Genomic DNA, 144,179 nt, shown 5'->3' on the forward strand with positions numbered 1-144,179 from the left:
TGAGTAAGTAATAAGATTAATGGGAAAACTGGACACACCTTAAAAGGAAGAGAGAAAGAGCTATAATTTATTTTGTGCAAAAATGAGTTTATCAAGGTCACATGGGCAGAAATGGAAAGGAAAAACCTTAGGAAGGAACAAAACAGGCTTCATCTGGGGTTTTGTCACCTAACGGTCACTCAGATTTTTTTGAGGCTTACTGGTTGATACAGTTGTTGATTAGAGTAAAATTAATTTCTTCAAGATGAAAAAACCCTTAATCCTCACATAAAGACATCAAAAACCTTATTATCATCTCAGCAGTTTTCCTAGCAGCTGTGCACCTTCGGGGGACTGCAGAGCGAGGGTGTGAATGATGCGTTCATGGTTTTGCGCTACACTGTTCAGTGCAGGGAACAGATGGAGCAGGGATGGGGCACAGGCAGCCCCAGGACCGCCCATCCCTCGCTCAGTGCTCCTGGGGAGGGCGGCCCAGCACCCCTGCAAAGGGAAACAGGAGCTGAACTGGTAGCGGCAGCTGGCCAGATGCTGCTTGAGCCTTCTGGCAAGTGGTGAAACATTGTTAGATGCTGAAACTACTAATTGAGTCTTAACCTTATTATGGGCAGACAGAAGCCATCTTTAGAGCAATCCTGTTATGCTGACTGAACATAAATTAAATTAAAAATTATAGTGAGGACAAGCAGACCTCCCCTCCACTTTAGAGGGAAACCCACATGTCAAATCTGACTGTGAATACCATTGCAGTGAATAGGATAAATTAAATATGCTTGGATAGACACTAAGATATTACAGTAGGTTTCAAGTGTTTATGTTGTTCCCAAAAGAATTTGCCCAGTTTCACATTTATGTTATTTTTCTTTTCTTTCTTTTTTTTTTTTAATGCTTCACACAATGGGAATTTGTATGCTTGAAACAGCAGTATTCTGGTTTATTGGGATTTGGAGGAGCTCCCAAATTCTCCAATATTCATTGTGACTTGGCTGTCCCACCAGCCTGCCCCAGCAGCTTTTGGTGTACTGAGCTATTGCCTTGCTGCTGCTGGCTTCTGGTGTCACTTTGTTACCAGTCTACACCCCTGAGAAGCACCTGCTTGCCACTCATCCATTTGCTCTCCAGTGAGACCATGATGGACAATAAGCTATTTGCCCACAATTCCTGTTTCAATTCTTACCATTTCCATTTACCTGCCCATATATGTGTCTACTTGTATACTTACCTCTCCCTCTGGCCAGCCAAAGGGAGATCCACACATTGGCTTTGCTTCCTGCTAAACCATCACACTTCAAAATTGGCCAGAATGGAAATCCACCAGCAGAATGAAAACTTTGAACAAAATTGCAATTCCTAGCACACACATGCAGAGTCAGGTGTGCCAGCTTGTTTTGCATGGTTCTCATGCCAGCTCCAAAGTGAGGAAATGTTACGTGCTAGAAAAGTTTTGTAGTGGATAAAATGTACAGCACAGGATAGTCACAACAGCACCCCTGTGCTGTCAGAGATGAAATTGCCTGCTGTGCTGAAAGACACACTGCCAGGCCATTATTTATTTTTATATTTATCCTCATGTCCTCTAGCACCAGTGTGAATCTATCAAGTTTGCTTACTTATTTCTGCCTCATTTCTGTCTTAACTCAGACATGAGTTAACAAAACTAGATCCAACCTGTTTAAACAACCCAAAGCATATTCTATCAAAACTAGAACCCAGCTGGTTTTGGAAACTCACTGTGCTGCCCACTGAGGGCTCAGTGTGCTTGTTGCAGGGTATGGTGCTGCACACCCTTCTAATGCCTTGCTCCTGTCTTCTCTTGGGTTTGGTACGAGGGTTTTTCTTGGCGGATCAGCAGCCACTTGCAATCAGCACTGAGCCCCTGTGGTTAATTGCTGCACACAACTCTCTCTCCAACACAGCACGACTTCTCAGTGGGCTTGTTTTTTCAAAGGGTAATCTCATAGGAGGTGGTCGGGGTACAGGATTACTCATAGAAGGACAATCTCATTAATAGCTTCCCCTCCTGAGATAGATACATTTATGTGTTTTTGGCAGCTCTTCATTGTTGTTGGTAATCTAATTCCACTAGAGACAATGTTGACCAGAAGTTCTCTTTAAGCCAAGCCAGAAACTCCATTTGCCTTTATTTCCCAATGTGCTTATTACACACAGACTACAAAATAACAGAGGTTCAAATCTAAAGCACCATCTCTTCTCAAAGCAAGGCAATTTGGAAACTGTAAAACCTGCTCTCACTTGGAGCCTAACATGGATGTCACACAAGACTCTGGTCATTATGCTTGTCTAACATTTAAATCTGAGACCTAAAAACCTTAGAGCCCAGACCAAACAGCTGCAACAAATGATTCAGTCAGTTTTCAAAGGAGATGCTTTGGGGAGTTTCCTAGGTAGACATTTCAAATACATGCTAAAACCCTTTTTTAATCCCTTTTTCTGTCAACAAGTAATTTATCAAGCTTTTCTCCCTCTCCAGTCCTACCTAAAAGAAGTATTTTAATTACATCTGACACCTCCTGCAGAAAATTTCACATGAGGAATTTTACACGGGTTATTTCTGTTCCCTTTGCTTTCTGAAACCTTGGCTCTGTGTGCCATAAGCTTCAGTAATATCCCCACTTCCATGAATAAACTTCCCGTGGTAAAGGAGATGTGCTGCTGGATGTCTGAGGAACAGAAAAGTCAGTCCCAGTTTCACACAGCTCCTTGCTTTAGGCAGGTTAAATGTGAGGCAGCAGGGAAAGCCAGCAGCATGCTGGGCTGTGCCAACTAAAGCACAGCCAGGAGCTGGAGGGAAGCAATGACTGCCCTTTCTTCAGACACAGGGATAACCTGCGGGGGGAGGGAGTTCAGCAGGAAGACGGAGCCAGCAAAGCCAGGTTCTTCACAGCGCTGCATGGCAGGAGGATTAGACAGTGAAATAGAAATGGCCCCATCTAGACACAAGGAAAACATTCTTCACTCAGAGGATACAAAACATCACAACGGGGACCCAGAAACATGATGCCATCTTTGAAGGCATCTGGACCCAGCTGAAAAAAGCCCTGGACAGCCTGATGTGACCCCAGTATTGATCCTGCTTTGAGCCCTGGATGACCTCCAAGCTTCCTTCCAAGCTAGCACCCATGATTTGTGCCAGTTTCACAACAGAAGTTATATCAAACCTAAGGGTAAGCAGGCCACCATTATTTGGTCAACAGACAAACTCATATTGATAGTTTTATCTGAATAACAGCTATCTTGGGTTTACTTATTTTCTGTTCTAAAATGTCAGGCTGTGATGCTCTGGAGAAAACGGGTACAAGTACAGCATGTTTTATTGGAAGACCAGTAACACCCAAGACTGCTCCTTGTTTGATTCTGGACAATAGATTATTTTTAAGTGATTTTAGTCTCCAAACATATTTCTGGATAGAATCAAACTGCAGGACCCCATTTGTCTAGCCACAGATCTGTTAGAGAGAGACAAGCTAGACAACAAAGCTGATTGAAAATCAGGAAAACACAACTTCTACTTGGTGGTTTCCCAAGTCTTTCCTAATAAACTAGCCCATTACAGCTACAAGAATAAAAGCAACTATTGCTGTAATTATTTCTTTGATATGTCACGGTATTTTCATTAAATTCTTAGAGTAAACAATTAATTACAGTTTATACAAAGCCGTGAGTTAGTCAGTAAGATACGTAGGTTAAGGAGGAACTCCGGCATACAACATTTATTATAGCTGCCAAATAATGAATTCATGTGGAAATTAGCAAGAGCTTAATTTGTCTTAAGCAAACTTAATTTGTCCCACTATTTTAATGGAAGGTTAGTACATTGTCAGGCAAATTAGCAAGAAGTCTTCCCACTAACTGTGGAAACAGATCACCACTGACACTGCAAAAGAATCTGCCAGTATTTGGCACGATGACAATGAACAAAGCACTGCCAACTGCCCTTGCCTTAACCAAGAAAGAATTGAAAATATCATCATCTTCAATTTGTGGATTAAGAGAAAACTGCTAGAAAATTGTTTTCAGTATTTGCAGGTGTTTCATTAGAGAATCCTAACAAAAATAGAAAAAAGAAATTTTTTTTATACCTTTCTTTTGGCTACATCTAAAGCACACTGCATTTTGTTAGATTGTTGCTTTAGGTAACAATAAAATTTTAAGGTGCCCTGACTTCATCATATTCAACTGGAAAATTATCCTCATCTCTTTAGAATTATACCACTGGCTGTGTTTTCTTCAGGAGGATCTATTTTGATTTTTAATGCTGTTTATCCAGATGACAGAATATGTAATTATCTTTCATTTGGAAGAAAATAAACACGGGAAGACAGTTCTCCATCAGCTAAAACTTCTGGGGTATCTAAGATTTACAGCTCTCACTAGGAGCAGGGTTTGCTAATGAAGCTTTTGAAGCCACAGTAGCAGTGTCTGATTGTAATTGCTGAAAGGTGACTCTTGAAGAGCTTTATTTGCACTAATCAACACCACGTTGTGCCTCAAAGCTAGAGTTCCCTTAGAAGCACTGTCCCTACTGAGTTATTCTGCAATAACTAAACAGGCTTTTCTGTTTACTTGTTTTTCAGAAATAAAAACTCATCTATGTTTTTCAATGGGATCCTTTGGAGTGCAACTCCAAACCTGTTGTACAGTTAAAACTTCATCATTTCTTTCTAACACTTTGCTCTGGCATTCCCAACTCTTTCTCTTCTGGTGCCAGAGCCATAGGGACCATCTGCAAAAGTAGTAATGGAAAATACCCAAAGGCTCGGGGTGGCCTGGGAATATCAAACCTATTAGCCATAGAGTCACAATCATTTCTTATTTTCTTAATGGTGGCCATTTGGAAACACTACATCCACAGTGCTGAACTCAACTGGACAGTATTCAAGAGTGCTTCTGCTTCACAGTTGAAACAGCTCTGTATTTCCTTTATGTTTAGTTCCCAGCAAATTGTTCAATTGTTTTCCTGTAAAGTGGAAACAACTGAACTGAGCAGACCTGTGAGCATTTCAGTTACCAAGGTGAGCTGTTTGTGCTTCATGGGGACTCTTGATCCACTAGCAGCCACCAATATCACCAAATACATATTCAGAAAAATAATGTTGGCGCCATAGAAAAATGCAACAATTCACTCCAAACTTGCCCCCAGTATGTAGTTTTGGGCTTATCATCTTGGAATGGTGAACTGTTCTAACTCCCTTTCAGAACAGTTTGCTGTGCAGTCCATGCTGTCACATTACAGATCCCCCTCTTTTACAAAGTCCTCAGCCATCAACGCTGAGCTCACTGAATTGTTCTAACGCTGATTAGCACGAGGCAGCTGTGGAGCTCAGCACACAGCACCACAGCGATGTCCAGCTCTCCAGTCTCTGCAGGCCAGTTCCCAGCAGGTATCTGTGCTTGTGGCACGTGTGTAGAAGGAGTATCTCTGCAGCTCCATTTGAAGGCATTTTTGAGCTGTGTGAAATCCTGGTCTGATGAATCATACCACCTTCAATGCACAGAACATTACAAGAAGAACAATATCATTAAGTGAAAGGCAGGACCCACAGTGAGATGACTTTTGCCTGTAATGATGCTAGGTTTGGAGTTTTAGTGCGATTGCTGTGGCAGACTAAGGCAATTACAGATGTTGTCTTAACAAACAGACCTTTCCTGCATAGACCCGTTCCCTGGATGAGTATGGTGCCTGTGGGAGGCTGTCACTGAAGCCAGTTATAGAAAAATATTGAAAAGTCTGTAAAGGTGTCTGGCAAGTGAGGAATAAATCCCACCTGTCACTTCTTACTCAATCCCTCTAGCAAATCATAATCCTCAGTCATCACCACCTCAGAGCTTGTAGCACGGGAAGGATCTAGCTACGAAGAGCAAGGATTGCACGTCACTTTGGGGACTGTGATTAGCCCAAGCCTTAGGTAAATGAGTTTGGATCTGTCAGTTCAGTCAATACTCTAAAGCCACTGTGCATGGCCGGCACACGCTGTCCCCACCGGCGCTCCGCCTGCGACAGCGGCTTAGCGGGAGCGAGCCCCGAGGCTGAATTACGGCTCCTCCCGCAGACAGGGTGAAGCTTTCGGGCGAGGCTGAGCTCATCGGCCAGACGCTGCAGAGGAGCCATCTGCCCAGAACACAAATAGAGGGCAAGCACTTCAGTAAACAAAGAGGCTTTTGCAAAAAATTACAACCTTCTCAAGAGTGTGACAAAACACACACGGGTCTCAGGCACAGGACTGCATTGATAGCAGTGTGTTTGACCTCTGTGAGGAAAAGGTGCTGCCTGTGTCTGTGGGCACTGCCTGAGCAGGGCATAAGGGACACTCACGGGGTCCCTCACCTCCCCCTGGCTCATTCTTTCCTTCAGCCCACTTTAGATGCACTCACCTGGGTGCATTACCAATACTTGGTTTTGGAAAGGTTGTAAGACACAAACTACCAAATACAACATTATGATATTTGAGCAACTAGTTGCTACCTGTGTTATGTCTCTCAGCCCTGGAGAAATATTAAGGCAGCAGAGAATACCTAGAATTTGACCTAATTCGAAGTTGGATTTAATTCCCTTAAGACATAGCTCTGTCAGGTCATTGCCACAAGAATATTCAGAACAGCAAAGCCTTCCCCTGCTCATTTAAGTATACAAATGCCTTATTTTGGTCATAGATTAAGCATTTCTCATGGGTACAATTTTACCTTGGACTGTAACAAAAACCAATTTCAGAGGAATTTATTAACATTTTGAGGCTCTGTGAAGGTCATATGCAATCAAGATTTGAGGCAAAAAGAAAGGGATGCTTGTTTAAGGCAAACAGAAATTTGATTAGCCTTGAAACCCTTCCAGCTACTGAGGCCAAAGCCTTTCCTAGTAGGCAAAGGAGGTTTCTGATGTAAGTTAGGGTAACAAACCCCTTCCAAAACTGACATGCAGAAGTTGCAGGTTCATCTGAGTGTTTCCAGGTCTCATACCAATGACTGGAAACAATCTTAAGACTTCAAAAACTTTAGAACAAAACCAACCCAGAAAAAATCAGTCAAAAGATTTAGAGCCACAGATGCTGAAGCTATATGACTTTAGGAGGTACTTAGTTGTCATTAGAAACATCTCATCCACATGATTGCTCACAATCAAGTAGTCCAATTTCAGATAAGGAAAAAAAGCTCCAAATCTGTTGCATTTTAAATTCAATCTGCTGGGTTTGGCTGCTGGTTTTTGTGTACGTGGAATTGGCAGAATGAGGAAGGAGTGGACTCAATCAATCAGTAGGACTTCTTTTTTCATCTGAATGCTCAGGGAATTGTCATCACCAACTGTAAAGTCTAAATGCCACTAAACTGAGATTTATAATGTGGATGAATTAGGAACCTCCTTTCCTCAAAGTCGCGGTATGTTCAATCCATGTCCAGAAGACACTGATTGCATTTTTTCTCACCTTTCTCCTCAAAATTCAAAAGTTTTGATTTTCCACAGGATGTAAAATCAAACATCCCTTCGCTCCTGACCTACATTTGCTGCAGGTCATTTAATTATGAATGAAAATGCCACTTTGTTTATAGGAGTTCAATTTATGACAGAGATTAAGTTATGGAATTTGTTCTCCTGGCATCTTATTAATACTGCTCTGCTGTAAAATTCCTCAGGCAACAGACAAAATAATGACTTAAAACTGCAATGAGATAATTACCTAACAAAGCAGGCATTTTGAAGATAGACCTAACTCTGGATTTGAAAATACAATTTTTAGGACCTTATCCTTTATATAAAAGGGTGTGAAACACTTACAATTACTTTAATTTATGTTCATGACATTTTGGTTTCAATCCAATCAATTCCGAGTACATTAAAGAAAATTTTGTCATTATTCAATAACAGGATTTTAGCTATTCACAGCAATTTTCTTAACCTTTAATTTTGAAAAGGTAAGTCTTCAAATCTTGGCAAAATTAACTTTGTGCCATGATGAAACACTTTGATTTATACAGTGTCTTTATTGCATCTGGTATGCCAAGATGCTCTGATGAATGAAAAAAAATTAGCAAATTCAGCACTTCCCATCAACTTCCAGCTGAAAGGCCGTTGTACGTGTGCCGAGGAGCCAAGTCCTCACTGGTGCAAGGCCATAGAGGAGGATTGTTCTGAAGCATCTCTAAAGCAGATGTCATAAACTACATCTAAATCTTAACTGGACACAAATAATTAATTTATTTGATTTAGCTCCCTCCCCTTTCAAATGGAAGTAAACAAAACTTCTCTCTCCTTAGTGATAATTCACACAGTTCAGGATCATGAACTTTCCTAGATGTCCCTTTAGAGGCAACACCTGATGTAGAAGTAGCACATCTGCAAGAGTGGAGTGGGTTAAACTCCTGAGAAAAGATCTCTAATATAGTGCTTTTCCCCCTGGTCAGTTCTGCAAGCCAAGCCAGAGGGGACACTCTGCTTTCTCTACACGTGGATCCAGTTCCTCACTGGCCTGATTATTCACTGTCACAAAAGGGGACCCCATTAATATGGGAACATTGTTACTGATGAAGATGCACAAGCCTATGGAAACAGGAACACCTACTCTCTGGTGTTCCAGGTACACAAAGCAAAACAACTTCAACCAACCAGGCAGCCTGGAGAAAATTTTCCATATTATTCTTATTCCAATTCCAAAGTTGCAAGATTCTAGACATGTAAGGCGCTTAACTTTGTCATTTCCCCACACAGCTTCAAAACAGACATTACTTACTTGGACACTTATGGACAGAGCTCACACTGGTGTTTTCAGAGAAACATCACTCTTGTGTTTTTTCTCCTCTGTAAGCAAAGCAAGACTACTGTCAGGATCGTCAGGACAGCCTTTCACAAACAAAAAACAGGCACCAAAGGAAACTCATACAGGTGTTTCTGCTTGGACACCATCACATGGGAGATGGCAACCCAGCAAAAATCAATTGCCTCCTGAAAGTGTTTTCTGCCTTTTTTGCAAAGACCTGCAAACTTTGAAACTAAAGGCTATTTGGGAACATATATCCCCATCCCCGTTATAGCTGGTCTTGATGATGATTTTTGAGAGAATCTAAGCATCACATTTAGAGAGCATGACTATAGAATATTACTGTAATAAATATGAAAACATTGGAGTTTGCCCCTGATTCTGTCATTGCTTTCCTGGTTTATTTTTTTAACAAATACTATTAGCAATTTCTGAGAATAAATGTAACAGTTCCCCACAATCAAAATAATTCTCTATCTCCATCAAGTGTAAAGAAAGGTGAAAGCACTGTCTTTGAGCAAGAAGATTGCAGTTTTCCCCTGTAGCCTCCTAGCACACTCCACCACCCTGCAAAGATTTCAGAAGCTCAAAAGCCATTACAGAGCCCATCCAGACAGGATTTACAGGGGTTTAATTCCTTATGCATGCCAGATGTTGTTCTGTGTAAATTAGTTTATAAAAGCTAGCAAACATTGTCCTTCCAGGCAAAAACACCCATAATGCCTGTAACATTTAGCTAAGGTCAGACATATTAAAGAAGTGATGACATATGCATATATTAAAACAAACAGTTTGTAATTTGTCATTACTGCCTTCCTACAAAAACAGCCTTGGAATGAAAGCTCAGGATTTGCATAGGGACAGTGATTAGATGCTAACACACATACGAATCCCTTGGATCCAAACTGGTAACATCATGTATGGCACTGCATTATTGTTTCTTGTTAACTCTAAACATGGACTTTTAAAACAAACCTGCCTCACTGGTCCTTTGTTCCCTTCTTACTTAGCAAATGCAGCTTTTATCTGTGCAGAATCTCACTTTGATAATATCAATTACAAAAGGAAGCAGCTGTAGTAGGTATAAAAATTCCAATCATTTACAGAAGGCATCTCTAAAAAGCAAACAAAAAAAGATGTTACTGAACTGGGCCTTCCAAGTGAAAACCACTGAGAGCAGAATAGACAAAGCCTCTGTGGTAAGTTCTGCACAGAGAAAGTAGGTCCTTATCTGCATGCTACATGAATTTTCCAAGAGGAGATTTACAAAAAAACAATGTTTATCACTTGGGCAGGAGATGAGGCTTTTCAGTAACCTTTACCCAACCAGGCATACTCTTACTGTTTTACACCCAATGGAGCAATGCCTTTATTGTATTCCATTTCTTTAAAAATTCGAACATCAAAGTGGTCCTTTTAGCTATTCAACAATTAAAAATAAAGGGCAAAAAACATCATCTTTAATATCACCTGTTCAAATTACTATTAACTAATGAACAAAACCTCGGGGAAAAAAAAATCAGCACAAAAATTTGTCATTTTTAGGCACATCAGCTATGCAGTTTTCAGTACAGTCCATCAGAGAGAGAGGACAGCTGACTGCAAAAGGCTGAGGTGTGTGAACTGTGGATACCAGAGAGCCAGCAAGCACAGTCAGCTTGTAAAGACAGTGCAATCTCTGTCTAGGTTCCTGTCCCCTGCTTCCCAGATTTACAGCTGATGAGCTACATTAGCAATGATCCCTACTCCAGTAGTTCATGGCAGCTTCTTTAAAACTTCTTTAATGTGTGTGCATGCAGAGCACAGTGTGCACACACCCACACACATCCCACAGTGTCACCAAGAGGACTTGGAACACACCAGTGCCTCCTTTAGCTGCAGAGCAAGTGCCACTTACCAGGACCATGCAATGAAACCTGGCTGACAGCTCAGCTCAGCACAAATTGATGGTATTGCTGTAATGGAGTTATCAGTGACAAATACCTCCTATGCAACTTCCAGGTCACACTCACTTAAGCAATGATAAATGAGCATGAAACACTGTTAGCACAAAACAAGATCATAAATACTCAGTTCTAAGCTTTAAAAACCCTACCATTTCAGACAGCTGTGCATCTTGCAGTCTCCATGATTTTATGGATGTTCTCACTCTTGTCACAGAGGTGCCACAAAACAGAAAAAGATGACTTTATGCAGATATTAAAAAAAAAAAAAAAGTTAAAAAAAGAAAGAAAAAACCCAAGTCATCCATCCAGAGCAAACATTGCATCACCCTACACTGGCTAATATACAATTACCTCAGTGAACCAGACAGAGTTTTTAACAGCTTTTGGAATCCCAAAGTCTGACATCCATCTGTCCATCCTTCTGTCATAGAAAGCTGCTCAGGATGAGAGGATGCAGACTGTGAACTTAAACATGAAAAGTTGTGAAATTCAGGTGTCTGGGATTCCTTTGTCCAAACACCTACATGGTGGGAAGACAATGGAGAAAACCAGGAAAAGTCCACGGTGAAGCAGCCCTTGCAATTGTGCTTTATCCCCAGGGTTATCTCCACAGGCTATGGTTGCTTTTAAAGTGTATTCACGAGGGTATTTGCTGATTGCAGTGAGATCAGTGACAGCTTGGGACAGACTGGCAGCTGCTTCTGCACTGCAGCAGCACAATGGGAGCACCTTCTGCCTCCCCTGCACCTGGGATTTCCAAGGTACAACATGAAGAGCATCAACCCTTCTCTCCCTTCCCAGGTGTCACACAAACAAAGCCTGCCACCCCTAGCTCATCCAGCACTCAGCCAAACACTGCTCATGAAAATGGGATCCCTTTGGCCATTTCCATGAGCAGAGTTACCTGGGCACAGTGCAGGAAGCTCCCTGCTCAGCCACGACCCACCTGCCCAATCCTGCTCCCCCAGATGTGTCACATCATCATCTTACCTTCAACTGCTGCTGTGCAATGGATTAAATCCTTTAGTATCAACACTGCAAACTTCGTAAGCATAGGAGCAATCAAATTATATTTTAATCTTAATTTCCTGTAATGCTAAAAAAATTAATTCCTTAACATTTCAGAAAAAGTTTGAAATGGTTTTATTTAGGATCTCAGCCCCACTATTACAAAACATAAAAACCCTTATACAACATGTTCATTATTTATATATTTTTAGGGGGTTATTTGCTTTTATTTAGTGACATTTCCTTCATTAAGTTCAATGAATAATCCAGCATCTACTTGTTTACCAAAGGCTTGGGAACATCAGAATATCTGCATATGGCCATACACACGGATGAAACCTCACACTTACACTGATACCCTTCCAATATACAGTAGAGCTAGCTGGGTTTTACATTGCTATGCAGACAGAAGCAACTACCACAATACTGTACAGGAAGAATAAATTTTTCAGTTCTGTGTTATGTGTCAGTTTACTGCTAGAACTATCAGCAGTATTGTGCATTCAAATGTGCTGGAATTCTTCTGTCCTGCAAAGTATAATAAGTGACAAATTACACAACATGGCTTCAGTCAGAATTATTTAATTGTATTCCTACAAAATTATGTAAACATTAGCATACAGATCCAGAAAAATCAATACAATATAATGGTGCATAAACTGTAAGTTTAGAAGAATGTCAGGAACACTTCAACAGTTTATAAATTAATATATACAGTATTGGATACTTCTCATCGGATAAGGAAACATCAAAACTGAGCAATTTAGGTGTAGAGCTGTAGAACAACAGAAGTGCTCAGACACCAAACTTGACTATGAGGCAACATTGCAATCGACCTGACTGCCTGTTACTGTTTCATATTAAGCACTCAATTTAGCTGCTAAAAAGTATAAAACAAAAGTTTTGGTAGGAAGTTTATTTTTATTGGAAATCATATAGTAAACATCCCTAAAATAATAAAAAAATCCCAAACCTAGAATACTCCATCAGCAGGTTTCTGGAAGAGTGAACCTAAAGCTTTCTAGGCTGCACAAGGAGATCACTGGCATCTCCATTCCACACTACTTCCCCCAGAGCACCAAAGGCATCGCCAGCTAAAGGAAACATTTCAGGGAGTTTGGAAATGGGGAGTGGTGGGTGGGGGGAGAAAAAGAAAGATGTAGAGCACATATTGGGCTGACATGCAGCAATCTGGGCAGTTCAGCTTTTTACTGGATTAGAACATCATGGGAATGTAACACCACTGTTAACTAATTCTGGGCTATTTTGCTTTAAAAAACCCCAAAACAGAAAGCAACAACAACAAAATAATCTTCAGCCTGCCTGTGATCAAAATCATATTCAAAGCATTCTTACAATGTTGCTCTTTACGAGATCAGGACCACACCATAGAATCCAGGATATATCACTCTTTTTCAGACAACACATGAAATGAAAAAGGAGTTATTTTTCTTTGTTCCTGTCCATAAAAGCATAATTCACTAGAGAAAAAGGTATGGTAAACATATCCTAATGAATGATCTCAAGCAAAAGGCATTCTTTCCCTTATTAGAAAATGCTCAGTATCACTGAAACTACAGACTGCATAAGAAGACTAGGATCATCCTGGAAGCACTTGACACTGCAAGAACTCTTTTAACTGCATACCTATAATATGATCATCAGAGAATATCTCCAAAGTTTAATTTTTCTGTTTCTAGACTTGAAGTAGAATTTCATTCCATCATATTTTGGTACATTTTTCATACCTGACCAATCACTTCTCACAATGACTACATTGCACTAAAGAAGAAGTATTTATATATAATAAAGGGGAGGCAATTTCTAGCCATCTAAAGCTTTTTGTTGTATTTTTTTCCAGTTGTTTAGGAACAAATTCTGTTCATCTCTTCTATATGAGATCCTGAGTAGTAAGGTGAAAAAGATTTGGCTGATAGCACCACTTTTCCATCACTTGTCATAATTCCCAGAGTACATCTATCATTGGCACTGCATCTAGAAGCACTATCATACTTGAACCTAAATGCCCAAATTAGAGCTAATAAAACAGTTATTCCTATTGCCAGAATCTGAGCCAACACTGAAACACCAGGAGCAGGAGAAAAGATTTCTGCTAAATCTAAGGATGCAGGTTGCAAACACAGAAAAAAAACCCTGAAATTCTAGCCAAAATATTTTCCTCATAATGGATGGGGGTGGATAAAACTACACCTGGTGGGAAGAATAGGAAGAAACCTCTGTGTCCATCACTTTCCAAGCAACACACCTGCAAGCTGCCCTCTTAGAATTAATGCCAAGGTACAGCTCCCTGAAGGTGTTTGTAAATGACCCAGACTCTTTCCTGTTGCTTCCCCCAGAGCAGATCAAGAAGTGAGCGATTTATTCTAAGCCAGACTGCCAACAGCTTCCAGCATTTAATTACCATGGTGTGTTTGAGGCTTGGAGAGTTTTATCTGACATAACTCAAAAGGATTCATTGATTAAGAAACTTAGGTCACTACATTTCCTGCTGCAGATTTTACTTGTATTGCGAACTCGTAATAGCAACTATGACAGACAATAAAAATCTAACACAGAAGAGGTTGAACTTAGGAATCTGGGCTGAAACTTAAACTGGGCTTAAATATGAATAGACAAAAGTCTCACTGGATTTGTCCTGTACATAGACCTGAAAAAGTTTTATCACAGATGTATCTGCAGTTTTGCGTAAACTATTAATGTACTACAGCAACACTAATTTGGTATTCACAGATAGTAAAAGCACAGGTTTTAAAATGTTTTGCTAACACTTCACTGTTGTTCCCATGTCTAAAATGACACAGGCAGAAATCCCAAACAAGACCTCATGTTCTTATCTGTAGCCTGCAGACTTTCCTCCCACTGATACGTGATTTGTTTCCTCACTCACATATCCCATGGGGATCTTATACTCACATATATGCATACTGAGAGAAGGGAGAACTGATATGACAACATGAACACAACTAGCAGACCTTAACTCAAATATTGCCAGCAGCAGTGAACCTTGAGAAACTTCCAATAGACTAACGTGTCTAAGACCTTGTTCAATGTGGTAACAGATAGCACCAACAAAATGGTATTGAAGAGTTTCATATGAAAATCTTTCCCTCTGCTTCCAGCTTTTGTCATATTTCTCATTTTCCCACTCTCCTTGTTCTTTCTCTACTTCTTTATGCTAACTTTTATGTCTAATTTGCAGTTGTGAAATGTATTCTTGGCTCCCCCAGAACGTTTCAATTTCTAACCATTTATTGAAAAATTAATTAGACCCAGGACATTTTAAGTTAAACAAATGAAAACTTTGGTACGAACACCAATGGTACCTTGGCACTTTTAAGGATTATGACAATTTTCAGTAAGAACAATCATTAAAATGCTTCTCTCTAACATCATCCAAGGAGTTACATGGCTGTCTGTACTCCAGCTCTAAGCCTCCATGAGAAATCTACATAAGAGCTCTGAAAAATAAAGGCAAAGGAGTACAGGGAAATCTGAAGTTTTTTAGCAATCTCGAGTGAAATGTACATGTGTACTAAAATATTCTACTTAACAAGGTATAACGCAAACCAGACATACCAAAGAATTTTTTTCTGTACACACATGAACAAGGTTTTCATGTATCAAACTATCAAACAAATAAATCTCATCTCTCAAAGGTATTTGTGAGGCTTTTTGTTTGGGTGTTATACATAACTACCAATGCAGTCAATGTAAATTAAGCCAGCTCATTAATTTTGTCCAGCAATTCACACAATATACCAGTGGGAGGAGATAAACAGTATTCTGATCAAATACATTTATTTTAATCTTCAAAACACAACCCTTTTTCTTCATCCTCCTCCTCATCATCAGTAGAATGTGCATAGGACTCTAGGGTGTTGTATATGAAAGAGTACAGCTTGACATCTGGTCCTGAAGTAGAACAGTTTCTGCATTGTTCATTGTAGTATCTCAGCAACAGCCTATAAATGTCCCCTTCAAAAACCAAAAAGAAATCATTAAACACCATGTAAGAACATGCCATATGAGCAATATATGATTGCAAAGGAAGGCTAGAAATGCACATGCACACTGAGACAGTGGCTAGGAACATCTCTAAATGAGCAGTGACAGCGGAGGCAGACTGTGTAATAGGAATGTCTGCACGTTGTTCAGAACATAGGATGGCCTCTCTCAACTTCCTGCACAAGCTACCCTAACATTAAGCTTGCATACACATTACTTACAAATATATTGCCAATTACCCAGCTTTGTGCTTCTGGCCCAGAAATTAAGACACATAACAATTACAATAGGACAATGGATACACTGCTTTTCTTGTATTGCAACTGAATAACACATCTGACACATCTTGCAGAATCAAGACAGACCCACTAGAAGACAAACCTATATCAAGAATGCCTAAGCAGCTTTGCCCTTTTAAAAGCTTTACTGAGTTATATCAAAAGCTTTTGCAAATCTTCTACCAACCACATGTATCCTAAGTGAATCAGAAAAGCATCTAGAAGTCTTCTAACTGATTAGCACTGTGCAGTAGATCCCAAATCAGAAGAGTTACCCATTCTGGAAACAGGTACAAATAAACTGAAACCCATTTGCTTGTGTTCAGGACTTAGTGGCACAAATTCGTATTGGAAAATTTCTACTTATAGAGATAGTTATGTCTCTTTTGTGTACACAAAAATTTCTTTTTGCTCACCAATAGTTTGGCCCTTCTCACAGAGAAAAGTATGCATGCTGTAAATGTCCCGCATCAGCTCCACATCTCCAAAGGTAAAATACACAATATCACGTCCAGCCTCAGCAGCTGCTAATATCTGAATTAAGGCTGAAACAACAAAAAAAATTACACATGAACACAGGATAAAAGAATTTGCTGAAGGAAAAAACACAGCTTAAGTTTACAGCAAGCAACCATAGCATCAATTTCCACATGGATGCTGCAAAGCAGTACAAGCAATGGGTAGGTAAATATTACTTCAATTTTTTAAATGAAGTAAAGAATGCTGGGCACTGCAGGTCAAGAGTGTTGAAGCATTCTGCAAGAGCTGTTAATGACATCCACCTTTACTTCCAGATAAACACTGTGCTTAAAACTGAGAGGGGTTTATTCTGGTCCATGTCTGCCCCCAAGAAGCATGCAATCATTAATTAGGCAATAAATGCTTGCAGGGGCATAAGGCAACAGAGCAGCCCCTTCCATCCTGGTATGAGCTGCCCAGACAGCCACAGACAGTGGGGTAAAAAGCATTCACGAGCACTCGGCCATTTCCATTCTGTGCCACCTGTAAGAAGGAATGGAGCCAATCCTCTCACTAGGTAAGCTATGCAAAGTGAAAGCTGACCCAACTTTTAGCTCCAAGAAAAGAACTATGGTTCTGCAGCCTCTTTCTGCGTAATTGAAGGTGTCCATCATACCAACAATAGAAGTATGCAGCAAGGAGTACGATGGCTTATTCTGACCTGTGAGGGGTGATGTCAGCAATGCAATTCATGTCACTTAACTTCCAGCTTTCTGTCAAACTCATTGGCCCAAGCTGCATCCCAAGTTCTGCCAACAGCTAACGTTACAATATAGACAGACTTCATTCCTCTAAATGCCAAAGAAAGAAAAATGTTTCCTTGGAAACAGTTTTTTGAAGATTCACCTTGAGAAATCATCTGGATCAGCAGTGCTCCTGAACCAAGCTAATGACCTACTGCAACTGGAGAAAGTAGCTCTGGTCCACTTCTCACCCAGCTCCTGACTTTTCTGCAGCTCTCTGGTGCTCATCAGACATCATTGTGCCAATTCCATTCACCAAACTGGCAGAAAAGTTATAGATGAAGAATAAAAGCCAATTGTTTTCTGCTAGAACAGCAGTTGAATTAGCAGAGTGAAAGGTTTGCTAAAAGCCAGAGCTGAGGCAAGGGAGGGCACCAGACCACAGAGCCAGGAACAACAAAGAGGGAGAAGAAACAATGAGAGGGAGAAGAAAACCAGGATCCTTTCAGGCAGCACCAAACTTAGAAGAGTGCAGCTTTTTCAGCAGCCAGCAATGCCAGGCTGGAGTGCCACAGAGGCATGCAATAAATCACAGGTTCATTTCAGGGAACTACAACAGTCCTAACAATGGACCCCAGCAACTATTCCATCTGCTGCAGCCTGTCTTACTCCAGAACCTGTTGGTGCAGCTCTGATATTAATTCTTCCTTTTTCAACCCAGTAAGTAGAGTTAATTAAAATGTGATCAATATTGTCTTTGTAAAGATTAATTTTAAATAAAACAGTGTACATAGTGCATTACCACCTGCTAGTGGAAGCTAAATAGAAAGCTGTTCAGAGCTCAGCTCAAGAATCTTTAACATTTTTAAACACAGATCTATTAAAACACTGCATTCCTTAATCAAAAAAAAGCTCCTCTCATAAACCTGTAGCTAAAATTATAAATTACAAGATTCACATATGAAATTAATCTCAATCTGGGAATGATATTTTAATTAAACCACTGAACCAGCTGTGGATTTAGTAAAGCTTCAGTAGTTTAGCTTTTAAAGAGTCTAATTAACTAGCTTGCATAGGGGAACAAAACCTAATGAATCTTATTATTCATTCCAAACTGCAGTTTCACTTTAAAAGATGTTAAAAATATCCTACTGCTTATTTTGAATTGCTGTAGATCTTATGAAATAGGCATCAAAATTTCTGTCAAGAATCAGACTTCACAGTCTTCTGGACATCAATGATACACAACACCATGGGAAATTTCCATGCTACTGGTACAGAAAGAAGCATCACAGGAAGAGCAACAGAGCCTGTGGTACTGGGGTCTGGAGGGATCTGAGCTCTCTTGGCCCTTGCACCCAGCTGATGTGATCCCACTTAACTTCTGGACTTGCACCTGAAGCAACGGCTGTACTGACATTCCTTCTTCTACTTTAAGAAAAGATACATGGGATATTACAGTTCAGATCCAAGATCTTATGCAAATTGAAGTACTTGTTAAACCTTCCTAACATAAATCAAGTATGCTCAGATCCTACGGTAAATACTAGTCCTGATATTGGTAAGATATGCATTTGGCAGCCTATTTTATCTAATGGAAATCACAAAACAACTGCCAGGAACTCAATGAGCATTGAGAAAAAATTGGATGCGTTATGAATTAAGTACATTAAGAAAAAAATGAAGCTGGTAGCCTGATGACTGTCTCACTGTAGCTACCTAAAGCTGTTCTGAAAAGCAAATTTGAAATACTCTTCAAATGCTTGGAAACAACAAAGAAATGTAAATTTCTATTTAGAATTATATGAACCAGGACATGAATTTATATGTCAGGATCCATCAGTTCTTGAATTGATGGAAAAGGTCTTAAATGAATGTAGGCATGTGATATCTGCTGCATTACAAATACTCTAATTAAATATAAAAGAACATGAGAAAGTGAGTGATATAGCAGGCAAGTCAGGAAAGAAAGCAGCATGACTGAGTGACTGGAAACCTCTCTGGCATACAGCAATATATTAAGGAGTAATGTAAACTAAACATTAACCATTGCCAGCAAATTTGTGAAGCCTTGCAAATTACCAGGTACTTTAAACAGCTTTGCAGAGATACGAATTTCAGGCAGAATCTAAAAAGACTGCTCCAGAAAGGTGAACAGATTTATATGACTGACAACTGCAATGAACATGTTCTTCTGTGAGCTAAAGCTGCACATTTGTGATTTGGAAGGTTTCAGTGCTACAAGTCCTTGCAAACACAGCATTTCACCATCATGTACTTGCCCCAAACTTAAAACTGAAAATAGCATAAAAGTCTACAGCACAAAGAATAGAGTGAAATGCTCTTTCATTGTTTAAGGCCACATTACTCAAGGCCTAAAGATCACCACTAATGTACCAATTTTATAGAATGCCATTTGCTGGCAAACATGTATTAATTAGAACAAAAGCAAAAAAGGTACTTGAACAAAAACATATGGTTCAGGATCCAAATGCAAGTTATTTGATTAATCTGAACTGAACTAATTGCTACGATTTACCTTTTAATCGGGAGTCCCCTCCAAAGGCACCACATCCCCAGTTTCCTGTGGCTATTGCAGAGAGATGTTGAGGTGGAACGTTGGGTCGAGAGAAGCCACAGTAGGCCTGCATGCACACAAGAGTCAGAGATGGATTTTAGAGGCAACCTGGTGCAATACTTTCAAACAATAAAATGATAACAAAAATCAGCATTGTCTCCTAGCAATTCCAAATTCAAACTACTTCAATACACCATTAGTCCTCCTTTAAATTCAATATCAATAACAAAAAAAATTAAGGGAGAAAGACTTTTGCCTTATTTGGACCCAAGTTAAAAATTAAGATACAGGTCCTGAGTCCCAGGCATTTCATCACAGCTACATGAAGCTTTTCAGGATAGCCTGAGCAGAGAATTAACTCAAGACTTAAAATTTTCCTTAAATACCAATCAGTCCTCATAAAAAAACATCAGCCAAACCAACACACCTTATAAATGTTGCAGTGATTTACCATAATTTATTTTAACAATGCAAACCAAATCAATACACTGACAATTGTAGGCAGATCATAAATTCACTGATGTAGGCAATGAGAATTTTGTACTAAGATATCAGTGAGGTTTACAAACTGTACTTAAATGTCTTTTTTAGGGCTAATTTCATTACCAACCATGAAGAAACAAGCTGATGAATGTTCCTTTAGTCAAGATGCTAAGGTTTCACAACTAATTTAAATTAGTCCTTCAGCACTGTACATCATTTCAAGAGAGTGAATTGCCTTTCCAGCTGAGAACTAGGGTGGTGTGTTCCCATGTTTGAATTTATTTAAAATACATCCTATAATATTCTATATCTTCCTGTACTGCAGAAAGCAGGAGGCTTTAACAATAGTAGCATTGAGCTCTCACATTCAACACCCAAGCTCACTGCATCTGTAAATGTAGAATCACACTAAGGAGACTCATCAGCACGTTTTGATCCCAAAAATTGTCACGCTAGCAGAATGTAACTGAATTAGCATTCTTGTACTTCACTGCCCAGAAAAAACAGCACTGCCACTGCTGGAACAGGCCACACACCTCCCACTACCTATGCCTTATACTGGCCATAATTCTGGCCCATTAACCTTCTTATTAACTTAGGAGAATCTGCTTTGTTAACTGGAGACTGATTCCAGACACAGCATGTCAGCAGATAAAATCTGTGCATGGGATAACAGCAAAGGCCTTGAAAATCTAAGGTCCCATAACCATAAACAGTTCATTGATGGCTATTACTAGTCCCTGTAAAAGTACAACCTTAAAAGCTCGGAAAAGATTGCTTTAGCTTCAACAAAAGAGCGGCAGCAGCAAAACAAGAAGAAAAACAAGTGACAGGAAAACCTCGGCTATGCAGATGATAAAGCACCTGCTACAGCTTGGGAAAGTAACCCACTGTTCCCAAACATTGGTGTTTCAGAATCCATGGCAGACACCAAAGACTGGGAAACATCTCAAATATCTTACTTAAGGGGAAAATGCCAAATTAGGGATAGCAGAGGAGAGAAAAAAAAATTATGTCCACCACAATTCCAGCTTCCCCTGTCAAAGAGCTCTTCATCCTGGGAACTTTGATGTGTGAGATTATCAAGGACCAGTCACTGCAAAGTGCAGGTTTTACACACACAGCTGACTCAGGGCAGGGTCAAGGACTGAAAACTTTGAATAAATTATGATAATGATTAATAATGTGCAATAATTATTAGTAGGAAGCATGCTAATTTTCAATGTCAGCCCAGAAGCTTTGTTTAAAAGATTAAAACTGGCCTGCATTGTCAGTCTTCTTCAAGAATCTAAGCTCTGACTGGCATGTATACACACATATGTAGTTACAACAGCCCTTACAGCTATTGTGAAAACAAAGAGGATTTACGAACAGCTAGATCTGATCTCAAGAAACATCAATACAGGAAAAGGTAAACTCCCAGGCAATATGTCAATACTCCAAGAGCAAAGAAGAAAGGTGGAAGAAAAGCATGTGGCACCACATTTATGAACTGCCTCATGTTAAAACATGAGGCACCTCCTTTTCCACCATGACTGCACAGTTGAGTAGGATTCAACAGCACAGAACTTAGACTCATCATTTAGAATTACAGAACAGCTTGAGTTGGAAGGGACCTTAAAGATTACCTCATTCCAACCTGCCTGCCATGGGCTGGGATGCCATTCTCTGGCTCTGCTTGTTCAGGGCCCCATCCAACCTGTGACTGAACTCTACCACGGATGGGGCATCCATAGCTTCCCTTGGCAACCTGTTCCAGTGCCTCACCACCCTCACACTAAGGAATTTCTTCCTAATACCTAATTTAAACCTGTCCTCTGTCAGTTCAAAACCACTGGCCCATGTATTGTCACTATCTGCCCATATTTAAAGTCCTTCCCAGAAGTCTTCTCTTCTCCATGATGAACAACCTCAACTCTCAGCCCATCATTTGGAAGCAGGACAGGGAAGAATTAACAAAATGTATATCCAAATTTCATTTATAATTTTTGGAAGTAATATAAAACACACCTTTGAATAGCACATCAAAGGACAAGAAATACATTTGACAATCTTTTGTTTTAACATTGGACAGCAAATCCCTGTCATATGAGACACAAATAAGCAAGAACTTCCTTAGATAAGAACAAAAACATAGAAGTATTTGAAAAGGCTCTATAAACATTAAACTGCAGGCTGTTGTAAGAAGTTACTGGCCTTGTTGAGCTCTCTTCTAATTTTCTCTGGACCAAATTGATCAAGGAAACGTCTGAAGTGAAATGCATCTATAGCAACAATTTCAGTGTAGCGTCGTTGCCATTCATCCCTAAAATCAGAGGGGGGAAAAGTTGATGACATTAGTTGTTTAATATCAGCCATATAACCCTGACTCAAAATGAGCAATTCCTTTCAGAGCTTCTGTTAGAAGCAGCTGAAGAGGTGAACTCAACAAACAATGGAATACTTTTTCTTTGTGGGTTGGGAATGAAAGCAGCATCAGAAATGAGACAAGCCTCCCCATAAATTTAGAAATACCCTGGCTAGACTTTGAGCATGAACGTGAAACAAATCTAATTACACAACACTATTTATCAAGTGTGTAAGAACATTGCAAGGTCAGTGTTTCTCTGCCTTCTTCCAACATCTAAATGAGAGTACACTGTGTATGTTTCTATACCAAATGAGTAATTTTCTGTATATACTCTAATGACGTTGCTGGAGAAATGAATTAGAGTGCAGAGCTTTCTACTCAGATTCATGGTATTGATTCTTATTCTGCCACACATCAGCTGCACTGTGGCATCTGAGGTATCAAACTTCTTGTGACATTGCAAACCATAGTTCAGTCAGTATCTTGACAAAAATGTGCATTAAATACATATATCTCTATACTGTAAAAGATGTTGGTCTAAGAACTGACATAAGGGCAGTTACCACTTATTAGCATTAGTATGATATTACCAATATGACATAACTTTATTAGCTTGTTGACTCTGCTGAAGAGAGCAACATCAAGCAAATATCCTATTAAGGCAAATGTTAGGAAACACTTAAAAGTTTTCAAATTTCTAACATTTATTTCTTCCTTCACTTAAAATACTTATATGGAACTTTACCTAGGGGTCTTATCTTCGTGGCTCCTTGCCCAGCGGTAAGTCTCTGCATAGCCTGTGTACTCACTGTACTGCTCAGTACCTGAAACAAATTATTTTCCAAATTACATATAAAATATGTACTTTTTTTTTTCATTTGGCAAATCTTTGATAGGAATCACTGCTTCTCCAAATGAACACACAGCTCTCAGAAGCAATGGGAAACAGAATCTATATTTGCACCACAAATACAAGATTTCCTTGTAAAGTTCCCTTCCCACAGATGATGAGCAGCACCCACCACAGAACATTACGAGTGCAGATCTATATATGCTGCCCAGTATATAATGAGAAGTGCTCAGCACCAACAAACTACCTCTGTACAAGCACAAAGACCCAAAAAACCACAGTCTGGAACATACCTGACTGCTCTTGAAAAGGTCCAAAAGGGTATCTTGGCAAGTATTAAAGGCTGTCAAAAAGCAGCTCCCTAAGGCCACCAGTAATTTTAGCTACTCTGCTTTGCTATACCAAATCCTTTTCAAAGGTTTATCAAGACGAAGACAAGACAAAGGAAGATTGAATTTTAACTGAAAACAAGGATCATAATCTTTCTAAAAGGCTGCCTTTCACCTCATTTTATAGAGCTTCAGGACCTTGCTTCAAAACCTGGGCATTGCACAAATGCTTCTGAGAAATACTCCTGCAGTAATGCCACAGCAAAATCACACCTTTTCCCCATTCTGAGCTCCCAACAGCTGAGTTTCAGAAGCAATCACAGAATCATAGAATGGGTTGGAAGGGACCCTCCAAGGATCATGAGTCCAGCTCTTCAGTGAACTCACAACCTTGGCGTTATCGGTACCATGCTCTGACCAGCTGAGCTGACTTGTCTGGAGGTTCATGCAGGTATAGTTTGGCACAATTATAAACAGTAAGAGTAAGAAGAGAACTGTTAAGCAATTCCTTAATTTGTGATACCAGCTATGCTTATATATAGAACAGGCAGAAATAGGTTATAATAATTATGAGCTGACAGCACAAAACATCTAATTACTAAGACAACAGTACTGCCTACCTATTGCACAGATCAGCAATACCCTGAGAATACAAATGTTTAAATTTAATCTGAGTTTTCCAATCTCTAAATAAAAATGCAATGGAAGTCGAACAATCAAAAACATAAAACTATTAACTTTAAACCTCACTGACAAGGAAACTTGAATATTTACCTCCAGTAGTCTCAAGCATAGGAAACAAGCTGTTAAAAACTGTTTACAATGATGCATATACGTCAAGATATTTTCCCCATTTACCCACATTAATTTTAACTGACAAGACTTATCAATGCTCATTTAATTCATCTGCCCTGTTACCCATTTATTATTTATTTAGTCTAGAAGATTAATCATTCTGAAGGCACACAAATCTCACTTAAGGCTATTTTGAAAAGCTGCTATGCAAAATGAGTGGGATGGTAAGAGATTCCTCACCGAGTTCACTTCCTGATACAAAAATCGTCTGAAAAATGTGGATAACAAAATATGCCTATGTATTCACACACATTCATGCCCTCAGACAAAGGACAACCACAAGCAGCTTCCATATTCTGAAATCAGTCTTCTAATTGAATTGCAGGCTATCAGTCTTCACTAAGACTTTTCCTGACACAAGTAAAATTCAGTTCTCTTGATAGGCTTGGTGAAAGTGTCTAAGCACAGAGCAAGAAAAGACAGATAAGGGAAGTATGTGACTCTTTTGAGGGCTCTCTTTAGAGGACAACCTAGCAAAAGTTCCAGCTTGAAAAAGGAAGCATTTCCTTTGGTGTCTAAGATGGGGAAAGAAAACTCTAGGTCATCGAGATATTGTACCAGCATAGATTAATGATAAAGTATTAGGCTTGCTTTTTCAAGGTTCATTGTTTTCATTAATTTTTATGGAAGTGTAGTGCCTAATGACAAAAGCACCAGGAAGCAAACAAACAAATACACACATATACACACATATCTATAAAAAAAAAATCAATGCTGGAAAAACTCAAGGAAATCACACAGACTCTAAAGTCATGTCCGAGAAACCCAAAGTTAATGAAAATCAATGAGTTTTCATAAGTGAAGCTCTGGAAATTTGTCAGACAAAAATGATTATTCAACTGGCAATACTTCTGCCTGTGAACTACTGGATACAAACTTCTGTTGCTGGGAGAACAGAAGCAGTATGGGATAAGCCAGATATGCTAATATTTCTGGTGAATCTTTTTTCTTCCCATCAAAAAAAAAAAAAGAAAGAGGTAAAAAAAGACAAACCACAAATAAAGTTTCACCAGAGCTTTAAAAACAAGCTACAAAACCTAGAAAAGCCTACCTAAAGGCAAAAGAATGTATAAGTACCATTCAAAAATCTATCCTTTGTGAGACTTATAAAAGTTACAGCATCAGACAAAAAGTGTAATTGCCAGCCAAGTGTCAGTGTTTATGGGACCTCACCAATTTAGACAGATTTGCAATTATTACAAAAAATAAATATACCTTTCTCAGACTCCATAGTCTAGCTTTACATTTGCATATGATCTGTACAGCTTTATAATGTTTCCAGTGACTGGGAAAAATTCCACCATAGCGTTCCTCTAGTATTTCTAATGAGCTAGAAATTATAGCCCTGAAGAGGCAGGATCACTAGCACTAAATAAAAAGTAGATGTGAAAACTGCAAGAGTTTAGTTTTGTAGTCACCAACATAAAGGCATATTTAGTGTCATAAGTGAGAGGAAGGTCCTTCTTTCCCTTTCAATCAGTTCTTCCAATCCTTATCTTGTACCACCATTAGTCTTTGGCTCTCCCAACAGTGGCACAATCAGCCTGCTAAATCCAGCTGAAAACCAATTTTCCTCCCTGAGTAAATTTTCAGCCAAACCAATTATCTCATCTCATCTCATTTGCTGCCTGGCTAATGTGGTCAGAAGTCTCCAAAACTGCCCTGCTAAGATGTAGTCCTGACTGGCCATTGATAGATCTGTAGATTTAAAGCAAACAAGGAACACAGCTTCATCTGCTCTTTACACTGCCTGAGGATGTGTGAGCTCAAACAGGAGGGAAAAAAGAAAAAATCTGAATGAAAACCACTCACACTTATTCACAGCTCTACCAGAAATGCAGCTGTAAGAATCTCTGGTGCTGCTGCTGACATGTCTGTAGGTAGATGTCTGTGCTGAAGAACTCGACTGTTTGCATGACCAGTTTCATAGTCATTATAGCAGTGATCTTAACCAGATACTGTAAAATTGCAACAAATTTAATTTATCTCCCAATTTCTTGGGCTCCTCTGCAAATTTAAACTACACAGCTTACAAACTACCCATTAGGCTGCCGAGTCAAGATGCATCACAAAGAATGTAATTTATCAAGAGGATCGTGACACAGAAGAGACTTGGCTAAGAACCAAGGTGGAAAAGCTCCAGGGATAATGATGGAATGGATATTTCCATTAGAGAAGAACTCCATAACCCAAATACTAATTGCAAAACACTGGAAGATAAAATATCAAGAAAGATAAAATGTTGCAGTGAAAAAACATTCTCACCTTTACTTGTCCATGCCAAATCACCATTTTTGTTTGCAGGGGAATGGAAGGTTTTTCAAAACAGTAATTCAGTGTTTCCCCCTAATCAGTTATTACCCAGACTGATAGCTGTGCTCTGTTTTTACCCTTCCCCAAAAACGTCTCTCCCAGAGGACAGTGCTTAAAATATGTTAATATAATATCACATCCAAAATACAAAACAGAAGTCTCTGATGGCCAAGAACTTTTTTTCTGACTCATTTTTTTAAAAATGTAATCACAAAGGCCAATTTATCAAAACCTTTTCACAGAAAAGGCATTAATTCTGGCAGAGTGGAAAAACAAAATAAAACACTGTCTTAAAAAGATTGCCAAGCATAAGACTGCAAACAAAAGATACTCTGCCCAGTACAATCAGTAACTCAGGACAGAGTAAGACCTGCAAGATTAAAGCTCAAATTTCTATTGTGTATGCATGTGAGAGGAAGAAGTGATGCTGATGGATTTTTCCAAGAAATGTGTTCTAGTCTGGGTAAATATTATAATATACTTGCTTTAGTGTAAATATACACTTTATATATCTTTATAGTTGCTCTTTAGTGTAAATAAAGTCGTATTATCGCATCATTTTATTTCTTCAGTCATGAAAAATGCTTATTCATGTATAGAACTGAGACATGCAGCATGAGCTGGGCTGCTCCAGTTCTTAACAGTGACATTTGGTTTTTGATGCTGTTTTAATTCAATGGATAATAAAACAATCCAAGCTCTGTGGCAGAGTGAGAAGCAAAAGAAAAAACCCTTTCAGCTAAGCTCTGGGCAGACAGGACATCTCCACAAACAACCCCTCAGCAACATACTGGAGAAGCAGGTTATTTTTGATGTAATTAGGAACCCATAACTAACCTACATGTAACATAAACACATACGTAAAACGTACAAGATCAAAATCCCTCAGAGACAGTTCCTAGCTTTCTACCCTTTCCTAATGGATGCAGATTTTCTACTCTTCGTCTTCCTCCCCTTTTAGGTAATCAGAAGGTAGCTCCTCTTCTTAAGAGTGTTCAATACCACTGATCACATCAAATGTTACAAATTCAGGAGAGGAACAAAACCCCCACATCCTTTAAAATGAGAGAAGCAATATCAGCTACTAGCTGGAAATTGTGGATGTTACCTATATTGCCCATCAGCATTTTTTAGCTAAAGACACCAAGTCCTCAAACACATTTACAGAGGATAAAATAAGTTCTTCTGCTTGCTCCCACTTACGTTTCTCCTTTCACAAAGCATCTAAGGAACAGCATCCCTTGTGGTTTTAGCTGGGATGAAGTAAGAGGCTGTTTGTCAAATGAGTATCAACTTTTCCCCCCCCCCTTTTTTTTTAATCCTTACAGCATTTAAACATACTAAACTTCAACTTGAAATATACTTCGTATATATAAAACCAGAATTTGATGTGAAACATTTTCTGCAAAGACTAACCTGTGATGATAAGACATTCATTGTGATCCAAGACTTCAGTGATGAGCCTTGATACAATCAGTTCTGGATTGATTAAAAACCGAATTTCTTCTTGTACTAGTCCTGCCCCAGTCACACCACCTCCGACAAAACGGTTTGCAAAATCAACCTACCAAAAATACATTCAGGAGGATTATGATAGGATAAATTAAAAAAAAAAAATCCTTTTGTTACCAAGTAAATAAAATCCTGTACAAATTTCAATTATTGTTTTGAAATCTGCTGCTATCACTTAAAACTACAAGCAGAGAGACTGATTAATATGATTATGCCTCTCTCTTTTTTTCCATTCAACTTCTCAGAAAACTTACGACAAATGAGACATTACACAGCAAAAGAAATTTTGCACCTCAAACGCTCCAAATCCAAGTTGTGTGGGTTTCCCTTGAAGAGGCACATATTTTAGAATAAAGCACATTTCAGTAAATGTGAAAGATGAAAACAGCATTCTTTTTAGGGACATTGAAAAATCATTAGTTTTTCCTTTGGAAAGCATTCTGCCCCATGGAAGTATCTTTAGATTAGCGCTGCCCCTGTAACTGTTCTATACCCAAAAAACCCTCTAATGAATTCTTCTTGAAATGCACTAACAATCTCTTATGAACTGTCCTTGAAATGCACTTGAACAAGGCAAATAATTTTGACTCTAAATGTTTCTGCTTGAAATAGAGAAGCACTGGACTATTTTTTGCTGCAATAGTACATTTTTGCAAATTACATTTTCATACAGATAGCAGTTTTAAAAGGAGTTTGTTTGTTAAATAATTATTATTCACTCAAATTAACAGCCCATATAAATTTATAATTTTAAGAAGTTACTTCATCTTCCAAATACTATTAGCTTCTTACTGGTTTTCACTTAGGTAGCTGATGAGAGCACAGGTACAGGAGAGGGACAGAAGTTGCTGGGGTGACATGAACACCTGTGTAGATTACAAACTGACCTAGGAGGCAGAGTCCAAAGCACACCAAGAGCCAGCCACTACAGCAGCATATGTTCCTCTAGTCTATCCTGGAAATACCAACACATTTCAGTTGTTTAAGATTTGCTAAACTTGACTATGATAAAAGAAGTTACATGAAAACCACTGAGATGTATAGCGTGCCAGAGCCCCAGAGCACTGTAACTGTGCTGAGCAGCCTCCCCTGGGGCCCAGCCTTGTCCCACACAAACACCCACCCTGTCCTGGAGCTCACCTGAGACACATCACCTGTGGGCCCAGGCCAGCCCTGCTGATGCCCACATGCTCACCAGCCATCTCTCACAGTCCCTGGTGCCCTGACTCACCACCTTGCCTTTGTCTGATGGCCACCAGCCAGTCAGCAGGGGCTGTGATTGTCACCATCCCTGCCCACTGAGGCTGGGGTCACTGTGGACTCCTGCATTGTCCTGCCTCCCTGCTGGACTGACTGCTCCTCATCTGAGCAGAGGTATTTTGTTTGATAAGACTTGAAATAGCCAAGAGGAAAAATACCACATCCTAGGCAATACTCCCTTATACAGTGTACAACACTAGAAAAATGGTCATTATTGAGCAGTTGTTGAGTTCTTCATAATTTCAGCAAACATTTGAGTGCTCCAGTTTCATAAAGTTATAAAACATTTTAAAGTCTGAGGAAAAGGCATTGCAGAAAAAAATTCTCCATGTCTCATTCCTCCTCTTCCAATGCAGTATTTTTTAAAAAAGAAAAGCAGAAAGCAAACAACTGATTTGAAAACTCAAATGTGTTCCTTCCTATATCATATCTATGGACAGGACATCCTCCTTATGAATTTCTTTTGCTGACTGCCTCCCAGACTGAAACACTGGTGCTGGCAGCAGCAAGAAAGTCTCCTGGATCACTGACCTGGTCACTGTCTGGGGCACAAGAATAATTTTTTTAAAATAAACTGAAACCCTTGACAAGTCATCAAGATCGCAGTCTGAATCTTTTGTCCTGTCAGTCTTTGATCCTGGCTTGAACCAGAAGACCTGAAGCTGTCCAGGACTTGTGATTTTCTGTCAGCCCTTTCTGTAACAGGTACATGTGCTACCTAGATGAGCTGGGGAACATTGACAGTACTAAGACTGCCCATGGAATTAATTTTGATAGGTTTTTTTACACTGCATAACATCTTGTCATTTAAGTCAATTGAGGATAAACAAGTAACTTTGTTAAGCTGGCAGACCATGAAAATATGACAAAAACATGAAATCCACATGAACTGTTACATGCACTTACCTGTAGCATACCTTGCCCATTGCCTTCAATGGTGCCTTCATAGGTGACATGCAATCTAGATAGTTTTTTCTGAGATCTACCATTGAGGAAAAATATAGCACAGAAAGGATCATTTCAGGAGCCCCACAAAAAAACATTCATTTTAAAACAAAATTCACCCAAACCCCAACTGCTTACACACCTTAAACATAAGGTGGTTAAAAAAAAAACAAAAACCCTGATGGATTAAAAAAAAAGTTTGCCTAGCAGAAACAATGTAGAAAAGTTTAACATAGTCATTTGTTCAGTTTTTCCACCTTTTACCATAAAATCCCACATCTGAAGTTCTAAGTTTTTCTTGTTCCCCAGCAATGAAGCTGCAATACTTGTGCTCATGATGATCATCACCCATAGTTCATTACATTACCTGTCATTTCTTGATTTAAGAAATGATTGGTAATATAATCCCTTCTCCCACCCCCCCCAAACTCAAGCAACAGCATCAAAGATATATTACTGTTTTAAAACTTCAAGTAATACTTGTTTGCTTTACAGACAAACATATGGGAAAACTCAGGACACAAACTACTTGTGGCAATTCAGCCACTGCCCTCTGTATTTCTTTCTGCAACAGTCCATAGCAAGCATTGTTTTCTGTAGTACCTCTAGACCTGAACCAATTCCAAATGAATGACACTCAGTTATTGTAGACTTAAGAAACTTCTTACATTAACAGATGTTTGACTTACCTCTCCCAATCTGGAAACTCCTGGAGACACTGCCTTGTGAACGTCACCAATCCCGTAGGTTCTACAGGCAAACCAACCCCAAAGGAAAATGTATTAAGTGTGGGAGCTTAGCCCTTAGATTATCTTAACAGGTAATCTTTGAAAACTACAAATATCATCCTTGGTAGATACCAAGAGCTTAACTTTCCTCAAGAGTGACTCTGATTTTTCCCCTGACAGCCCATGCTCTAACTGAAGACAGGTAACATGAAAACCAAAATATTACTTCTCTTCCCACTTGGCAGTTTGAGTATTTCAGTTTTTCCAGATCTAGGAAAAACTATTTCTTAAGTGATTTTCACTTTAACAACACTAAATACTACTAGAAAGACCCAGGAGTTGAAGTAAATTGTGCTGTTTTAGAGAAAAAGAGATTGTGAACCTTTAAAATTAACAACTGTTCAGTGCCAGAGAGTATTCAACCTACGGAGGGAGGAAGCAGCAGCTCATATTTCCAAGAAAGTCCAACTATATCAGTAAGTATGCAGTGTTAGCAGATTCCAAATCAGGGAGTTTTTAACCCTACCAGGATGAAAGTGAAAATCACTGTATTCCACCTGAGAAAAGACTCCTGCCCTTGAGGGAAAAAGAAGAGCTGTTGCTCATTACAGGAAGGATGCAGTATCATCTTTTCTCCTTATTTCACTCAAAAAAGTTCAGTTTTGCAACAGAAAGAAAATATCAACCTTTTCTTAGGTGATATCATCTTAATAAAATCTTCAATTAAGACTTATTTCTCTGCTACAGTAAAGCTACTGTGATTTATGAAAACATTGAGAACACTATGTCAAGCACAAATGCATCCTCCTAAAAAAGCCTTAAGTAGTCCTATGCTTTGCTTTAAAATTTAGGTTAAAAAAAGGTTACTTTCTCTGAAAAAAGTGCATAGCTTTCAAGCATAATAATCAAGTGCTCTTTCAAAGGGAATTCTGGTATCAGTTGTGGTATTCTGCAAATCAAGCATTCACCTTTTGAGCACAAAGTCTTCAGTTTCCACTGTGTTCTTTTACAGAGAGCTCAATTATTATTTACAATAAAAAGAGCTACAAAACTATTACAGTAATTTATAGAGTTAAGTTACTTCAGCCTTACTAATTCCTGGGCAAAAAAAAAAAAAAAAAAAGAATAAGAAATGGCATATTTTAAAGGTATTATATGAATTTTTAATTCAAGGAAAGAGCATTCAAGAATCTCATTAAATATTATTTAAAGTTATAATGTTAGGAAATCTAATATGTTAGTTTCATAAAGCATGTTCCCATCAGAGTTCATATTCTCAGGGACTCAGGGACAGCTGCATCAATTTAGAATTTGGTTTGCACAAAAACATTATAACTCAGGTATTTAAAAAAGCTGGTACACTGTATCTCAGTCCCACACATAGATCACAAGTTACTTTTAGCTCAGAGATTTAGTTCTATTGATATTGCTTAAAGTCTGACAGCTGAAATAGGACATAGCTGCATTTATTTTGTGGTGAATTAAAATGATGAAGATGGCCCAAACCAAGTAAGCAGCTTTTATATTTAAAAGTTTAAATCTGTCTCTCTTTTAAAACAAACTCTTCTGAGAAAGTATGACGTTAATCGTAAAATGTTGACATGCAAAGAAAAAGTTCTTAAAAAAAAGACTATTGTAAAGGGTATTGCTGCAGATCTAATGCATGCTACTACAGTAAAATCTTTCTCCCCAAAAAGGCAATATATAAGCTATGGTAGTTTTCAATAGATCTGTTATTGAAAGCTTATGCAAATGTTCAAATCTGTGGTAATAACAGAAGATGTGACTATGCATTAAATTCTCCAACAGCAGGAGATATCTCATGTCTTGCTATCATTTGTTGTATTTGAACTGGGCAAACCTAAAAACAGCTTTACTTTGGAACCATAGAAGGGAAAAAACTGAAATACCAACACAAGTAGGGGAAAATCCTTCAGAACTCCAAACATTATAGTCAAAAACTAAATATGCATTCTGCACAAAATGTGAAGCTTGACTCAAAATCTTTAAGCCTGTGATTTTAAAGGCTGTAATGGTGACAAGCTCCCTCTACAGCCTCACTTTGAAATGGTGATGCAAGTGGTTGGATATATTACTAGCATTATATATATATATATATATATATTTATATCTACACAATTATATACACACACATTTTTACACACACACAGGGCTAAAAATATATTTCTGTATTTCATACACACCCCATATATATTTATATATATTTATCGGAAAAAATAAAACAGAATGAGCTCTGGGCAAATAATTTGCTTGCATGCATCATACATATGGTAAGAAGTGTCATTAGTATGAAAATCAGTGTACTTTGCAAGCTGTCTTTTGTTAAATACTTCCATCACAGCTGTGTAGCCATTTGTAAATTTAATGGGATTAAATTTTTCATCTATCTGCTTTGCAGCTCAAAAAAAGAATAAAGGATATACTTTTTTCTGTGACTCTTCTAAAATAGCAGAAAAGGGTTTTAAGTTTCTCAGGCTTTCTTGGTGACCTCCCTTCAAACAACCTGAAAAACAGGAAATAAAAACAAACAAGTAGATTTCAGAGACACAGTGCAGAGCAATTAGTGCTACTGACTAATTACAATTTGATTTTTTGTAATTATTATGCACACATTTCATTAGCTTTGCATTTAAGCACTGTATTGTAGAAAGAACACTCTAGACAGCCCCTCTAATTCAAGATTTTAGGACTAATGAGTTTATTGACTTGCTTTATTTTGATGAAGATGCCAAGTGAACGCTTCTCTCACTTGCACCAATTCTCTAATACCAAGAAATGTAATTTCAATATGAAATTATTTTGGAAAGCTACTAGTTTTATTTGCAACAAACAGAAATGTTTAACAGGTCATTAAGTGACCAAGGGGTGAAAACATGTATGTTGAGTACTCCAAGATCCAAATGTCACCCTCCTTTCAGCTCAGTGAGTTGCTCAGTAGAATTAATGCAAACTTGCTGCTTTCAAGAGCTGCACTGCACCAGCAGCATTTCTAAAGAAAAGAACCTTCCCCCAACAGAAATGGCTCCATCCACTGGGCTGTTACAGCCATTCTAACAGAGATTTGTAAAAAACCTAAGCATTAAAACGAAGGATCCTTTTTTTAGCCATTAAGTGAATGCATTCTTTTAAGGTTAGCTGAAATACTTTTACTGCATCATCTATCTTCCAGCAACTTGAACACGCATTACTTAATTTCACTTCCAGCAGAGTGACAAGGCATTGTTATTGGCAACACATAATGGAATTTATCTGGAAGGAAGAACAGCAGTGACTTCAGAAATAATACCCTTGAATAGGAAGTTTACAAAAAGATGTCTGATCCACTGAAAGCCCTAAGGATGTAAGATTCCCCCCCAATAAACAGTCTAAGTAAAGCAATGACACAACATTATTCATTTGTTTCTGTGTAGTGGAACGACAATCTGCCTTTAATACCAGAATGCTGAGAGGTGAATTAAACTGGATTCAGCAGGGAAGTGAACTCGATTTTTTTCAGCATTTAAAAATCCTTATGATGTATACAGGCTGAAGAGATCAATTGCGTCCGAAATCTGTATTAAGTCACAGAGGTTAATTTTATTAACCTCTATTCTTTGAACAGTGAATCAGGACTTTAGGAAGGTAAACTCCAGACTTTTACAGTCCATTCTAACATGGGCCTATATGTAAGTTCTATCAAGGCCTTGAGCTTGCACAGGTCAAACGGGGTTTATAAAAGGAGGCAATGTGTGCATGTATGTGCAGGTGTTGCTTAAATTACCCCCAACCTGTTATGTGGAAGTCTCATTTCCTATGAAGCCTTTAAACTGGTTCATTAATCTGTCAGCCTGATCACGCCTTTACTAATTTTTTTGCCTCTTCACTTCAAAGTGACATCTTGCTTACATTGCAAACTCTCAGGAGAGAGTTCCTCATGTCACAAAGGCAATATGTGATCCAGCATAAACAGCAGGCTGGTCAGGAAAGGTGCAGAACTATGCCTGAAGTAAGTCAGATCAGTAAAACCAGTCATGTTTGTGAATGCAACAGGAAAAGCAAGTCATATTTACATGATTGAAAAATGGCCTTGTCCTACCCCATTAAATTAAATGAGGACATCACATGGCAAAGTTACAAACATTTTAACCTTGAACCTTGTTTCTGAAATAATCAGTTGGGCAAAATAATGAAAATTTTATTTTTGAAGCAAATACTTTAAAGAATAGAGCCATATGAAGGCATCACTAAGATATTAAATAACACTATGCTTCAAGTGCTGCAACACAGATCCTACTAAAAATCCACCCAAAAATCTAAGTGGAAACCACATAATTTCCTGACAGAATCACCTAGGGCCAAAACCCATTAATTTCAATTAAAGAACTCCTCCAGATGAAGTGCACTGTAAATCAAATGCAAAGCACTGCAAGTCCACTTTCAGGTGAAGTAATTAAAATCTTAGTGGCAACTGCATACGTAAGCTTTGTACAGGATGTTCCCACTGCCATGCAGTAACTTCAATTTATCAGCTACAGGAGCTCAGAAAGCCTCCAGGACTGATCACCAAATTCATCTCTGGCTCTCCAGCCACGCCAGGGGAGTAGCAATGTTAATCAAACAGAAGACCTCCACAGAGATACATTTAGGTATTCGAGGCCAGCGATTTTAAAACATAAGAAAGTAGATGTGTGAACTTTATGTTTATGACATTGTAGATTGTTAAAGTCATTGTGGCTCAATGAAAAATCTTTCCTAGCAAATATTCAGACATTTAATTGTTTTGAAGAGAAATACAATACATGAGAAATAAAATACTAAAAGTAGTAAGAATAAATGAATGCTTTGTGAAGTAAGCATACAGCAAAGTATGCTTACTTCACTTAGTAACTGTCAGTAAGTGTAAAGTTACATGGCAACAGTTCATACCATTTCAACAATTATTACAAAAACATGCATGAGCATTTTCCTAAAAATTTTGGGGTGGAAAAAAAAACATTTAAAAAGTGCAATCAATATTCTGGTTTTCTCAGTCTTGACTGTCAACTCAAAATTGTCACATTTGCAACCAGCATTTCCACCTTCTAAAGCTGGAGTCAAAAGCTCCAAAGAACCCACTCCCAACTCCTTCCTTGCTGAGGCAAGTGGACTTCAAACTTGCAAGGAACTTCAAAGGGTTCATTGACAATAACACAAGAGAAAAATTATTTAAGAACATTAAGAGCTTCACAAAAGTGACCTTGGCTTGCATGGAGTTTACTGGGGAGAATTTGAACCAGTTTAAGTAAACAGTTCCCAAATACACTGTTTCTGATTAAGGTAAAATTAGAATACAGTATTTACCTGTAAATTTAATTTCCAAGGAGTTAAATTGCTCCCCTGATGTTACTCTAAGAACTGGCTCCAGCAGGAGCCATTACAATCACGTGATTTAATCTCCCAGTTCAATAATTTCCTAATGATATTTCCATACCCAGGCTGGGCTTCCTTTGAATGTTTCTTTTCAAAGAGAATAATCATGTCTTTACATTGAAGTTGGAACCTATTGTAAGACCCAGAAAGGTGTACAAACTGTAACAATATGCAAAAATGTGCAGTATGGATCATACTTCAAATAGTAATTCCCATTCATAAATCCATAGCATTTTATGGGTAGTCTTTGCAGAAGTGTGGATACTCAATTTTGTACTTACGATCCCTACAATTAACCATGTGTACTGCTTCCTCCACTACCCACAGGAACTAAAAAGTGTCTTTGTCTTTACTACTGGACTTAACGAAACACTTATGTTGTTTCTTATATTTTAGTGCAATCACACTAAAGATGATGGAACAAGTAGTGGTTATTTCATCTTTATCTCATCCTTTCTGAATTTTTCCATGTTTTAGAATGCAAATATTAGTAAAGTAGTGCGTGTATTTAACACCTAAGTAAATGAATACAAATACATTGGGGTGTATAAATATATATATAGTATAAATACAATACATTGCTCAAAAATGTTTTACTGATAAGTATGTGTGATCAAAAAAGTTTGGAGACCACTGTCCTAGACAGCTTTAAATATAAATACCTAAACTTCAATTAGATAATGCAAGATGAAGAAGACTTAGCAATTTTTAAATGGGACATTCTTATATCTGTAATATATAAACCTTACTAGAAAGTCCTGCAGTCACTAAAAATATTTTAAGTGACAATTAAAAGGAAAACTATTCAGTATACTACAGCTTTATGTTATGAAATTTGGACTTAATGGAAATCAAAAGCAGAAAAATTCACATGAGAAATTCCTTCCAGGAAGATGAAAGGCAGGCAAACTGACCATCCCTCTGAAAAAACAAAAGGAAATGCCACTGTCCACATCTTGCATTTCCTGATAGAAAAACAGAGCACAGCCTCCCACAGGTCAGCTACAACAATCTCAGTTCTTTTGTGGTGCCTGGTGTGTGCCCCTTCCACTCAACATGAATTCTGTCTGTATTAAAACTGCCTTCCTTCTCTCAGCTTTATAAAGGATGTCATTTTAGAGTTCTCTAATTTCCTTCATATCAAACAGGAGAAAAACAAAACATTCAATATCTCAACCTCATGGGCAATATCTTATTTACTGTGAGGTGTTATAGGTACAAACTGTCGTCATCTGAGAAGTTATTTAAGAACAGTGCACTATTCAATAACCTTATGCTGAATTAGAATTTCATCTGTAGATAAATAAGATCTGTGTAAACAAAAAAAAATGGAGCAATGTAATTTTGCTGGGAAATCTAGATGCAAAAAACTATCTTTTATCTCAGACACTCCCGTATACTCACGCATCTCTTCGCTGTGCTTTTCATTTTGTCGTTCTGTTTATTGTGGCAAGTAACTTGCTGCATTATAAATCTGTTTAACAAAAGCTTTTGGTGATTTATGAGTCTTGAAATGCATCAGGTTGATATCTGACCTCAATGAAATGAGAAAATGCTAACTGCAAGTACTCAAAACCAGAGAATAGTGGGGTAAAATGTTTTACCATGGGGGATCTAGAACAAAGGATAACCAACAGCAGGGTACAACTAAGTTCTGGACTACATGACTATATTTACTAAGCTGAAAAACATTTAGATTCAGTACTGTTTTAATCACTACAGCAAAGTAATTATGCCACATTCATCAAAATAGTGTCCTTTTGAAGTTGTCTATTTAAAGAGTGCTTCCTCATTTACCAAACACAAATGTTGATTTAACTTTTTTTACAGAAAATTATACTCAACTTAAAGTAATCCATCCCAAGCCAATCAGTTCACATGCCCAAAGTAGGCATAACAGAATGAGTTTTGTAGGATCAGTGTCCTTTAACTCAGAAAATCTAGAACCACTTATCAGAGGGGCAATATATCTCAGTCCAAAACAAGTTCTCTCAAAGTCATTAGATAATCTATTCTGCAGAGAATATTCATTAGTGTTATGAAATTGATGTTGTTTATGGAGAGATAATTGCATTATTGGTAAATTAGATTTCAATTCTCCTGCATAAATGTACCATACAGTTTCCCATTTCCTTTCATATATTATATATTCCATAAAAGAAATATATCTTAACTAGTGTGTTTTTCTCCTCATTTCCAATCACTTGAAATTACTTTAAAGGTTTGTTTGATAAAGATGAAGAAATTCAGTCCCAGTGGAATACTGGTGGTTTCAGACCAGAGCATGCACTGATATATGTGCCAGAAGATCTACCAGGCTCATGCTGTTAGACTTTACTGCCTTCAGTTATGAATTCAACCCCAGTGCCTTTAATGGGAGCTATTACATCTTCAGTTCAACCACGGAGTTTTTGCACAAGGAAAATGGAAGAGTTCTTCTAACTTGACACAACAGCTAAAACAGATCTGTAGCAGGTCAAAGACACAGCAGAAGCAAAGTAGGTCCTTGGCAAACCTGTGTCATTTCCAGAACACTAATTCAATATTGCAGACATTTTTCCTCACATTTTGCTTTCATATATAAACAAAATAGACAGTTTCCTAAATTACCAAATTCTATAGTGTCTATAGTGTAATTACAACCATCACCATTATCAACTATTTTAAACTCTGCAATCAACATCATAAATGTAGAGTTAATGCAATTCAGGCTCTACATTCAACCAGAACGCAACTTGCAAGAAAAATATATCAGTAAGATAAATAAAATGGCCAATTCAATTATGTCTTTCATTTTTGATGGGTTATTTTGGAATAAAGCTGCCCAATCTAATGTCATCACATATATTATAGTAGTGTTTTTAAAAAGAAAAATTGAACGCTTTAAATTTAGCTTGATATTTTGAACAGAAGCAATATTTTATGCTATTTAGTATGATCTAATGTTTGGCCACTGAATGGATGTCATTCTACCTACTCAAATTCATAAATATTAAAGCTCTTCAACTATGAATTAATTTTTATCAATCACATTTGAAATTAATTATCTTATTAATGACTTAAGACTCATAATAGGCTTATCCCTGCCAAGCAAAAAGGGAAGAATTCAAATAAATTACTGGGTATTTAATTATACACAGGTGACCTTCAGTCTGTAGCAAGATAAGGAATCAAAATGGACAGTCAGTGTCAACACAAACCATTAAACCAAGTGCTTCAGTGTCATAGGAGGAATGGCCACACTGATTCTCCTCTCATTTGGCAAACCTAACAGCAGGAGAGGAGAGGTAAAGCATAGATGATGTGTGTTAATACTAACACATACAACAGCCTTCCTCCCACTCAGCTGCACTTATGTCTCTGAGTCTTAAATTTTAAACTATCTTGCAGTGACTGTCTTGTTTTGTCAAATAGATTTGTACCTTGGGAGGAATAGGGGTGGAACTTACAATATGGTAGTTAATAGCACATAAAAACCTAAAGCAGGGAGAAGACTGGGAGGAATAAAGGAACATATCAGCATTTAAATGTAAAAAACGTTAACTATTTTATAGTGTATAAAAAGGTACTAATGTTTAAGTCTGCATAAAGTGACCTGACAAAAGACTTCTGTGTATAACTAAAAACACAAGAAAACATACACAGTTGTGTTTCTAACTTAGAAGTTGCAAATTTCAGTTTTTCAGTCTCAGAGATTTGAAGGGAGGAGTGGGAGCTTTTTGTATGAATGTAAACAGGACATGGAAAAAGGAACGGAGGAACACCCCCTTTTCTAAAGAAAAGCCCCTCAAATGCTAGCATCCATGCACTCAGTAGTTTGGCTTTGTTAGGGAACAGCAGATTATTTTTGACACCATAAGAACAAAGTCATTCACTTACAGTCATGTAGCAAATGCATTATGCTGAGGAAAGAAGTCTGAAAAAAGCAACAGACCATAATACTGTGGGGACAAAAGGTTGATGTGTGAACAATCTGTTATGCCCATCCCTAAGCAGACAGAGCAGAGCAGCAGCCTCCAAAGCCTTTACATCAAAACATTTTTATAAGCAGGAAAAAAAGTCACAAATATTTTAACTTCAGTCATTGCCTACTGCCTTTTGAGTACATCCAGCTTCCCAAAATGCTTTTTTTAAGAAGCTGAAAACACACACTGCAGTGAACCAAATTCTGCAATCTTTACAAGTCTGAAACAATAGCTGAAAACATGACTGTCCAATCTGTCCTTGCTACTAAAGAAGTAACTTTGCAGGGCAGAAAAACACAGGGTTGACAGGAAGAAAGAAAACCATAAGATACTATCTATCCTCCTTCTCCACTCTCATTTTAAATTTTAACTAAGTCAGGTTATATACAGTAGCAGAAAACTGTACAGTCCTGTAGTATTCTCTCCAGAACTCTTCCTTTTGCTTTTATCCTACCAGTCTCCCACTCTCACTGACACATTTTCTCAAATTTTATCCACTGCCTGCCACACTTTGTATTCTAATTCACTAATCTACTTATTATCAAATTCAAAATACAGGGGGTATAGGAATGTGGATTTGGTGCAACAAATGGTTAAGTAAAAAAAAAAGGAATGGAAAAGGAAACTGTACTTAACTAATAAATGCATAAATTGGCAAACACCGAGGAAGAGCCACTTTTAATCCTCAATAACCAGAGGACATTAGCTTTCCTTCTTTTCTCCAGTTTGGCAACAATATTGTTGCTCTTGCACAAATAAAAATGGCTTCCTACCCAATGTGACTTGAAGCTGAGCATTGCCTCATTCATAATGCAAAAGGAAGGCCTGAAGGTTGTCTGCTCTATTCCACTTCTAAATAACATTGTGGGACCTTACCATGATAGCACCAGGCAGCCAAGTCAGAAAACAATGTTGGACTGACTGGAACAGAGCAGAACATTATGAATGCTTAATACTTTATACTGGTCATTCTTTTGAGTCCACAGCAGGAAAATATTTACCTAATAATTTGCCAAGGTTTTTTATTTAGAAGCAGTTTGCAATATTATGCCCTGAGTCAACCACAAGTAGTGCACTCTAATACTATCACCTTACATTGCTCTGCAATTTTCATAGAGGAGCATATGAATTTACTCCAGTTATTTTAACAGCATTTTATTCTACAGTTGGTAAGAAATTATCCAACTTGCAAAATTTAACTGCTTGGTTTATAAAATGTTTAAATTGCAACAAAAAACAATAGTTTAAAGTCCTTTAAAAATACCAGAAAATACAGCTAGAAGTGTGCAGTCAAAGAGAACTCTTTCCAGACCTTCCACTCTCCTCTTTCAATGCTCTGAACATCACTATTTTTAATGCACCAATGGTACTTTTCACTGATTTATTCTTAGGAACTACTGGTAGAAAAATACATTGAATTGTATGGCATGATAATGTCCACCCACACTTCTCTTCTGTAACCCACTGCACTCTTGGGATAACCACCCAGAGAGTAACCCTGGTCTCTCCTCTGAAATACACAACATGGACAAACCTGTGATAGCCCTTAAAGGCAGCAGCTGCCAAAACCATCATTAGTACACTGGCATGCCTGACTATTTATTTTGAGAAGTTCTAGTCTAATACAGCTCTCATAATACACGCACCCAAGTGTGCTGGATCACAGGCAACACTGCTTTTGTACTTCATCTCAGCTGTCAGAGCACATACACTACATCTGTTAACAGGGAGGAATAAGAAAAACTCTAGATCAATAACCTATCCAAGCTTCAGCCTAGTAAACTTAAGGTTGATCTACACTTGTATGGAAGTGCCAAAAAATTATGAACTCATATTTCTAATCTACAAGTCCATGTGAACCATAATATTCTGTAGCAGAAAATGCCTCCATCTACTTCCCTCATTTAAAATTGAAATAAGCATATTTAAATTATAAAAAAGATGTGAAGAAAAATTTATAATCAAATCTATTTGTACGTTAGCACTAAGAAAAAAAGAATAAATGTTTGCTTAGACATCAGAGTATCTTTAAGTAAATTCTTACTGTGGCCTTCTTAGGCTAACTTGCAGTAAAAATAAAAAGTTAATTTTAACATGCAGCTCTACAACTGCCTTAAAATAATGGTATGGATTCTGAAGAATGAAGTCCTATTGATATGACTTAATGTGCAGATCACCAGTGATGAAACAGGAGACAACAGAAATGTGGCTGGGGAAACACCAACCTTAATTTAAACACACACAGAACACTTGAAACACAACTAAGATATACATTTGCAGATGATTGGCTTATGAGGAGGCAGGGAATTGTATCAATCTAATTATGGCAGAGCAAGAGTGTGCCTGTGCATGCTCGCGCATAAAAGAAAATTTGGAATATTAATCATATCTTCCTGTGCACAACAAGATCCTTTCTTACATAGATGCACAGTTTTCTTGTCCCTTAGAGGTAATAGGAAAAAGAGACAAAAAGCAAACTAGTGAATTTAGTGACAAACAAGTTTCTCCCCTAAAGGACAATAATATTTCCATGGCAGTGTTATCAGGTTCATTTACTGCCGAGTGCCATACCTGTTGAAATTAATGTCTGGATAACTGGAATACTCAGACTTCATCTTCGCATTGCGACGTGGAAAAGTACAGAAGAAAGCATTGGCCAGAAAACTGGCAATCTGCTCCTGTGACATTGTGATGGAGTGATTCATCTTTTGTTTCAGCAGAGGTATTGGCTACCAACAAAAGAAATGAGGGGGAGGAAGGGGCAGGGGAGAAAGGAGGGAAGGAGAGAGAAGAATAATTAGCTTACCCTTTTTGAAAGAAAAAACAGAAGCACAAAATTACATTTGTTGTATTAGAGCAAGAGTAATTTAGGCCGTTGGTAAAGCCTTTAATCAGCAGCACCGTTAAAGTCAAGAACAGTTTATTCAAGACAATTCAGAAGGGCTTGCCTGGCAAACTGCAGATTTCTAATCAATAATAAAAAGATCAGGAAAGCACAACTTATCAAACAAAGCCATCAGGAATGAAGAGAGGGAAAAATAGATGGGATGTTGCAAATCCTGGGCAATGTTAAAAACTGAAATAAAAATCCACTTTCAATAGCTGTATAGTTAAGAACCCTCAGGGAATGCTTTCAGCTACAATAACCATGCTTTGAACTTTACAAAGAAACAAGGAAGTCATGCCACAGATGACTCTATGCCACTTTATGACTTGCTTTGAATTTTTTTTTTCCATTCTACTTGAAGAAATAACACTGATGGTATTTGTAGAAAGTGTGTAGTTATTGATTCTTTTATAATCAGAATGAACAAAACATTCAGCTTCACTTTGGTCTTCAACTTGAAGTTTTATTTCACTCTGGCCAGGGTTTCCTTAATATAAAAAGAAATAAAGGGGCAGAGGGAAGAAAGAACTCCCCAGCTTGAAGCATTATACATCTTTCATTTTATCAGGCATTAGCCTTCTGATTTTGAGCTTTGGCTCACAATATTCATGGTATTTCATTGTTTAAATTATGTATTAATATGGAGTGTGGCAGGGGCACATCATTCTGACTGCTGAGTCCAGTAACCATTATGATAAACCCACTTGACAGGAGAAAGAGAACACAGTTTACACCTGCTTTTAAAATTCTCAGCCATCATCATTAGCCTAATTCCAGTACAGCTACATTTTCATTCTTCTAGTTGTGAATACAGAAACTGCTGTTGATGCAGACTGTTGAATACACAGCCCTGTTTACTCCAGAAAACAAACAAGTTTTCTTTCATTCCTATAACTACTACATTGACATTCACTGAATCGCATTCTGTCTTCTGGCTATTTAATTAACAAGCTATATTATGATGTCTGAAGTCACACAGCTAGAGGGGGGAAAAAGCCTGAGAAGCTCACTCTAATAAGTTCTACAAACCTATAAAAACAGAATATTTTGGATAGTGTTATATTGGAACAAATTTATCTTTATGTCTAACCAAAAAAATGAGTCTGACAGAGATCTTCACAATTTACATTGCCCAGTAGTACATGATCTCTAAAAGTCTCACAAGTCTTGTGCTTGCCTTGTTTTCAGAAACTTTGTAGCATTTTCAAACAACCTCTCTCATCGAGTTACCAGCAAAAAAAAAAAAAAAAAAAAGTAAGAAATATTCATAGCTTGAAATTATGTATATACTTCAGGACTCCTGCAGCATAAAAAAGTTGGGAAAGATTTTCCCTGCTTATTCCTAATAGAATCAATTCAAAAAATGGTAACAAAGAACTTTACAAATTGTTGTCATCCTACTAATATGTCACATACCAAACATCCTCACTTGACCAGCCCTACTCACTTTTATCAGCTTTACTCCTTACAGAACTAATTCCTAATTAGTTAAGGTTTTTATGTGTGCAAGCTCTAAACAGAATAAAGCATGTTCAAGTAAATGGAAGTTTCATGAAAGTATCAGTTCTAAGATTTAAAAAATTCTAAATTAAAAAATTAGATAGGATTGAAATAAAAAATTAAACCAGATTATTCAATTGTTCCAGTTTCTAAGGTTGATTTTACAACCTGATTTGTTGTGCGGTCATTTCTTTCAAGAAATGCAAGAAGCAACTTCAGCATATAAAAAGGAAAGGGTTATTGAAGTTCAGGCTAAAACTATGACAGTGAGATTTACTTTTTTTTGCATTCTATTACATAATTGCAGATGTGTATTGTCCATTCTGCTCCTTAGGTCTCATCTGCCTTCAACACAAAAATGACAGCTTTTATTAAGAACATAATGTGACCCTGATATTCTGACCTTAGCCATCAGCTGCAGTTTGCAGAGCAGTGCTCTGCCACAGAGCACTTGCAGGCTGGGTTTGCTTACCTGGGTGCAGATACTAGGGAGACAGAGTGCCAGCTTGACCATATCAGGAAGAATGGACTGGAACAGATGTTGAGCCTCTGCATCTTCAAGAACCTGTTAAAAAAAGAGAAGGAAAAAAAAATTACTGAATTAGAAGTTTGTGAAAACAGGACCCATGCAAAAGAAACAAGAAAAAAAACAGGTCCTCTTAGCTTCATACCAAATCCGTAACATTTTCACAGTAGTGCCTCACTGAATTTACCTTGCAATAATCCACTGACTGAGATACAGAAACAAGTCTCAAATGTTGCAGTTGAGAAAACATGTCACCAAGTGCCCTTTAAAGAAAGCTTGAATAAGTTACCATTTTACTCTTTCCAAGGCAATGAACCAAATTTTCATCTGAAAAAAATCACTACTTAACCACAGAATACTGGAATAATTTACTCAAATTTCATATTCAGATCATAGTCCAAGACAAGTACCTGTGACATCCTCCTATAAAGGATAGATAAAATGCACTCCTGGCTCAGATTAGTGGGCCTCTGCAGCAGCAACAGGAAATCCTAGGCAAGAGGATGCAATCCTGGGCATTTTCTGCCACCCATGTTCCCTCAAGAATTACAGCCACTGTAACATAGCAGGTGCAGCCTGCCAAGCCCCACATGCTGAGGTTGAAATCTTTTCAGTCTCTTCCTGTAGGACACCTGACACTACGACTATTTCAGCTGCCTCACTCTCTCTTCTAACATACTTTCTGAAAGTATTTCTGGAAGACCAGAATTGACAACACTGAAAACAAACAGGCACACCCATGTTTCACAAGGCCTCTCAAAGCTTTTATCCCCAAGAACAAGTCACATCAAACCTTTCTTTCCCTGTTCTCAGTTCCCCCCTGACACTGCCTGGCCCCCTGTGATTGTGTTCAGCTGCCAAAGCCTATCAAGCCAATCTATTCAGAGCAAGTCCAGGATCTCCCTTCCAGTTGCAACTGGAAGCACAACATCCCATAGCCAGGGTTTAGATGAACCCACCCACATGCCTATTCATGTATCACACACCTATTTTTCAAAGATGCAAAGATTTCTTTAAGGTGGGCAATGCTCTCCTAAGAAAAGCTAGGATAAGAGGTTATAAAAAGAAATGCAACATAAAGCAGCACAGTGCAATACGTGAAGCAGCACAAAAGCCTCAAAACTCTCACAGTCTGCTGAATGAACAGGCTGAAGGGAGATGTAGAGAAAAGCACATTCCAATGCTGTGGAAGTTTTTCCCATTATCTGTGGATACAGGCATCAGATGTTAGTGGCTGTTAGATTTGCATGCTGCATTCAAGGCAAAAAGCAGAGAGAAGAGAACACACAACTTGCACTACAGTTGGGGAACAGAAGACAAAGGTCACAGCTCAGTAGTCTCTCTCCATCCTTCCCCTGCAGGGAATCTGTATTTGAGACCAATACTTTCTACCAGTTTCTAGACTAAAATCTTCTAAATTCTGAAATGGTGGCTTTAAAACTACACAATATTATTTTTCAAGTAACACTTAAAAATTTTATTTGCTACCAGTTTTGCACAAAACCAGCTGCAGACAGAATGGATGAAACAGCATGAAAGTATTACCAACTTTAGTCTGCAACACTTAAGAATAATTGTGAAATCACAGGAACAGATCTTTTTAGTCATATTATCAGGGCTTTGCAATTCACATTTCTATGAAAAGTTTCACATAGGCTTCAGAAGATAAAAGACACTGGCAATTCTCTTGAGAAGGAAAATACAGTGCCTCTGTCTCAAGACACACTGATGCTCATAAACATTGAAAATATTGTTTGAAGGCTAGCAACTTCTGCTCTTCCAAGATCATTAAAATAACCATAGAAATATCTTGGCTCTGTTGTCTCCTGCTCCAAGTAATAATATAAAGGAATAAGAGTACTTTGGGAGTTGAACACCAAAACACAAACAAATACTCAAAGCACAAACAACCTCTGTTCAGGAAAAGGGGGAAAACACAACAACACCAAGACCAACACAGTTACTTTCTATGCATTATGTATGCTGCTTGTGGAGGCATAAAAATGAGGGTTTAATATAAAGTTTTAAAATGAAAGAGCAACTTACAAAGAACAACAAGCCCAGGAAACAGGAAAAAAAATTTGATATGAGGAAGAATCCAAGTAATAAACAAATTACTTCAGAAAATAAATTTATTTTTAAGATGGGAAATGAGCAAGATGCATTTCTCTCTCCTGTTTCTGGCTACATATGCACCTACATATTTACACAGCATAGGTCAAACCCTGAAAACTATGACCTAACCTTTAACATTATCTGCTCTAGCAGGAAACTTTGCTTTGTTCTTAGGCACAATGTTTTTAAGTGCCATAAAGTAACCAAATGAGCATTTAAAGTCTGGAATATCAGATCTCAACCCATAAAATGAATACATAAGTTACAGCTATTCAAAAACTGACATTTAACCTCAGATGTCTACCAAGCTGTCAAATTCTGATATTCTCTTTCCTTTGGGTAACACTTCCTCTCTTTTAAAGTTGACATATAAATAGTGGCTGCTGTGCTTTGCTGACTGCCACAGACTATACAGTATCACTTATCTGGTGACACATTATGGCACTGGACTCTGTCATAGCTGTCAAGACTTCAACCTTTTCTTTATGCTTCTTTGAAAACAACATAATAATAGTGTGAGACAATTTCTTCCCAAAACAGAGGCAGGCCAGCAATTGCACAGCTTAGCTCTGATGCAGAATACTTAACTATAAAGGTCACTTCTACTCTGAAATCCTACTTTTCCTTCTTCTTACCTTCCTAATAATGTACCAGAGTATGCTTTCTTTTCTATAGTATTTCTATGCATGAGTTTTACTCGATCTCCACTAATGAAAAATGTCAATATTTAGAGGTGCTACTGCCCAAAAGTGTTCTCTTTGACTTCTGATTATTCTTACATGTGAATGAGTGAAAGAGTGTTGGGTGCCATGAGGACCCCACAACTACAAATATATGATCACTGAGAGTTCACAGACCTTGTCAAGAACTCCTAACTCAGCATTGCTCTCTATCAAATGGCTACATCCATGTAACTAAAGTTTACCCTGTCTGCCCATACACTCTTCCTGTAGGTAACATTCCTTTGAAGTTTCTATGAAAAAGAACACCTGCAAACCCCTGGCTGCTTGGCCCTCACAGCCTCTTTTGACCACTCACCCAGCACACCATCATAGGTGCAGCTTTGTAGACCCACCACTGTCACTACATATTCTCAGCTATGCTGAGTGCAACACAGAGCCTGGTGTTACCTGTGACAGTCTTTTCAGATTTTGAAAGCAGCAAAAAAGGAACACTCAGTCATGGAAAGTAAAAGAATTCCAGGACATGAGTGCTGACAACATAGCTACATCTGGCAGACATCCCAGGATGCAAATGCCAACCTGGAGAACCTAGCATCAGCAGAGAGAACACCTGGTCACAGAACTGAGGGAAGATTTATTTAGAAGGCAACTCCCTTCAGGAAGCAGTGACTTGTACTGATGTAAAATCCAGCATATTTAGAGTGACATTGCACATTCTACATATTTGATGCTGCTGAAAGAGGAATGTGTTCATTCTATCCATTCGAACACGTGCACACACCCACACACCACATTTCATCAGTTCCCATGTTCATCTGACAATTTCCTGAGATCCTTCATCTTGCTGATTCTACAGAAAAATAATCTGGAGGTAGGGATAGTCTGCCCCTGCAGCAATAAGTTGAAGCAGCCTAGCCAAAAGTTATGCTTTATTAGAAGTGTGCAGAGTGGGTGTTAAGTGAAAAAGAATCAGTCATGACCCTTGCCAATGTGCTACAAAGGCAACTTGATTGCAACTCTTCTCACTGAAAAAACAGGAATGTTCTAGTCAGAATGAAGTTGTTAAAACAAGCACCTCACTTGGAAGTAAATCTGCTAGTACAGGAATGTCTGTATGAATTCACTAATGTGCTTTTAATTGTGTACAACTTTTTCAAGGCTACAACTCTGCAAACATTAAGAGAAAGGACTAAGTTTCCATTTTAAAAGGAACTAACATTTGTTTTATAACTTAAGGAATTCTAAAACATGAAATGGTTGTCAACAAGTTTTCATAAAGGAAAATACATTTAAGTACCGTAGCAATTTTGGTTTTAAACAATTGATCAGTTTATCCTTTCCTTATCATGCACTTCTGTCCTTTGCAGCTTTCTTCAGTATTTGAAACAAAAACAAAAATACAGTGTTGACTTTATCAGTGCTCCAGCCATGCAAAATACATCGGAATTAAATACATGCAGGGTTATAACCTCAGGGAAAAGTATGTGGAGTCAGAGTTGCAAAGCATGACTTGCTTTTAACCAAAGAAATAATTTGGCAACTCCATCACTATTTTCACTGGAGTGACTGATTAAATGAACAGGACTTAGGGCTCCAATTCCTAAGATGCAAATGGCTCAGCCAGCCGTAGCAGAGGTATGAGCTCTTGGCCAAACTTGCAGTGCAATTTAGCAAAATGAACATTTATCCTGCAGCAAAAAGGCCTGACTAAACATGGCTGTAAGTAATGGCCTCTTGTCACTATAAAGCAGTCCTCCAAAATGCAGCGGACGAATGCCTGACAGCCTAATAAGAAGGATCTGAGGTAGCATGGGGTGATAGTGATGGTAGAGAGTTTAAATCTAAATCTGACAGCTCATCAAAGCAAACAAACTGCACATAGGGTGCACAAATTTGGACAGCTCCATCTATCACACAGGAAGGCACAGCCATCATGCCAACAGGCAGCCAGCATGCTAAGACAGCAATGGCTTAATGCTTTCAATTTGTTTGGTTTTATATGCCCATATTAACTTTTGTGGCAGGACAAGGACCAATTGAATCACGTTCTTAAGGATGAAGAGGAAAATCAGAGTGCTTCCTTCAGACTGTGTGTCTGTTATTTTCTAATTCTAATGGATTTTGACCTTCTGTCTTTTTCCTTCACAGCTGCCATAATGCCTCATGCTGTCAGTGATCTGAACCATCTACAGTTACTACACTGAACTTACCAGTAACAAGTTTCCAAATTATTTCAATATAAGATACCATATGGTTAGAGGTGATAATGCTGAACTAAATAACTGGACAAGCCAAATAACTTGTGTGTATTCTATTTAGAGTAGGTTCATTCTCCTAATTTCAGGAATTTGTTTTTTCTTTTTTCTTCTTCGCTATCTTCAATTTGTCTCAAATAAAATATCTATTTATAGTTCTATAGGGTATTTTGAGGCACATTAAATACTTCACAGCTGAAAACATTGTCCTTGAAGGTATTTTAAAAATATGTGGATGTGGTGCTTAAGGACATGGTTTAGTGGTGGACTTTAGTACTTTAGTAGTGGCAGTGCTGTGTTAATGTTGGATTAACATTTAAATGCCTGAGTGTGCTCAAACAATCACAACATGTGGCTGCTCCTTTATCACACTGTTTTCATTCTCTTGTCCTTCCAGATTACTTATTTCCTTGTTCTCCTGTCTCATCCAGAAGTCCCCTGCTTTCTGCATACTGCTTAACACTAAAACACTAAAACATGGTGAAGTCTAAATCCATGACTAGAAATCTGCAGTGCCAATAAAACAACAAAGTCACAGGTTATGACATTGAAGTCCTTTACCTGAAATAACCAACCTCAGACTAGCAATCTGTACTCCCTTTCTTTTTCTAATCCTTGTCATAGGTGCCTTTCAACATTACAGAATCCTAAGAGAAGACTTTCTCAATCTGATATTTGGAACAGCTGGGGAAAAACAACAAAAAGGCCCATGCCTCAGTTCTTACTGAGTGACTTTAAAAACTAATATATTTAAATTAAGCACCCAAGACAAGCTTCACTATGTAGTACTCTCTACAAAGCCTCTCTTTCTGCACAGGGAGAAGATCAATTCTACTTAAAGACATTGTGCAACAACTATCAGTGTACTCATACCCAGACAGAGACACCAGGCTGCAGCCCGGTAACTCATGTGCCTCTGTAAAACATTCTCATCATAATGTCAAATACTGTACATATTAACAAGACTGAAACACAGAAGAAATGTGGGGTGGAGGGTGTGGTGTGTGTGCAATCTAGTTCCCATTTTATCACATCAATGAATTTCCAAAACTGCAGGAAAGAATACTCTCATCTACCTCTTCCAGTTCCCTTACAAAACTAATTCAGTAGAAAACACACTTAGCTGTCAAATCCATCCCATTTATTGAGTGCTTGTCTGATTAGAAACAAAAGGAAGGACAAAGTAATCTTTGGAGGAAAGAAGAAAGAAACCGTAACACTGGATTATGCAGAGAAGAATCTTATTTGAGAATAAGAATGCTTCTGACATTTATCAAAACCACAAACTGACACTTCAAAAGGAAAAAAGAAGACAGCTTACAAGGCAGAGGTTAATTTGGTTATGTTTAATTTTTTTCCCCCCAAAGGCAAATTCACGTCTTCTGCCAATCCAACTCTGGAATAATCTCTCAGGTGTATCATCTTTAACAACTGCTGCTTTGTTCTCAAAGCTTTTCAACATTCTAAATAAAATCTGAGAGAAGAATGTGTGTTTATTTTTCAATCTCCTCTTAATGGTTTTAGAAGCCCAGTTTATACTTCTAAGAACTGGAAATGTAACCTCAGTCATTTTCACTACCCTTCAGGCCACCAATAGCCCTATGCTGCTGCAGAGTGATTCTGTCATGGCTAGAAGCATCACAGTCATTTCCAAAGCAGTGGCAGAGTCCTGGGATGAAAAGTCAAATACCACTTTCTAAGTACTTTCAAATTATTCTAGGGAAGTAGAGCAGTGGAGAGGACAATGACCTTGTCTCTACAGAAGAGCTGTAACATGAGGGGAAGATAAAGTACCTTTCTGATAGAAGTTACCAGTGAAAGTGATCTGTTTCCAGGCTTATTCAAAACTTTAATCTCTCTCCATACAGTAATAGGGGAAAAACATTTACTACTGCTATGATTTCTAAAACATTTTTAAACAACAGTGTAGAAGTATTTGAAAGCCTTCATATACTAAATACATTCCACAACCACTTTTGAAACCTTGGCACAAAAAGCTTCATGAGACAACACAGCTGTTACCCTTATGAAAACTGTATTTTCTTTAACATGCCAAAACACCAAACCAAAACAAAAAAAAATTCAAGCACAGGCAGAAGGAAAAAAAAAAGGGATCTAGTAAAGACAAAACTATACCACTGCAGATTTTAACCAATCTATAGACCATTTTTTGCTTGACTGTCAGTATTACACAGGCTCAAAATGACCAATAATTAAAGAAAAATATCCAGTAATTCCTATTTTATTGGCCAAATAAGACCCTCAGACCATCTTGAGGGTACACACCTTGCCACCTTTGTAAAGCTGCTCTTTAAAGAATGCATGGCAGCAGTAACAAACTCTCCAAGGAAGCCATGTAAGCAAATTCATTTTTTCAGACAAAAAGGAAGGAGGATAAAACCCAGGAATATAGCTACAGTCCACTTCATTTATACTCCATAGTCATCCTAAAAAATGGCAATGCCTCTTTATCACTTCCCTACCTACATGTACACCTTTTCAGTGAGTATTTCTCTTGAAAGCTTTGACCATCAGGGTCTGTTTTGTGGGGATTTTGTATTCTAACTGCTCAATACATTATAAATAAAATCTAAAAAAAAAATCCAAAAGTGCTAAGCAGCTAAGCAAAGCCCCCCACAACAAAAAGAAACTTCTCTTAGTCATTTGGGATACATAGGTGAGCACAGATAAATGGTGACTTACACATAATATAAGTGAAGTAAAGAAATTTATTCAACAGTCCTCTGACCCCAAAACAAAACAAAGCAAATATCAGAAGGCAGCCTTTAAACCCAGATTTTTAGGGGTCTTATCTTTTGTTTTTCAAAGAGGAATGTTCTCAATACAGTGAAAAAAAGAAAGAGACACAGAATGTGTCTTTGCATAGATCTTTATTAAAGCACTGAGTATCCACAAGCACTTGAGACACAGTATAATTCTATTTCTGCACCTGCTATGTGCAGCTATCCCTTCCCTGATAATTCCAACTCAACAGTCATTGTGACAGTGCTTACAAAACACCACTTAAAAATACTCCACTGTTCTGCAAAGACAGTACCGAAAACTAAGAATAAGCCTGTAATTCAATGCTCTTTCTCCTCTACAATGCCTAGTTTCTAATGTTTTGAATGTGTACAAGATGCATATTCCCCCACCACAGAAAAGCTCACCTTTTGTTCAATATGGGAATAAATTCTTTTCTGTTGCTGTGAGAAGAAAACCCTTCATGGCACACTCAAAAGACCTTTTCAGTTTAGATTTTAAAAAGGTAATCTGATGTAATGAAAATTGCTTGAAAACATGTGGACTAAAGTAAAATCCAACAAGGAGCAATGGATAAGCTATTTTCAGCCTTGGGACATTCTGTTTCTGGCTTAAAAGCCTACATTTGTAGTGCTGACATCTCTATACAATGCTCACTTCTGTTAGTACTGTCCAGACAATTATAAAAATGATTTATCAAAAACCCAGTCACCAGAACAATTTGGTACTTCAAAATTCCTTCTATTCCAGTTTCACTGATTACAGCAATCGCTTTTTCAAGCAGGTCATTCAAACAACAAAACAAACAGGAAAGACTGTCATGGTTTGTAAGACCTATGAGGAGACAGGAGTGGGGTGAAACCTTATTAGAACATAAGGATTTCCCAAGATATCCACATACTTAACGGTAGCAGTATTCTGTGTTTGGTCTTTTTCAAATGAATGAAAATCTAAAGCTCAACCATAATCCAATTAAACTATACTGCATTTGCATCATCTTCACATGCTGCATTTATAGTGCTTTTTTTAGATTAAAGCTTGATAAAACAGTAAAAAAAATGGAACCTTAACTTCCAAAATTACCCAGGTAATTTGAAAATTTTCTCAAGTTAATTTTGAGGTTTTTAAAGATAAGACTATACACCCACAAAAGACAGTGTGGTTCTGTGGCTGGCTGCAATTCTGCAATTTGAAGTAGAGTATTTCATTGACAAGACAGTTCTTAGTTTTATTCAGTTATCTCAAAATGCAACCAATTCTTCTTAGAGAGGAAAAAGATACACTGCCAATATTTGCATTTCTGATTTTTTTTTGCTCAGTTCTCTATCATTTAGTTTGCTCTACTGTAACTCAATTACTTGTATCTAACATTTTCTGAAAGTAGCAAGTTCAGCCCAAACATGCTAGTATGTTAGGTAGTAGCATACATTTAAATGAGAAACTACACTTTGGCCAAAAACTGCACTAAGCACATTCTGTAGATATTCTCCCAGGTTTTACAGGTTTGCACCACAATCAGCAACACACATTTGCTAGGTGTTGCAGTGAAATACATTTGTGTTCTTCTATTTACTTTAATTATTCTAAAGTGCAAAGCATTGACTAACAAGACTCATTGTAACCAGCTCCATCACTCCTCACTTTCAGAATATTCTCTAATATTCTGGAACCTGCACACAACACCTGCAGTAGAAAAAGTGGTATTTTAGAAAGTGTGTGTGCATATACCCATATAAATACTGCTAGGCCAAAATTAAAATGGCGAGAATTTGTGAAAACAAAAACCAATTTCTAGTACAAGAGTTACCTTCAATTTTGCAAGAAAAGGAAGCCAGACTTTTGGAAGATCAAAATGTAAATAATATGGGTGTGTGGTATTTTTGGAAAATAGAAAGAGTTGTATTTATAGATCAATTTCTTTACATATTTATCTTACTGCTTAGTTTATGTGGTTTTAAATTACATTTATGGAAAATTTAAAAAAGGCATTAAGTGAAATTCTAAAAACTTCCGAATAGAGACTTGCATGTAAAAGTAGATGGTAACAAAGTCTCACATGCCAACTTTTCTGGACTTCTAAAAGGATCCAGCATGCAGTAGCATCCATCATGTAAGTTTTAGTGGAAAGAAGGGAGAAATGGAATTCCTTTTCTAATCTTGTATCGAAACTAGTTACAGATGTAATTCGAAGACAACTATTTTTAAAGAGTATAGAAAAATAGCAATATATTCCTTCAGTTTGACATGTGATTTTGTTTTCTTGCTACATGGCTTTTAATCAGATTTTAGAATAAGCTGAGGTTGTGCCACAAAAAAACACCAACTGCTAACAGTCAGTTTTGAAGCTAAAGCCAGTGGTCTCTCACTTGACTGGAAAAGGAGATAGGAGGAGAGAGAAAGTAGTCTGGTAAATTCTTTCCTCATGCTGAAGGTTCTTCACTGTAATTAAGTTTAAAGAAGGGAAGAGACTGGTCTTTTTAGACACCACTATCATTTTTCTTTTAATCTCATAGAAAAATCCAAAGGTAAAAGTTATACAGCTTCTTTTGTAATACAAAAGAATTCCCTGAATGCTGAATTTACATGGGAATCAACAGCAAATATGCAATTACCTGCCTTTAAATAGACTGCTTGGCTTCAACAGCTTTCCCAAAAGACAAAAAGGCCACAAGGCATCCATACACAGGCACTGCAGACACAGACACAGTTTTCTCTATACTAGAAGCAAATCTAACAGTTGGAAACTGAGCATCACACAGTGGAGAGTGTCTTTGTAAAGACACTGATAGCATATCCCCTCTAAGAATTCCTACTTGAGTCAAGTAGGCACCAAGGGTTTAGAGAGAGCCTGGAAAAGCAAATTTTGAAAGGCATAAGTGCCTCAAGTGATTCAAGCATTTAAAATGTCAACGACCTTTAGTATTTTTGCCTCTTAGAAAAGTCTATTTTATAGATGCCATACCTTCCTGTCAGCAACATCTCATACTGCACACTATGCAACAACAGGCCCTGCATGACAAGGCCACTTGTCTCAACTCTCAGCTTCAATCCAGCCAAGCCATAAGAATGTAAAAATGGACAATAGTTCCATGTACAACAGAAATACAATAGAATGAAAGCACATCAGCAAAGGATTCCTAGGAAAGTCTAATAGCAAGAAGCACAAGTAATCAGCAGCACTTCCTCATTTGCAGTAATCAGCATCAGAAATTCCCAGAGTCCACCAAAATATCTCTGTGGGTGTCAATGAGATCTTTCTAACACCAATTTCTCCAGATTCCTTCAAAACCTGATGTGAGGCCATAGCATCCTCTAGCTTCCCTGACAAGGAGTTCCACAGCATTCAGTATCTCAGTAACTACTTTTGTCTGCTGTTGAAACCCTTGCCTGCTAAAAATGCTCATCTGGTACAGCTTAACTGCTGTACTAGAAGAATGGACAGTCATTTCCTCTTCACCCTCTCTTACATTTCTTTTGTTATACCCATTGCTCATGCCCCTCAACTAACATGAAAAGGTGAAATGATCCTAACTTATTTAGACATTTCTCATATGGAAACTACTACATACCTTTGCATCACTCCTGACTCCTCTCCCTGTATCTTCTCCATTTTCTAAACTTTCCACCAAGATGATCAAAGACTCCAGACAAACAAAATATAGTTATGGATCCACTGTATTGTACCTGCAAGAGGTATTGTGATCCATTTGTCAGACCAGCAGCTCAGAGACAATCATTGCCTATGCCACACAAATTTACCTAAATTCAATCTCTGCCCTATGCCATTTTCAGATTTAAACACTCCTCTGTTCCTGAAAGGGCAGGACAGATGCAAGCAATAAGAGGGAGAGTTCATTGACAAGAATTACGCTTAAGCGCTAAGAGACTTTAAAGCAATACAATAAAAACAAAGCATGTCCAGCACAAGGAGGCCCAATCTAAAGCAGCAGACCATGTGATTCTCTTAAATTATAGAGCCCTACTATTCCCTTTAGATAAAGTTGCTGTTGTCACAGGTTACTCTAAGGCATAAGTCCTGAATGACCTAAGTAGACTTTTTATTTCACGCACTTGGGAAAAAGAAAATTAACTTCGTTTTATCTGGAAGTGGAATGGCAAATCTAGAAGAAAGAAAAATTAAAACTATTACAGTACATAGCACTGTTCAGCAAAAGCATGTAATTAATACCCAGCCCATCATCACTCCCAGAAATAAAGCTCATCTATAATACACTGTTGGTTCCAATACAACTGCATCCATAATGGTTTCCTCACATTTCCTTTTCTGCCTTTTCTGTTGCTTACTCCTTCCTGGCTTCTAGGTAACTTCCGGGAAAAGAGATGCAAGGATGACTTCTAAGTGACAAGAATTTTGCACATACAAAGAAAAATATTAGCACTAACTTTAATCCACTAAGCAATAGCCTGAAGAAATCCTAAGCACGTATGCCAATATCAACAGACAGATGGCCAAACAAATTAATACAACACTATGGAAATTCTGTAGAGAACAGCAAAAAGTCAGATATCTGAAGTAAACAGCCACCAAGATCTTTACGTTCACTGTTCTATGAACAAGTTCTATGTTCTATATACAAGTTCTATGAAATTGTCAAAAAAAAAAAACAGAAAGGAATCCAAACATCCCACTTCACTGTACAAAAGGGAATTATACTTCCACACATTAACTGAATTCAAGAGACTCTTTTGGAAAGTGTGAGGGCTCCCTCTTCTGACAACACTTAGACCAAACTGCAGAATTTGCAGGCTGAGTTCCGGAAAAAAAATCTTGGCTAACATACATGGTATTTATTTCCTATTAGTTAAGAAAGCTGAGAGTGTTTTCATCCTAAGGGAAAATAAACCTAAGGCAAATAAACTAGTAATTATTGTTATAGGAAAATTTACTTGAATCTTACAAAGTACTGTTTAAAAACAATTCATATTTTGACAGTATAACTTGCAAGGAACTACTTAAAATAGGAAGCCCAATGCAAGACTGATATGACAGTATTTAGGAGATTAATAGATAAGGTGAGCTGTGCCCATAATCAGAAGATAAAGTAACAAAAGGCACTTTATAATCAAATGAAGACCTACTGAAGTAATATCTGAATAATCCTCAAAACAGACACCACTAGATTTACAGACACAGCTCCCTTCTAAATCAGACTACAAAATCCCTGGAAGTCAATAGTGCCCAATGATATAAATACATACCTGACAATCACAGACTCTGTTTTAATCTTCTTCTTTTAATATATATTTGTAACCACATCTCCTTCTATTGAGCTGCTGCCGTTCCCTTTGGGCTAATTACTCAGGCCAGCTTTCCTTTTAACCAACCCCCTCAACCTTGGCTGGACAAACCTGAAACAGCTCCTCTGTACCCTCAAAATCATAGGATAAACCAGAAAATACACAGGCTAGTGGTAAGTCCTTAATCATTAACTCATAAATACAATAAATTCAAAAGCTCTGCAGCTCACTACAGCCAGTCATTTCCTCAGAGGATGTCAACTTTCACACAAGAGCTGCTCACTTAAACAGACTGCAAGCATTCTTTGAAAGCAGATGCCTTGTTTATTTACAAAACTTGCTAAGTTCACACATCCCTTAATAATGGGAAAATTCAAGCATTTCTCTGCAAAATCAATCCCCTCACATGTCCTGTTCACTAAATCAGTATATTCGACACAGAAAGCCAGGGCTTGCTTTTGCTCCAAGAGGCAATTCTGTCACAAGCTCTTCACTGTTTCTTATTTAAAATACTGCTGCACACTCTTTTAATGTGGCTGAAAATCTGTGTATGAAACAGATCACCACCCTTCATCTGAGAACCACACAAATCATCATTCCCAGGATACAGAAATTTCCTTTTCATCCTCATGAAAGATTGAAGCCTGAGCTCTAGTTTATTTCCCTATTGTTCCCTCTCCTCTGGAGACAGCTGCTATTACTTACGCTCTCTGGCTGATGATCTCTGAATCTAATCACCCACAGTTTCCAAAATCCCAAATGCACACTGTGAACACATCAGGACAAGCTCAGTTGTGCTTGTAGCAATATGATGCAAATCTGGTACACTCCTGAGTCAGATTTTTAACTGAAGAGCACTCATACCTTAAAACATTCTAAGTATGTATACTTCAGTAACACATGAGTGAGCTCAACAGGCCAAGTTAATTTCGCTTAGCAGGACAGTCAATCGGAGCAGGGACTGACTGTCCACAGCCTCTACCATGGAGCCATGTCAGCCACCCCAGGGATGACAGGGGGGAGCACTAGATCTGCAAGATGGATGAGCACAGCAGCTCTCGTGGCTTGCAAGTATGATACCACTGGGATTTTTACAGGTGCCTTTTGTCAGTAGTAATAATATTGTGCTGCATGCAAAAGAAAATTCACTCTGTGAAAGAGCAGTCCCCACACACATGGACAGGCAACAGAGAGAACAGAACAGCTCCTCTGATCACATGGCCTCAGCAGACACCTATTTACATACATAACAAAATTCACTTCAAATCAAATTTAGTTTCCACTGAGTCTTAATAGAGCTTAGCAAACCCCTCCCAAGAAAACAAGTATGTGTGTTTTAGAAGTACTTCTGAAGTACTGAAGAAAAATACAACAATTTCTACTGCATCTCATTTAACCTTTCATTACACCTTAATTAACATCATTTCTACTTGTCAATCAGGATGTACATTAATATTAGTCCAACTTGCATTTGCGACCTACTATTAATTTATCTTTTCCATTCTCCCCAAGAAAGTACTAACACCTAATACTTGAAACTATAAAACCCATCCCAGTCTTTCAAAGGCTCTACAGTTTAAATTCACCATCTCACTAAATAGCAAAATTTTCCTGCTATACCAGCAAAGCACAGCCTATACAAACACCACTGCAATATAATATTAAAGTTTTACAAAAAAGAAAAAAAAGACCAACACTTTTTAAAACAAAAAAAAAAAAACATTACACTGGAAATATTAATGCAATTTTGTAATAAATCTGGTTGTCATAAAACAGGAAAAGGGCATTTCTCACCTTACCTTCAGGAAGTTTAGAGATTATTGAAGAACCCAAGTTACATGTATAAACTTTAAAATTAAGTCAGTTTATAAAGTATAATTATTGTTTCAGCTGAAGTTACCAGCTAAATAGCTGCTCACTTAGATATCTGACAACTGGAAACATTTACTCTTGAAAATGGAAATAAAGCCAAAAGCATTGAGACATGTAGGCAAAATAGTGACATTTATATTACTTTTCTTCCTATTTTAAATCAACTTGTTTTACCTTCTCACAGAAGTCAGTAAGAGCTGTGAAGTCCCATTTCTTGGAATAAGCAACGTTGTACCTCAATATGGCCTCCTAAGGAAGAAGCACAACAAAAAAGAGCTAATTATTAATGGAAGAAAAACCATTTTAGGAAATTTCCTTGTTGAAGGAACAGCACCATCTGGTGGCTAAAACCTGCCGCAGAGCCTACCAAAATCCGTAACACTTAATTTGCTCTATTAATAGAGAGCAAGTCCTTGATATTGAACCCTCTCTTTTGGGATTAGCAACAAATAAGCTTCATTCTATGGGGTTTTTTCTCCTAACACAAAATAAGACAAGGCATATCTCCCAACAAACAACACAAATGTTCCCCATCCCATGCTTGCTCTTGTTAACAGTACTAATAAAAGTTATTTAAGGTATAAAAGCAATATAGCACAAGTTGTACCAGTTTGGAAACTTAAGGAATCAGAACCACAGCAAATTAAATAGGCCCTTTACAACAATACCACCCTTAAAAAATTCACAAGAAAAAAATGAGAAATAAAATAATGTCAAGGAAAGTCTCCTCAGTTGCTGGGGAAACTCTTATTTGTTCATTTAAAGTTTCTCTATTATGCCTTTTGCATCCTCCTCCTACCATGCCTTTCAGGTATAACCTAAATTACATTATTCTTCACCAAAAAAACATAACAGCAACTGTAAGCTGCTCCAGTATTCATGCTACTGTACAACTTTATGCCAATATAACTGTAAATTTGTCAAGAGTCTCCAAAATCTACAGATTTTTGTCAGCAGCTTGAATTGTGATTTTAGTGGAGTGAACTGATGCGAAGAGTCACTATTTCCAACTCTCTCACCTGTGCATTCCCAACCATCTGGCTACACAAAATTCTCATGCTATGTTTACCACAGACTAGTATATACTGCTGGACAAACACAGTTTTGTGTAGACTTTAAAATAGCAATTCATTTAAATAATCTGAATAAATTCATTGGTAACAGTACTCATTAAGGACCTTCATTCTTTAAGAAATCCCTTGAACAGCAGAGACTTTTTCATAATTTATTTTTCTAAGTCATTAAACAAATAGAACCAAGCCAGAATCACTGGCAGTATATAGACAACCTGAATGTATTTACATGCATATAGACTTGATTTCAAACTGACAGGCTTACCTTCAAATCATGTGAGCAGGTAAATTTGTTGAGTAAGGCAGTTTGGATTAGTTCCCATCGACTTCCAGCAGTTCTATCTCCATTCTTTAAAGTAAAAGCCCAAAACAAAGACAAATTAAATTATTCAAAACAGAAAGACACATTTACTGTCATTTGTAAAGTTGGTAATGAAAAGACTGAGTGTATTTAATAGAGGCTATAAGAATTCTTTGTTTCTGAGTCAAGTATCAATAATCATTATAGAGTTTTTACTACAGAACACACTTGCTGATTATATTCACCCTAGTCTGAAATATTTCAGTGGGTATGTTTAAGTCTCCAGCAGTGACAAGAAATACCAGGCCAACAAAGCATGTGCAGGGCTAATATCTGCAATTGTTTTAGCAGAACAACAATCAGATACACCTCACTATCAGCAATATTATAATCAAACTGTGCTTACAAATTCATCCACTGTTGAAATTGCAATTTGATTCACACACACAATATATATATATATATAAGTAAATAAATATATCATTTATAAGGAGTTCAAGTTTACACTCCATATAGGTATAGAAATATATATATCATCAAAACATTGGCTAAGTAAAATAATTACCAGGAAAAAAAAAAGTCTTCTGCTCTGTCTGAAGCATCATGACCCAAAATCCAGTTTTTCAGACTTGATTTTCTAATTCCATAGTCAGTCTGACAATTGAGCAAATGCAGTAAACTGAAAGCTCATCTATGTGGAAAGATACTTATTTAATCACACAACTGTAAATACTAAATCTTACCTCATCCTCTACAGGGTATAAATTTTGTTCTGAGCAGGGCATTTTAACATGCTTGTTGTCCCATAAATCTTTGTAGTGAGTTGGAAAAGGTTTAGGTACCTCTCCTTCCCTCAGAAGATCTACCTGTAACACAGAAGGACAGGGGACAAAAAAAAAAAAAAAATCAGACCCTACTTTCAAGTTTTTAAGTGGAAGAAATAAAAAGTAAGCAAAAACACAGTTTAAAAAGCTCTCATCTACAGCCATCCTTTTTGGAAAGGGGAAAGCTACAAACTGACCACATGATAGGTACTCAGAAAAAAATCCATCTGTTAATCTTACATTATATTTGTTGAAAAGAATGCCATCTTAACACACTCAAATAAAGGCAATATATTCAATTACTATATATCCAATCACTAGCTAAAGATTTCCTCATTTATCAATTTAAGTATCTACATATTTTCATCCAAGTATTTTCAAAACAAAGTTACAAATGTAACCATAGTCATGTACAGAAATAGTATTTTTAACCTAATACTGAAAGGGATGAGGAATCATAGCTAGAGCAAAGTCTCACGTTTAGTCCACAGAACATCAGAAAAGTAAAAATAAAGAACACCACGTTTTTAAAGACTTAATTTTCTATTCAGCCCTTTAGCAGTACTAAGTCTCTCAGAATAAGTATTTAAACTCAATGTGCCTTTCTTTTGGTTGGGATTTATCCATCACCCCACAGTTTTCTGGTCACGTTTTGTTTCAACAATAATTGGATTGCATACTACTCCAAAGAATTAAAGGAAAACTTATTAGATTTGATATAAAATGCAGTGGCAAAATTGCAAGAAACTCTGCTTCCTTCTTTCTCTTTTCCATATCTTGACTATCTTGAGCCTCTTGTATGTCTTGAGCCCAAACCAGAATCACATTAAAATGAAAACATAGCATGAAAATATTGGGAGTACAATTTTACTTGTAGAATTTACGACTCAGTCAAGGAAGCACTCACAACCCCCCACAAAACAAAAATACTTGCCCCTAACAAGACTGAGGCAGCAAAACCCTGCTTTTCATCTGGATCTCAATATCCTAATTCTATGCACCAGAAGAGCCAATTTTCAGGAAATCAGTTGCCCCAGTCCACTTGCAAGGAATGGCAAGACAGGTGGCATGTCACATTACTGAACACTAGAGGCAGAAGTTTGGCTCGAGGCACTGCAGTGCATCACTGTACCCTGACAGTCACGGTGTGGGTGGCCGAGGGTCGCAGGTGAGGCAGACGGGCTCCACACGCCGGCATCCTCCTCATCTCTTCAATCGGGGTTCCAAACCATTTCTTGTTGGTTGGCAGAGGAGGTGGTGTATATTTAGCAACCTTCCTTCCTGGCCTCTGGGGTTTGAATTCACACTTTTCTTTCCTGCTGTTAAAATACAACGCATTGAAACATTTTATTTCCACTGAAAAAATTGATGGGCAAATACACAAACTTCCACCCCAGGATGACAATGACAGCAGTCAGTTTATTTGCCAGCCTTTGCTGCAGCCTCAGACCAAAGATTTATTTGGGGAGAATTCCCACCACCACCAACCTTCCCCTCCCCAGGACACACAAGTACATGTCTACCAAAACACTCTCCTCTACAGGCTGACAAAACCCTTCAGAGAACTGCAGTGGGTCAGCAAAGCAGGGTATTCCTCTGCAGAGCCATGCTCTTTCCCAACAGGATCTGTTTCTCCACGGACAATGCCCCGGTAAAGATGTGCAAAACTTTCTTGCCCTACTTGAAGGACTTGAGTCGAGTCAAAGAATTGCATGCTATACCAAAATACAGAGTCCTTTTGTTTCTGTTCACCCCTTAGACACTTATTCACCTTCTCAGCTCCCACTGATAACTAAGGTCTTTAGAGCAGAGATTATGCTTTTGTCCTTCCACAACAGTCGGCATGCAAAGTCCTGTGTAACGCTCAGGGCTCCTGTTTCCATTGCTGCAGTGTGATCACCATTCCTTCTCTCTCCCAAATTATGAATAGAGCCAAACAAAACAAACAAACAAAAAACCACCCAAACCCAAAAACATCAACAAAAAACCCCAAAGATCTCTACAACTGCTCTCAAAAGTGAATTTTCCCGTGTCTATGTCAGTTAAAGCATCAATAGCATTGATAGTTCAACAAAATAGATTCACTATTTTTGACAGATCAAACTAATAAGAATTCTAAGAATTGCACTGGACAAACATATACTTCAAAAACCCCACAAATAGCCCCTTTAAAAATACATTATTTCAATCTTAAATCAATTGTCTTTGTATGCTAAAATACATTTTGCAAAACTCTTTATACAATCCAGCCTCTGAAATTCTATCACCAAAGAGGAAATTTCCAAGCACAAAAAAAACTGATGAAGAGGCAGATAGAACACTACCTTTTCTCCTCAACTTTAGGTATCCTCATGAAGTGAGAAGTGATTTTGGAGTCTCTCTTCACACCCTGTTTTGCACCTTTGCATTCCGATGATGGAGCAGGAGATATCCCAGGTGCCTTTGTATGCAGAGTGTCCTCTTTAACAGAATTATCTACTTCCTCAAAGCTTTCACAGCCCTTGGCAGAAAAACGTGATTTCCTTGACTCCAATTCAGCATCCCCATACTGAATTCTAAAAGATTTGTTTATGGGTTTTGACATATTAATCTCCACTCGTTCATCCAGAAAGGGACTTGTTTCTTCATCAGCCTCTGATCCATGGCAGCTATTTTTAGAATTATCCACATCCATCGGTGACTCTGGTTCACTTTCTTTCTCAAAAGCAGGCGAGTCCCCTGAACTGCTCTGACATTTGCTGAGTTTCCCAGGACCTCCAAGATCAGATATACAGGCATCACAACCAGCATCTGAAAGTGGACTTTCTGGAACTACATCCCCTTCCTCTCGCTCACCCGTTAAACAGACAGAATTGCAACTCTTCAGCTCCTGTGAATTGCATGAAGCCACTTGTCCATCTGTCTCGATGTCTTTTGAAGAAGGTTTTGAATTTCCTGTTTTTGAAGTCCGACCTGCTGATAACTTCCTCTGAGTCCAAGTGGCACTGCTTTCTTCAGAGCCTCTCTGCTTGCCGGTTTTGTGCATCTGATCAATGTTGGCATTTTTAAAGAGGTCTGCAGACTGCAGCCCCTTCACAGGATCTGTATCTAAGACTGCATCTTTTTCCTCAGCTTCCCAGTTACACATGCTGCCTGTCTGAGGCAAATTTACTTGCTTTGCACCAACTTCCACGGATATTTTTGCATAATTTTGCTGACAAGTATTCTCTAGCTTTTTCACATCATGCTCACAAAAGTTCTCTTTTTTAATGGAAGTCATCTTAGGATTTGCTTCAGTATTGTTATTAATTTTGCTGTGCAAGCTGTGGAAAAGTAAGGGAATTCAACGTCTTATTTCCAAATGAAATTTCTGTGCATATTTTTTTAAGGAACAATGATAAACAAACAACAGAAAGTACAGATTTTTATTCATTCTACTCTGTAAGTGAACACTACCAGAAGCAACAGGTTTTCCTGCACTGAGGACTGTAGCTCACTAGCAACCTATTTCCATTTAAAGGCTCCAAAGGATGATCGATCAGCTGCTTACCTCAGGAATCTATTCCAGTCATTCATTATCCTTATCTTAAATCTAAACATTATGAGGCTATTACTTAGCTATTTTCTCCAGATGAAAAAAAAAAATTGGAAGTTGTGATAAAGTCCTCCATAACTTTTATTTTTATCCATTAAATACAATGAGCAAGGAAATCAATGGTATTATGGCCATTCCCTCAGAGCTACAAATTCATCAAAGAAGAGGCCACAGCAGTCCATAGTCTCCTATTACTTCCTTACTTTTATAAGCAGCCCATGACTTCAAAAAAACTCCATACAAAAGCTCAAGTGTAAAATATATTTCAAGCTGATAATAAAAATTAAAAGATAAATTAAATCAGGAAGTTTTTAAGAGAAAAATAACCTGATTTGCCTTCATGTAAGGCAGGGCAGGATAGAAATATGTCCTAATGATAACACAGGGAAATGAATTGAGTTTTGTATGACCAGATGACAGAAAGTCATTTCATATTTACATACTTTATGTGTCACATAATTTATGTGTCAGTGTATTGATAAAGAAATTACTTAGAGGACACATGAATATTAAAAAAAACCCTGACTAGTCTTGGTGAATACACCACTCTGAATTGTATCTTCTCCTGAATGTATTGTTACAACACTGTATCCTCCCAATGCAAACTGAGGACACTAAACTCTGTATGTCTGGTCACTGCCCAGCTTCCCATTTACACTAAATAAGAAAATATACAATTCCCACACCATCCTAAATTCAGCCCTTGGACATTATTTTAATAGACTATAGATTCCTGAAGGCATTCACTTTCTCCATGAATGGTAACAGAGCCTCTTCTAAAAGACCACTCAGGATAAGGAGAGATGATAGCTTGGAGCTGCATCCACAGGGTGATTATTTGAAAACAAAGGATCTTAGAGGGCTTTATTTCACGATAATTTAACTTCCCGTGTATGCATTTATTCCTGCAAATTTTGATGAACAAAAACGAGATTTATGATACTGCTGCCATCTCAATTACTCTTTAAAGGTACTGACAATATCTATTGCCAACTTGAGAAATTAAATCTAACACAAAGACAAAAATTAAAATTGTGATGTTAACTGCAACAGAAAGGCACACAAAATGTTTACACAACAAATCGGCTTCTTAAAGTTGCCTAGGCTCTAATCTGTCAGCAGGGATGGAGAAGGGCATAGAAGAGCAATACTCTAAAGGGAATTTAAAAAAAACTAAAATAATTCATTCCCTCCTGAAGAATCCCCTTGACACCTTTGATTTAGTGGAACCCGTATGCCTGTAATTAGCCCTGCATACTTCTGTATTAATCACTAGCACAAGTCCTCCCAGCTATTTTTAGCACTGCTATGGACTTGGATCTCTATTTATTAGCAAACACCAAAGAAAAATAAACCAGCACATTTACAACTGCAACTACAGAAAAATAATATCTGATGTTCCTCTGCACCAGACAGCTAAACCCTCTGGAGTATAACTTTAAGGCAGCAGTGCAAGCACTGCTCCTGACAGACCACCGAAAAGATCAAACTTTACGTGGTATCATTCAGCAGCAAAAATTTGTAACATCTTTCATAAAAAAAACTTCAATGCACATTTGGCTGTAATTAAACCAAGCTGCACATGTTTAAACTACAACTGCAGTCCAATGAGACAAACCAAAACAGATTTTTGTCTGTAAATTAACAACAGTGAGTTGGTCGCAGGACTTTAAGTGCAAATCTGCAACTGCTAGTGCCCTGTGTCAAACAAAATGAAAGCAGAACTTGACCAAAGACAGTCTGATTTTACGACTAAATTGATCAAGTGTTTGGCTGCCACTGGAAGCAACAGTCTCACTTTGCCTTTCTTTGCTACAGGTTCCCATCTTTTGCTTTGCAGGAGCAGATGTATTAATTCACCTAAACAGTGGCATGCTTCAGGAATCTATGTCAGCGGTAAGTTTGGGCTTGGGTGTTTCAAGAGGATGGGAGGGGGACTAGTTACTTTCACTACAAACAGCTATCTGTTACTCAAGAGGATGTGCCAAGGTAAGGAAAGCAGCACAAATGGGGCTGCCTCCATTTAGCCAGCTGTACTGGCAACTTCTAGCTCCCACCAGACCCCCTCAAAGAACACACCTTCTGAACAAGTTTATCTTGTGCTTTTTACCTTTTGGACTCCGTTGTCTTGGGTCCTTTATTCTCCAACCAACTGGTAATTGTCCGCTGTTTACAAACTGAAAAGCACAGTTCATTGTTACTACATGAAACATGATAAAACTGCAGCATCATTGCACATGAAAAAGGTAACTTGTACTGGGTGAAGATAAAAACATCTCCAATTAAGCCTTCATTAGCATCTCTACTATAGGGAGCATCCAGACATTAGCAGTATTAAAACTACATGTGATGCAATATTTAATTTGCATCAGTCAGCAGCTGTAGGTTTTAAAATAATCTTTATAAATTCCAGGCATGGTGTGTGGTGGGATTTGTTTCATCCAACCTTTTTTTAAATATCGTTAAAACGTTAAAAATAAACAGTGAATGTGTAGAATTCAAAGAAAATACCAAAGTAACTTGAACTTTCTAGCTCTCATCATTACCTTTAGTCACCACCACAGTGAGCACCAAAAACTTCTGCTGAATTTTGGAATGAAGAGGCAACATGACATAACTTAAAATCAAAAAAGAACAAACAACAAGGCATCTTTCAGGACCCATCCAAGAACTTTATTTGTACGTAACATACTGTGAAACATAAGGTTCAATAAAAGCATAGCACACCCTATAAGTGACTCAGAAAAGGACTTTTTCCTTTCTCCTCCATCCATTAACAGTTTGAAAAGCTTTTCAAGACTTACTTTCCTTAACAGCAACAAAATGAAGGACACAATTTCTTCAGATTTACTACCAACAACAGTTCCAGTCTTATCTGTGTGTTGCTGCAGCTCACACAAGATTTCAATACAACAGCAACACGTGCATTAATTATGCAGAGACTTGGGGGGGGGAATGGGGAGAAAAAATTCAAAGCAATTCTTTCAAAACTGGAAAACAGTCTTTATTAGTATAAGGTATATTTAGTTTTGTTGTTGTTATTTAAAGATATTCTGCAATTTTGGCAACTAGCTTCAATTCCCTTTCTTTCCATTTGCCAAGAGAAAGCATCTCCCAGCCACTGCCGACTGTGCAAGGTGTTTGCTCACTGCTTTCAGCTGGGTAAGGAGCAGCTGGAGTGCCCTTACTGTAACAACAGCTTTGCAGAACTTCAAAACCAGTAAATCATGTCTGGCTCTTCTGATTCTGAGTATGGGAAGTCTCAGCAGCATTCAGCAAATGGAGGTTGTATAACTTGTAACAAAGATGCCTGTGGCCATAGGTTACAGAAGAGACATTGTTTCATAAACACTTTCCCTAACATTCAGAGCCTGGAAGGCTTTTATACAGCTGCTTATCAAATACCCTCATCAGAGGACACCACAATTTTTAGAATGAGAAGTAATCTCCAGAAAATACTAGAATCATTTTTAGTTATTCTGTAATGGCACAAATAGTGCAAATATTTTTATTTCCAAAGATTCACTAAACTTAAAACTAGCAGTCATTCTGATTAGCAAATTTCACCTTCTTCTAACATTTGAAGTGTTAATCCAAATTGCCTACAGGTAAGCAGCCAGAAAAAAAAAAAAAAAAAAAAAAAAAACACAAAAACCTGAAGAGACATGTTAAAACATGGGACAAATAAACCTATTCAAAGGCAGCTGACTACCTCTTGAGGTGTAAACTTGTGCTGAGTATTATTCATTAGCACAATAACTAGAAATGATGGCAGCAGCACCAGAACAGAACAAAATGACTTTAGGTTGAACTTCAACATCTGAGCAGCCACTTAAGCCCTCCAACCAACATAACACACATCACGTTCATACTTCCGGCATGGCTTTTTGCTACAGACAAGGTGGTGAAAACAAGAGGCAACAAAAAGACAAGCCATGCTTATTCTCAGCATAAACAACAGAACCAGACTTTGCTGTCTTTTTTTTTTTTTTTTTAAATGGCATCTTTATTTCTACTCGAGATTCCCCAAACCGTTCCCATAAAACAAATCATCCCCTACAATCTACCTTTGAGGAAAACACCCTAATTTTCAGAAGATTCTCATTTACTCTGTAGGAGTGTACACCTCTAACTCCAAACTATCATCTACTCAAAGCTGTCTCCTAGTTAGGGCTTAGTGAGGTTTAATTCATGAGCTGCAGATGACAGCAAATCTGTCTGGGGCCTTTTTCCCTTTCCATGCATTCCTTTCTGTTCCTGAAAGAGGTGCATTAAAATTTTATTTTGACAGCGTTAGCTCCAAATAGAAAACAAAACTAAGAAAGCCACGTGGGAACTTTGTCTACACAGCTTCGTTAGGCGGCAGGAGGAGCAGCAACCCCACCCCTGGGGCCAGCAGCGCTCCAAGGTGGCAGCCACGTGCTTATGTGAGCTCCTGTCATTACTCTTGGCTCTCCCTGTGTGACAGCCTGGCACAACCCCCGCTGAAAGCCTTTTTCCCCGCAGTAAATATTTGTCCCCTCTCTTGTGGAACACGCTACCTTTAGCGGCTCACACCTCTCTTGGATGGTTTGCATTACGAGTGGAAAATTGCAAAGAATCAGGCACAAAACCGGTGTAAAGGTCCTGCACGCAAAGCCGTCTGCAAGGGGAAGCAGCGCGCACCGATCACACCACGGGGCTGGGACACAGGGGACACGCTGGCACCGGGAAGCGAAGTTAGAGACAATTCCAGCCCGAGGAGGAAGGGCAGCTCCGGGGAGGCTCCGTGCACAGGCACATGCGGCCCCCGCCGTTCAAGGCTGCCCAGGCCGGCAGCAGCACGGCAGCGATGCCCTGAGCGGCAGAGAGAGACACGGAGACTCAGAACCTCCGGCCCGGTCGCCTCCTCCTCCTCCCGCCCAGCCCCAGGAGCGACCGCGGGCGGGTCGGGCTGGCGGGGGGCGCCGAGCAGCGCTCCCAGCTCGGGCCGGTTCAGCGCTCCGCAGGCACCGCCGGCCCGTCCCCTCACCCCGACGGCGAGCAGGCGGCAAAGGAGGCGGGGGCTGCATGGACGCCAGCGAGCCCCGCTCCGCTCCGCGCCCGGCCGCTCCCGCCGCCCCGGGGCCGGTACAAACCTTTATTCCCCACGGCGGTGGCGGAGCTGCAGCCCCCGGGCCCCTCCTGCCGCTCTCCCTGGGAGCCGCCGTCGGGGCTGCCGGGGCCGGGCCGGGCTTTCTTCCGCGGGGGTTCCCGCCCGCAGCCCGCGCTCATCCTCGGCGGGGCCGCCCTGCCCTGCGGGGCCGGCCAGCACCCGCCCCCCGGGGACGGCGCAACGCTGCGGCAGCGGCTCCGCTCGTCCGCATCCTCCGTCCCGCACGCCGGGCTCTTCCCAAGGCGCGGGGGGCGCGGCGGGGCCGGGAACCAGCGGCGTCCGGCGAGCGCGGCCCGGCGCTCGCAGCAAGATGGCGCCCGGCGCGCCTCACCCCGTCGCCATGGCGACCCGCAAAGCAGCGGGGCCGGGCGGCGCTTGGCGGCGCTTTACGGTGGCGCTTTGCGGCAGCCGTTGGTGGTGGCGAGGGCGGCGGGCGCGGGGCCGCCATGGAGGGCGGCGGGAACTCCAAGGGCACCGGGCTCGGCGGCCTCTTCGGCGCCGGCGGGCTCGGGTACTCGCACGCCGACCTGGCCGGGGTGCCGCGTGAGTACTGGGGCAGCCGGCGGGGCCGGCGCAGGGGGGCAGTGTCCGCGCACCGGCCGCCGCAGGGCCGGGCGGCCGGGCCCGAGCGCGGTGGCGGTGCCGATGCGGGGATCTCGCGGCCCCCAGGGGCTCCGAAGCCGATCCCGACCGCCGGCCCCTCCCGGGGCTGGGCGCGGAGGTGCCGGGCCTCGGCGGGGCCGCGTGTCGCGGCGGGCGCTGGTCGCAGGGACATCGTGTTCGCCTCGTCCCGTTCCGCTTCCCGGAAAGGGGCACCGGCCGGCCGCTGCCGCCTTTTGAGGAGTCGGGCAACTTCACGGCAGAATCTGCCCTCCTGCCACGCACGAGATCTGCCCCTTTTTGCCTTTCAGGATGTGAATTGTTGGTGTTAAAGTGTTGTGTATTTTTTCCTTTTAGTAACTGGGATGAGCCCTTTGTCACCGTATTTAAACTTGGACCCCAAGTACCTAGTACAGGTGAGAAGGTGGCGTGTATTTATTGTGTTGAACTCGATTTCAGTGTTTGCATGATTACGTGAGCACCTCAGACCTCCTGCAGTGCTGGGCGCTGTGCACTGAAGTCTTGAACTGAAGAACAGTGGAAAGCAACCATTTTTTTCAGTATTGTCCCTAATAAATCTTGAAGTGCTGTGATATCTAGAAGAAAATGAGCACTGGTGATGCAGAGGATAGGTAGGGCTGTTGGAAAGAGATCTCCCTCCCTGCCTTGAGGCAGACAGCCCAACACCACCTCACACGAGTTCTGGCACTGCTCACACCTCCACTGAACCCCTTCAGTCAGTAAGAGCAGCCAGAACCTCTCCCCTCTTTTCATGGGTGAGTTTTCTGAACTGTGATGAGTTTGATCAGTTTACTGGGGTGTTCAGCCAAGCTGCAGACCTGATAACAGGTTTTGCCATCACAGCAGCTGCACATTTCACATCACTGTCCTTATGTCATTACCCAGCTGAAGGGAGACCATCATGAAGTAAAACTTCCCATTCTGTAGAATAATGTAGCTGTCACACTTGCACATCTTAACATCAGTTAATATAAAATAAGGCCATCATAAGGAAACAAATATTTTAAGTAATGTTTTTCGTTTTCATAAATATTAACTGTAGCTGAAAATGTTAAAGTTAATCCCATTATGATGCATGTCAATTACTTTATTTAATATTTTTCTACATATATGGCTTATATTATCTGAGAACATGCAGTTTTCTAGAATTAGCACTTAAAGGACAACGGTTGCATAGTGTCTCCTTGCCTCTGTGCCTCATTTCATGGTCCCCTGGGTCGCTGTTTGTTTTGTAAGTGGAAGCTGTGCATGCCGTTCTGGGGCCTAGAAGCTGTTGTAGTCTGGATTACAATGTAGCATTCCCAGAAGGATAGAACACCAGGGCTGTGTCTCTGGTGGAAGTGGATTCAGTACTGTGGCTGCTGTTGAGTGGTCAGAAAGAAGCTGAGATTATTTAGACTTTCTCCAAAAACACCCTCTAAAGTGGTTTTGTTTAGTTAGTAGTTTGTGTTGGTGCTAAAATGGTATAGCAGGGATTTTGGAACAAAGTGTGTGTACTGAGACTTTTAGAAACAAAAGGGAAGTTTGCTTTAAATGCAAAGGTGTTGGCATTAGTGTCATGAAGCAGTTCTAAAAATACCTATTGATGTAACACTAGAGGCTGCAGTCTGTGTGTAACACTTCACTGCCCTTCATGTTTAGCACTAGTGTGTTGAAGTAATAGCAAAGTGCATTGAAATAAGAGGGGATTCCATTTTTTAACCTGATCAAGTTGCCCATGCAAGCTGTGAGGTCTCCTTCCTTAGAGAATCACAAGACATGGGAATGGCTCTGAGTGCCCAGCACTGACTGACCCTTCTTTTAACAATGAGGGTTGCACTAAACAGTCTCCACAGGTTCCTAGGACTCCAAATAGGAAGGAAAAAGACACAGCTAATATTTCAGAATATAAGAGGTCTTCCCATAATAACAAATAGCATACTCATACTTGTTACTCTAAGCCCCCCATTTTTGGTTAGTGTGTGAATACAGGCATGGAACAAGCTGTTTTCTGCAATGCTGTGTTGCCTGCAGCAGGTAACAGGTGTTATAAATTTGTGTGTCAGCCTTTGGCAGAAGCCTAGAGGATGGGCTTTTGAGGGTACCTCTAGAAACGTAGATGTTACATAGACAAGGATTGTTTCATTGTGCCTTTGGGAACAGTAGTGAAAACTGTTAGAAACTGCTAACTTGTGTGAACACTGAATTTCTCCAACTATCTAGTTACACAGAAGATAGAAACCATCTATTGTAGGTTCATTTTATTGATAGCACTATTCACAATTTCAGGAGCTATTTTTTCTATCTTGCCATTCACATTCAGTGTCAAGTGTGGGCCAGTAAAACCCCTTAGAATGTATTTCTTTGAGCCTCCAGCTGCATGCATCAGTTAAGTAGGGGTGGATAATACTGTGGCTGGAAAGCACAGAAGCTTAAAAGAGCTCTGCTGCTGTAGCACCTTATCAACAACAGGCATCTTCAATGTCTCCTACTGAACAAGTGCCTTGGTACACCTTATCTCTACACATATGCCAGTTTCTCTACACCATTTCTCTAGCTTTTTAGACCACTGATTTGCAAGATTACAAGCCTGTCCCTGTGGGAAAAAGATGGACAAGTGAAAAATTAACCAGGCTCACATATTTCATGCCTAATCATCATTAGTTTTGAGTGTATTCCTTGTGTTTTTCACGTGCTTAAAATAGGTCACTTATTTCAGTGCAAGGAAATACCTCTTTTCATAAAAGGCAGTTTTTATTTAGTATCAAAGTAGTGGGAAACTAAATTAATGCATTATTGTATCAGACTGGGTTGCTCAGTGAGGAAACAGTGCTGTGTATATATTAATGCATTATTATATCAGACTGGGTTGCTCAGTGAGGAAACAGTGCTGTGTAATCAGACAACAGGAATGTTTTTAGGAGGCTTGTATTGCCTGCTGCAAGATGTAATTAGTAATTAAGCAAATAGTCATTAAAAACAAAAACAACCAACAACCCACACGGTATGAGTTCCTTGGCTGACTGATGTAATTTATAAAAAGTTAGCACAGCTAGGGGTAAAAAAAAAGCACTCAGTAAATTGAACTTTTTACAGTCCTTTTTCATGCTTAATACAGAATACACATAGTATATTCCATCTCTGTGCTACTGTAGGCAAGAATTTTCCAGAAATACATATCCATCTTTAGTTTATTGCATGGATTAAAGAAAAAAATGAATATCAGTTACATTTTGAACTAAACTTGGAAAATACAAAAGCATTTGTTTTTGTTTTCAGGATACAGATGAGTTTATCCTGCCCACAGGAGCCAACAAAACTCGAGGCAGATTTGAGCTGGCCTTTTTTACCATTGGAGGATGTTGTATGACAGGTAGGTGGTTGTGATTTTCACTTTTCCCAGCTGTCCAGTAACACCTATGCACAACAGTGATGGATGAGATTGTAAATGTCTTGTTCTGCAAGACATTGTTCTAATCTTAAGTAAAGAGATACTTGATTTTAGTTCATACACTGAATTCTCTTCTCAGTATTTGCTTCAAGTATTGTTTATTCTTTTTCTTCTTAAAAAGTAATAACTGATATTATTCCAACTAGGGGCAGCATTTGGTGCACTGAATGGTTTAAGACTTGGCTTGAAGGAAACACAGAATATGGCATGGTCAAAACCTAGAAATGTACAGTAAGTGTTCCATCTAAAAAAAATTTACTTCTTAGTGACAGAGTTGTTTCTTCCACTTTATACAAGGTTAGATCTGACTATACTGCAAAAATAAATGGTTTGGGTTTTTTTTTTTTTCTTTCGTGGGGACAAATGGGAGTCAGTATTTGTCTTGATCAAGTTATTACATGTTGTTAATTACAATGATGTTCAGTTCAACCTTTTTGCTTTTTATTTAGTCACAATTGGTGTGTCCTGTGACTTACCTTAAATATTTGAGAAATAATTACTACTTTGATGTTTACTAAAAATCTACTTCAAAGTCAAAGCAATTCTTATATGTAGAAATATTCCCAGAAGCAGTAGTGTTTACTTTCAGCTTTCTTTTGCTGTAATTTATCTGAGCACAAGTCTCCCTTCTTTCCCAAGCTTTTCACAAGCAGGAAAAGATTCAAATGCAGAGCTGGGCCTGCCTGGATTTGCAGTAGGGATGACACTGGTGCATGCTGTTGAGCAGGCATTGCAGGGGGGAGCTGTTCTGGGCTATGGCATCCAGGAGCACCCATGACATTGCTGTGTTTTTGCCTTACCTGATTGTTTGAAAGAACACAACAAAGACAGGAATGTTTGTTTCAACAGGATGCCTCTTCTTAAAATAATGGCAGCTTAGACATAGCTATAGGACAACCTAAGTGAAAGAGATATTGGAAACCAGAGGAGCAGAATAACTGGGGGAAAGCATGGGAAATGTCCACTCCCTGAATACTTTGGAACAAGGGAATTTTAGAAGAGTAATTTAATATTTCCTGGTACAGTTTATATTGGCTCTGCTCCTTTTTAAATTGTTTCTATATGCATCCCCTTCTTTATCAAAATATTCACCACTATAATTATGAGTCTTTCATAATGCTCTAGATGAACAGAATTGTATTTTGGGGTTTGGAATGAGCAGAGTTGGAGAAAGCTGTGATGTTAAACACAAACCTTGGCAGGTCAAGCCCAGGAGGTGGCAGTCAGTGCACACACTGCTCTTATCCTGGCTCTGCAAGGCAAAGGTCTGCTGAAGGTCATCACCTTTCAACAGTGCATTAAGTTCTGTTTTTCCCTCATCAGCTACAGAAAACAGACTTGCTTAGCTAGATCTCATCCAAATTTATCCTTAATGTACACAGATTTATTTCTTAAAGAATTTTAATTTTGCTGTTATTCCCTTGTCATCAAATACCTCACAGTATGCCATGGTTGTTAGAATTACTGATTCTCTTATCAATTCAGAATAAATAGAAAGTTAAAAGGTGGGGGTTGTAATTAAGGAGAGATTATCAATACCCTAGCTTCTTTTTTTCCTCTTGTTTCAAAATGAAATGTTCAATTATTGTTTAGTTCATTGCCTAGCCATATTGAGTAATGACCTGTGTCCTAATGAAAATTATAAAAAAAGAAAAAACACTAGAAAATTAAAGCAGATGGAACATAAAGCATTGAAAGTGTCAGTCATTAAATGCTGAACTAAGTTCCAGTGGTAGTCAGCTGTCCAGAGCAATACTATGCCTGTGATAGTGTTACACTGCTGGGAGATCAAGATCAGTCATTTCTTCTGGCTGCTGTTGTCACCGTTGTGGAGACAGCTGGTACCAGCAAGAAGTGGCATTGTGCTTCCCTGAGAGCGCACTAAAGGTTCTCTTTTCCTCTTTGGTGCTAGTCTGGAAGCCTACACACAGACCAGATGCACAGACACAGCTCTTGGTCTTTTGCTGGGTGGACAGGTGGTAAGGGACTGTCTCTTCCCTTCCTGACTTAGTGCAGGCCAGACTTGCTTTTTTGCCCACACCACTTGCTCAGGCATCTCCACACTCCCTGACACATGGTCCTTGCAGAGGAGCACTGAGTCTTTCTTGGAGACCTTTTACCCAGCTAGGTTTGCATAAGTGTGTCAGTTATTCCTGGAGCTGTGTGTAGTCACCACATAAGGAGGGACAACTTGGGTTAGAAAGCCATTTGAAGGGAAGAGATTTGAATCTTGGGGAGGGTCAAGTTTGCCTTGAAAAGAGTAAAAGATTTTATTAAGACTTGACAGGACTGAATATTTGCTTTCAAAAGCTTTTAGTTCATCATTGCAGTTTTGTTAACCACATATATAGTGTAAACACACAAGTCCTACTGTCATAAACACTGCCTTGATGTAAACACAGAGTGCTAAAGGTTTTCATACCTCTTTAACTCCTTTACAGAATTCTAAATATGGTGACACGGCAAGGAGCGTTATGGGCAAACACTCTGGGATCACTGGGTAAGTCAAGTCATTCCTTCACAGGGAAAGCAACTTAAAGATGTAATTGTTAAGAAAGTACATTTGTGTATTATCTGAATGAGAGTGTTGTCTAAATTTTCATTACTAAATCCATCAGGGAAAAGAGCAGGTTTTTTTCCTTTGGGAAAGGAAAAAATACTGAGGGTATTTCAGTAGACATGAATGCTGAGGGTATTTCAGTAGACATGAAAATGGAAATTAAAGGCTAAAATAGGATTTGCAGCATAAGGAGCCAAAAGCCTTTAAGTAAAAGCCAAAATTTTTACTATGTTATAAACAAACTCTAGCTATATCAGAAATAACTAGAAATTACAAATAATACTTACTTGTTAGTAAATTCAAATTAAATTAAAACTTAAGGCAAAAAATATAATTTAATATTTCTGAAATAACTTTAATAACCTACACTGAGAGACTGTGGTCATGTGATCAACTGTCTAATATTTGTTTCCTGTTAAAGTCAACAAAATGTTTATGTGAAGAAGAAATGTGGTAGTCAGTACAAAGATTTGTCCTTTAAACGATGGTACATTAGCAAGAAAAATCACACGTGGTACCACTGACTCTAAACCTAAATGTTGTTTGTAACTAACGTGGGTTAGGAAAAAAGAGAGAAGAAAATGACCAATAGTCTGATGTATGAGAAAAAAACTTCTATGAACTGAGATTTGGGTGGGAGGGGGCTGTAAAATAAAATCATATCAGTTGCTTGAGAAAAATGAGATTATTTCATAAACGTCAGTGAAATAACTAATGCCCTAGAAATTGCAAATTTTTTACCTCCCCCTAGTCTTAAAAAATGAAAACGGATGGAGTAACTTAAAAAGGAGAAATCCAAAATTGATTAAATTATTTTGAAGAAAAATAATGATAGAACTTGTCCTACGAAGTTGTAGTTGAAGTTAGCAATATTTAAATCAGAGACTACATCTTGTTATAACCCAGTCTACATCTGTTTGACTTTTGAGAAATGCATCAAAGTATGGGCTAAGTTGCATGTATGACATTTATTTCAGTCTTTCTGAAGAGCAGATTAGCTGCCATTTAATTTAGGCATTAGCTTTTAAGGGGCATAGTATAGAGGGCATAGTTAGAGAGAGGATTCTGAGCTACAGCAAGAAAGGCACTTTTTCTATAAGTAATGCATGTTGCCTGCTGAATTTTATTGGGCCATTTTTGTTTTTTTTTTTTATTCCAAGTCTAACAAAAACACATCTGAGAACTGAGATGCAGGCATGCTGCAGTTCAAGGTTTCAGTTTAAGTGACACATTAACAGGTTTTTTCAGCTGTGTTTGAAGAAAGATTACTCAAGAAAATGTTTGTGCATTCCAGTAACAAATTGTTATTTTTCTTACAAAATATGGCCCCCAAAATCCCAGAGTTAAGCAGAACTTTATATTTGGGATTCTGGTAGACCTCTGTCTTGTCCTAGCTACCAGAGAAATTCCTTTCAAGGAGCTGAATTCTTTTTGCATCTTACTTCACCTGTGCAGCCTTTCCTTACTTCAGAGATTCTTTTTGTCACTACTGGCAATTTTTGTAATTCTGTTCCTGAACAGAGGCAACATCTGTGTCGAACTGTTTTAAAAAACTATGTTGAATTCAGCTTTTCCTTATTGTTAATCTACTTGCTGCTAAGACAAACTGAAATACCCTTGCCTGTGCTGAATGGAGAATGATGCTGCTATTAACTCATTGACATTATTATGGTTGCTAATGGAGGATTTACTGCCTTTTAGCAGAAGGAAAGATTTCAACTTCTTGGAGGGCAAGGAACAAATTAAATGGCATTGTCTTTATCACTTCAAAATGATGACATACTCCACTATTCTTTGCCAGCATGAAATATGAGGATATCATGAAGAGTGAGGATAGGGTAGGGGGGCTTTTCCTTTCATCAAAATGTATAAATGATAAATGCATCCATGCTAAAAAGCCCATGCATTTCTCTTTCTAGTCCTTTCCAGGACAGTCCCTAAAGTTATCCCAAAGCAAAAGCCCCTCTGGGGATAAAGATTTCATGCACAAGCAGAGGTGAAACAGCTGTAAATGTCAAATCCTCAGCATTCTAATAGTAATTTTTAAAAGAAACATAGCCCATTGTACTCTAGCTCTTGGTAGCCTGATCTGAATGCTGTACTTAACTCACATTTCATCACTGTCACACATGGACAGCAGTTTTTCTACTAGAAAGTGCTGGGTTTAGTCTCATGTAATCCACAGAGGACTGTATGAATCTGCCAGTACAAATTTAAACACTGAATTTTCAAACAAATTCAAAGTAGCAAAATAGGCTTAAACTTCAGTCAGTGCTTTATAACACATTGTCATGAAGAATGCTCTTTTATAACAGAACTATAGCTTGAAAAAGAAGAAATAGCTATACAGGAAGAGATTTGGAAAAGAAACACCAAAGATGGGATTTTGCAGAGGATCCCCTTCAAAGGGAAAGCAGAAAATCTGTTCTTCAGAAGCATAGTCTTAAATAGCTACACCAAGCCTGGACTCTAAGCTTTGGGCCTCAGACCATGGAAGGTTTTTTTAATATTTTCTTTTCCCCCCCAGCTCTACTTTACAGTGCATTTGGAGTCATCATTGAAAAAACACGAGGTGCAGAAGATGACCTGAACACTATAGCTGCTGGAACCTTGACAGGAATGCTGTACAAAAGCACTGGTAGAGTAGCAAAATATTTCTCCTTTTCCCTCTCATGTGCTTATCCTAGTTATTAAGATTCTCATTATTTTTACTAAATACTGTCCTGTTCTCAAAATTGACAGTGTAAAAATGGCTATTAGCTCAATGTCCCCTAACCCACAATGCTTTTCACCCAACTAAGGCTACCTAAGGAAAACTTGCACTACAAAAAAAAATCCAGCTGAATTAAATTTGATTCTTTGTAACTGCACAGGACTGACAGGAACCATGAGAGCCAAATTGTGACTGGTGTACATATATACACTGAAGAAACAGTCATTTTTTTCCTCAGACATATGGTGAGATTGTATAAAATACATACTCGCCTAGTCTTTTTTTCAGCAATAGCAGGAATAAATCTAATTGTTTCTCAAATTCATAAGTGGATGCAGGCAAATGGGAACTACCTTCCAAAGTGAATAGGGACAAGGAAGGAAAACACAGAACATAGAGCTTGATTGCATGAAGATGAAACTTAATACAAGTGATCCACGTGAGAGTAATTCACATGATAGTGGTACCTGGAGCTGCAATAAGCCTACACACAGAGAAATTGATGTATTTATTACTTAGGTTTTCATGAAACTGTTGTCTTGGGGTAGGATTCTAGTCTTTACATAGTGATAAAACCAACAAAAAAGGTTATTTGAAAACAGCATGGATTTAAGGTTAGAATGCTGATGCAAACTGAATTGTTTACAGGAGAGAGGGTCTGATCTTCATCAGCAAAATGGCTGTCAACACATGTTCCAAGCTTAACAATTGGAAGTATCTTTTTTAGAGGATTTCTGGGTACCACAGATTGACATTAACACATGGAAAAAAGTTTTATGTTTTAAGTTAATAAATGTTTGGCTGCATGACTCACCTGCATTTTATGGAGGAGATAATGCAAGAACTGACCTATGTACTTTTGCATATCTAACTGAGCCTTGGTGTTTTAACAGTGTTCCTGAAGGCCTGCTTTTTTGGGAGGCAAAACAGTTTGAGTAACTTTTCCTGATGGCTTAGACTACCTGAAGCCACAAATAATTGGCTGGAGCAGCCTTCATAAATATGAGACTCTTAACTTTGCGAGGGCACATAGCTCTCTTGTAATGCATTTCCTCCTTGGGATTTCATGAGTGATATGACAGATTACAAAGAATAGCTGGAAAGGGTAGAATATAGAAGCCTAATATTTTCTGTAGGAGTTTATTAGTAAGGAGAATTGTCATCTAATACTTCAGCAGAAGCATCCCCCTTACCTTCCAGAAATATAGAGCTGGCATTATATGTAATATTTTTTTGGCACAGTACAACCATGGATAACTACTCCAGTCACATGCAGAGTCATCTGACACTACTAAGGTTTTTATTACCAGAGCACAGTGGGACATTTGTTTTGTAACACAAGATCTACAGAGCTAATGGCAGTCCTAATAAAGGCAAATGAAGTCAGTAAATCTCTGTTCAATACAATATTGTATTTCAAGTGTGTTGTGCATATGAACCATAGTGCAGACAAACTGCTGCCTCTCCTGTCACCTTATGCCAGAGCACCCTTTCTTATTCTGTATGGTAAAACTTATAAGTTCTGCCTTTGCACTGCATCAGTGTATATATTTACTTTAAACATGGAATATTTAAACCATGCAAAATCAGCACACATCTGACACATCAAGACTGTATTTATTACCTGTGCTACATGGAATGCCATGACATATTGGCATTAAGAAAAGGAAAGTGTAAAAGCTGTCAAGGACACTGACTTATAAATCTCCATATCTTAATGTCAGCTGGAAGCTCACACAAACATGCCATTGCAAATTAAGGCTGGTCTGTAGTCCACAAGGGGTGGATACAGAGTTGCAGGCAGTGCTATTCAAATATTAAGATTTCCCACTTCCATCATTCCTGCTTTGCAAAGGGATTAGGAACATACTTAAGAAGAAATGGGATGATGTGTGGCAGGTCTTTTATTATAACTTCATGCTTAACCACAGCACTGATGGAGGAATCTCATCAGAATCTGCTCTGCACTGAAAAACACTCCTGTGTAACTGCAAAACCTAGACTGAATTTCTGAAACCAATGATTAAGCTTCTGATGAGTGGACAGGGGAAAAAAAAGCCATTTGGGAAGACTTTGTGAAGGCTGAGATTAGTTGCCCCAAACTGGTCCCAGTTTTCACAATTTGTCCTTGTAGAAGTGTTAATCATTACCAAAATGGCAGCAGTCAAACAGAACCTGCACGTTCTAAAGCCATTGATTGTGAGCAGTTTTGTGTAAAGCTACTTGACACAGCTTGTGTGGGAGAAGATAAGAGAGGATGGAAAGCTCTGCAAGTGAGGACCGTGGCAATTCAGCCCCCTCCCTGCATTCATTGGCAGTGCCATCACTCATTGAAACTCCCACTGAAGTGCCTGAAGCAGTTCAATCCCCATTAAAAGCAGGTGACAGCTGGGCTCCATCTCAGCAGTACTGCATGACTTAGGTCAAAAGACACCTATTGAGTGGAATGGAAAACTGATGTGAGGAGTAAACAACTTCTGCTTGATTCATCTGACCAAAGTGATCTCCAGCTTTCACATTTGTTTAAGTTTAATGCCACAATAACTGACTAGATTTTAGCCCAAATGCAGCAATAAGAGTAAATATTGATTTGTTACACCAGTCTTACAACTTCATGGGAGCAATTTTTTGAGCTCACTACTGAACTTCTACCCAGAACACTGAGTTTGGGTAACAGTTAGAAGAAAACCCTTTGGGTTCCTCTGCCAGTGGCATATACAATAGAAATGTTACAACAACTCAGTCAATTACCGTTTTGCTAAAAGAGGGTCTGATATCCTAAGTCCACAAGGATGGCTTTTCCATTTAATAAGATACTATTCTTTATTCTTCAATTTTAGGCAAAGGCAGAAATTAGTATCTGTTATGCTATGTTTTTTCTGATAAATGTTACAAAGTACAAACATATCTTAAAACAAATGTTTAGCCTCCTTGCATGTGCTTTCAACTTCTTTTCTAAAGTGACCATCTTTATTTGGCTTTCTTATCATTGTATTAGTCATGAAAGTAACAAACCACCAAACAAAAATGATTGTCACTGTGCACTATGTCACTGTTATACCCTCCCACCATGAAAATGCTTGGTTCCAGTTGTCACAAAGGTACAGCTGAGGCTCCTACACTCCTCCTCAAGCATGCAGGATTGATCACTCAGGAAAAGATGAACTAGGTGGGACTTTGGCCTGACCCAGTGTGACAGCAATTAATTTCGCACTGGAATTCCTGACGGACTTCAGTAAGCAAAAAAAGTTAACCAACCTTTGCCTCTTATCTGAGGGTTACACAGGTTGTAGATGTTCTTTTTCTTGGATAATTTTTTTCCTCTCTGGAGGTTAGGAGTAACAGCAACGAAAGTAAACTAATTCTTTGGACAAACTAAATTTCTTTGTCTACTTTTATGCAGTAAGAACCTGATCCTAGGTACAGCATCTCATGCCTTTGGAACAATAGATGTTACATAATTTGGTAGAGAAAATGGTGTGTCTGAAAAGACAGGAATTGCATGCTAGCAGTAGCTGAAGATAGTAGTTGTCATTTTAAGACCTCAGAACATAACCCTGAAAAGTCAATACATTATGAATTAGGAAGGGCTGAATGTTTTATTGCCAGCAGTAAACTCTGGTGGGAGCTAAAGATCAGTTTTGTGACATCCAGTGGGTGGTTAAGGGCAGTTGTTTTAGCTGACAGCTTCTTCAGCTATAAAAAGCGTGTTGTCTGAGCCCAACCCATGTTTTTCTTTGGGCCAGACAGGGCTGTTTTGTCATTTCTCTGGGCTGGAGAGGGGGAAAGAAGAGCTTTTTGGGGACTGCTCTAGGTACAGGCCTGGAATATCTTACTTTTCTGCAGTATTTGGAAAAAAATGAAGAACTTGCTTGTCATCACTTAAATTAAGGACTGTGAGGCATTTCGGAAATTTAAGAACCCCTTTTAACATAACAATTGTATAGGATTCTCAATCAAATGATGTTTGGAGAAAGGATTTTTTTTTTTTTTGTTAATCTGAAATAAGGAAGAGATTAGGACAATGTACAAGCAGCACTACAGGTAACAACTTGTTGAGGCTTTCTTAGTTATTGAGGACTGATGTCTAAGAGTATGTGTGGCCACTGAGAGCAATGCTGCCCAGCTCTGCTAGTCAGGAGCAGTGGACTCAGAGCTGCAGGGATTTGCAGGGTTTGCAACTTTGTTAACTTCAACAGCTCTAGAACTTCCAAACCAGTAAATTAAATTATAGATTCCTACTGTTAGTCTTCTAATTTCGCCTTCATACCACAGTAACTACAGGAAATGTTCCCTCTTTTAAGCTTTGTTGTTTCTGTATTCTAAGCACAATACTGCCTTAGCTGCAGCAAAATGAAAATGGAAGATGCTTTTCTGGAATATATCTTGCTTCCAAACAGAAGTTTATCAGTTTCCTCAGTAATTTCTGCATCCACAGACTTTCCCCACTACTTACATGAAACGAACCCCATGGAGCAGCAGGAGGGAACTCTTGATACTTTCTAATGACATCAGGCCACCCACAGATGTTCAAACAAATGACTGCTTGATGGTTCAGATGGTCTGGTCACTGAGCTTGAATTTGGAGCAAAACTGAGATTGCTTTGTACACTTGAGTTGAGCCCTTTAGACCATTTAAAAGTATTTCTGTTTCTGAAGGCCCAGCAGGAAGATAAGCTGTTTTCATTCAGAGTATCCAAGAGAGATTGAAAGACAGAAAACTAATCACAATTTAAAGATTATTATTCTTTTGTTTGGCATAAGTGGGTCTGAGGTTTTGGTGAAGGTATTTGTAATGCTTGCTATTAGATGGTTCTTGCTTTAAACATTCCAGGAACTATCCCAGGATGTTGGAGTAAAATTCTGAAAATAGAGACAGTAAGGTTCTAAATGGAAGATTCTGCCCTCATGGTTTTACCTACTGGACAGGAGCAGCTCAGTGTTAGGAGTGGCTCCTGCTGTGCTGAAATGGAGAGCTGTGCTGTTGGAATGCTGTGTGCCATGCACAGTGCACTGGAATGTTGAGCTGTGCCATGGCACAGTGTAAGCTGGAACCTTTAGAAATCCATACAGGAGGGACAATACTTGTTGGTGAAAGGGTGCAACAAAAGCCAGAGAACTAATTTCCCATTTAAAGAGTGTCAGATGTATCTTTGGAAACCCACAGCAGTGCTCAACTCTTGTGCAAGGTGCCTGATCTCAAAATACCTGCTCCCAGAAGTGTCTGTCAGCTGGAACCTTTATCTTCCTGGGACATGCAAGATTAGGGGCTCATGGCCACGTTTCAGCAGGGCTTGTCAGGGCAGACTTGGTATCAAAGGCTTGCACAGAGTGATTGCAGAGGAGGGGTGGGAACATGTTCTATCATGCAAACACAGCTGGGATGGGAGTGGAGAGTTTATTTTTGTTAGCAAGTTAATTTTCTCAGAGGCCCTAAGATTTTCTGCCCAGCAATGGGGCTGCATTCTAAAGTGCATTACTGTTTGAAGTCTGCCACAGACCTGGACATACTCACTCAAACACAAATCTGACCAGTTAGGGAAAGGAAAGTTTTTTTTTTTATTATTTTTGTAATTACTATGGGCAGTTCAGAAATCAGGAGCAACTGCTACAAAAAAAAAACTAACACCCCCCCCAACATTTTGTAGCAGAAGCATAGTATAGAAACAGTGGTAAAGGAACACTCAGTCATGCACCTATACCAACTGCACAAGTTTAGTACCCTGTTCATGAAACATCTCCAGCAATGTCCCTAAGTTGTCTGCAGGCCTACAGATAGCTTTAGGCCCTGTGGTTGACTTTTGCCAGTGGGTTCAGAGCTGCCATCCTTACCTGGCTGGCTCAGCACATGACAACACCAATATTTGCTGTGGTAGGAGCAGCACATCTGAAGTCCTCATACATGGATGCTAGAAAGCAGCACAGCGACCCAAATTTAAGATGACGCCTTTCTTGTACAGCCCTGACTTCACAGAATCTGGAGCCAGGCTTGGTCATCCTTCAACTACCTGTTCTTGCATAGGAAGAATAGGATTTTAAGGGGAAAGGAGAAGAATTTAACCTGGGGGTAAGGAAAGAGCCTGTAGGGATAGTCATAGTTCTGTAGTGCATCACACTCTGTGGGGATGTTCCACATTTCCTTGTACACCTGATGGTCATGAGCCCCCTTTGGGAGTTCCTTCTGTCATCTCTTGAATCCTGATATGAACAGCAGAAAATTGGGCTCTAATGTTGTATTCATTTACCCCAGCGGGAATGAGGAGTCGGTATTTTTACAGATTATCTCAAATACTTGTTTTGTACAAAGTGTCCTTTAAATTTCACCTGTGGCTTTTTGCCAGACACTGCTTGCACATGGTTAGTTTTGTGTACCCAGCTGCAAGTCCTTCATATGAAAAGCTTTTTGTGCAATAAATTCAGGATCAATTAGCAAACAGGAACATCTACATTTGCTTTCCTAAATGCTGATTTAGGCACATAGGTCATATTCAGTAGGGCTTTTCTTAGAGCTGTTGAATTCTCAACAGTTACAGCAGTGAACTCAGCCTTATACCTTAAAAAACCTCTCAAATTGTCACAGCTGGTCTGGCAAGGAAGTTTCTAGAAACTATGGGTAGACATGGCTTCTAGTACCAAGTCCCACTTCTGCAGCTTCTTGATTTCATTGCATGCCTGGGCAGTACAGGGAGGTTTAACAACTCCAGTGAAACCCATTTAACCTTGCAGCACAGGTAACACAGTCTGGCTGACACTGATAGCTTGTTGCCTCACTAAAAGCCTAAGGGCAATTCTGTGAAACAGCTTTATGACCCATAATGGAAAGAAAAAAAACCCAAATATAATCTCTCTGATTACTGAGGTACATTTGTTTTCAGGTTTGAGGAACCCGAACTGCTGTGCCAGTTTCTCCAGTAAAGCAGGCAGGGTTTTTTATCGCACTGTCAGCAAAACCGGCCTTGTTCTATACCCTGTACACATTATCTAGCTTGGTTCCGCTGCAATGATAAACATTGCAGAATCAAACTCACTGAAGTTTTCCTAGCACTAAGGGTCATACTCCCAGGTGTTCTGTGCATTTATAGTGCTTTCTGGGAGCTCTGCTGAGGCACAGAAGTGTTCTGGTGTTTAGTAAAAGCAACAGAAGTCTCTGCTTGTACCCCTGTATACCCCAGTCTTCACATGGATGGAGTGGACATAGGATGCCACCTGACTCCCAGCTCCAGCCAGGTGCACTACCTGCAGGCAGTGGCCAAACTTGCCCTATATTTCTGCCTTACACTAATTTGATTGCCAGCACCTTAAGACTTTAATCACCTGTGTGACTCAGTTTTTACCATTGCAAGGTGATAATTCTGATTATTAATAAAAGAATAAAGAAAGCTGTTCAATGTTCACCATAGTAAATACCTGCCAATTAATCCCTTTCATGTACTTCCTGTTTTTTAATCAAAATATTTTAAAATTCCAAAGACACAGAAGCAGTGATAGGTTTTGCATGATGGCCCTAATGAATCTCTGGAGCCCAGTGTCACATCCATATCAGCTGCTGTTCTGTTTACTTATTTCCCTCCTGCCCTTTCTCCTTCTGCCCAGAGCTAATTATCATAATTGAAAATCTGGAGGAGATTTTGTAACGGGAAGAGAGCATGTCTATCTGTAAAAACAAATGTAATAAGGACAGAATAGATTAAGTAGGACTTGGGAAAAGCCATCTTGGCTTCCAGTGCTCTGTAGTGGTTCCCCAAAGCCGTAGTGCTAACACAGTTTGAGAGGAAGTCATTCCAGCAGAATTAGTGTCAGGATCAGGAATGAGTGACCATGAGCCTGGCAACAGGCTTGAGAGGAAGGTAGAAAAAGCACAGGGACTCTTACTGGAGAGTTACTCAAGAAAGGACTGTTCATTGAGATGCCTCTGGATTTAAACAGCTTCTTGGAGGCTGCTGTTCACTGACCATTTCCTGACAGTAGCACTAACGAGCTGCGATGTGTTCTGTTTTTTGCAGGTGGAGTGCGCGGGATAGCCCGAGGCGGGATCGCAGGCCTGACGCTGACTGGCCTCTACGCCCTGTACAACAACTGGGAGCACATGAAGGGCTCCCTAGCCCGGCAGTCCCTGTGAGCAGGGCAGAGGACACGCTTGCTTAGTCACCAATCAAATCAGTTGTGAGATCTATCTGGTGCCCTTTGCTATTTTATTTACAATTAGTGTGAAACTGAAGGAAGCTGTACTGGGAGGAACCTCTTGACACCGTGTAGCTGGACTGGCCCTTCCCACCAGCCAGTTGCTGGAGAGGCAGCAGTATTTGTTGGACCTGCAAGTGAACAGAGTGGCCACCAAGACAGAGTCTCCCTGCCATGCTCCCCAAGCAGCCCTGGCCAGAGCTGCCAGGCATGCTGGGCCCCCATAGCTGATCCTGCTCACTGCCAGGTTTGTTGGGTGCCTGTGAGGTCTGTGTCCATGGAGCATTCCCTGCAGTCCCAGTGCCTCACCTGGCAGCACAGCCCCAGTAGCCGTGGCACAGGCAGGGCTTGCTATTCTGAGAGCACAAGGCAAGTTAGCAAAAGGGACATCATCAGAATAAAAAGGGTGGTACTTATTCAAACCCATTTCTATCCTTTGCTCTTCCTGCTACAAAAGCATTCTGCATCCAGTGACCGTTTTATGGATTCATTTTAAAGGACCAGTGTGATGAAATCCTGGGGGAGTTGGTGGGTGCGGGGAAGCGGACAAGCAGTCTGATCATCTCCTGCTGGGTGGCTGTGGTAAGGCACACCAGGGCTTGACTTCACTCCCTTATTTGCTCTAACAAATTGGTTGTTTATGGATGAAATACAATTGCTGTTGCAGAACAGCTGCCAGTGGATTATCAAAACATTTGGGTGCTCCAATATCCCAGAACTCATTTAGCCAACAATTAGAAACCAAACAGTATAAAGACTGCACTCATTACCTATTGTAGGACTTCTAATTAGCAAGAAACTTTTTGCCTGAAGTACCATATGTAGGTTATTGGCAGAACAAAGTCTGTGATGAACCTACATGTTCTCCAGAGTTAAATTTAAACCATGTACAAAGTATCATTTGCAGATAAATTAAACAGTAAGTTGGGAATTAGTTCAGTAATTAGAGTTATTGAGTAACAACTCATCCCTTCCACATTTAGATAATTAAATAGGTGAATTATTGAAGAGGCCTGAAGACAGGGAAGGCAGAGCAAGGGAAAAACAGGAAACAGCAGTCAGCAGACAACATAATGCAAACCAAGTTTACATTTGTGTTTTTGCTACTGAAACAGCTCTTAATAATTACATTGCATACACCAAAATAAAAACAACAAAAGCAGTAAAGGGAAGGTGGTAGCTCTTGCCTTCCTCCAAGAAGAAATACCACTTTGCTAGGAAGCCTCACTGGTAGAAAATAACCACTGAGACCAGCTTTTTATAGAGCAAGTGCTCCAGCTAACGAGACATCACAGGTGAACTCAATTTGCTTTGCTTGGCTACCAGGTCAAATTATTTGCTTTATGCCAGCACTTAATGTGGCATAAAGGAAGCAGGCCCTTTGTCACCCACTGTGTCAATGCTGGTTTTGTTAAGCCTTATGTTCCACAATTCCATAGTGCTCTGCATGTTATTATTGTGGTGTGAGAGCTGGACTTCCTTCCTAGCATGCATTTTTTGAGGGCTGTACCACCAAAGAAACTGTCCCCTGCCCCCCTCCCCCCCTTCCAAGCTGCAGAGGAGTGACGTGGGCTTCATCTGCACAGCGCTGTCACGTGGGACATCAGGAAAACACGTGCACTTCTGAGCTTTCTCTCCCCACTGGCATCAGTGAGTTCCTCCCCTGCATGTTTCCTGGTCACCATTGGCTGGACTTGTGTTCCTGCACTTTTGACCACGCTGGATGAAGGATTGAGAACTGCTTTGGGGGTTGATGGGGGGCAGGGGTGGCTTTTTAAATGTCAGGAACTCTGTAATGTATCTTAGGTTTTCTTAAGATTTTTCAATACTAAAATGTGACGCAGGAACTGTCTGCCCTGATTGAAGTGGTTAAACCATGAAGCTTAATGAATGTATTTCCTTCTTCAGGTGAACTGGAGATAATACAGAAACAAGCCTTTTCAAGTTCATAGTTAGCACAACCTTAAGGCTGGGCTGACTCTTGAACAACTTAGCATGTTATCAGGTCTGCAGTGTGCTCAGATTTCCTGGAACTGCTCGCTTCAAGGGCAGAGCTGAGAGCATTTTTCTGAAATAGCTGTGTTACAGCTGTTAAAAGTTTTGGTTCATAATCTGTTTGTATATGGAGTAATCTGTAGCTTGAGCTATGAAACACAACCAGCACAGAGGCAGCAGTGAGGGAGGCGAATTGTACGATACAATACAGAGAATGTAGTTACAATATTCTGTGTCATGACATACCACGTTCATGATTTACTGGAAATCAGTATAAAGTTGCTACTTTAAATTGTGACCAAAAATATATCCAAGTTCAGTAGGAATAAAAGGATATAAAATCAAGTCGAAAACAGAATTTGGCTCAAGTTAGAGCCCTCTCATGCAGTGTTACATAAATGTGAGCATGGGAGAGACCTTGACTGTCTTGGAAGAGTGGGGTTTTGGTGCCAGTTGTGGTATCTTCACTGATAGATCCAAGGCAGCTTCCCATGCTGTGGCACCAAGTGGGGGAGCTGAGACAGCAGGTGTAATAGAAGGGTTTTGAGTCTTGTGAAGCTGGTTCTGCTTAGTCTTTGGAACAGAAAGGCAAATCCACTTACACCATTCCCTGTCAGCAGGGGACTTCTCATATGGTTGGAGGAATTTGTTGAAAAATCATTACTAAGGGTGGAAATCTCTGGGCACCCTGAAGCAGAAGCAGCTTCTGAAGACAGGAGGCAAATGTATGTTAGGGCAGAGAAACTATCCTGTGTTCATAGTCTGTTTCCTGTGATCTAATCTGGGACTTCAAAAGGAGGGGGGAAATCCTTTTGTAGGTTTTAACAGAAGGTTACCCCTGTACTTAAATTCTAGATAGGAAAGCTTTTAAGTGGAGCTTTTTGTACCCTCTTGAGTATTGGTCTGTGCTGTTCAATGCCAGCCAGTGCAGGGACACCTGCTCTGTGTTCCTCACAGGTATTTCCACCTCTGTCAGCTCCCCTCTCTCCCTGCCCTGTGGGAACAGCTGCCCCACTGACTCCACAGCTGCTCTGAGAACAAGGAGTTGAAGGGGCTGGTGCCCCAGGAGCTTGTGGCCACCTTGCTCCAGGGAGGTGTGAGGGAAGGAAGCATTCCTCAGTACAGGACATCAATCTCATAGCTCAGCTTGTTCAAAGGAAGTTCTCCAGCCCTTGGAGAACCCATGAATAGCATTTGCTTCCTGCTACTCCATCCTCCTTGTCTTGGGATAATTTTGAAGTACTTTTTCCCTGTCTCTGAAAGCTAAACATTCAGGATACACATTAAGGAGTTCTGCATGTGACTGCTTCTAACAAAGAACTTACAGTCCACTTTAAAAAAAAGGTGCGTGTGCACACCCCCACATGAAATTTAAGGTATCATGGTTGAAAGGCTGCCAGGCCCAGCTGTAAATGTTCTCCTAATGAGCAATGAACAGTGCAGGCTGCAGTTAAATACTGGAAAATACTCAGTGGAGGAACCAGTCATGCAGGGAGGCTGATGCTCAAACACCAGGGAGACAGAGAGGAGCTCACTTCCAATTGCACAGATGTTCTTCAGCCATGGGAGAAGAGGACCAAATGCCACTGAAATCCATTGAATCCTCACTAAGTATTCAAGAGTGCTAAGAAGCAAATGGGTCATTTTGTCCAAGTCTATTTCTTCTAACAGCTGAGCAAAGCCCAGGAGACTGAGAGACACCAGCTGTGTGTCCAGGGGGTCACACTGCAAGGCAGTACCTGACAGGAGTTTCCCACTAAGTGTGTAGGAGTGTGCCAGCTCCCAGAGTTTCCCTGCAGTGGTGAAATGAACTAAAGCACGTGAATTCCAATTGGATAGAAGCACAGCTGTAGCAGCTTCCAGACACAGGAAAGCTGGACACGTGCCACAGTAGTTTTTGCTGACCATCTTGTAAATGAGACATAACACACACTTTGGTTGCAATTATTTTTTAATGGAAAAGACTAATCAATGTTTTACATAAATATCAATTAGTGACAAGTCAGTTGAGTAAAGGAATACCTACCCCCAAGTTTCAAAGGCTCATAATGAACTGACAAAGTAGCACACAATGAGGACTACATGGAATTAATTGGAAGAGGTGGGCTGCACGTCAATCCCCTTAAATAAGTTCAACTGCTGATCACATCTGTTACTGGAGTTAGTCACCGTGCAGTCTTCCCATGGAGCAAGAAGGACACATGAAGGGGAAAGTGAACTCCTAAAACACCTCTCTGCCTCCAGCAGAAAGCCCTGGCTATGAAAGTACAAAAGCCTCAAGTGTCTTGCTGATGTTAAGACCTTTCAGGGTCTGGTTTCAGATGTGCAGTCTCCCCTTCTCAGACTAAAAACTTAACTTTTAAATGAATGCACAGGATTGATCAGACAGGAATGTGTTCACACTGCAAAGTGACACCAAGGTCGGATCTTAATTTATTTTCTACAGGGTTGTGAAGAACTCAAATCACTTTTATTCCCAGGCAGGCTGCAGGGATGGGGAGAAGGGGGGCCTATTTTCATAGTCATTAAGAGCAATTTGTTAAGTGAGTAGAAGCTGCGCCAGAAACTATGGAGCTTCACAGTTTTTCCATGGAGCCTGACAGGCATGATCCATGTTTCCATATAACATCTTTGCACTCGTTCCTACAGGCTCAAAAGGCTAAATATCTGAAGAGGTATTGCTCACATTATGTGCACAGCTTCAGGAAGATCCAAGTTACTGGACCCCACTTTCACATACATAATCACATGGAAACCACAGATTAAATACCTTTAAACTGCTTCAGTGGGAGCCACGGTTTGCCAAGTTAGTGTTTCCCAAATAAACAGCAGGTCATCAATCTGCTGAAGGCATCTAATTCCCCAAATATTACTTTTAAATATTATGTGGCTAAGATGCCTGCTTTCCAGTGGTTTAGCCAATAAAAATTCATTATGAATTATCTAGAACTAACAGAAACACACATTTCATTTTACAGCTTTTTCAGTGACATTCAAGTAGTTTGTAAATGCTGGGGACACAGTAGGGTCTGATCTACTGGCACATGAAAATTAACACCCTACCCTGTTCTCTGAAAGGCTCAAAATTCACAAGAGTTTTGATTTAAAACTTAAGTTACCAATTCTCCTCTCACATGTTAGGTCCCATAAATCCATGTATTTTTCAAAGTCTGAATTTCACATATTTAGCTGGGAAATGCACCGACACAAGATGCAAACGAAACCTCTGAAGTGAGCAACTGCTCCATAAAACAAATTGCTTGCAAGTACAGCCTAACTAAGATGGAACCCAACACATGACAGTTGTAGCAGCTGAAAGAACAGCAGCACTTCTAAAGTCACTGTCAGAGGTGAACGTTCCACAGCACCAGAAATATCCTGCTTTATACCTGCACTGGCTTCTACATACTTCAAGTGACAACCCTTTAAAGATCCTTGTATTCCCATAACAGATACAAATTTGTTAACACCTCTAAAGCATCAGATTGCTTATGGTCAGTGGGTTTACATTTCAGAATTAATGACAACAAAAAGGGATCTTCTGCACCAGAACTCTGTTAGATAAGGAATCTTTCTTTTTGTTATAATTTTAGAAGAGAAAGCAGATGGCCAAACACAAAACACAAGCACTCAGCTGGCTGCAGTCACTCAGCGTGATGTGGGACTGATAGCAGGAAGGGGATGATTTCAACACATCCAGTTCTTCACATCTAAACAAATTTAAAATAGGGTTATTATTCTCTTTGATAAATAGCAACACTTTGGAAAAAAAAAAAAAACAACTATAAGATACCCTTGAAAAAAAGTGGTATTAACATTCCTCCTAGAACTGAGGATCCTTCCTTTTGGGGTTTGAAGTACTCCTGCTAAGGACCATGTTCATTAATTTCAAAAACAATGACAAAGAGTTATCATCAGAAAGGAAAGACATGAGGTCAGCTGTAAATACATTACTAAGGTAAGAAAGAAGCTGCCTGAAGATTGATACGTTAATTCCGTATCTTAGTTACAATCAGAGTTACCAAGTGTCAATCAGTTGAGAGATTTACACAAGGACAGAAGTAATTCCCTCCCTGGCCTGTGATCAAAAGAGGAGGAATAATAACAAAGGAGAATGGTCCAGCTGTTAAAAAGGTGTATGGGGAGGAAATTACTACGCTGTTAAACATAATTTAAAGAATTGAAGGTGACCATTAGCTGCCAGTGTCTGTGTTCTGTACCCCCAAGTTATGATTAGGCTCAGCTGTTCTAATAAATTCTGTATCCTACCTGTAAAGGAGACCGATACAGCCATTTTTCATTATCTCCACTGAGTTTCATACAGGCAAAAAGGTCACAAACTGTAGGAAGGCCAAAGTCCTGAAAGAGAAGTCACCTTAATTACCAACCCCAAACATAAATACATTCTTATGTATCTTCAAATTATGTAAAGGGTTCAAAACCAAAACTGATTTCTGAGTCTTTGAGATTAATACCTTCTTCATTTAGTGTAACATATTAACTTGTTTAGTGCTAAGTAACTAATAATTGTGAAAATATTAAAAGAGCCAAGAAATCTAAAAACTTTCAGTCAGTATTATCCAGAAGAGCTATGACTTTGGAAGATAATTAAGTCATTAAATTCAGCAAAACAATAAACCTGGCACATAAGACACAAAAGTATCAAAAACTTATGCTCACTTGTGCTTTCTTGCGCAGAAGCCATTTATCTTCCACTGGAGGCAGGTTTGCATTTTCTAGGTCATTTGAAGCCAACACCCAACTGTTTACATTTAAGGGGAGGTGGAATGGAGCCAAGAGGTCTAGGTAAGGACTCTTGAAACTCTTGTCTGCTTTTTCCCGACTCTCCTTTTCTTCTGTGCTTTCTGCTTTTTGCTCAGCCTTGGCCAGCCAGCTTGTCAGAGGCCTCTCGAGCAATGCCTTCCAGGGCTCTGCGATCTCTGCTGAATAATCTGCTTTCTCTGCACTCATGGGTTCCCTTGGGAGCTGCTGGGCAGGGCTAAGCCAGGAATTGGCAGCAAACTTGGTCTTCTCATGCTCAGGGTCTGGTACATCTCTCTGGCTGACCGGAACTCCATTTTTGTCCTTCCCATCTTTCCGCAGGAGCCATTTGCAAAGAGCCTCTTTTCCACAGTTTTCATCACACACACATTCTGAAAAGCTGGCACACAGATCATTAGCTTTGCACACATCTTCCACTTTAAAGGGGGCCTGCGGATGCTGAAGAAGCCAAGCATTTACAGCAGATGTAGTGGGTAATTTCTTTCCATCAAGATGCTCATTCAGGCACTTCAGATTTCCCAGGTTCTCAATTTCCACACTTTTGCTCTGGCTGCCACGACAACTGGTACATGTTTCAGCTTTAAGGAGCCAATCATTCAAATTACATTCCTCTCTAAAAGGTTTAAATTCATTCTTCCATTTCTCATCTGAAGCAATACTTGCATTTTCTGTGTCAGGAGTAAGCAGCCAGTCAGAAAGGTCCATCTCTTCTTGTCCAAGGGATTCTAATTCCTCCACCTTTTCAATAGTGGAAAAGGATGAGTTGACAGTAGAGGTGGAGTCCTTGCGACCAGGAGAATCTGTCTTCCCAGCAACATCACGCTGCTGATTGTGCAGGAGCCAGTTCTCCAGATCCTTCAGATTACCCCAAGCTTGCTCAAAATAGCAGACTTTGGAAGAATTCAAATCCTAGTAAAGACACATTGAAATACATCTATTAAAACTAAAAGGCAACGTTCAGTAACATTGTATAGTTAGAGCATTCAGCTAGTAAGTGCCAAAGCATCAGGTGAACACGATGCAGAATGAAGAGTACTGCAGAAGGTTTCATTCCCACCACATTCTGCTTGCAATCAGGTACTGTGTTTTCCCCTCTGTTCAAAACTAGGTTAGCACACAAAAGGTTTACCTGGCTGGGCTCTGACACACACTTTTGGGTAACCCATTCCTCAAGATTGGTGCTGGGAACATAGGGAGCCTGGCGCACACCCACAGGCCTGCTTCCGAGTAACCAGCCAGCCAGCGAGGCACTCACTGTCCCACACTGCGTCTGCTGCTGAGAGAGAATGCCCTTGGTTAGGAGAAAGACTGACTGCTGAGCCAACCTATGGTGAACATCGACACAGGCATTCAGCAGGCAGCAGTATTTCTGCACCAAAAGGAAAAACAGTCCCCTTTATGATGAAAAAACCCACAGGAATTGGATAGTTCCAACATCAAGGAACATTCAATTAAGAAATCCTGTCAGTCACACCCCACATACACTTTCATACTCTGTTCTTGCCTGTCTGCTCTTGGAGCAGCTACAATGTCAGACCTCTCTGCTCACCATAGCCACTGCTACTGGCTACTCAAGCATCTTAACAAACAAACACAAGCCATTACTCAAGCTCACATAACGTGCTTGAGTTCTCCTCTTTCCTCTAATGCAATTGAACACTCACAGACAGGTCAATCTTACCTGCTCACAGTTCATTAGGGCACAACTCTGCCCTGGGAACCAGGGAGAAGTATTCTCTCTCTCTGAGGTTTGCTGAAAGAAAAGTAAAAATTAATTTAAATCTCCATTTTGTCCAGTTCCTAGGACAAATTCTACAATAAAGCAGAAGTAAAGCACAGTTACAAATGCTCAGTGCTTTATGGCTAACAATGGTCTCAACAATTACAACAGAATGGAGAAAAATTGACTATAAAAATACTACCTTGAGTCTGCTTCCTTTAACAGAATTGTCTCCAATAATACAGGAAATATGCCACTTACATAAGAATCCCAAAATACTTTTATCACAGAAAACATCTACTATGTTTTAACTATTGCTATCTAAAGAAAACAGCAACGAATTTTCATCTGCTGGAATAGAGTAAGAATGCAGTAGTCATTCCCTCAGCCTCTGCCAAAATACATTAAAATACATGTACATAACTAAACTCAGTGAAAACTACACACACTAATTAATAAATCACTGTGTATTTATTATACAGCTAAAATTATATGACTCGCACACAGAATCCATTAGAGCTGTCACTAAAAGCAAAAATATCACTTGGAATCTATTGCTCTACTGAAAAAAAAAAATCTTTGAGGCAAGTATTCCAACCCAGGGAAGTCCTGGTGCTTACCATTGTTTTAATGGAACCAAATGAGGTAATAGCTTGGCGAAGGTAAGATGTGTCAGCCTCAAAGTTCAGGATGGAAGACTCTTCAGGTTTAAGTGTAAGACTTTCCAGTCTGAAAGAGAAAGGTGATAGTTACAGTCCTCTTCATCTGTCCTGTCTTGGAAGTCAGTCCATTATTTCATAAAAAGGCTTTCATGCTACTTGGCAGTAATTAGGTAACAAAGAAGACTGATACTGCATACAAGAAAGGAATGGCAATCTACAAACCAAGAACAGAATAAATTGCCAGCAAAATACAACTTTCACCTTCTTACTTCAACTGCCATCAACAACTAATATTTGAAATAATCTGCATAAACGAGTACCTCTCCTGCTCATTATAGTCCTGATTTATCACCTCAGACTGCTGTTCTTATTTCTAGGAACTATTAAAAATGTAGGAACAGTGAGATATGTTAGTTCTATTAGAATAAAAAATCAGATTAAATTCATAAGTTAAAATAAACCAAACTAGGTTAACTTGCATCATAAAATATATTTACCTCTCCAGGCAAATTGAAATCTGGTTTGCCAGTTCGTTACTGTAGGAGTGTTCCAGCTGATGAATAAGGCAACTGAACTGTCCCAAGTACTGCGTGGAAGACAAAAACACACGTTCTTGTTTCAGCTTCCAGGATTAAAATTGAGCCCATACTTGCAAGGAAGATGTTTGCTTGAAAATGGCAGTGCAGCAACTGCCAGCCAAGCCTTACCCAATAGAGCTGCTGTGCCTGCTGCTGCAAGGCCTCCTCTTTGAGCTGCTGGATGAGATCTACCTGCTCGAAGAGCCACACCTCACGGCTGCGCAGGCATTCCAGCTGCCGGCTGATGTGGCTGTGGATCTTGGCCTTGACCTGGCAGGAAACACACACCATTTCTACATCTGTCAAGCAGAGTGGACGTACATGTGCTGCACTGATTACAAACTGTTTGTCAGTGGCAAGTGGTATTTTTGGAGTGATTTATTTCTCAAAAGTTCATCACAGTCATCCACAGCACCACATGACTCAGGTCAGTAACAGTTCCAAGGCTACCTTTAAAGAGGTATCAAAGAAAAAAGTTATTTGTAATCTCTCTCTATTCTGATGTTTCAATCAACAATCAGCTTTTGGAAATTCTGCATGCCTAAGCTTGCAGAATTGATAAAGATATACAGGAACACTTTTATCAAGGGCATGGCAAAATGACACAGCAATGTGTTTGCAAATTGCTAGGAAAATTTCAGACCACGATGATAATAGTAAATATTCTGGAATAATAAAAACTTTAATTGAAATCACGTTAGTTATGAAAAAATTACCTCCCGCCAGTTTTCTTTAATCTGCTGCTCAGCTTTGACAATTCCAGATATAGCTGTTTCCAAGTCCTTCTTTGCTTGAAGGCACTTTGCCAGGGTCTCACTGTTGCAGGAATTTCTGTTTCTATCTTGTGGTGGACTCATTCTTGAAGTGTTCCTAAAACACAATGGAAAAAACTGTTTCTTAATAGTTTCTATTCCTCTTTAACAGAAGAGGAAGGGCATCATATGAAGAACCATCTGCTCTACTTCACTATAAAGGTGAACAAAAAAGCCCCTAAGACCCTACACAGATGCAAGTTTTCTAAACATAGATAAAGCTATCCTCCAGGAGCAACAACGGTCTCTCAAACACCTCGGCACACAGAATTTGCACAATCACAGGAAAACCAACAGATATTTGACAACAGCTTCAGCCACAGGAGTTTAGGCAATCCTCCCCCACCAGTCACCTTCCTCCAGCTTTTATGCCTAGCCAGCAAACTCCAGAGCTGAGGGGCTGGTTCAGGGAAGGTTCAGCAGCAATGCTGGAGCTGGGGGAGAATGGCCTGACCAGGGGCAGGAAATATTTCAGTCACCCTTCTTTCCTCTGCAGGCAAATGAGCTGACTCCAATAAATGAGAAAATTCCAATACAGTTCCACTAACTGAAAACCCACATGTTGCTACAAAGATCATTCTTTACTAAGTTACAAAGGCCAGAATTTTCACAGCTACCCATTTGTCCTGGTCACAGCTGTAGTAACTTAGCTTCAGCACCGTTTCAAGTAGAAGGGGCTCAAATACAAAATTTCTACAGAAGTTATACTGGCAAGGACTCTGCAAGTAAGGGGGAAAAGATAGTATGGATTTTTAGTAAAAATGGGAAGGATCACTGTAAGCACTTTTCCTAAACAGTGGGTTATTTTGTTACCAAAGAGTTTGAATTCTCCTGTCAGTTTCATGAGATTCTTGAAGCACTGAACATTCATAGTATTTATTCTATTTAAACAAGTCCTCAGCAATGGAAATTCTATGGAAATTCCCAGCAGATTTAAAGCACATGCATGTGCCAATGTAAAATGTCACAAATTTTACCACGGCTGGAGGGAACTGAAAGTAGTTTTGAATATGACAAGACAACCAAGACCTTGTGTTACTGAGCAGCCATTTAGTCTGCAACTTCCAAGCCCCATGATCATATAAACTGCAACCCAAAAGTCCTTTGACAGGAAGATATAAAAGACAGATATAAAAGTGTGTGTTTCACAGAGGACAGGGCTAAGAGTGGCTTGCAAGTGGAAGGTGACAGAAAAAGCAATGTTCACAGTGGGGCAGGAGCAGAGGCTGCACCTCCCTTAGTTGCCTCAGCACCTCCAGACACAAGACATAGACCAGGCACAGAAGCCACCCCAAGACCCTGCACACAACTCAATCCCATCCTCACCATAACATCTCTCATCCTCTAGGAACTGCAGAGCACAAATACAAGAGAATTCAAATGTAATATTTAAGTTTATGTTATTTTGCACCAAATCAGACAGTGCAGAAGTCCAAAATACATCATTCTCCATGCTGTGCTATGAACACCAGTTTTGTGCCAGTATTTGCACACTCTAGCTTGTTCACAGGTTCAGTTCTATAAGGTTTCATGATCTTCACCATGCTAGCAACATTTAATAAAAGGTAAGCTAAGCTTTTTCTCACAACACTCCCTAGACTTTATCTTGCTTTTCAACTCTCATGTACAACCTACAGGAAGTAGGAGCCAACAATGAAAGTGGGAGCCCTAGTTCTCAGAAATAATCTAACAAGTAGATGACAGCAATACACCCAGCCAAGAAAACAAGGATATTAGGTACCTTTGAAACTATCATATACACAAAAGTAAATTTTAAAAAATCATATTGGTTATTATTTCACTTTTTATATTCTTACATAACAACGAGTCAAAGTCTGAAAGGCTAAATAAAACTACCATATTTGTTCACACAATAGATAATGTACTTAATAACTCTTGTGAAAATTATGTTAACCTACTTTATCACACTCTGTATTAGCAACTTCATAATAGCACAATTAAATTTAAGAAGCTTACACACTCTTCTCTACTGATCTCTGAAATTACTGTTTGTTGCTCTTCCTTTTTTCAATGATTACGAGAGACTCACTCCAGAATGTATAGAGAGAATGAATGCTGCCTTCCTCCAGCCAGCCAGCTCCTGTTAAAATGGCTGTTCTTAGGCTTTGTCGCAAATAAGCCAGTAAAACTCACATGTTGAGCATGAGAGCCAATCCACCCTTCTTTTCAATTTCCACAAGCCTCTAACAAAACCAAGTGGGGGCAAGCACCTATTTCCTTGCTTCCCAGTTACTCCCAAATAGCACTAAGAATTTAAGACGTTTTCAGGTCACATTCTCTGAAACACCCGCGATCACACAATTCGGCTCAACAGTAACAGAACACAAGAAGACACACGGCTGCAACACACCATCACCTGCTGTGGCCATTTCCGCGCCATCAAACGGTTTCCAAGCACACGGGGGTCCCCACCAGCCCCCGCTATGTGCGTCACGGGATGCACACCCCCAACAGATGAGCTCGCACTTACTTTCCGCGCTCAGGAAGCAATCCCGCAATGTCCTGTTTATAACGCGGCCTCCATTCCGGAATGGCACGGCCTCCGGAATGCTTTCCGGAATGCCCCTAACCCTGCAAATTCCGCTCCAAGCCCCGGCTCGCTGGAGCGGCCCCGCGCCTTATCGGAGCGGCCCAGCCCGCGCCCCGCCCCGGCCACCGCGCCCGGCCCAGCCGCACGTCGGCAGCGCCGGGGCGGGCCCGGGGCGGGCCGCGACCACCGGCCCCGGGCCGCATCCGCTCCGCCTCGGCCGGGCTCCGCTCAGCCACAACACCAAGTGCCTCCAAACATCCAACCAGCAGTTGAAACCGCGTAACCTCAACGTTTTGCAACAAAACCGCTATTTCTTGCAACTTCGTAAGTGTGGCAATGTATCTTCTTCATGTAACAAGAAAGCAAACCCGAGCGCTGAGGCAGCAGCAAGAGCTAAAACCCAGCTGCCGAGCTCAACCTTCCGTCCCTGGCCGTGCACAGCCCGGCAGTGAGGCTCCCCATCCAGCACTGAGCCTGCGGTGTGCCAGAAACACTGACACTGAGCAGCTCGGATGCAAGTTAGTTCCTAGAAAGAACAAAATGACACGCACACATACACAATTCTTGTCACATCTACTCTTGCTTCCACAATTCCACACACACAGCTGAGGAAAGCACACAGAACGGCCTCGGTTGGAAAGGACCTTGAAGATCATGTCGTTCCAACGCCTCTGCCATGGGCAGGGACACCTCTCACTAGACCAGAGTGCCCAGCACCCCATCCAGCCTGGCCTTAAAAACTCCCAGGGATGGGCCACGCACGTGTCCTCGCCTGCATTTAAGCAGTAAAAATGTTATAGCCATGAAACCAAAAGAACTGCCTGAATGATAAGGAAGATGATACTATTGTTCCTAATAGTAAAATAACTACCAGTTTTTACAGGAAGACTTTTGGCTTGCTGGAGAGGTGTCACCACAAGACCCTGCAGCTACAACTCCCGGTCACAGGGGCTCTGTGCAACCTCCAGGCTGCCTACTCTCCAGCTCGGAGATGTTCATTCCCATAGGTCAGAAACCGCTGGACAAAACTAATTTTAAGCTTTTAATTAAGTATGTGGCTGCTGGTGAGCAGAGGAGGAGGAGACAACACTGCCTCTTCTGCAAGCAGGCTGGCAGGAAACTGGTTCTACCAGCTTTTCACTCTCAGCACAACCATCCCTGCTGCCCTTGGGAAGAGCATTGTTTTTCATTTCAAATGGGTGTGGAAAAATCACCTCACAAACAGGGCTGTGCAGAGCCTTTTTTGGGGAAAAGCTTCTGAAGGGAACGAAGCATCCCATTGAACAGGCTCTATTTATAAATGTGGAATGATTTCTTCCATTTGGCAGGACAAGGCTACTCCAAAGGCCTCTCTGACCTGTCTTTATGTGGCTTTAAAACAGCTGCCTTGTTTGAACTGAAATCCTCACGGACTTCCATCTAACCCCACCAAAAAACAGTAGTTCCTCTTAAGAAGCTCTCCCAAATTAGATAGGCAGGAGTTGTGGTCAGGGCGTGAAGTACTCCAAGTACAGGAGCTGAATCTGGGAACTTCCCTTTTACATCCAAGCATAACAAGCACTTTGTTCAGTGCAGCATCAGCATTATGTGCCAGTAGCTGCATGGAGCTCCTGCTAGGGGGATTATTTTACTCCAAAACAAGTATATAACACCCTATTTTTTTAAATCACAAGCCATGTGAAGAAAAGAAATAACGTTTAACAGTTTTGAGCAAGAGAAAAAGTGAAATAAACACCTTAAGAAATAGTAACAGAAGTTTCAGGTATTACATTTTCTAAAATTCAGCTAGTTTTCACCTGTCTGCACACTATATGGTCTGTGCCACAGACCTGAACACCTGTGACTATCTTTTCTGACTGTTTTAGCTCTGAAACAGCCCAGCCAGTGCACAAAGCACTTGTACTGAGACAATCTCACAAGAGCTGGGCTCTGAACAGTCACAAGTCACTAATGCAGCTGTGAAGAAGTCTGATCACTACTTTATTCCATCCACCACAAATATATATTTTATGCACAACAAGCATATAACTGAAATCACAAAGTATCTGAATATCAAGGCCTGATATCTCTATGCTATTATTACTGAAAATACCAAAGAAGATACCCAAGAGTGGGGGAGACACACATTTACCTTAACGCAGATTGCACATTACAACGCATCTTCCAGACTATTGCACTTAAAAACCCTGTGGCAAACAAGTGACAAACCCGTGGTTCTGCCTGAAGCATATGGCCTCAAAGACAGCATTGCCATGCTCTCTGCACATTTATCTCTCCAATGTTATGCACTTGCAGCGTGACGAAGAGTGACTGCACTTGCAGTGACGAAGAATGGCTTTTACATGGCTGCCGGCTTTTTTCCGCTCCCCTGACTGCATACCTTATCGAAAGTCTCGGGAGGACGGCAACCTTGTTCCTCTGTCATCTTTTCTCTTTAATCCCAGCCATAAACACCGAGTTTATAGCTGTCAGAATGCTCAGCAAACCCCCGGAAGCTCTGGCTCACACCACTCACCAGCATGGAACAACACAGGTCTGACAAACTTCCAACAAACACGATGCGGCACAACCCCGACCATTCCTAACCCAGACATTTACTGCTTATATAACCTCTGAGAAGCGCAGCTGCTAACAAAAGACTTTGCCTTTGCAATTAGAAACGTGGCTTTAGGAGCGCTCGCGGCACAACCTCTCCGGCACACGGAGAGCGAGATCAGTACAAAACCCCGTCTCCGTGGCCCGTGTGAGCCCGGCGCCGCGGAGCGTCCATTTCCCGACCGACCTGCCCGACCCAGGCCGGGCGCCTGGGCACTTCCCGCAGCGCGGCACGGGGTGCCTTACGGGGTGCCTTACGGGATGCCTTACGGGATTCCTCACGGGATTGCTCCCGGATCCCCCCCGGATGTCTTCCCCGCCCTGCCGGTCCCGCCGCCCCCTCACCGCTGGCCGCGCGCCGCTCCCTCAGCCCCGCGCCGTCCGCCCGCCCGCCGGCCCCGCGCGCTCTCGCGAGACCGCGGGCCCGCGCGCCCCCTGCCGGCGCGGCGGAGCGGCTGAGGGGGCGCTGAGGGAGCGGCGGGGGCGGTGCTGCTGCTGCCGCTGCTCACGGCAGCCAAAATCCGGGAATCACGGTAAACCCTCGGAGCACAGAACGTGTAGCATGGGGCGAGCCACCGGTGTGGGTTTTTTTCGTGTCCACCGGAAATTTCCCAGAGTACGTGGCTTGGTGTGGCTTTCCACAGTACAGGTTTTGGGTTTTCCTTTCCGCAAGGGTGAAGCAGGGCAGAGCATTTCCCAGTGCTGCCTCCCCCCTTTCCAGCTGGGAAAATCCAGTTACTGCTCCCTGCCCGCGCGCTTTAGCCGGTCAGGGGCGAGCAGACCAGCCCAGCCGGTCAGAGCGTGGCGCCGCCAGCGCCGAGGCTGCGCGTTGGATCCCTGCGGGGACCATTCGGGAGTTGGACTCGATGGTCCTCCTGGGTCCTTTCCAACACAGACTATTCTGTGATTCCGTGTGATTTCAGCCTTTCCGTGACTACCCGGTCAGCACATTTGTGGAGTGATGCCTTTTGGAAGTGTATGCACAGCATTTAAAGCTTAATAGAGAATGTATGGGGGCTTCAAGCAGAAGGGACTTCAAATGGAAATCTAAGTAGCTGAGTACATGTGGTAGCTGAGTCACAATTTCCCACACATTTCCTCCTCTGGGCACAGACCAAGGAGCCGTTCTTCTGATCAGGACCCTACTCGAGGTTACAAGTACAAATTATTCAGTGCTGACATAAGAGAAAGTATAAATCAGCAGCCTAATCCCAGATGTGCTGTTACCCTAGGATCAAGCATTTCAGGTATTTGGCTTCCTTGTCTAAACACGTAGGAGACACGGGGTGTGTTATATAATCCTCCTCTGTGTACTTGGATTTAAGAGGAAAAATAATACCAACCCTGCCTGACCTTGGAAAACCAGGAGTGCTCAAACACCTGTTGTGTCCCCCCATGCAGCTACCCAGCAGGACTCTCCCGAGGAAAGAAAGCTGCCTCTCCTGGGCAAGCAGGTATAGTGAACAGTGACAGGTTTCTGTCATGTCTTCCACAGGCTTGACGAAGGCAATATCATAATCCAGATGGTCTGAGAGTTTTTTTTGTTGGTAGAGTTGCTTCACACTTTTTGTGTGGATTCATTGTGGTTAAGGTCATGCCTTCCTAAGAGAATTTGCTCTTTGGACACATCTTCCATCTTACCTCTAAAGGAATATCAAGGGTAAGGAACCACATGCATCTTTTAATGGTCTCTTTCCTCCCACCCCTCATGGCAGTACACACTGCTCCTCCCTCAACCATACCCTTTGCCATGCCAGATGTGCCTTTTTACACAAACCTGCATAGCAGATGAGAAAAAGAAACTTAAAATTACATCAGCTTAAGCGAAAGGCAAATTGGTGATCTACTAAAATAGAGGCAAAAGGTTGGGTAGAGATGCATTTTTATGGGAAAATAAACAGAATAATCTGCTTATGTTAAAACAGAAGCAAAGATGGAGACAGTGGGCAGTTCCTCAGCACTGGATAAAACTGTATCAGTATTCACAATAAGCCTCCAACCAGAGTATGAAGAAAAACCTTTTGGATGCATAAAAGGGATCTAAATACACATCAGAAATAGTTAATGAGGATAAAAGTCTGCAGCTTTTCCCTTCAGAAGTTTGTGACACCACATAATGCACGCCTATACCCAAGATTCTTGCCGAATGGGAATCCCACTTATAGTTCTGCAGCATAAAGCCCATCCTTCCTTGATTTGGCAAAAGTGTATAATTACTCCCTTGTCACACTCAAAGACATTTTTCCTTGCTCGTCTGCAATGTGGAAATGAAGACCAGAGAGAGATTCATCCCTTCCCATCCCCTGGAAACATGAAGGTTTGATAGAGAACTGGAAGCTTTTTCTTCATTTCTTAGGTATGGGCCTGCAAAACTGTACTGCTAGGCACCACTCAAACCACAAAGAACTTGTTAAGAATATTCTCTGGTGCAATGGCTTTAGAGCAAATTTTATGGGGTTTAAAAAATGTTTGTTTTCTCTTTGTGTTCAGATCGTTCCTCTTTCAACAACTGCAATAATGTAGTTGAAGGGCATCAGCTGTGTTAACTTCTCCGGTAAATGCTCCAGAATGTGAGTTCCCTGTTCTGCAATGCTACCACACAGCTGAGCAGTCCATCCCTGCCTCGTAAAGGGAGATTAAGGAAGCGCAGCAAGCCCGGCACAGCTGCGGGTGCAGCGGGACACCAAGGCAGACCCAGCTGCTGGCTGAAGAAGCAGCAAAAGTCCCAAGGCAGAGTATGAAATTCTAGAAGAGTCGTCATTGTAGCTGTCAGGGAACCTCACACAGGCTCCCGCGGGAATCGCCAGTTTCCTCAAGCTCTGCCGCTGGAAAGGGACTGTTTTCCCTTCGTCCCTGCCAGCCCGGGTGCATGACCCTCCCTCGCACGTATCCTCTCTGACGTGTGTCCTTGGTCCCCTGCCAGGTAGGCCGTGACCTGGCACTCGGTCCCACAGCTGTGCGCCAGATCCATCCCCAGCCGTCCCGCAGGGCCCGTCCCGCCCGTGGCCCCAGGGCGACCTCATCCCTCAGCCCGCCCAAGGAGCCGAGCTGAGCAGCTGCCACTTGTGCTGAGGTCCAAAGGCTTCACTGCCCGGCAGGGCACTTTCAGAGCTCTCGGCACTGTATTTACTCACCTTGAATCTTCGCTGTCTGTGTCGAGCTACCTCAGTGCCAGAGAGGAATGAAATGTTTCTGAACTCCCACACAAACAGTTTCATATATAGACTGTAAACAGATGTTTTAATGGCTTTTTCCTGCACACCACACACAGCCTTTTTCCTTTCTCTATTTAGGGATTTCTCATTTCTGCAAACTTTTTACTTACTGTCTATTCTTCTATCCCACTTCACACTGAACAAAAGTACCACCTACACCTAACTCCAAACTTATCTCTCATTTAAGGAGGTTCTCAGGAAGGTCTTCTGTAGCTTCTCCAAACAACCTAACCAAAGGCAGAAGTTCTGGAAGCAATGGGTTGCTTTTGTGAATTAGGGTCCCAGCACAGATGTGAACAAATGTCTTAGTTGTTGTGGCCCAAACCTATCAATGCAAAAAATAACTGGCACAGCATCAAAGGACTCACACTAGGGGGAGGGAGGCATGTAAACAGTGTATAAACAATTTTAACTAAACTAAAACTGTTTTTACAAAGCTTCAACCTGCTTCAGAAAAGTTGTTCTACCACAAACATAGATGAGCCTGTAGCAAAACAGCAGTGCGATTTTGGTCACTAAACATTTTGCAGCTCCCCCCAGTATATATATACACACACACACATTCCAGTCAAAATTGGAGCGGGAAAGGACTCCTACTGCAGACTTGAAACACAAAGGCTGCATTACAGCTCCAGGGTTTGCTCTCATTTGAGTGGAGGAGCAGGTTGTTGAACAACATGCATCACACAATTGAAACAGGTCTCTTCTGCTTTCTCAGAAACACTTGTCTCATGTTTTCCCAAGATCCCTTTTAAGAAAGCAGTTATGGCAGCATGACAGTAAATTAACTCCTTATTCTACTGTTAGAGTGAGGCTGGTGCTGAAAACAAGCAAAAAAAAAAAAGTAGAAAACAAAGGTCACTATGTGAACAAGGAAGAAATTACAACAAAACAAATTATAACATCACATCTTGCATTTAAATCAATGTAAAAGCTTTTCTAAAATTGGACTGTCTGAGGCAGTGGCATTTGTAGGATTTTCCAGTCAATATGAACACAAGACAGCATTCAAATAACCTGCACACGGGAATTTCTGCCCAGTCCCAATCTGGAGTGCATCAGTTTGCACTACAACCAGCACCAGAGGCAGTGTAAACAAATTACCTACAAGCCTGCAAAAAGCCTTCAGAGGAGGGAAAAGGCCTGACTATTTATGCGTATGTCATCACTTGCGTCTGTGTCAGGGGAACGACCAGAAACTCCAGCTCCCGCTGGAGTTGCTTTCAGGTCAGTGCAGCACAGGTCAGGTGCTGGCACTCAGGGCTGGACAGTTCTGTGTCCTTCCTTCCTGCACTACAAAAAGCTGTCAGCAGGTCTGCTGGAAAGCACAAACAAAAGGGTGTTCGGGCAGGATTCACTGCACCCCAAACTGTGACCCCATCTCTGCTTTACAGTAAAAATTGTCGGAGGTGAGCAGGGACCAGAAGATGCCGGAGAGGAAGAGCGGGTCTCTCCTGCGAAGCTGTGCGCCGGCGCTGAGCACCAGGTGGAGCTCGGAGATGTAATCCTGGCCAGCAGGAGTGCACGGGAGCGCCTGACCCACTTTCCTTAAATCCTACTACCTTTAACACCTCGGGGGACAAAATCTCCCCTTCATCACACCTGTGATCCCATTGTTACTGGAGTTGTCTTTAGTGCCTGTAGGCAAGCAGGAGGTGGCTGGAAGGGGATGGAAGTCTGCAGCATCGTTTCCTTGCCTGTGTCCCTCCCCTTTGCTTTCTAAGCTTCCTTCACATACCATCTGAGTAGCATAGCCTGTAGTATACTGAAAGCCTGATAATAAGACAGATAACATCTGTTTAGGTCACGTATCTGAAAGGATTAATGCTCCCAAAGACTTACAACCTGCAGCTTAGTACTCTGCTATCTGAACACATTGGCCCTGGTACATGTGATGGCTGTCAGCTCAAGGCTCAGCACTTCTCCAGCTCAAGAAAGATGGAAGCTGGACATCCAAGCAACCATGGCAAAGGATATGCACCATTCCCTTCATGGATACAGTAAAAGCCACAAGCAATGTGTGCTAAGTCTGGTGAAAGAGTTCCAGGGGAAAGAAACAGCTTCATGGCACTGGTTTTACCTGTGGCAGGGTGCTGCCCCACAGAAAATGGACATGCTCATTCCAGCTGGCAGAGGTGAAAAGGGAGCACAACCATTTTTTATGGGGCAGAACTGCTGTGTGCAAGTTGCTTTCTAAACAAGAAAAGGAACAAAATTTGCACTAATCCACATCACCCACAAAGCTTACTCATCTCATTCCCTTTAAAACCACATGGTTCTGTAGAATTGCTCCTGTGGAGGGGCAGGGGAGTGGGATGACCTGGACTACAGCATCAACAGAAAGCACCACAGGGTGCTGGTGCTTGCCTTGGCAGGCATGAGGGGCTTGCAGGGCACACAGTACTTGTGGATAGGCAGCACCTGCAGACACAAGCAGCCCAGGGCTCTGCACACAGGCTCACAGGCATTAGATTCCCCTGTTTTGACAAGGGTCACTTGTGGCCTGTGTAAGTAACAGTGCTTTGGAAGGAAGCTGAATAGAACATTATATTCTCCATTTCAGATCCATAATTCTGAATGGAGGGAAAAGAAATAAAATTTAGAAATCAATTCTAGACCCTAAAGTCCCCTGAAGGGGAAAGACACAAGAGACTGACGCAGCAAGTTCCACTAAGTTATTTAACTGTACCGTGAGAGTTGATTAGAATAAAGTTGTTTATTTCCAACTCATAAATCCACATGCTGCCTCTTTCTCTCTTGCCAATTAACAGTATTACTTAGCACTAATAAACTGCTTTCATTTTCAAGGGGCTTAAGAAGACAATCACCTCAACATGTCTGAAAGGAACAGATGGCAATGAAGTATTACCATTGCAATTTCACAGTTGGAAAAGCTCCTGAGAGAGGGGGCAGTAGCAGTGTCTGGAGGATACCTAGCCCTGTTCCCTCTGTGGAGCTGGGGTCCCTTGATCTCACCTCCACTCTCAGCTTCTGCTTTAATCCAACCTCACCACACATTACCTTTCCTAGAGCAAAGCTATCCTGTTTTTCTTACTCATTCTTTAATAGTGACTTACATCCTTCTAGAAGGCCTCTTACCTCAGCACATCTCCAGACAGGTTGCTACTGCTTTGGATTTAAAAGACTAAATGTCTATCCAATAAGGCAATTAGTCCAGCCTGTCATTATTCTTACTGGCTATAAGCAGAGAAGTGATTAGGAAGAAACACATTGCTCTGTCCATACAGCGGAGATGCTCTTTTCCCCTGAAACATCTTGGTTACATTTCAGTACAGAACAGTTGACTGCCTTTTCCTCTTCTCACTCACCCATCTCAGAGGACTGTGCAAAAATGCTGTTCTGTGGGGTCTTTTGGCTCAGCTGTACAACAAAAACTTTCTTAAGCTACATCTGGAAGGAAGATAGGCCTTCTATGGAACAGGGGTTCCTAAAGCAAAACATGTTCAGGTGAGGACTAAACAAACAAATACAATAATTTTAATAGTAACTGATGTGACAATGACTAAGCAACTGTTTAGTGTGCTGTTTTGGCTTTTTAAAAGAACTGATTTAACTATGGAAGGTTTTTATTTAAAGCATTGAGATAATACCCTCTATTTCAGTATTTAACTCCAGCCAAAGATTATCTCAAATTGAAATTGCAATGATAATAGTCAGTGCCAAATGTCTCCCAGGAAACCTTCTCTAGGAATGGTAACAGTAAATACTACTTCAGAATGAAATTAATTATTCTAACACCTTTTCAGAAATATTTCAGCGAATACTGATATTAGTATCAATTGCCTTCAATCTCTGCTGAGCCACTGAGCTAAGCATCTCAGCCCATTATCAATGTCAGCCATCAAGTATCAATGTACAATGAAATCTTTTTAGAGACATTAGTTAGTGTCTAGGGACAACATAACATATCCAAAATACTGCATTAACTGGGGCTGTTCCTGCATGTTAAGGTAAAAAAGTCACACTGAGACAAAAGGGTTAAACACCCAATGTGCCAGTGCATCCCTCCCTGAGAATTCCTGGGAAAGGCATCCCCAGTCTGCTCCACTGGAACCTGAGTACTCAGGCTGGGGAGCAGAGGCAGCATGGTGCAATGCAAACTGGTTTTCAAATGGGCTTGAGAAAATAATACACCCTATTTCACCCTAGCTTGACAAGCATCTGTGTTCAGCGTTGACCCACTCAGTTATCAATCTAGTGTGAGTTTTCCTGCTATTTTATTTATATTTAAGAGTAGAATGTAATGGATGTGGATTTTCCTAAATTAGAAAACATCAAAAACAGAGTTCTCACATTTACAAGAGTAACACTTCAACAGAGAATACTTAATATATAAAATGGCTGCATTTGATTTTTTTTAGAAACTGAACCCAAATAGCCCTTTTTTTACGACTTCGATTGTACAAGTAAAACATCTTGTTTTATCCCTGTAGCTAATATTCAGATGAATGTTTGTTGTTGGGGTTTTTTTTTCTCAGATTTCCATTATATTTTGTACATTAAACCTTTCTGAAAGTGTAGGAAGTCCTCAAACATAAACACTATTTCTTGTAAATAACAGCAACCCTGATTAATAACATGAAGATTCAGAATGCCTGTAATGAGTGAGCATCTGTTTTTCTGAACTTGCAAACCATTGGTATCCTTTGCCTTTACTTGTAATTTATTTTTCTCATTCAGGAATGATAATTGTATTTATGACTGTAGTCATACCAATGCATAAACCATAAGTAATTGACACCAGAACTGTATCAAATATAAGAATCGTTCCAGGTTTTATAGCACAACATACAAAGAATTAAAGGGATTTTGCTGTATTATTCCAGTCCCTTCTGCAAACTCTCTCTTTCTGACCAGCTTGATACTGGTCTTATTATATCATCTTCCTACAGCTGGGGGGCTTTATTTTGGAGAGGTGCTTGGAATGGCAGGGGTGGGAAGGAGAATAGAGTTTTTCCACATGTCAAATAAAATATGGATTACAATGGCTGTGGGAGGAAGGTACTCTTTCTATTTTAAAGCTTCAGGTTGACTCTTCAAATCTTTAATTCTCCTGTACATCTGAGGACAAGCTAACAGACAGCACAAGGTTTTAGACCACTATAGTGCTTAAAATTCTCAAAGTGTAATGTTTGAAGAAAAGAAAAAAAAATCAACGTTCAATATTCTGGACCATAAAATAAGCCTGTATAGAAACTGCTTAGCTAAACTCTAAATAACAACAGAGTAATTTTATTTAGTTACTCATTACTTTCTTACTCCTATTAAAGCTTCAATAAAAGGAATTTTAACATTTTAGACTCATTAGCAGAACTTTGATACTCACAGCTATAGAGGCATCCCAAGTAAGGCATTATATTCCAGTGGCTTCACACTTGGTTTGTATAAAACTCATTTTGAGCTCAGACCTCTTTGAGGCCTGAGGGTCTGAACGAAGCCTCCTGAATGCAAGGTGAATTTCACAGGAGCCAGCTTGTTAAATCCCACTTTGTCCAGCAGTGAAAATTTGATCTTGAACTACTCTACATCATTAAATTACTGCATCTCAGGACATTCCAGCTAGGAGGTTCTACATTTAAGGATTTTATAGATGAAAGTTTAAAGCTGTCCCAATCACCAGGGGTCCCTCTTGATATGCAAATGTCAGGTGAACATTATGGCATCAGTCTACTAACTTTCTGAAACAAAAACCAAACCAAACCAACAAAGCACAACCACACACATTTAAAGAGAAGTCAGCAATTCTACAGCAGTAAGTTCTCAGAAACTGCAAATTTTCCTTTGAGACAGAAATGAATGTTTCTCTTCTCTCTCATTAAAAAAAAAAATATTGCATGTGTCATTTCCCCAAGAATCTTAGGCATCCACCAAAGGCACATATGACACTAGAAACAGTATTCTCAGCTTCCCTGACAAATGTTTTACTTCAAACAGGCCCTGTACTATGGCTGCATTACACTATAACAGGTTTCTCACTGAAAACTTGTTTGTGATGTTGTTTCTAGAAGAAAATAAATCTTTAAGCTGCCCAAATGACCAAGGCACTCAGAATAACCTTAGGACTGTCCTTTGGGGAAGACACAAGGTCTCACTTTCAGCAGACGCCTGACGTCAGACCAGAGAGGGAACACAAGACAGGCAAAGGTTATGTGCACACTGTCTCCCGTGGCTTATGCAAGAGCCAAACAACCACTGCTCAGGATAGATGCACATAAAAAGAACTCACTGGAAATTACTTTTAATATAAACAAACCAAAACTGCTCGTGAGTTGTAGGGTATGGTGGTGCCATAGACTAATCTGAACAGCTTCCATTTCAGGTCTCTAAAACAAGCATTCAGTAAGCAATTCACATTACATCAGTCATCTTTGGTAACACTGTACATTTGTGTCAATCACTTGGTAAACATAACTTCTGGATATTTAGAGTGTAATTCATCATAAATACAAACTAATTGGAAAGTTGATGGAGTGTCCTCCAACTGTACATGAGCTTCCTAAGGGAAGAGTTCAGACTACCAACACTAAAATTACTTCACAGTTATGTAGAAAAAAGTTACAATTCTTTGTCATAGAACATTACACTAGTTTGTTATTTTGTCTGCAGTTAAAGTGGGCTTATATTCAGGATTATTAAATTAACAGCAAAATAGCTGCCAAAACAATTTAAGGGAATGTGATTGAAAGCTAAGAACTTTGATTAAAGCATAATTTATAAACTTTGTTTTCTAACCCTAAATTATTAAAATACAGAAAAAAGTTATCATTATTAAAAAAAAAAAAAAGTATCATTAAAAAAGAAGTTCCATTCCTTACAATACAGTTTAAAACTAACATAGAAGGAATCAGTGCTACATTAAATACAGTCAAGAGCATTTGGATGGTATTATTTAAGTATAATCTTATGTTCTCTGTTAAATGGTCCAGCCATGGACTTCTCCTTGCTTTAATGTATATTTGATGATCACTGAACTTTTCCCACTCATCCTGATGTGGGCTGTCCACATATGTGTGTTAACACTTAAGAGTCAGCATTTATGTACAATTTAAAAGCAGCACAGCTATCCTACACTCTACAGCTGTGCTCACTCCACTGCAGTACTGGAGCGAGCACAACAGCTTGGATATCTCAGGGAATGCATCATTGTTCTGAAAGGCCTTTTTTTCCCAGTTTTTTCAGGGGGTGGCTCCTTATTACTTTTCTCAGCAGGCTCTGTCTGGAACTGTTCTATTTGAAACTCGAGATGTTTTTGAATGGCTACCCCAAGGACTTCTGGATCCACAGATGCCCCATACACTTCCCATGTCATTCCTTCATCATCCCATCTCACTTCACGAACTGGAGATTTGGGGGCCTCCAAGCCTTGCTCCAGGTTCACCTCTGGGAACACATGTGAGTGACCTTCTGCTGCAGCTGCTGGGCTTGTTGCCACCGATTTGCATTCCATGGTTGGAAGAGTTTGTACCTCAGCATCTTTGTGCTCCAAAGCTGGTTTCAGGCCTTTGGTTATGTCATTCATAGAGGTCATAGTCCACATATCCTTAGTTGTCACTACCATGTCTGCACCTTGCTGGCTGCTCAGAGCAACACGGGCAGCCTTGGCTTCTGGAGGAGCTCTCTCCTGTGGAGCAGGTTGCAGCTCTTCTCCAGGAACGTTACAGCACTTCAGAATTTTCTTGGCATCCAGGCCTGATTCACTTACTGAAGACACCAGCTTAGGATATGTCAGAATGTCTGAAGAAGAAAAGGAATGAAAGTAGCCAGGTGCTGCCTGCTCGTTTCCTGTCTCACTGACGGAGCACACCAACCTCGGCACGAGCTGGATGGATGGGATGGGCAAGGAGTGGCAATAGGCTGGAATGGTGGCATCTGCCTTCAAGGTGTCCTGCCTGAGACTGCAGGGCCCTGCTGAGTTGTTGTGAACCGTCATCGCCATGGGGGAGTACGCAGAGTTTGGAATATTACCATAAGTCAGACCACCGTGAATAATCCCAGGGGCTTGACTGAACGTTGTCCTGTTTGGGAAACTGTTTCGAGGCATGTGGGGTCCTAGAACAGCAGCATGAAATGTGCCAGGATCTGTGTAAACAGTAGTGTTACGTGGAATACTGCCACTGTCAAAGGTATTTGTGGGTACTTGTTGGTCTGTAGGTAGGACTGGAAGGTGAGTCACAAGGTTTTGATAGTGAGATGTATTTTGATCTGTTTCTGATCCATATCTCTGCGTTTGGACAGACATCCTAGCCTCTGGGGGATCATGCCTGCAGCCAGAAGAGCTTAGTTTGGAGTGAGTAGCACTGGTTTCTATGTGACTGACATGAGTCTGCTGTTTGCAGCTGCAGGTTAGGTCTGAGTGGCTTCTCTGAAGAGTAGTTCCTGATTCTTCCATTTTACACATGCCTTGCTGGTGAGCAAAGCAGGCTGAAGAAACATTCTCAGCAGTGCTGCTCTTTACACACATCCTAGTGTCCCCCACTCCCCAGGACACTGAGGACTGTTCAGTGACAAGAACATGGTTTATATACTTAGTTCTTCCCTCTGAATGGTCATAGGCTGACTGGTCATTTATGGTTTGGACCTCTGATCCAAGTCCCATCATCCCAGGCTGTGAGGAGGACCATCCAGGACTCTGCACACTCCTTGCATCACTCCTGTTTTCCAGGATATAACAGATGGTGCTACTATGGCTTTTCTTCAGCTCCTGTTTCTTTTGCCTTTCCTCTAAACTCCTCGAGTGCCCAATACAGGCCAGATTTGAGGAGCTCTTGGATAGGGGATGACTGTTGACATTCAAGAGACTGGGACAAGTAGAACTTAGTGAGTCCTGGTAGCAATGGGTGTGGAGCTGGTGGCTGTCAGATGACATGGCAAAAAATAGAGATCTGCAAGAAATGGTGCAAAAGAAAAAGACAATTTAAGTAGGAAATAAATGTACTGGAAACTATAATCTCTACTGACCTTCTGCTTGGGCTTCTTGCCTTTCACAGTTCACAAGTACTTTCTAAAAAGCACAGTACTCTAGTCTAAGTGTACTCAGACCAGTCACATTCCATTTTCACTTTCCCCAAAGAGTTTTTCCTTAAATTAGATAGAGGATTTTTTAAAATTCTGGTGGGTTTTTTCCCAATTCATAAAACACAAGAGGGAAAAATCCTCCTTGGTTTCTGCCTATTAACAATAACTATCTCAAGATTACCAAGTATCTCCCCAAATTCACTGCAGCCATTTTTTTTACATGACATCCAGAGATGTCATGTACCTTAAACAAAGACAGAAGTATTTTCAAACTAGATAGCTTTTCACCACGGTGGTCATTAAGCCAATGATATTAACTGTATCATCAAAACAAAAAAAAAGTTTAGTTTTTAGTCTCTTGACATCATCATTTCAGAAGTTATCCAGTCACTGATGGAGCTTTTAAACCTTGAAGCTGCAAAACCTGAACAAGTTCTTCCTTTTCCCCATTAGTTTCCTGACAAGTTTCTTGATATTTCATGTTACAAGAAGATCACTATTTTAGTCCACAGTTTTCCCTGAGCCCACACAAGTGTACAGCAGGTATGGACAAAGTTGTTTTGACCCCCTGTGACAGAGATGACATGAAACCCAAGGAAATGACCTGTACCAAGCCAGTGTGGGATCACTGCCAGTGCTCTCAGAACAAATAATGCTGGGCAGCACTCCAGCTTGTCCTCACCTCTGGCACCACAGGAGGTGGCTGCAAAGAGGGATCCAGGGAAAGGCTCGAGGTGAAATTCCCCTCTCTCTGTAAGGAGAATCTGCAACTCAGCACTGCCTCTGTTAAGGGTGCGTGCTCTGTGCTCTCAGGCTGCTCTTTGCAAATCCACAATTTCATGCTGGCTGTAGAAGGTGCAAACTCATGACACCAGAGGCAGGGTAAAAATGAAACAAAAAATCTTTAGCCAAAGTCTTGCAGTTCTTCTGTCCTTTGTTATAGTGCACTCAGTCATTTCTACTTTTAGAAAACCCTTGTTTCTACCAGTTGGTGCAGTACCCTATACGTTACTAACATTTATGTTAGCAGCTTCACATCTAAGGGAAGTTGTGATTGAAGATTTTGAATCTCACCAGATTTAGAGATCCATTTTTGCTGATTGAATCAAATCTTCCACTGACTGACTAGACATATTGCCTTGGTGTCACACAGGTGTTGCAACATTTGTACAACTAAAGTTATTTTAATATGCTTGTATATATCTGTATCTACCCACACAAATACATACATGTCTTTTCTACAAGAACTCACTGTGTTGAACAGAAAGATCCAGAGTATTTGTGCATTGCTTCCAGGCCAAGTACTACCAGATATTTTGTTGTGCAGATGTAGAGAGTGAAAGCCAGATTTTCTCATTTTAGGTAACTTTCCTTTAGATATATTCTATGCACTCTGCCTCCTTAGCAGGTCTCTGACAGAAACCTGCACAATTTCTTGGGCACTATATCAATAAAATAAAAATGAATGTGTGGAACAGGAAAGGTACATACACATGGTGAACAAAAGCACTCTGCAAATGTAACAGGGAAGTTCACTCTTACCATCAAGGACACAGAGGCTGCAAGGGCTCACATTCAACACTCTTATATGTGATCCTTTTAAAGTGATATTTACAGGCTTCATGAGTCACGTACCAGTGTAACAGATAAGAACATGCCCTTTGCTCCCCCTGCCAACCAAGAGCTCTACAGCTCATCCAGGCAGCTATCAGGCTTGTAATTAATTCCATTTCCACTGTTAATGTCGGCAGGCTAACAGGCTGCAATTTTCCCATCACCTGAAATCCACTTGTGTTGGCTGTTTTCCATCATGAAATTAAATTGAGCATGACGACATTAAAAAATAATAATATTTGCATTCACATTCTTAAAAAAATTCTCATTGTGGGTTGTGTATCAGGGACTTGTGACCAGCAGCAATATCCTCTAGCATAGGGTTTGCTCCAGTTTGGACTGTATGCAGAAAAAAGGTGAATTCCCATCCTTCATACATGTTACCTCTCCTGCAGTCACTTCTACATGAGTATAGTCTGCCACACAGGGTTCAAAGGAGTCAAGAGGATTAAACACCAGAGCAATAGCTGCCTACAAGGTGAAAACCTTACATTTAATCTCTTTAAAAGATAACACCTGCAAAGGCTCTCACACACACCTGGATGAAACAACACTTACTAATGGAAATCCTCAGACATAAATATTGAGACTCAAGTAAAAGGAAGCTTCAAACATGTCTGTTACAAATGATACAAGGCTGTGGGAAGTTTGAAGTGCTCTCTTACAAAGTTTACAGTGTTCAAATACTTACATGTACACAGAAACCAAGGCTCTATTTGCTTTCTTTATGTAGCAATGGACATTACTGCAGAAGCCTCTGCAACTGAAAGAAGGGATGCATTTAAAACTGATTTGTCATCTCACACACAACACATTCAGATGGATGAAAGAGACCAAACGCAGCAACATCACTGAAAGCAACACCCAGGGAGATGCTGGCAAGGAAAGCTCCAAAGAAAACTCGAAAGAAATTTATTTCTGCCCCACTGCAGGTGAAATCATGACAGAATTACACATGTACATGTAGAATATTCTAACCAGCTACTCCCAACAGCATCTCAACACTGTTGCTCAGACAGACCAGTGTTCCACACTAGCATAATTGTAAAAATTCTCCTATGGCCTTGGGCCTTCCCAAACTCTGCATTTCACACATGCACTGCTGGCACTGATTGCTCAGGGTGCACAAAAATCCCCTGAGAAGAGGCCCAACACTGCACACACACCTCCCAAGGTGCCAGACCTCCCACCAAGCCCGGGGTCCAGCCCATGGCTTCTGGGAAAGGCTGGGAAGCAGAAAGGTCTGGATGGTCCTTCCAACACCTCTGCCAGCAAGGGGCTGGGTCATGCATGGAGAACGAGGTGCCAAACTTTTTAAAAATCCAACCTCAAAAATATGGAACCTCTTCAATGTCACAGCCACACAACACCTTTGCATTTTGTAAATCAGCTACTCAGGAATGGATTACCCACATGAAACATGGATAGAAGCACAGTGATTTTGTGGGTACACAGGCACCCAAAGCAACTTCCTCTGTCTGTGCTGGGCAGAGCAGACTGCTTGGTTTAACTTTCATTTTTAAAACGTAAAAATATAATTTATAGGAAAGGAATTTTACTCAAAAGTATCTATTTTAAGTTCCGAGTCTGTCTGAAAGATTTTGATTTGAAACAAAATGCATACCTGAAATTCACACCAAAGGAAATTCACACCAAAGGAAATTCACACCTGAATACACAAATAAGAAAGTACAAATTTTTGAGGCAGTTACTCTACTATGAATATATAGAAAATTGTTAGACAAGCAGAGAAAGGATTAGGATAGAAATGGAATTAACATCCACTATTTTTGGCTTAGCTTCAGATAGCTTATGAGGGGATCTAGGCTGCTTTCACTAATTCCACTGAACTACTTTAAAGCAACAAATGTGTATTTTGCTATGACTTATGATTAAAGTTTTGACCTATTTAATGCACCAGTAAATTTAGTCTCAAAATATTAAATATAATGTATGATATCAATTGAAAGACATTCACTGTAAACTAACTATGATTCTAAAATCCTTCGGTATTTTTTGATTCCACACATGTACTTTAATTGAAATTTTGACAACACTCTCATCTTTTTGTTTGAAACTGTTCCCCCTTGTCCTTCCTGTCCACGTAAAAAGTCCTTTTCCTTCTTTTTTAAGAACCCTCATATAGTACTTTGTTACTATAGCTAGTTAACAGACAATGAGGCAATGAGAATCACCTGACACGTTGAACACAAGTTAGCCACAGAATTTGGGAAGAGTCAGAGAAATTCAATACTACTTACTAGAAATATGTATGCAATGCCAGAGACTTCTCTAAAATTTCCACACTTATTTTTTCTTTATATAACTCCAATGGTCAACACACAAGTCAAGACTATTTGTTTAATAATGACTGCAGCTGTTTCACCCATCTTCACTGTAGCTGATCATACAACAACAACAACAACATCTTAATTTTATGTTTTCAAAATCAGCATCTGACTGCAAAATAAGTTATAAAATTAAAGCCAGTTTCAGGGGTGAGAGCACTAATATGCAAATGTGGAATTTGGAAAAGCTAAGCAATCTGATCCATACCAACATTTTTGGCTGCTGACCAGGACCCTCCATGGCAGCACTAGCCCTTTCAGAGAAGACACCTTCTGAGAAGTGTTAGGGGGTTGCAAGGTCTTTGTCCTGAATTTGCTCCTTCATTTGCATCATTCTGGCCCTGCTGCGCAATAATCAGTTCCACAAAGCAAACAGAATTTCTGCAACAACACCAAACCCAAAAACAAACACAATTATATTTTATACAAGAAGAATAGTGTCATTTTAATTAACTTAAGGAATATACTTGAAAAGAAGGCTGCTAGATAGAGGTTCTTAATGTCATTTAATCTTATTACAAACACCATGGTTATAAATTTGAAAGTTAAGAGCAGTTTATAGCTAAAATGATGGAACTTCCATTTGATCCTAAGGGGCAGCAGTCACTTAGCCATAAACACTGCTGACCCCTGCGTGGGGCACAAGACAGCACATACAGGAACCTGCATCTCTGCCCAAACAGCCAAGCTCCCTCAGGTACCAGCAGCAATTCAGTATGTTCAGTATGGGCTCTCTTCAGGCCTGGTGTTTTATAAGCAATGTGGCTTCCTTACTGCAACCCATGACTAAACTTCTAAGATACATGGTTAATGTGGCAAAATAACATAAAAAGGAACATCATCTAATATGATATTCATTTCTTTTAAAGCTGTACTAATTTTAAAGAAACTTATACCATCAAAATAAAAAAAAAAAGAGTGTGTTTATGTCTAAAAATTGTCCTTGCGTGCCTGCATGGAAAACTACTTGCACAAGATAAGAAAGATCTGTTTTGCTTTAGACAAAGATTGGCATGATAGCATTATGAGATCTCATGGCCTCTCCCTAACTACTACTACTACTGAAGGAAATAGTTCATTAACAGTAATCACTTACATTTACATTGGGGGGGAGTCAAACCACTCAAGAGGCATTGGCAAAACAGGATTAGCCATGGTAAAAAGCTTAGAGATTCAAGTGTCTGGCATTAGGAGTTTTGTTGTTGCTGTTTTTAATTGTTATTTTATTTTTGTGAGGTGTAAGTGAAAGGAATAAGCAGAGGAGTTACAGTAGGGCAAAAGGTATCACTTGTCAGGGAACATAAAAAAAATTCTCTAAATTCTGTCAATACAAAAAATAATTTCACCTAAATTCTGTCAGCTAGATTAATAAAGATTCAGGTTGAGACCCCAATCACTTAACCTTTAATCCATCATCTTTCTGTAGGCTTTCCATTTTGGAATAGCATTATAAACAAACCAGGCCTTGTTCAGTTTAATTTGTTAATGCCCTTTTGTAAATGTTTTCTATCATCCTAAGTATTTCCAAGTATCAGCCAGATCTACGGGACAGACTGGCTTGGGCATCCAGAGATACCAACAGACAAACACAACAGACAAGTGCACACTTTGTATGCAAAGGAATGGGGTTGTTTTCCAGTTCTGCACTGCAAGAAGCACTGGGGACAGTGGGGCCATGTCACTGGGACCATAATTCACGAGGGGGAGGGGGAATACACTTGGTAGGCTACAAAACATGAGAGCAGGAGAGCTGTGACCCTCAGTGCTCAGCACTGCCAAAGCAGAGGCCTTGTGGCTGATGCCCTTACAAGGCCACTGGTCACAGCCTCATTAGTTTCTGGTAATCACTGCTTTGGCTGCCAGGCTTTCCTGAAAGATTTCTGTTTCTTGCCCATCTTGTGTGCTGAGCACATTGGGCAGGTATCTGCAGTGACTAGTGACAAGACTCAGAGTGAAGAGTCCCCTTTACCCTGAGTGTTAATGAGCCTCGGTTCTCTCCTTCCTGAGGGCCACAGCAGAGACCTCCTCCCCCAAATGCTGAGGGTGCCACGGGTGCCCTGGCCTCAGCAGGAGATAACAAATGAGTTGCCACATCAGAAAATGAATAGATAGATTCCATCATTTGCCCATGCATTCACCTCAGTGTGGAACGACAGGGCCACTGGCCACAGTCATCCCAGCAGCTTAGAAGAGCCAGGCAGGAAGGTCAGTGTTCACTTGTAAGGACCAGGGACAGCCCACAGCCTGAGCAAGGCTGAAAACTCTGAATTCTAAAGATGAAAAAGGCTAAAATGAAAGTGCCATGAGAGAGGAGCCTGATAGGGATGAACCAAAGCAGACAATTTCGAAGACACCTTCAGCTGAACTCCCAGGAAGCACAATTCACACGACTGTAAATATATTATTGGGAAACCAGAGAGAAATGCACTCTGTCACAAGGGATGCATGTGTTGGGACATTGTCCTGACACCACCACATGATTTACTACTGCAACATGTGGTATCTTCTTTGCCACCTTTTTTATTTAATCATCTCTCCCAGAAACAACTTCAAAAATCACTTGGACTTCATCCTTTTTTTAGCAGAATTTTATGAGCAAAACATTACTCCCACTATATCTCCATGTGGAGATTTGCCTCAGCATACAAACTACCCTACAGTATACCCAACAGAACTAAAATATGAGATATTGTACAGTCATATTTGATGCTCACTTTTACTGTTTGACAGCTCATTTCTTTAAAGCTCATCTCTTCAGTTAGAAGATTTAAAACTTTAATTACAAATTAAATATGATGACAAGGTCATGTAACCAGCTGTTTTCACCAGCTGGGGCTTTAAAAAAATCAAATATAATGACAGCAGGCAACATTGACCTAGAATCATGCTTACAATGAATAGTGCATGCCTAAAGAAGTGGTATAGTAAGATCATTGTCTTTCTGACTTAAGCCAGAACAAAATTAAGCAAAATGAAACTGCTAATTCGGATGCCAGGATTATGCTGCTACGAATTGATGGCTACTGATATCCACTGGTGTTGGCAGAAGTCCTGTGACAAAAATATTTGATAGTTTCTTTAGGAATGTAGAAAATATGCAGTGGCCTATCCACATTTGGATTTATTTCAGAGACAGACACTAGTGAGCCTTTTCCTCTTCATAGCAGGGGATCAAATTCTATTCCTTCACATGTTCCAGCTTGGAGGAGACAGAATTGGTCTGGTGTTGAACAACTCATGCTCTTCAAAGCTCCACTTTTGTACCCACTCTTCAGCCCTGAGCAAATCAGCTTCAAAGCAACCCCACTGACCTGGAACTCTGCAAAAACACATGGACATAGCTTTGCTCAGTAAGCCTCTGCCTGTCAGAGGCCCAAGCCTGCCAACTGTGTGTATCACAGCTTCCTGGGCAGCAGCATGAACTTAAAAATCATACAGAAAACCAGAAGCTCTCTTCCAGTCTCCTTCCAATCTCAGAGTACAGCTGGATACCAGTGCAACCTGCACTGGAGGCAAGCAGCTTGTACATCCAACAAACTCCACCCAAACTGGCTAAGTGATCAGAATATCTACTAGCAAATTCATATGTTTTAGAAGAAAATATTCAAATAATAATTTTTGCTGTTTGCTTGAAAGCTAAACAGCGACAATTAGAGGGAAGGTACAAACTCAGCTTATCCCTCCTGCCCTATGGACATCCCAGCTTTAATGGCACTGCACTTCTGAGTGTGAGGGCAGTGGGACACCCCTCCCTGCCAGCTGGACACACCTGGGACAGCTGAAGCTGTGTCCCAGCCTGTGTCAGAGGGTGCCCAGTCCGTGTGTGTGCTCTGTGCTGGCTGCAAGGAGGCAGAAAAGCAGAGCTGAGCCTAACGTGCCCAGCCTCCCCAGAAAACTCACTCCCTTGCCTCAGTGTTGTGCCAACAGAGATAAAAGCTTTAAAACCAGCTGCAGTGGCAGACAAAGGAAGCTCAAATCTGCCTTAAAATCCTGAATATACAAACATAGCCGCAAGTACAGCAGCTTTTCATGTTCACATCTCATCCTTAATTGAAGGATGGCAATCCCTACAGCAGCATCAAACAGGAATATTGGTGATACAAACAACAGTAATAGCAAGCTGAAGGTCTCCAAACATCTCCATTGGGATAAAGACAGTAGATTTACACAATTAGATTGAAGGATGCCTCACCAAAACAATTAAAGATAGCTCATTATTCTTCAACGTGTGATAGTTGAATCTCTTTCCTACCTAGAAAAACCTGGCAACTTACCTAGCAAAACCTAGAAATTTATCTGTCTTGATTGTTCCCTTGTTTCCCCCTGTGACTGAACACTATACAAGGGCCACAAAATCCCCTTCAATTCTTTATTTAAATAACAGCATTTATGAACTGTATGGGAAACCTTGGAGAAAAGAATTCAAAAACACAATCCATCTGCCTCTAGAAGCTGCTCTCAGTGGTGGCAGAGAAAAGACTGATTTTGACATTGTGGACTGACAGAACACTGACTTCCAGAACTTAAAAACAATTGCTCAGTAATTTGAAAGAGGAAACGATTGCTTTCTAATTCTGTCTGTACTCACTGACATAGTGTATGACCTTGAGCAAGTAATTCCCTTTGTGACTCAGTTTACTCATCTGTGACTCACAGATTAGATGCAGAAGCCCCTGATGTAGGAATTTAAAGGCTTAATTCATGATTGCAGAGCACTCTCAAATCCTAGAATAAAAGATATTAAATATAAGATGCTGAAGATAATGTATTCTGGCCCTTAATGTACTCTGGCCCTTCCTGGATTGGAAGAAACAAATAGAGCATCTCTACAGGAAGTTCTTGTTGCACTTGCAGAAAACTCGCCTTACCAGTAAAGGCCAGACACTCTCTGTGTTTCAGAAGCATATGTTTAAAGTACCCCCTGCAATTTTCCAGCATTGTGAGCATAAGTAATCTCAAGGATTTCAAATACTCACACTCAGCAGAGTTTCTCAAATTATGTGTTGTATGTATATACTCTCTGTACAATATGCATGCTGACAACATGTATATTCTATATGCATGGTACATTAAGTAGCAATAAGTAATTATTATAAGCAGCTTCATTAAACTTTCTAAGCAGAGTTGTCACAACTGCAGACCACATTGTCTTGCAGCGCCACAGCTTTTATTTACTATGGTGAATTTCTCATGAAAAAGAGATTCTGTGACTAATTTAAGCCTCCAGTTCACACTGCAAGCTGTCTTTTATATATCCTTAAACTGGAAAAGAGCTGGCAACCTCTACCCAAGAGGCTGAGTATTGAAAAGAACTAAAAAGAGGACTAGCTAATTGTGTTTCATAGCATTAAAAGTTGCCATTGTAGTATGAGGTAGCTTTGAAACTATTTAAACAAGGAATATGGGAAGAGGAAGGTTTCATTTCAAACTTGGTGTTTTGTCATAAAAAAAAACATTATGTCAAAGTGCAATTTCTGTCACTCAGAAAAGAAATTGTCCCAATTCATCTGTGGTCAGATCAGACCTGTGTGGGGAACTATTATCTACAGTTTTCAGATAAGGGGTGAAAGGGATGAAAGGGAGCACTTCCCTACTCTCTCAAGACCGAGAAGAAAAACATTAGAGTTTGGCTAGAGGAGAGCCCCTGCCTCCCAAGGCTTGGCACCAGAGACCATAAGGAGAAAAAGCCCAAGTCAGAGTAAAGTAACAGTCCAAAGCAGCAGAATAAAGTTTGCAAATACTTTGTCAAATCCAAGTATGTGAAGGAGTTCCCCTACAACTAATGTTTACACCCTACCCTATGTAAACAAATAGATTTGCCCTCCTCTTGGTTAATCTCAATCATAAACCAAGCTGCAGAAGTCTCCACTTCCTTATTAATATGTAATAATGTCAGAATCACAAAATTTTGGGGTATAAATTTGAAACAACTCAAGAACCACAAGACAATTCAGTTCCTGTCATCATTCAGGTTGAGGAAGATCCCACCTGTGTGACACAGACAACTAGAGAATAACTCTTCAGGCATCTGCTGTTAATGTGCAACAAAATACTGATTATAAAGAATAAAGGCTCTGCTACAGGAATTCTTTGCTTTTCAAACATTGGTTTGACCATATTCAAGACTCTCGCAGACAGAACCCTAAGAAATCTGGTCTGACCTCATAGCAATCCCTGCTTTGAGCACGACATTGGAATAGATGAATTTGCAAGGTCCCTCCAAAAATGACTTTTTAAATTAATATTTTCATAAATACCTGCTTTTATCCATCAGTGCCAATGAAAGTCATGTACCTTCTCAACCTGAGAAGCTGAAATGTGTTGCCATTTTGCAATACTGAACCACTTTTAATTGATTAGTGGAACCTGTATGTTTTACTGAAACCTCAGTACCTTTTACTGAGACAGGAATGACTTTGGAAAGGAAGCACAAAGGTGATCCCCATATTCTACACGAAAGAGACAGTGACTCCAAAAGTTTCTTTCCAATCCATTAGCACCTCTGTTGTTACTAAATCAACAAAATCACTCTCTTTCACAGTTTGGAGGCCATTGAGAACCAAATAAAGCTGCTGTAACTGCTATAAAACTGTTAAGATGTATGTTTTTCCTTGATGTTTCAAGAAGCACTGATGTACCCTGCTCAGTTGTAAACACTGAACTTTCCCAGCAGATTCTCTGCAGAAAGCAATAATTTTAAAATTCTTAAAAAAAAAAAAATCAGTTTATGAGAGCTAGAGTGGCTTTGTGCATTCATCGTCTCTCCAATTTCCATGTCAGGTTTGCTTAGCTTGAGCTGGAAAGTAGTTGGAGCTTTCACTTCAGCTCAGATGAACTGGTTTCTGTCAGTCTTCTGCACTGTTGACTGGAGTAAAGCTCTGCAAGTCAAATGAAGGTCTTACACCTGCTCAATCCCATTAACCTTCATTTGCACACTCAGGTGTGCCCTTGCTAAAGCTTAATTAGTAAATATTCTGCAGATGGAGAAAGACTCCTGCTCCTTTCTCTGCTTTGTATTAAATCCACACTGTGCACAAGTCAAGCCATCATTTTGTAAGAACTTCCCCACACAGGGACAGTTTAAAGGTGATCTTTCTGATGAAGCTTTTTTGGTGCAGAACGATGCTTGGCTATAACTCACATGCCTAATGCTCACATACCAAACTAAGAAAGACCTGGCTAATGTCAACTTAACTTAGTTGGCCTGACCCAATTCCCATGCTCTGAGTGCACCTACCTAAGCAGCCTCAAAGTGATATTTTTTTGTGGTTCTTGTTGCTGAAGATAATTTCTCAGAGTGGAACTTTACTCTGAAGAACTTTAACAGCTTTTCTAAATGGAAGAGGCTATCTTCTTCCAAACAATCAGGGAATACTCCTAAAGGAGAGTTCTTAACATACAGATGGACTGTGAGCTGCACAGCTATAGATTAATTCAGTTGTTATGAGGCATCCATAGGAAATATTGCATGAAATTATCTTAACCAGAGAAAAGCTCAACAGTATCTTTCAGTTCACTGCCTTCTCATTGTATCCCTCATGCAGACATTCCTGACCACTGTACTCCACACTTATTTTCATTCTCCTCCTCATTTTGCTTTTACAGAGAAGATCTCTCTCTCACAACTGAAACACTGCCCCCAATCCCTCCAGAAAAAAAAAGAAAAAAGGCTATTCAAAGTTTAATTCACATCTTCCAGAATCTTAATATCCCAGAGAGATATTGTGTATGCATATAACTTTACTGTTTACACCAGTTAAAAACCTCTTATTTCTGTACAATGAAGCTGCAAGAATTAACTAAAAGGCCAGTGCCTGCAATCCCTATAGTGGGGCTCATGGCCATGGAAAATGATTTAAGGAAAAAAAAAAAAAAGACTTCAAGGCTGACAAGGAAAGTAAAGTGCAACATCACTTGCAGCCTATGATTCCTGCTGTACTGTTGCTCTTGGGCCAAAAGGGCTTGAGACTAGAAGCAATGAATTATCACACACACCTGCCAAAGATGCTTGCTGCAAAAAAAAATATTGGTATGTTAACAAAAATAGTATTTCTTTTCTGATTAATTGGAAAAAAAATACTTGCAGAACAAATACGATTAACAGGTCTTTTCCGAGTCCCTAGCCTTGGAAAGCATCATTCCTAGGCTGCATTCTCCTGCAAAATGTGTAACAGCTTGCAATACTCAAATACAAGGGACAAGAGTGAAGTACACTCCATCCTCATCTAAAAACATTAACTCCAGGGCAAAGGAATGAGCAATTTAGTCTTTCTATCCTCCAGAAGAGTCCACTGGAGAAGAAACAGGATTTTGTTGCAGTTCTGCTCAGAAATAACCTGCCTGCAGTCAGGTGTAACAGTATCTCACTGGTACAAGCAAATACCTCTGCTCATCTGCAGTGGTTAAAAGCTACCTCAAACTTACCCTTTGTCAATGCCCTAACAGAAAGAAAGAAAAAAAAACAACTTCAGAAGTCTAATGATCATCAATAACAATTTCCCCCTGTTTTACCTTCCCTCATACATTTTTATTTTTCAAGTGCAGTTTGAATATGTATAGTTTGCTATGGAAAGAAAAATGTGGACTTGACATGGTTATCTGATGGAAATTTATCACATTTCATCTTATAAACCAACTCTGACACTACAAGGCCATACACAGTTTACTGCTCTTGTTTATGCAGCCCTAAATAACTGTCAGATAAACTAAATTGCAATTCCAGCTTTCCCTGAAATACAGTTAAGATAGAATGTCTGGACAATAAAAGTCAACAAAACCCAATAAGTGGAGAAGTGTTTATGGAGTAACCAAGACATGGCATGAAAACACAAAGCCCTCATCTAATCCACCCTCCTGAATGAAAATATTCAGATACACTAAAACATGCAAACAACCATCTGCAAGCTTTCCTCAATGCCTTGGTGCAAGAAAACCACTGATAGTTTTGTATTTTGGATGAGATTATTACTTAGAAGCATGAGTCAATGGAATACATTTCTTGCAAAATGTATTTATCCCATCACCTTTCATGCTTAGAGTTCTCTAAATGGAAATAACTGCTTGCTCCCCCTCCCTTTTCCCTCTTCCCCTAAAATCCAGGAGTGCATCAGCACAGACTCTTGTTTTTAATCACAACATATACAGAAAATAGTCTTCTAAGGATTCTGATATAAAATATTAATCTAGTGACAATAAAAAGCCAAACCAAATAAAATCTGTGACTTTGGGAAAAAAACATGTTTTGGTTTAAGAGAAAAATGTTATTTGCCATTTTAAATAGCAATTGACCATTTATCTAGGAAGGTAAAGTGCAAAACACAGCTGATATGCAGAAAGCACTGAAATATTCCTCAGATTTTTCTAGTGTTGGATATTCCTAGGAATTTAAAAAACAAGTGGTACACATGGTGGAAAACAGTAAGGTAAACGATTCTCTGGCATATTAGTACTAAAAGGCAGAAATTTAAAGCAATAAAATTTACACTTTTCTGTTATTTTTAGTATTCAAACACTAACATACACACAAGAGATAATCAAAAAGCACCTTCATAAACTCACAGATGTGCAGAGGAATAAGATGAACAAGCTTATGGGGTTTTTCTCCCCCAAAGAAACAGTGACATGTATACTCTGGAAATATTTACTAAAAGACAAACACATACACATGTAAGTGAAAGACATCAGCACAAAAAACCCACCTTCTACAGAACTACATTAAATTCAATTAAAGCTCAGAGTCATAGCTCCCATCATTTCAGAAGAAGAGAAAGCTACCATTTCCTGGCATTTTCAGTCCAGCTATCAACCCCCTGCTGCCAACACGGCACTTACAGAAGCCTGGGTCTGTCTCTGTGCAGCTCCTCTCCCTTCCCTTCCCCTCATCTGCTTTGTTACTCTCCTGGCAAAGCGGAGAGGACTCGGTGTCCTTACAGGAGACGGAGAACTACCGTGGTCCTTACCTTCCCCCCACTCAGAGATTGCACATCCAGCTTCCCTGCACAAGTTACTTGGAGGGTATTTAAAACCAGATGCTCAGAAATCTGAGGAGAACAAAAGCCCAAGGAGGTCAGATTTCCTCTCCTTGATCCGCCTGACGCTGTTGACACTAAGGTGAGCATATGATAAGGGGAGGGAGATGGGATTGTTAGAGAGCATCAAAGGCAGGAGATTGGGAGATGGGGTTCCCTCTGCCTCGACGTGGCGCCCCTTCCCGGCACCCCCCTTGGCTGGAGAGGAAATAAAATGGAGCCTAGGAGGGAGGGAGAGAGATAATCCTGCAGCTTCATCTGATTAGAGAAACTGGGCCTGTGCAGAGCTGGCAATGCCGCCAGGGAAGCACAGGGAGGGGAGGCACACAGGGGCAGGAAGAGGAGGAGCAGAGAGGGAGGAATAAAATTGTAAGGGTTAAAGGAAAATTATAAAAGGTATACAAAGGAACTGACTCCTGGACCAAGGCATCCTGGTATGTGTTCAATATCAACCCTCATATAAAGGTGAAATCACCAGTAGGAAACACCTATTGCTTCTGGTAACGTGGAACAATCAGAGGAAAACAAATCAAACCCCAAGCCCAGAATGCATCCATCCTGTGGGCACAGACTGGGAACAAGGATGTATCCATGGACTGCAAAGAGTGAGATTGTGCTGAGCAGGGAGAAATGGAAAAAGCAGTATGCTACAGATAGTTATCTAGATCGTGCCAAAGATGACACAATTTAGAAACCATTTTCTACTGCAAGCCATTTTCCAGAACCTGTTTCCACTTACTTACACACATCTTAGTTGAACCAAAGTGACTTCCAAGGAGTTCGTGTCAACACACCCATGGGGGTGCTCGCGGCTGAGGCTGCCCTCCCACAAGGCTCCCACTTGTGCCATCCCCTCTCCCACACCTGGCACGGGTATTTCTGGGCTCGCAGTTGCCCACAGAGTGTGGCCATCCCCACCCCCGCGGTGCTGAGCCCTCAGGGTGTCCCAGCCCGCCCTCCTGCAGACCCGAGGCAGCGCTGTGTCCTCGCCCTCGGCCGGACACAGGAGCTCAGCCAGGCACGGGCAGGGTCCTGAGGGTGCTGCTGTTGGGAATCCCCATCCTCACCCAACAGGAACATCCTGCCTTGAGGAGACAGGTACACAGCTCCTCCAAGCTGCCAGGTGTGACCTGTGGTGCATCAGGGAGCATCAAGGACAGATGTGACCAGAGGAGTCTCGTCCCCATCCACAGTGGCCCATTTTTGTATAGAATCATCTCCGTTGCTCACCTTTGTGAGGGGCTACACTCAGTCCTTTCCCAAGGATCACTCCAAGTTTCCACATTGTGAGCTGCTTTTATTCTTTTCTGGCCTATGCCCTCCATTTACAACTTCACACAAGGGACGATGGTTGGATCTCTAATGGAGCAAGGAGAAGGATGCCAAAACATCAGAAAAGAAACCTTTCAAGTCCTCTTTCTTTCTGTTCAGGAAGCAGTTAATAATTCTTGTAAATCACTTACAGCAGTTCTCAGTTTGTTCCTAAGCCTTCACCAATACCCTCCTATCAGACCTAGCTCGGCTGAGAGAGGGAGATCAACACCCCTCCCAAATGCTTTTAGGAATGTACAGTTGCTCCCTGAGTCTTCAGAATGGGCTGCAAATTTCCTGGAATTTCCTGTGTGCTTCCAGGCTTTGTTCCTAAGATGCACACCCCCACAGACTCGCTGAGCAATCACACCCTCGGGCTGCAGGTCAGGAAGCATTGCGGCGGTTAGGAGCCATTCACGGGGCAGCAGCAGCTTTCTGGCTGCCTTATTTTACCTGCCACGTGCTACAGCTGTGAAGCAGAGTAGGCACTTGCAGTCAGCTCTTTGTGCTGACCTTGACATCCTCCCTGCCAGGCTGGAAACAGAAGTTCCTTGAACCTGTTCTTTCCAGCACATCCTTATCAGCATTCCTGCTGGCCCAGGATCATGCCCAGGTGACTCCTCCCGTCCCATGGGACTGCAGTGGCGCTGCAGGGAGAGGGCAGCTCTACATCTTCCTTTTTTATTCCAGCCAAAGGCCTTTGGCTGACATGGTGAGACACACCCCTGGCACCTGTAGCTACTCCAGCATTGTTCCAGTGCCAGTGGCCAGCCATGGAACAACTCAGTACGACCCTTCCACTCCAATGCATCTTCCAAATGAGTCCCAGGTTGCCCAATTGACATCCCAAGATCATATAAAAGATAAAATGAGAGGACAATACTGCACTTAGCTTTTCCCCTAAACCCTTTACAGAATGAAGTTGCAGGGCTTTCTTCTAGATTTTCCATGTCCAGCAAGATTGACTATTTTCATTGGAATCATCAAGATGTGCTTACTGGAAGATACTGGTGACCAACTTTTACATCAACAGGTCACAAACCTGGGCATCCATAATGCAATTGGCATACTACACTTGATGAGAGAAGGTGTAAAACTGCCTCAAATTCAGATCTGGGGAATTTATTCTTGTATCTTTCTTTAAGAAAGTTGATAGTTAAAGGAAGCTAAGTAATCAGTAGCCTACAGATCCATTAGGCCAAATCCAGACAATGCTGAAGAAATTCTTTTGAGGACAGCATTATTTTTCAAGAGAATGATTTCAGAACAGTTCTGCCACTGTGGCTCAGCCTGACTAGCATGTTTTCCTGAGAAGTCCACCCAGGGCTTAGACACGTGAGAATGTTTATAATTTCATGAAATTAAAGTCCTATGCCTGGCCATGGAAGAGAGCTTTCAAAATTACTGTTTACTGATTTGGGTGCTTGAGGGTCATATGAAAGCAAGCCACCAGCCCCCTGACTTTGAGTCACCTGGCTGAGGAGAGGCAGTCAGCTCTGCTTGCCTGCTGAAGAAGGGCACCACCCAGGCAGAGCTTTGGACCTGCAGGCCAGCTCTTGTCAGTCTCCATCCAGGCAACCAGGGCTTCTACATTCAAGAGAGGAGAAGTCCAGTCCCAACCCAAAAACCCTTTATCTAACCTAAAATCCACTGGCTACTTTGGCCATCTACTCCTCTTCAGAAGAGGAAATGGGGTAGGAAAACCATCCTGATTGCTTGGTGACTCCTAAAACCAGGTACTGAAGCCCTTCTCTCACCCCTTCCCATTTATAATCCCACAGTATTTTCTAGCACTGCCTGGTCTGCTGTCATTTAGAGCAACTTTTTCCTGCCAGGTGGGTGACCTGAACCCACCCAGACCATGCCTTCTGAACTCCTCCGTCAACCCTGACCCTGCCAAGCTCTGCTGCTCTTTGTGAGGCATGTTTGAATGCCCACAAACACTGCCTGAAATTTGTTTACATCTCTGTCTGGAGGCTCTGCATGGAAACCCTGGAAGGCTGATATTTGTTGTCTGTTGATTCAAAGCCACTTAAGCCAGTGAAATTGCACCTTCTACCAGGCAGATTTTATCTTAATGCATTTCTGGGATATGTTCTAGTCTTCCACAATAAGGCAGCCCTCCAGGAACAATATGCTGTCTTGTGGGTAACACTGCTCATTTGTCTGAATGTCATCTGCCACAGCCAATTTCGATCAGGGTTTGGATTTCTCCATTGTAAAGCATTTTTGAGTGTTTCTGAAGAATAACAGCCCCTTAGCACAGTCTGAGAGAGCCTTCAAGATAATAACTAATGCACCATAGGCAAATTTAACTTTTTCTATGCCTATAACCAGTCAGAAGATCTCCACTCCAGATACTACTTTTCCATTATTGGAATTGGCATTCTGTATGCAGTGCAAGTTTTCAGTTTTTGCTTATACTGACACACCCAAAATAATTCCAGTCAGTCAGGTGTAGGAGCTAGCACAGCAAGTGTTCACACACACACTCAAAGCAACTGAAATGCACCTGAGATGGTTTAAAAACATTAAATTTGCCATCACCTTCCATTTGACATAAACAGCAGGGTTATTTCTAACAGAGTTCTATAAAGAAAGCAATTCTATCAGATAAGTGATATCACATTAACTTCAAACTTTCCAATACATCCCAATTAATCACCACAAATATCATTCCATTAGGCTATGTGCCACATGTCTAATATGCCTGTCAACCTAATTTGTCTATACAGAGTTTTGGGTATAAATATAAACAGTATATAGAGTGTTTCTATCCAGCAAGCATCATGACAAGTTCTGCTTCTTGTGCCTGGGAAAAGACAACTGCTGCTTAGACATCCCAATTATAGCAGGCATGGTCTCTGAATAAGCCTCTATTCTGCAATTTTATTTTTCTGTGGAAAGGAAGATGATTTATGTGGGTTTATCTCATAAAGTCTCCATGAAATCTGCCAGGTCACCTACATTTATCTTCATTGGGAATAATGCTGTAACACTACTGACATGACTTTTTTCAAGGCACAACATAGATGTACTTCTCCTCTTTGCAGAATTAATCTTTTTGAAAGCTGTCAGAATTTTTAGACCTGTGAAAACTGGTGGTTTTGAGCTCTGTCATCTCCTTTCTTTTTCATCTTGGATACAAGAGCAGCTTTCTCAACAAAGCAGACCAGTTCTTTTGCCTTTATTTCACCTTGGCAGTTGGTGAGGCAGCCCACTGATACAAACCATCTCATGTTCTTCAAAGACTCAGCATATCTCTACAAAGCACTATTTTTAGTTTGGTTATCAAACAGAACAGTAGGTTATGGAGAATGAAAACAAGCTCCCTTTTTCAAGCATGTTTTGCAATAAGCCAAAGATGATATTGCACAAAACCTTACATCTCCTGTTAAATCAGGGGACTATCACATGGACACTCTGCTCTACTTCTCCCAGATGTCATTTCCTCCCATTCACAACCACTAGAATCTCTTCCCTACACTTCTTTAATATCCATTAGCAAAATGCAATAAATAATTGCACCAAAAACCCAACCCTTCAAGCCAGTTTTGGGGTAGCTTTAAGCTGCCTTTCATGCAGTAAGGGCTTTGACCTTTTGATAATTTAATCACATGTTCAGCTTTGCCCTGCATTTGATTGCTAGTCTTCCATCTGTTCTGTACTCTCAACTGAAAAGGAGGGAAGCCAGGACCATGTAAGCAGGTAGGGCTCCCAGGGCCTCCTTCCAGAAAAAAATCCCACTGCAGAACACCACACTTTGAGAAGTCACCACTAATTCTGTCCTTATGTGACTTGCCCACCAGAACACTCCTGAAAGTTTGAATCTGACTTTTTTTTTTTCAAAACTACATTCATGTAGATACTAAGCCTCCTTGGTTTACTTTTGCAAATGGTGTCATCAAAAAAAAAAAAAAAAAATTTACTTTGAACAAGAAAGTATCAGAGTCTGTTCTAGATGTTAACTGGTGCCCAGGGCTGAGGGCTATGAACAAAGCCTACTGCAGAGAAAGTTTGCTTTACTTAATGGGAGTTAAGCATCTAAATAAAAACTTGAACTCTGATGCCTCAATTCCCACATGTAAAATGATGAAATGGGATCAGCAAGAAGCTGGGGAAAGTGCAAAGGAAAACACTACACAAGAGGAAAGTTCTGCAGCCTGGGAGCATAATTTGCCCTCATGCACTTTGAAAAACACAGCTCTGCAGCTCCAAGAAAGGCTTTGCTTTTCCATTTGGCCTGCAATATTCCCACACACCTCAGTCCACAGCCATCATAATGTCTCATGGCTTGTGAATGAGCTCCAGTCTACTCAAAATTCCTAATCCAGACTCCCTTTCCCTGAACAACAGGCCTGGGTAACATATCCATCCTCATTTCTTCCCCATGCAGCAGGAGCTGCTTATACTGGTCTCCCTGACTTCATCCAGGATATTCTGGAGAGAGAGTATCATGGAAGGAAGAGGGACAGAGGCTTCAGGAAAGTTGGGGGGAAATTTGAAGAGGGTCTGGATCTAGTCCCTGGGGCTGCCTGTAGTGAACCAGTCACATAAGAGGCACGATGATCCTTGGTTAAATGAAACAGACAGAATTAGTGTACAATATACGAGAGTGACATCTCAAATTAGAGAGGAGCTGAGAGCAACACCACTCTATAATAAATGAGGCTTGCTGCACTAAGCCCTAGATTTCAGAGGAGCCCCACAGCAAGAGAACAATGCTATTTCAAATGTTTCCAGTGTCAGAGGCAGTCCAGCAAGATGGAGTGTAAGCCCCAGGCTAGCTCTGCCTGCAATAATCTGCAGGCTTGACTCTGTGACAGATTGAAATGCAGTAATAGTGTTTATGCAACTAATTCTTGTTCTAATCTATTAGTTTATGTAACCTTTGCTCATGGACATACTGACTCATAGGTCTCAGGAATCTAAAGAAAATCTCCTTTAACTCTCTCCCATCCTTCAACCCCTGGTTGCCCACTAAACAGGTTGTCAGAGAGCTTGTTCATTCTCTTTGAGGAAATATTATGTTGGCAATGGGAATAAAGGTATCAGTTAAATTTCTCAAAACCAGTGTACTTCTCCATGCATACAAATGGAGTCATATAATAAGCTCACCTGTGGTGTGCAGGTGTCCTTCAGGTTAGCATTTCCAACCACAGCATGTACCATTTGAGCCCAGGCTGGGAAAGGCACAGGAATTTGTTTGCTTAGCTCCTACAGAAAAAAATACTGCTTTCTAGCATTTAGACATTTTTTTTTTTCTCTGAGTAAAGCAAGGCAACAATATCTGTGTCAGTGACACTTATTCTTCCTAGCTTGACAGATTTACTTTCATCCTTCTCATATTTCTTGTATTTCCTAGAACATTGTCGCAACTATTTTAAGTGAAGAGCTAACCACAGGAAAAGTGTACAGAATTCTTTCTGCAGCAGTGACAACTCTAGTAATTACCACACAAAACATGCCCACATCAGCTTATTTTATCCCTTCCTGGCTGGGCTCTAACATAGATTTTTGAAAGGATTAGAGTCAGATCAACCCTTTTTGAGCTTTTTGGGTTGTGGGGTTTTTATATTTGGGTTTTTTTTTTTTGTTTGTTTGGGGTTTTTGGTTTTGTGGTTTTTTGTTTGTTTTGGTTTTGGGGGGGTTTGTTTGTTGGTTTGTTTTTGTTATTGTTGTTGTTGTTGTTGTTGTTGTTCTGCCTGGGTTTTTTGGAGTTTTTGTCGCCACTGGAATAATTCACACAGCTGCTGCAATGTTGCTCTCATGACCCTCGTTAAGTACCCTATACCTGATTTAATTTCTAACCCTTTGTATTGAGGATTCCTACATAGACCAAACCTGATTGATATCAACTGGAATCAACAGTATTTGGAGCCAAACCCTATGGTATTGAGGTATTTAGGAGACATCATCATGTCTTTTTGATGCATGCGGGACACTATCAGGACACTATCAGTACTAGATAAATACTCTGTAAATGGATCGGGCATTCCTCGTTACTTGTTGCAAAAGCAGTGTAAGAATGGGCCGAGCGCCTCTTTCTAGTGAGTTCCTTTGCACGTGGGGTGGTGCCGCAGGGGATTCCTGCTCACACTGAACCCTTTGCTCCGGCAGAGCCAGAAGCTGTGTCCCAGCGAGGTCGGTCACGTTCCAGCACCGCCCTGCGGGGCCCCTTGCCAAGGAAATCCAGCAGGGACAGCCCCAGGATGGCCCCCGCTGGCCACCTCCTGGCCACTGGGCAAAGACAAAGGCATCGCTCACCCACATGAAATAATGACTTAATTATATGAAAGGTTTACTCTTTTTTTTTTTTTTTTCCTACAATCAGCATTTTAATTTTTTTTCCCCTTACATCTTTGACCCTCAAGATCTCCCTACAGTCTTTCCAAGGCTTTTGAGCAACTTAAACACAAAAATGTATGGGATGACACCTATAAATCTGTTGCTGCTATACAGAGAGCAGTTTCAGGTGCACATGCCTGCAGAAACATCTTTAAGTTGGAGGAAACAGACCTACAGCTTTCAGTATCTGATTCCAGATGTAAATGCTTCCAAAAAGAAACATCACCTTTGCTCTCAGTTAAAAGTTTGCATCCCATTAGGCTGTACCAGTTAGGGCTATATTACAAATGATGTAATTGCTACACCACATATACAATTTTGTGCTTCCCTGCAAATCTTAAGATGGATTAGTGTCTACAGATTCACCTGACTGCTCAGCAATCCCTCCCCATTTGTCTAATTCACATAATGTCTGGCCTAAATTCACTATCCCTCACTCAGAGAGGGTGAGGCTTAGGAAAAACTGTCTAAAATAAACACCAGCCTTGCCTCAGAGCAACTTCTGTTCACTACAGCTGTGTGAACAGTTCATTTTTCATGTGTACACATATAATCTTGCAAGGCCCTGCCAAAGTTATGAAGTTTAGACTACTCTTATCAAGGCCGGGAAGTGTACAAAACTGGAACAAAAAGTCAGATATTGCCCCCAAAAATCTTTAAAACCACACAAGCTACACAAGTAGTTTTCTCTGCAAGAGTCTCTACTTGTGCATATTATCTCTGAACTTCGAGTTTATTAATAACATAATTTTAAAAGGAACATTTTGTATTCTTATTTTCTTAAAACATCAACAGCCAGCTAACTTTCTTAATGCAATTTACATTGGCAAAAAAATCTTGCAACCATAAGAACACATTCTAGTAAAAGCAAACTGGAAATTCCTATTATAAAACACAGGAAGGAAAAGTCATGAGAAAGGAGTAAAAGTTCACATTTTTCCATTTTACTTCATACGTTCAAAAAAAAGTCACCTTTAAAGAACTTTTTGCTTTGCTCTATTATTTGCACCACAGCCCAGCTTTGGACAGGAGGTGGTGCTATAGTCTGTGCAAATTTTGTTATTAGGCAACACCAACAGCTAAAGCTTACTAAAAGCAAAAGGAAAAGGTAAAAAAAGAGAAACATTCTAAATCCTGTAGAAGTGCTGGCATGCAGACTTCACCTACAGATGCTTTCATATCAGTAGGTATTCTGTAACAGTGCTAGAAAGTTTTGTAAGAAGGCACTAAAATGTTTGTGTTTGTCAAGGATTTCTAATACCCAGCAAAACATGACTATCAAAGCGTGGAAAAAAATCTGTCATGCACAGCTCTGTGCGAGCTGTAACAGTTTTTATGTGGCCAAGGCTCTGTTGAGCAGCTCTGGGCTATGAGGAAACTGATGGAATAGTGGAAGATTTTTCAGATCCAGTGAGAGCATTCTGTCTGCTTCTCCCTGAAGAATGTCAAGGTTAGCTGCAGGGTCAGTTTTATTGGGCTAAAATGAAATGCCAAAGTGGGAATCCAAACCCCATGGCTAGGTTAATGCTCTTTCCCCCTCTCTCCTTTCTTCTTTTGCTGTCTTTCTCCTCATGCCCACTTGGAAGCACCAAACATGGCATCTTTTGAAGATTTTTTTTCTTGCTCTCTCTATCCCCATTTCACACCTGTAATTTTACTGGGAGAGCTATTCTGGATTGCAGTCTGCTTGATGGTGACTACCATCAACAGCCAAGCTGAAAGAAAACAATTGTGGAAGACTGGTTCCCTTCTGGCTGAACTTCTTCTCCCGTTCTCATCTTTTCTTTGGAAAGGAAACTAACAAATGACTCCCAGAACAGATCCAAGGGTATTTTCTGAGGGAGTAGATCTTTCTTTCACATATTCCTTTCTGAAACTATCAATTATCCATAGCCTGCTAAAGCCAAGAACTAGGTGTTAGACCAAGGCCAACAGGAGATTGTGGGAGAAATTCTTATCTCAGTTACACAAGTGTGGATCTGGAGGAACTCCAGTCATTAAACAATCTATAAAATCAGGATAACAATAAGTATTATTTCAAAAAGGTTTGTGATGGTTAACTACCAGTAATTAATGCTGGTATAGAAATCAGGCAATGGTTGCCTGGAAATGAAAGGCACTATAGAAATTCTAAGTACTCATTATTTCTGCCATTTGCAATTATACTTTTCAATGTAATCTATTTGTTGTAGTCAGGGTGCCCATCAATGCTCCCTGCAGACCCCAATCTATTGTTCCTGAATAATTCACTGGTCTCAATAACATTAGTTCACATTTAATTGGGAAAAAAAAGTAAAAAAGTTTACCTCTTTCTAGATGCCATTGCAGACGAAGGTACCACTAACATGGAAGTCAAAATTGCATTGTAAATGCCACTACAGATGAAGGTACCACCAACATGAAAGTCAAAATTCACAAACACGCGGGAGTGGGTGTGAAGGCAGAATAACTTGAATATATTTCACTTGAAATGGATGGACTTGAAAATCATTCTATGGCTGCAAAATGGGATTTAAAAAAAAATAAATGAAAACCCTTTTATTGAACAGGATCTGTTGAAGCTTTAAGATTATTAATAAATTATAGTAGGAGTTAGACTTTAGTGTAAAATGATGCTATAATTACTTACCTTTCTAAAGACCTATTGATGCTTGTGATCCTACAGCTATATCTTCTTTAAATATTCTTCTATCCTTTATCAAGATATGTTCCTATAAACAGCTTTAAGTAATTACATGCAATCAAATTAATTGTAAATCAGAACTGGATAAAAGGGTTTATATATCAAGCAAATATTCACAGATTTTTTCAAAGATACCCAATTTTTAAAATACATATGTTGAATTTCACCCAGTCTAGTGGGAATTCCATGAATATATGATAAATTATTTGCTGTTACTTAGATAGGTGTCAAATGAGCAATGTGACATCACTGTTTTTAAGGTAACACACTTTGCAGAATTGTTTTGTGACAGATTTTTTAAGTGGTCTTTTAAAGCTCAAGGTTGGACTGTGAGATGTCCCTGGATAGGGACACTGAAAAATGTGTATGCTACAAAATATGCACCAGAAACAGAGAAGGAGGAGACTGCAATCAGAGATAAAGGAGGGTATAGTTGTGTTTCATGTCCTGTATTTATTCTGATTTCCAGCTGTTGCAAGAACTCAGCACAGAGAGACTGGAAACGGGAACTTCACAGTGGAGCAGAGAATCAAAATTAAAGCTCCCTGCTCAACAGCTTTGCCATTAACTCCTTCCACAGGAACTTGGGGAGGGCGAGATCTGCCCCTCCAGGTGACGCTGCCCCATCCCCGGGCTCACTGAAACAGGAGCTGAATCAGCAGATGGTTACTGGGTATTGCTGCCCAGATGTCCAACTTCCCACACCTCCACACAGGCAGCAGGGCTTGTGTGGGAGCCAGTGCATCAGGCACAGATCACTTTACTGGTCAGCAGTGCTCTGGAAAGCAATCAGGTGTTCAAAGCAACCGCAGCACTCCTCACACAGCCACAAAAGTGAGCTCAAGCAAGAACACTGCAAGAGAAAGCAGGCAGTTGTTGTCTTGCCACACAACTCAAAATTTCGGGTTGCCTCAGACATGCTTATAGACATTATCCTGACAAGTGCAAAACTGCTGAGAAAAAAACTCTACGTCAGTGTTTGCACTAATTGAATGGAGAAATAAGAGTAGTAAAAGCACTGACTGTACAATATTTCTTTAATAATTAACTATCTTACAAGTATAAAACTAAAATACACGAAGCTTTTTCTTTTTTGGGTAAAAATTATCTAAATACTTTATTTCTTCCAGAGGACTCAACAATTAATAGAAAAAGCTTAACCATGCTACATTTACAGCAGAACATTTTAAATGGAATGAAAAGAAATCTAAGATTCTACAGAAACAGAGGACATTTCATTAGGATCCTACTGGTTTTAATTACTTCGCATTTCTTTGGCTATTAGCTTAAACAACACTACGCACTACACATGCAACAATTGTGAAGAGAACATGTAATACAAACAGCTGTTAAATTTAAGGTATAGGTTCTTGTCATATACTGGCTGTGAAAGAAACATTAGCAGACAAGAAGTGACGGCAAACACTTTGTTTCTGAACTATGCGAGAATAATTTGGCTGGTTAAGATCTGGTTGGTTGTACCCATTACACACTTGGAGATTAAAGACCATTACATTCATAAATACAAATAGAAAGGGTTATAATTGCAATTGTCTAAGGAGATATATGTTCCTTTGTGCTTACATATTTTGTTTAAGATATAAAAGAAATGCATACACATTCGTTTTCTTGCTCACGAATATTCAGAATTAAGCTACTAATATCAAAGAATTTTTCTGAGCGTAGCGGTAGCTTTTGGAGTTCTCTCACGCAGGCAGTGTCGCACTGGTGCCTTTTTAGGGCTGACAGGATTTATGCAGCACAATGGTCAGCATCATTCCTGCCCGATTCCAGCCCTCCCTCCGCGGAAGATCGGCAACGTCTGTCCTGGCCGGGCTCGGGGAGCCTGGGACTGCGCGGAATCTTTCCCCAGCGGGTGCCTTTGCTTTTCTTGCACAAGAGATGCCTCTCTTTGAAGCGCTGTTCCCAGGCTCTGCCGTGTGCGAGGCGCGGGGGCGGGCCGGGGAGGGGCTGCGGGCTCGGACACCGGGGCGGCGGCGGGCACTCGCGCCGGGCCCGCAGGAGCAGCGGCACCCATGCCCGGTAAGCGCCGGGGCGCGCAGGGAGGGAGGCAGGGAGGGAGAGAGGGGGTGCCCGGCTCCTCCCGCAGCCCCGGCAGGGCACCTGCCGCCGCCCCGCTGGCGCTGGGGAAGGCTCGCTAAAGCATCAGCTCAAACCTGTCCCTGCGCACCTGCCCGGCCGCCCTCCGGAGCCCGCCAGGGAAGCGGCAGCCTGGAACTGCAGGGCTGGCAGCACCGCCCGGAGCGCCTGACAGAGGAGAGCTCGGCGCTGGAGACAGGCACAGCAAATGTGAAATCTTGCCTCCACTCCCACTCAGTTATTTAATTTATACTGTACATGGGCTTAGAGTGTGTCTTTATATGGGGATTAAAACTCGTGGTGGAGAGCGGGCTGCTTGTAAACTTGCTCGTAAGCCAAAAGGCTTACTGCAAAGTTTAAGTAAATCTTATTAAAAGCATATAAGCACACGGTAACCAAAAAGGGATGCAACCCCAGAGGAGACAGAGGATGCCTGCTCTATGCTAGGATAAACCTGGTACCTATTAGCAGGAGACAGTCCCCTGGCTCGGGTGGAGGGAGATGAGGTGGTCCGACGTGTCTCTTCCATTTCCTCTGCCATGATCCTGTACCACAGCAGGATATAATATATCAATTTCTCATGATGATAGGTAGTTATTTTAAAAGATACATATTTTCTCCCCGCATACACTGGATGCAACTTATCTCAGTGGTCAATTTTGTGACTAGTGCTACATTGTGCCCTAAGCCACTGGTTCTGTTGCTGATCTAATCAGATAAGATGGTCT

The 144,179-nt window shown here is 40.3% G+C and overlaps 5 protein-coding genes and 1 non-coding gene across 14 annotated transcripts in view; 3 read left to right on the top strand and 3 right to left on the bottom strand.

Annotated features, from left to right (window-relative positions):
• Positions 1-12,285: 12,285 nt before the first annotated feature.
• On the bottom strand, positions 12,286-71,824 carry PARG (poly(ADP-ribose) glycohydrolase). Of its 3 annotated transcripts, none has more exons than XM_053984134.1 (18): positions 71,552-71,824; positions 68,545-68,611; positions 65,185-66,162; positions 63,993-64,179; positions 62,780-62,902; positions 62,001-62,084; positions 60,837-60,911; positions 45,662-45,754; positions 43,374-43,531; positions 33,873-33,952; positions 31,390-31,450; positions 30,662-30,737; positions 28,400-28,547; positions 23,382-23,460; positions 22,483-22,591; positions 19,765-19,870; positions 16,440-16,568; positions 12,286-15,715 (listed from the first exon to the last, which is right to left on the bottom strand). In XM_053984134.1, exons 1-18 carry the CDS (start codon positions 71,685-71,687, stop codon positions 15,543-15,545), a joined length of 2,862 nt encoding a protein of 953 aa, XP_053840109.1. In that variant the 5' UTR covers positions 71,688-71,824; the 3' UTR covers positions 12,286-15,542. The 3 variants fall into 3 exon arrangements, with proteins under 3 accessions (XP_053840109.1, XP_053840107.1, XP_053840110.1); XM_053984132.1 differs by lacking the exon at positions 71,552-71,824 and adding an exon at positions 70,976-71,347; XM_053984135.1 differs by lacking the exon at positions 71,552-71,824 and adding an exon at positions 68,981-68,998.
• A 136-nt stretch (positions 71,825-71,960) lies between these two features.
• LOC128810953 (mitochondrial import inner membrane translocase subunit Tim23) lies at positions 71,961-89,065 on the top strand. The gene is made up of 7 exons (XM_053984144.1): positions 71,961-72,111; positions 72,526-72,584; positions 75,448-75,541; positions 75,766-75,850; positions 78,061-78,119; positions 80,707-80,817; positions 88,896-89,065. The coding sequence occupies exons 1-7, from the start codon at positions 72,015-72,017 to the stop codon at positions 89,009-89,011; spliced, it is 621 nt and encodes a 206-aa protein (XP_053840119.1). The 5' UTR covers positions 71,961-72,014; the 3' UTR covers positions 89,012-89,065.
• Positions 77,345-77,547, top strand: LOC128811140 (small nucleolar RNA SNORA74). Its single transcript, XR_008438248.1, has one exon. It is a non-coding gene; the product is annotated as a small nucleolar RNA SNORA74 (small nucleolar RNA).
• A 3,936-nt stretch (positions 89,066-93,001) lies between the features above and the next one.
• NCOA4 (nuclear receptor coactivator 4) lies at positions 93,002-105,183 on the bottom strand. Of its 7 annotated transcripts, none has more exons than XM_053984138.1 (10): positions 105,114-105,183; positions 99,527-99,680; positions 98,940-99,080; positions 98,730-98,818; positions 98,191-98,299; positions 97,532-97,603; positions 96,980-97,126; positions 95,749-96,759; positions 95,338-95,427; positions 93,002-94,778 (listed from the first exon to the last, which is right to left on the bottom strand). In XM_053984138.1, exons 2-10 carry the CDS (start codon positions 99,665-99,667, stop codon positions 94,773-94,775), a joined length of 1,806 nt encoding a protein of 601 aa, XP_053840113.1. In that variant the 5' UTR covers positions 99,668-99,680; positions 105,114-105,183; the 3' UTR covers positions 93,002-94,772. The 7 variants fall into 7 exon arrangements, with proteins under 7 accessions (XP_053840113.1, XP_053840115.1, XP_053840114.1 ...); XM_053984140.1 differs by lacking the exon at positions 105,114-105,183 and adding an exon at positions 105,027-105,106; XM_053984139.1 differs by lacking the exon at positions 105,114-105,183 and adding an exon at positions 104,689-104,928.
• Positions 105,184-114,226: 9,043 nt separating this feature from the next.
• Positions 114,227-116,887, bottom strand: GPRIN2 (G protein regulated inducer of neurite outgrowth 2). Its single transcript, XM_053983925.1, has one exon. The coding sequence runs from the start codon at positions 116,868-116,870 to the stop codon at positions 115,089-115,091; it is 1,782 nt and encodes a 593-aa protein (XP_053839900.1). The 5' UTR covers positions 116,871-116,887; the 3' UTR covers positions 114,227-115,088.
• Positions 116,888-142,996: 26,109 nt separating this feature from the next.
• SYT15 (synaptotagmin 15) overlaps positions 142,997-144,179 on the top strand; it is a 9,549-nt gene continuing 8,366 nt past the window's right edge. Inside the window, 3 exon segments of the mRNA XM_053983772.1 lie at positions 142,997-143,241; positions 143,244-143,368; positions 143,370-143,394. Coding sequence (XP_053839747.1) covers positions 143,106-143,241; positions 143,244-143,368; positions 143,370-143,394 — 286 coding nt within the window. The 5' untranslated portion in view covers positions 142,997-143,105.

This window comes from Vidua macroura, chromosome 8 (genome assembly GCF_024509145.1).
Source record: "Vidua macroura isolate BioBank_ID:100142 chromosome 8, ASM2450914v1, whole genome shotgun sequence".
Taxonomy (NCBI): domain Eukaryota; kingdom Metazoa; phylum Chordata; class Aves; order Passeriformes; family Viduidae; genus Vidua; species Vidua macroura.

Bases quoted from the DNA above. Each gene is read 5' to 3' on its own strand.
- GPRIN2 (XM_053983925.1), bottom strand. From the start codon at position 116,870: ATGTCATCTGACAGCCACCAGCTCCACACCCATTGCTACCAGGACTCA.
- PARG (XM_053984134.1), bottom strand. From the start codon at position 71,687: ATGAGCGCGGGCTGCGGGCGGGAACCCCCGCGGAAGAAAGCCCGGCCC. The intron at 31,451-33,872 runs GTATATCCTTTA...GTTTGCCTGTAG, and splicing joins TAGAAGAGTCACAGAAAAAA to AACCTACGGGATTGGTGACG. The intron at 28,548-30,661 runs GTAAGTGCATGT...TATTTTTGGTAG, and splicing joins ATGGGCAAGGTATGCTACAG to GTTGATTTTGCAAACCGTTT.
- NCOA4 (XM_053984138.1), bottom strand. From the start codon at position 99,667: ATGAGTCCACCACAAGATAGAAACAGAAATTCCTGCAACAGTGAGACC. The intron at 99,081-99,526 runs GTAATTTTTTCA...GTTTCCTGCCAG, and splicing joins TTAAAGAAAACTGGCGGGAG to GTCAAGGCCAAGATCCACAG. The intron at 95,428-95,748 runs GTGAGCATAAGT...CTTCTCTTTCAG, and splicing joins TTCTGCGCAAGAAAGCACAA to GACTTTGGCCTTCCTACAGT.
- LOC128810953 (XM_053984144.1), top strand. From the start codon at position 72,015: ATGGAGGGCGGCGGGAACTCCAAGGGCACCGGGCTCGGCGGCCTCTTC. The intron at 72,585-75,447 runs GTGAGAAGGTGG...TTTTGTTTTCAG, and splicing joins ACCCCAAGTACCTAGTACAG to GATACAGATGAGTTTATCCT. The intron at 78,120-80,706 runs GTAAGTCAAGTC...TTTCCCCCCCAG, and splicing joins AAACACTCTGGGATCACTGG to CTCTACTTTACAGTGCATTT.